Source organism: Microtus oregoni, unplaced genomic scaffold (assembly GCF_018167655.1).
Source record: "Microtus oregoni isolate MIOR12 unplaced genomic scaffold, Mior012 000017F_ref0000208, whole genome shotgun sequence".
NCBI lineage: Eukaryota > Metazoa > Chordata > Mammalia > Rodentia > Cricetidae > Microtus > Microtus oregoni.
In genome coordinates, this window is record NW_024543076.1 from 4,745,552 (window position 1) to 4,888,517 (window position 142,966).

At 45.5% G+C, this 142,966-nt stretch overlaps 5 protein-coding genes and 1 non-coding gene across 10 annotated transcripts in view; 2 read left to right on the forward strand and 4 right to left on the reverse strand.

Annotated features, from left to right (window-relative positions):
• Positions 1–3,222: 3,222 nt before the first annotated feature.
• Clta (clathrin light chain A) lies at positions 3,223–21,079 on the reverse strand. Of its 4 annotated transcripts, XM_041667703.1 has the most exons (7): positions 20,722–21,079; positions 15,526–15,563; positions 14,310–14,427; positions 10,028–10,139; positions 5,787–5,840; positions 4,591–4,626; positions 3,223–3,655 (listed from the first exon to the last, which is right to left on the reverse strand). In XM_041667703.1, exons 1-7 carry the CDS (start codon positions 20,936–20,938, stop codon positions 3,484–3,486), a joined length of 747 nt encoding a protein of 248 aa, XP_041523637.1. In that variant the 5' UTR covers positions 20,939–21,079; the 3' UTR covers positions 3,223–3,483. The 4 variants fall into 4 exon arrangements, with proteins under 4 accessions (XP_041523637.1, XP_041523639.1, XP_041523638.1 ...); XM_041667705.1 differs by lacking the exon at positions 5,787–5,840 and having other exon boundaries at positions 20,722–21,078; XM_041667704.1 differs by lacking the exon at positions 4,591–4,626 and having other exon boundaries at positions 20,722–21,078.
• A 4,927-nt stretch (positions 21,080–26,006) lies between these two features.
• LOC121458427 (40S ribosomal protein S10) lies at positions 26,007–26,572 on the forward strand. The gene has a single exon (XM_041667713.1). It carries the CDS (start codon positions 26,034–26,036, stop codon positions 26,529–26,531), a length of 498 nt encoding a protein of 165 aa, XP_041523647.1. The 5' UTR covers positions 26,007–26,033; the 3' UTR covers positions 26,532–26,572.
• A 22,053-nt stretch (positions 26,573–48,625) lies between these two features.
• Positions 48,626–50,392, reverse strand: Ccin (calicin). Its single transcript, XM_041667912.1, has one exon. The coding sequence runs from the start codon at positions 50,390–50,392 to the stop codon at positions 48,626–48,628; it is 1,767 nt and encodes a 588-aa protein (XP_041523846.1).
• A 5,278-nt stretch (positions 50,393–55,670) lies between these two features.
• On the reverse strand, positions 55,671–76,421 carry Glipr2 (GLI pathogenesis related 2). Its single transcript, XM_041667668.1, has 5 exons — positions 76,098–76,421; positions 65,380–65,488; positions 64,914–65,017; positions 63,202–63,279; positions 55,671–56,252 (listed from the first exon to the last, which is right to left on the reverse strand). Exons 1-5 carry the CDS (start codon positions 76,108–76,110, stop codon positions 56,092–56,094), a joined length of 465 nt encoding a protein of 154 aa, XP_041523602.1. The 5' UTR covers positions 76,111–76,421; the 3' UTR covers positions 55,671–56,091.
• Positions 76,422–87,048: 10,627 nt separating this feature from the next.
• Positions 87,049–142,966, reverse strand: part of Reck (reversion inducing cysteine rich protein with kazal motifs) — a 66,890-nt gene continuing 10,972 nt past the window's right edge. Inside the window, exons 2-21 of one of the 2 annotated variants that reach the window (XM_041667888.1) lie at positions 141,482–141,540; positions 138,363–138,437; positions 137,358–137,394; positions 135,323–135,408; positions 133,280–133,327; positions 120,013–120,046; positions 118,668–118,865; positions 116,381–116,648; positions 110,446–110,625; positions 106,514–106,726; positions 104,096–104,232; positions 102,051–102,191; positions 99,714–99,902; positions 98,053–98,175; positions 95,993–96,164; positions 93,731–93,923; positions 92,426–92,636; positions 90,957–91,030; positions 89,294–89,449; positions 87,049–88,539 (exon numbers count right to left, since the gene is read on the reverse strand). In XM_041667888.1, coding sequence (XP_041523822.1) covers positions 88,321–88,539; positions 89,294–89,449; positions 90,957–91,030; positions 92,426–92,636; positions 93,731–93,923; positions 95,993–96,164; positions 98,053–98,175; positions 99,714–99,902; positions 102,051–102,191; positions 104,096–104,232; positions 106,514–106,726; positions 110,446–110,625; positions 116,381–116,648; positions 118,668–118,865; positions 120,013–120,046; positions 133,280–133,327; positions 135,323–135,408; positions 137,358–137,394; positions 138,363–138,437; positions 141,482–141,540 — 2,813 coding nt within the window. In that variant the 3' untranslated portion in view covers positions 87,049–88,320. Of the gene's footprint in view, positions 88,540–89,293; positions 89,450–90,956; positions 91,031–92,425; positions 92,637–93,730; positions 93,924–95,992; positions 96,165–98,052; positions 98,176–99,713; positions 99,903–102,050; positions 102,192–104,095; positions 104,233–106,513; positions 106,727–110,445; positions 110,626–116,380; positions 116,649–118,667; positions 118,866–120,012; positions 120,047–132,113; positions 132,213–133,279; positions 133,328–135,322; positions 135,409–137,357; positions 137,395–138,362; positions 138,438–141,481; positions 141,541–142,966 lie in introns of those variants that run through there. The other variant, XM_041667889.1, reaches the window with a different exon arrangement.
• Trnas-gcu lies at positions 114,560–114,641 on the forward strand. The gene has a single exon. It is a non-coding gene; the product is annotated as a tRNA-Ser (tRNA).

Genomic DNA, 142,966 nt, shown 5'->3' on the forward strand with positions numbered 1-142,966 from the left:
TGCCACCAGAAAGTGTGGCTCTTTCTACTTCAAATGATTTAATTAAAAATCCCTCCCAGGTGTACCTAGCCTCTTGGGTTTTTAGTTAATTTCAGATATAATCAAGCTGACAACCAAGAACAGCATCACATCTTTCCCGTGAGCCTCTGCAGAGGTTGTGCCGATGGGATCATCTTACTGCAAACCCTGTGGGTTCCAGCGACACTTCCTGCACCAAAGGAGCAACACTTGTGCAGCTCATGGGAAGATGTGGGTTAAGAGTCCTTCCTCAGACACAGTGAAGGAAAGCTCACCAGGAAATGCCTGCTGGTTTTTAATAATGTAACTTCATTCATCTCATAGCCTGTCACAGGCATGTGCCTGTAAAACAGCCACCAGAATCAGGGCCTGGACAGATATCACACTCCAGTGTCTGCTGGAAGAGGCTCTACTCATCAAGTTTTGTTTTGTTTTTTTTCGAGACAGGGTTTCTCTGTAGCTTTGGAGCCTGTCCTGGAACTAGCTCTTGTAGACCAGGCTGGCCTCGAACTCACAGAGATTCACCTGCCTCTGCCTCCCAAGTGCTGGGATTACAGACGTGCGCCACCACTGCCTGGCTGGGTCTTTGCTTCTAAGCAGCGTCTGCAGCTTCTATCTGCTTTTCACTGTTCCCTGTGACCTGGAATATTAATGGAGCCAGTGTGTGTGCATATGTGTGTGTGTGTGTGTGTGTGTGTGTGTGTGTGAGAGAGAGAGAGAGAGAGAGAGAGAGAGACCTAAAGCTCAGAGCCACAAATCTGAATTCTGACTAAATTAGAATTTGTGCTTTTTGTTGTGTATGTTTGTTTTTGAGACAGAATCTCACTTGTCTCACTCTGAACCTTGGTTCATCTTGAACTCACAACAATCCTCCTGATGCAGTTTCCAGAGTGCTGGAACTATACACAGTGAGTCACCATACCCAGCCTAAGACCTGTTCTTTCATTTATGACACAATACACCTAAAACAGCACCAACTGGGGACCATGTGTGACGTACTTGAGCCCATGGAGGACGTCCTCATTCAAGCTTCCACACCCAGTCCTGTAGTGGCACATTTGTTTTTTGATAAATAAATCTTGCCTGAAGACCAGAGGCAAAGCTAAAGCCACTATAGGTCAGGCAATGGTGACACACACCTTTAGTCCCAGGATCTGGGAGACAGAGGCAGATGGCCACCCTGGGCTACACAAGATCAGTGCTGAAACAAATCCAGGTGGTGGTGGCTCACACCTTTCATCCCAGTCCTTCCTAGGGAGTCACGTCTTCAATCCCAGCACTAGAGGGAATATAAAATGGGAGGAGAAAGAGGCTTAGTTTGGTTAGTTTACAGTTGTCCAGACTTGGTAGAGGTAAGACTTCTCTAGTGGTTTGGCTGCCTTGCTTTTCTGACCTTGAGGCTAAACCCCAATTTCTGTCTCTGGGTCTTTACTATTCCCATGAACCTATGAAAATATCACAAATCAAAACGCAAGTTAGTCTACCAGTAAAGTCCCTGTGGTCTCTAACAGTCTCAACACCATTCAAAAAATCTCTCAACTACATCCCCCTGTAAAATGAAAATTACACACTTCCAACCCACAGTGGCAGAATACACATTCCCCTTCCAAAGGGGAACCAGGATAGGGACACAGTGAGCAGGCACAGGAAGGACCAGGGGCAAGGAGAACACTGGACATAAAGAAGACCGAACAGTTCCTCATGTCGTGGTGACCTGGGCCACAGGATTAATTCCTTGCTATTTGGTAACTGTAATCTTACCACTGTTATGAATTGTAATGTAAATATCTGATATGCAGGGCATCTGCTATGTGAACCCTGTGAAAGGGTCACACGACCCACAGGTTGAGAACCACTGCCTTACAGCCTCACCTGGACCTGCTTCTTGTCCAGGCAGCTGTGTCTGGGACAGAGGATACACAAAGGGGCATCAGCACCCACCCACTCCTGGCTGAAACCTAAGACCACATACCAAACAACTGCATTGCTACCAAGTTCTGGGCCAAATTAGCTTTAGTCAAATTTGTGGAAAGAGTAATATGTCCTGACATAAATTATTACATATGGTTAAATTACATCTTACATATTTTGATTCTGAACTAACTTTATTTATTTATTTAAAGATTTTATTTACTACGTATACAATACAGTGTTCTGCCTCCATGTATGGCTGCAGGCCAGAAGAGGGCACCAGATCTCATTTTAGATGGTTGTGAGCCACCATGTGGTTGCTGGGAATTGAACTCAGGACCTCTGGAAGAGCAGTCAGTGTCCTTAACCTCTGAGCCATCTCTCCAGCCCCCTGAACTAACTTTAAAAGAAAAAAATCCATCTCCTTGTCCAAGCCTTAACACCACCATTATACGCTTTTCCCCTCAACTCAGCTAGAAGCACTACTCTTCCCAGGTTTGTGTTTGTTGTCCTGCTTATTCAGCTTTTAACATTACACAATAATTTACAGTATCGAGTACCGCTGCTTTCTGAACCAAAGAGGAAGGAAGCTATTAATAGACAGCATTATTAAACTAGCATGTAGTACCCGACACAGAGAACAGATAGTCCCAGGAAGGAAACTCAGAACTAAATGTGGAACACCCACTAATCACCCCTACTCATCTTTTTTTTATAAAAGCAGATGAACTTGGGTTTCCTTGCTGCACGGCAGCTTCAGGTAGAGCTTTTCATGTAGAAGCTCAGGGTCACGAGGTAGAGAACTGGAGCCTATCAGCCGTAAGCTGTGCTGCCCTTTATGGTCTTGGAACGCACACACCATCACTTCGGTCGTCTAGTTTTTCATCTGAACAACGTCAGATTTTAAAACTGTCACACTGCCTTCAAGAAACCCCAGACAATGGCATGTAGACAACGCCCAAACCAAGCTGTGCTAGGGTCACGGGAGCTGAGGGGAGAGGACTAAGGCATTATGGAGGGGCCTTTAAACTGCTTCTTTAATTGGACCCTATCCCAAAAAGTCAAAAAGGCCTATTGTAGTATGCTTACCTAGTACACCCAATACCCTAGGTTCACTCTCCAGTACCCCCGTCCCCACTAAAACACCAGAACTATGGAGTTACTACAGTTTAAAGAGGGGTGGGTGTTCAATGGTTGTGCCTTCTCAGCCCCAGAAGTAACAGACTCACTCACCGCTTTAAGCCTGCCCCAAGCTGCAGCACCAGTTTGAGGTCAATAAAGACGCTTCATGTATATTGTCTGAAACAGAAATTTATTCTCAGAATAATGCACGAAAGCACGGGTTGAGGCTACTGTCGGGAGGGTCCCCCTCCTCCTCCTCTCTGAATGCCAGGGGGAACAGTTGAAGGAAACATGCAATCACAAACAATGATCAACTCTGAAGACAAAAAGGTTTGGTCCAAAAGAACTCAACATAATTAATCCAATTACGTGAACAGCTTCACTGAGTAGGATTAAGATATCGCAGACGTAGTGTTTCCACGGGGTAGCTCTTCAATGCACCAGGGGGGCCTGCTTCAGGGAGATGAGGACTGAGCGCATGCGAGAGACATCTTTGGCCTGTTTGCTGGACTTGGGGTTAAAGTCACACAGGCGGGCCACCCGTTCCCATTCAGTGCCTGGGGATGACTCGTCGATGTCGTTTACAAAGGCTTCTTCTGCTGCCCTGGAAGCAATAACAAAGTATGTTGGTTTAATGTAAACACCCGCTGAGCAATCTGGTGGCTGCCTTGCTACAACTTGCTACAGGATAAGTGTTTGTCTCTTTTGACTCAGGGGTGTTCTGGTTTTCCAAAGAGTATCAGCCCCTGGCTCAGGTCAGAAGCAGGGGCAGACACGTGGCCAGCTCTCCTTGGTACAGGTACCCAGGCTGCTGTATGAAATGGTGGAATACAGGTGTTTGGTTCAGTGCTCAGTCTGTCCCTATGGCTGTCTCTGCTCATCAGAGCATGAAAAAGCAAGTCCTTGGCCACCTATGCATTGCTTTTTGCACAAGAGCAAAGCAGTAGGCTGATCAAGGGCTTGCAGAGTAGCTTGTGCTGGGCTATACTGAGCTTCTAAAGAGGCCTTGGGTCATTGCACAAGAGCCCAAAACTTACTCCTAAGGCTGGAGAGAAACAGGGCAGAGCAAAAGGCATTCAAGACCAAGCTCCATGCTAGCAGGCACTAGAGACTACAGCCATTCTGGAAGGGTTGTTAGGACAGTCACCAGTTCAGCCAAAGGTCTGCCATTTTCTCTCCACCCAGGTGCCTGGTGCCACTCAGGGAATACCCTGGCAGGAGAGCCAACATGAGCTGCTTTTTGGCAGGATGCCACTCCAATATTCTTCCCATCAAGATCAGCCCACCCCCAGTGGGGAACTAACTGGCACGAGCAGAGCCCAGAAGGACAGTGGTGGAAGTGGGAAGACACAACGTGTTTCATCTACTCCAACAAGCGTCACGGCAAAGCAAAAGCAATGGAGATGACCGGTCTGTGGGAACAGAGGGTGGCACTATCACAAGGATGGCCGTGGCAAACACTGCTGAAGCCCAGAGCCACTACAACACTGCGACTTCATGGCACACACAGTTAGGGGCAGTGAGAAAGGTTTACTTAACTGTTCTAGGCTGTAGCAAGGATGGTTTATGTTTGTGCTTAAAGGTGAAGAGAAGAAAAGAAACAAGGAGAAACTTTAGGTCAGATATAGAAAATGAGAATGAGCTCGATGCAGATGGTCAGTAGCTAGACATGCCCTTGCCGCTCTACCTATGCCTGGACATGCAGCTGGCTTTGCTGGGCCACCCTGCTGTCCAGCAAACCCAGACTCAACCTTTCCAGTCTCCATTTCTACTCCAGAGAATGTGTAAAAGTCAAATCAAACACCACCTGTAATTTCCAGCATTTCACAAGTCTCTCTGCAAACGCATCCAGCTCTGTCTTCTAATGAGGTGGCCATCTCAGGGTCATGGGCCCTGAGGCTCTCCGCCTACCACCCACCTTCCACAGTGGCTGCTGCTTTCTCCCCTAATTCTGTTGTAAAAAGGAAATCAGTGAGGACTATCCCAAGTCCTCAGAAATACTGTTTTCAGTAACAAGGATCCTTATTACAAACAAAAAAGCTTTTCCAGGAAAGATAACAGTTTTCTGAGGCGGGGTGGGGGGCAGGAGGAGAGGAGAACACTTGAATATCTTGACCTCACAGCGGGGGACCTCTGCTAGGGTGGGAGACAGGGTACCAGAAGCTGGCCACTAAATTAGCAATCTCTGATGCCTGAGACCAGAGAAAACAGTGACAGATACCCACTTTGCCTGAGTGAGCACCACTCACCTCCCAGTCTTTAAGATCAAGAACTGACAAGGCAGAGTACCCTACCCCCGCCCCCAAACGCCCCACTCTGACTGGTGATCTAGGAGGCTGCTGTCCTTGGGCTCCTAACACTTAGGTCATCAACTGCTCCATGTGGGAGACTCTCCTTCCCATCTTAGGCGGACAGGCAGGCAACAGGGCCTGGAAGCAGTACCAGTGGCAGCAACAGCAAGAGGTCAGACCATCTGAGCCCAGAACCTTCCCAGACAGATTGTGAAGGACCATGTTTGAAAGCTTCCAGGATCGGGTATGCAAGTGGTCGCCAGGGAGTGTGGGGTGAGCACTATGCAAGGTTAGCAATGGTCACAGCTAGCTTATCAACTGTCAAGCAGCCCCACAGAGCCAAGGGGAAATATTTTAAAAAGCAAAGCAACTTGTGACAAAAAGGAGCATTAACTCTAAACAAAAAGAATCAAAACAAGAAAAGGAATTAGTTTTGCAACATACACATAACCAATCACGTCAGCGAAGGGTTGTTTGTAGAAAGCTTCATCTGCCACCCTAGACAGCAAGAAGTCCAAAAGGCAGGCGAGCAGGCAGGAGAAAAGAGAAAACATTGAGAAGCAGAAACATCTACAATCCACAATAGAGGTGTGACAGTGCCCTGGGGAGCTGCTCCCAAGACTCCATTCTAACCCAGGGGGGGCTTCCAGCGGTGGAGACTCCAGTGCAGAGGCGTCTTGGAAGCTGGCCTTCATCGGCTCTCCACAAGAGAGCGCTTCAGCTTCAGCTTCGGGCCAGCCCAGCAACAACCTTTATTATGGGTTACATGCCATTCCACACACCTCAGCCATTACCACCTATGGCTGCCAGTGTTCTCGCCCTACTCCAAGTGGAAGATGACTGGGGCTTCAGAGGTGAAGACCTGGCCAGCTGCAGCAGTGTGGCTGGTGGTGCAGATATTTTACTTACTATAAATTAAAGTCGTTTCCAAGCTCGGGACGGCAAGCTACCTTCCTGCCAGCCTTCCTCAGTATCAATGGGCATGGGTACTTGAATACTGCCAAGCAACACATGGGCACGGTCCCAAAGATTTAATCCCCAATATCGGTTCCAATCACTGCTTCCCCACACTGGCTTGGTGGAAGAAACAGTCTGTGGTTGCTGCAAACTTAGAGATAAGAGCAAGTGGAGGGAAACTAGTGTGGCCTCTGGCCCCAGGCTTTTCTATTCTGCTCAGGAAGCCACGGCAGTTTCTGAACACCTTTATATTAGTCCTGGCTGGCTCTGACAAAGTGTACCTTAAAATCCCAAGTTTCAGCAAGTCTTAATACACTCGGGTGGAAGTGGACCAGATGACAGAAGTGGACTGACCAGGGATACAAGGTGCCGAGAAGGGACACAACAAATAAGGTCTCAGCCGTCCTTTGCCAGGCTGTTTTATGATGGAAAACTGAAAATGTCTGGTTTTTTTGAGACAGGGTCTCAAAGTTCCTGGCTAGCCAAGAACTCACTTGGCTTCTCAATAGCGAGGCAGCGGTAACTGGCTGGGCCAGTTTCCAATGACAATCACGCTCACTCACTATCTTAAGCACACATTTATCTGAAGGCATATTCTAATAACTTACATTTTGACTTATTTCATTTGATACAGGGTCTCAGGTAGCCCAGGTTGGCCTAAAACTTCATAAGGAGATGAAGATGACCTTGAAATTCTGACCTTCCTGCCTCCTAAGAATCCGAGCAAGCTCTGGGGCACCCACTCTATAAAATGCAGTATTGTGGATCCAGATCGGGACTCAGACACCACGACGCTACTGACTCAATGACACCGTCAAGGGTTTCAGATTATTTTTTACACACACACACCCTTTACTCTTTCATACTTCTCCACACAGAAGGTGTTTGTGGATATTTAGAAAGAGCAAAAGGAGCAGCCTGGCTGTGACTCAGTGACTCGCAGGAAACAGCTGCTGAGTGAGAGAGAGGCTCACAAGGCCAGGCACTGTGGATGCTCTGATCCTTCCAGTTTATACAAGGGTTTAGCCCTGGAGGAGGATAAAGGATTAATGTCTCCCATCAAGGCATCTCTTGATGACAAAAGGCTTCTCTGTCGGGCTCTGTTTGCAACTAGCCCCAAAACTACAGAGCTTGTCAGTGACAAGCAGGGTCTCTGAAGGACAAAGAGAAAACACAGCAAATGCAGAGCAAATGCAGGCACCCCACCTGTTTGTTCTTCTCCCAGCGACTGCCAGAGAGCTCGGGGAAGTCTGGGAAAGGGGAGAGGAATGCCTGACCACAGGACAGGCTCTTCAGGCCTAAAATCACAATTCAGAACTACATCCTATAAATAGCTCTACAGTGGACATGGGGAAAGGAATCTCCACTGCTAAAAATAATTAAGATTCCTCAAATGTTTTCAGGCCACAGGAGAACTCAAAGTCCCAACACAAGAGACCTCTAACATGGACAATGTTTCTCTTCTCGCTGGGGAAGGGTTGCTCTAGGGTTTTCCTCCACGGACAAACTGCAGACCACTGCTTGGACTCTCTGAAAAGGGGATTTCTTCTCACAGCTACCACCGGATGGCTTGGGATGAAGGGAGCTGCAGCCCGGCACTGACGACACAGCGCCATCCACAAGGGAACAAAGACCCCTATGTCTGCTGACTCTTCCACACTCACTGCAGGACCCGGCCTGGACTGGCCCCCAATGTCTTGGTGAGGTGTTCTGTTGAGACAAGATCTGTGCATCCCAGGCTAGCCTCAACATTCATTTCCGCCAGAGCCTTCAGAGTGTGAGACTGTAGCAGTGCGGCACCAACAGCTCCCTCTCCACCTTCGTTCCCTCTGAGTTGCTGCAGGGCGAACACAGGGCCTTGCACATGCTAAAGTGCTCCTACTACAAACACAAAGCTTCACTCCTAGAGCCCCTCAGTTGGCCTGCAATGCTGCCAACACCAGCCTCTGCAGGAATCGCTGGAAGCCTGGAGGTGAAGCAGGAGGATCTCTGTGAGCTGCAGGCCAGCCCGGACTACATAAAAAGACTGTCTCAATACCAAACAAAAAGACAACAAAACTACTGGAATAAACAGTGGGAGCAAATCTGTTCTGACTGTGGGGTGCTGGCCAGCGCACCTCCAGCTCTCGGCAACCTGAAGCTGCTGAGCACGTTCTCCACGGCGCACACGCTGGCTTCTGACAGTGCCATGTTAACACTCCGTGGGAAATCGTCTCTGTCTGGAACTTGAGCAGATCAGGCAACTCAACATCCTACAATTCCAAGAAAAGTAAAGTACTACCGTCTGGCAACATGTTCAGAACCTCAACCTTTAAGGTTAAGTTCCTACAACAGACATGGCATATTCCTTTAGATAAAGGGAGGAAGTAAAAGCGACTCCAGCAGAAAGCCTGGTCCCAGTAGAGTTTTTATCAAATTTGAAAATCTATTTGCCATGTTGCTGAAGCCTTGAGGACCTGGTACAGAAAGATTTAGATCATTTGGCCCAAGTACTTCAAGTGCCAAGGCAGCCTTTGCTGGGGAATCTCACTACACCACAGCAGCCTTCATTAGCACGGATCCAGAACCTGGGGGAACGCATCTCAAGGAGGCACAGGGCAGAGAGAGGCGTGGCATTGTGAGCACTTCACAGCAGCACAGCAGACAGAGCAGCAGGATGGCAGCTAACCTTGACCAGACACTAGTTTCTACCCTGCTTGACACCAAATTTCAAATGGAACCTGAAGGCATTGTTCTAGAGTGTATCCCTCTCCTCAGAGAGATGACCAGGTTAAGAGGCCTGGGCCTGGCATCAAAGGACAGTGCCAAGGATGACTACACTCCAAAAATAACTGACTAAATAAGAAGGCTCGGGCAGTTTTAAAGGCGCCCATCTGTTCCGTCACGGTTGCCTCACAGTGGCATCAGCTGGCTAGTGAAGGGTCAGCTGCACTTTCCTGACAGATCTCCATCTAAGAGCTGCCCCAAAGGCAGCACCAGATCCAGCCTCGAGAGACCATCCTAAGGCCCCACCCTAGTCTGCCTTGAGTTTGTTCTGTCTTTTTAAACAGTGAAATGAGTGACGTGCCTCCTACTCTGGGTCCAGCAGAAAGTGAGCTAATCTGCTTTGCGTACAGGGAGCTCTTCTACAAGCACCTCGCCAGGCTGCCTCCAAGAAGGAAGGTATTCCAAGAAGTCCGGACTCCTAAGAAAGTAGTGCAGACCACAGCCAATGCTTGGTAGTAACAGGGATGAGTGTTTGCTCCTTACGTTATAAACTCTCAGTAAGTGAATGTACTCTGAAGAGAGCATCTTTAAGAAACCTATTCAAGACTTGTTAAGTATGGGGAGTAGTAGCCAGTGAACCCTGATCCTGCCCATGCTGGAACATCCTGAGCTACCTAATTACAGAGCATGCCCACGCTAAGGACCCTCGCGAAGCCTCTTTAGGAGGGCAGGGCTACATTTAGGGAATGTGGATAAGTTAGTCTGTAATTGTCTCCGGAGTTCTCCAGTGTGATGTCCCGGATCATGCCACTACACGGGTGAAACCAAACCCAGTTTAAGAGCCAAACTCAATCGAGGCTGAATTATGCTCACCAGACCCAGGAGACTTGTAGCCTCTGTTTCTAGCAGTTTCTTCCGAGTTGGCCAAGGCCTTTCATAACGAAGGCAGGCACAGTCAAGAAGCTACACGGTGGGATGGAAAATGGATTGGATCCAGGCTCAGAGGACCACAGTGGACTGACCTGTTGTTTGCTTTTGTTTTCTGTAGCTGCTCATCCTGCCTCGCATACCATTCTTCTAGTTCCTTTATTGCTTTTTCTTTCCACTCTGCTTCTTGCTTCCGAGAATTGGCATCTTTAAAGGAGAGAAAAGAATACAACTGAGGGAAAGCAAAATTTAAGTTCACTTCAACATGTAACACTTTGGTCTTACTGAATTTACCTAAGTATGGGAATGTATGTGTATGGATATGCTGGGGAGATGATGGGAGGCAGCTGGAGAGATGGCTGCTCTGCTCTTCCAGGGAACAGGTTCCATTTCCAGCACCCACATCACACGGTGGCTCACAACCACCCGTAACTCCAGTTCCAGATCTGACACCTTCTTTTGGGCTCCACAAGTACTTCACACATGTGGTGCACAGGCATACACACAACTTTTTCTTTTCCTTTTTTTGAGCCAATATTTATTACATTTAGCCCAGGATGACCCTGAACCTAGACAACCTTGAACTTCTGGTTCTCCTGATTCCACCACCTAAATGCTAGACGAAGACGTGTACAACTATGCCCAATTTCGTGCTGCACCAGGGACTGGCCTCAGGACTCTGCAAGCTAGCCGACTACTCTTCATTTTGTTGTTTAACCCATCAGAAGATGGCCCAGCACTCACAGGAGTCTCCACTAGAGACTAATACATAGTAATACATGGTCCTGGTTCAGGGCACACACAGAACAGAGGATAAACCATCTGCCATTAGATTCTCCAAGTTGATGAAGCCATGTAAACTTCAAGGAACTAAAACACTACCAAACCTAGATGCAAAGTAGAATTACTTCCCAAAACACCCTTTCTGGGCTGGCAAGATGGCTCTGCGGGTAGAGCACAGGCTGTGCAAGCTTGAGGACTTGAGTTCCATCCTGGACCCCACAGGGAAAGGGAAGAGCCAACTCCTTGAAGTTAACCTGCGACCACCAAATACACATAGCACAAGTGCATGCACACCTCGCACGCACACACACACACAGGAAAATTTTTAAAAAAATTAGGTGCTCTTCGATTGGAGTATATCCTTTCGATAACGATCATTAAAATTATTTTTGTTAGGGTTAGGCATGGTGGCACACACCTTTAATCCCAGAACTCGAGAGGCAGAGGCAGACGGATCTCTGTGAGGTTGAGGCCAGCCTGGTCTACAGAGTGAGTTACAGGACAGCCAGAGCTACAAGGGATCCATAATGGAGAGACTGTCTTTCTCCTTTCAGTCTCATCATTAGCCCCAAATTGGCAGTCACTTGCTGTCCAGCCCAGCTGGCCTCACACTTGTCTGCTCTCAGGGCCAAGCATTAGAGTTATGTATCACACAGCCAGTACATGTTTTTATTATTTGCAGGTTTTGTGTTTTTTTTTAAAGGTTTTTACTTATTATGTATACAGTGTTCTGTCTGCATATATGCCTACTCGCCAGAGAGAGCACCAGATCTCATTACAGATGGTTGTGAGCCACCATGTGGTTGCTGGGAATTGAACTCAGGACCTCAAGAAGAGCAGTCAGTGCTCTTAACCTCTGAGCCATCTCTCCAGCCCTACATGTTTTTATTAAATGTTGGCATTAGAATATACAGACTTTTTCTAAGAAGGATTAGTCTAACTGAAGTAAAAATTGTGACCATCTGTAACAGGACCCTTGTCTTCTGGCCTTTACAGATTAAGATGTCCTACTGGAAGTAGTTCAGAACCCCTCATGTTTAGCCTGAAGGGACAGAGATGGAAAGGCATGGGCTGGTGTGGAAGGTAGGTAGGCTGATAGACCCCTTCTTCCCCAGCTCCTGGCTCACTGGCTGCCACCGGTCCTCTATTGTGACACCTGTGCCTTCCACAGTTCTCACAGAGGAAAGGGGAACTGCAGAAACCCCTCATCTGTAGACAATCTGGCTGGAACAAAGGCCAAACATTTGATTCCCCTCAAGAAGCCACCCTGAGCTGGGAGTAGCGATGCACACAGCATCTCAGCACTCGGAGGATCCCAGGTTTAAAGCCAGTTTGGTTTACACAACAAATGCCAGGCCGAGCAGGGCTACACTATGAGGTTCTGTGGTGGAGGTGGGAGAAGATCTCGAGTTAAGAATACTCTTCAAGGAGCTGGAGAGATGGCTCAGTGGTTAAGAGCATTGTCCGCTCTTCCAAAGGTTCTGAGTTCAATTCCCAGCAACCACATGGTGGCTCACAACCATCTGTAATGAGGTCTGGTGCCCTCTTCTGGCCTGCAGACATACACACAGACAGAATATTGTATACATAATAAATAAATAAATATTTAAAAAAAAAAAGAATACTCTTCAAATAGTTCAACATACAAGCTTGATAATTTTTTTAAAAAAAGAAATTTCCTATCAGCAAAACATATCCTGTCTGTGAAGGCAGACTCTTGCCTCCAAGCCTTCAGTAGAGACACACAGGCATGCACACGTGCACAAAAACAAAGAGCACAGCAGCTAAGACACCTGGCAGCCTGTTTTCATCTCCCTAAAGCTGTATTCTCTAACACAGTAGCTTCCAGAAACACGTTGCTACTGGAGTGTAAGCTTACTAAAAATGAACAAAGCATAAGACTGAGCTGAATTCCAGTCATGAGTACCTAAATACCCACATGTGGTCAGTGGCTACTACACTGTATATTACCACATACACACACAACTGTATTAAAAACAAGGAAATTGGCCAACAGTATATATAGCAAGTACTTCCACTGAAGAAAGGACATTCAGGCCCTTCTATGCAGGGCCACTCTGTACTAGGGATAAAGATCTGGCATTAACTGGTTAGGTTATTTGGGTCAGGTTTTTTCCTATATCCAGGTGTCAGTTACCCCATCTGAATAAGGAGTCATGTTTTCACTAGGCCAGTATTCTGGGAGAAACCTACTATTGGTGTAAATACATGAAGAAATGTAATATTTCTAGAGTAATGGAATAAAAAAGTTAGACAGGACATTATGTCTTCAAGATAGAGTAGATCAATCAAAACAAAAGAAGTTGGTGGTGGCTCGCGCCTTTAATCCCAGCACTTGGGAAGCAGAGGCAGGTGGATCTCTGTGAGTTCGAGGCCAGCCTGGTCTACAGAGTTGAGTATGGGAATGGAGAGATGCCTCAGTAGCTAAGAGCACTTGTTGCTCTTCCCATGGATCCAGGTTAGGTTCACAGCGCCCATGTGGTGGCTCACAGCCATGCATCTCACCCATCTCAGCTCCAAGGGATCCCACACCCTCTTCTACCTCTGAAGGCACCAGGCACACATCTGGTACGTATACAAACATGTAAGCAAAACACTTATGTACATAAAATACAATAAACAAATCTAAAAATAAACAAAGTATACACACACACAATATAACTACAATGAGAATCATCTAAGAGCTAGCGGTGATAGCGCACACCTTAGCTCACCACTCAGCAGGCAGAGGCAAGCGGATCTCTGTGAGCTTTACACTAGCCAGGTCTACACATCGAGCAGCAGACACACAGGTGGTAAACAGACACACACGCAGCCAAAACATTCACACACATAAATTATCAACCTTAAAAAAGGCTCCTGATGCCATTTGGTGGAAAGTGACTGGACCACCTAATGAATGGATCAACCTATGATTGATCACAATTGAATGGACCACTGAGAGGTGGTGCGAACATGAAGGTGAGGCCTGAAGTGGGGGCTGAGAAGTGTCTTCACAGGTATATGTTGTCCTTGGCCGCCAGGGCTCTCTTTCCTAGCTGCAGGGAGGTCTCTGCCCATCCTGCCATGATGCTTCTGTCTTACCAGTAGCCCATTTCTGAAACTGTGAGCCAAATTAAACCTTCCTCCTTTCCGCTGACTCAACACCATGACATCACAGCAATGGGAGGTTACTAGCACATGTCCTAACGTTTGATTCATCTTGTGAGAATGTCATTCACAGGACAGTGGTCAAGTCTCCACAGAGCCTGTGAATAGCACTGCTCTGGAGGTAAGTAACACTGTTTCCTTTCAGATGCTAACAGAATGGAGATCTGAACCAAGTGCCCACAGTCAGTAAGATCAAATCCTAACTTAGCCTTCCTGGGGGAGCTGGCTCCCAAGCCCGTGTTCCTCATAGTCTGTGATGAAGCATGTCCATGTCGGTGGGCTTGTGACCTTTAGGCTGAGAAATGCAGCTTCCCAAAGACCAGACAAGGACATTACAGCTAATCTAAGCTTTAAAGGGATAAAAGAAGAGTCCAGGTCAATCACCCACTGAAAACAGACACCGGAGGCAAATGGGTTCCTTACCAAGGGCTTCCAAGCGCTCCGTTTGCTCTTCTCTCCACTTGCGGATACTCTCAGGCTCTGATTGCAATCGATCCACTTCTGAAATAGCCGCGTAACTGTCTGTTGGGCCATTGCTCTCCTTAACACAAAATAACACACTCTGTCAGTACCCAAATGCCTTCCTGAAACGCTCTCCATAAAAATTAGAACCTCAGGCCACACCGCATGGCTAGCTGCCATAAAACCTTAAAGGATTGCTTAAAGCAACAGCAGAGCCTTCCAAGCCGCCAGAGCTTTCAGCATCACTGCACTCCTCGCCCTCTCCTGAGGAAGGCAGAGTGGCTGTGGCTGTGAATACGTGTGAAAGCTGAGGTGCGTGGGTAAGGGAACTGTTATCAGTTTGTTTCTTCACTTGACAGAAAGATTATGTGTTATCTCCGAAGTAACAGAGCTAGGCTCATAGCAAAGCCACGCCTAGAGCCCAAGACTTCAAATGCTATTTTATGGTGCAGGAAAGTCACTTAATACTATCTAACCAAAACAGTGCACTCTAAGAAAGAATCCAAAAGAAAATGCACAACGACTATAGTCAAACCAGGGAAGGAATAAAAAGGCGGCAGCGTGAGTCCGAGGCCACAAGGACACTTCTCTGCAGTGGGTAAGACTGGGCGCTAATAACAAGGTGACTGGAGATTTACACTACGTGGCCAACTGAGGATCATCACCAGCTTAACCTTCTGAGACAAAAAGAGAAGTAAAGCTCTAGGAACTGCCAGGCTCGGTGGTGAACCCCAGCACTCTGGAGGCAGAGGAGGGCCAAGGGTAGTCTAGCCTGGTCTACCTAGTGAATTCCAGGACAGCCAGGGCTATATTGTTTTCTGTTTGTCTCAAACCAACAAAAATAAGAACAGTAAAGTACTAGTGACTTCTCTAGTGTTTGACATGGTGTGTGACCATGTTCAAACTGATCGTCATCATGGAGGATAAGTTCTTGAAAAAAAAAAAAAAGACAGCAAAACGTTAAAACCGTGATCTCAGTTGAACATAGTGGCTTATGGCTTATGCCTATAATCCAAAACCTTGGGGAGCCGAGGCAGGAGGAATGCCATGAGTTCATTGGTTTTTTTCAAGCTCTTCCTATCAACGCTACTTTCCAGTTTGGTAGGTAATGTACCAGCGCTGGGGTCTCAGTTAAGACTCGAGTTTGCTATCATTTAATAGTTAGAGTACTCTGTACCTGGTAGTATTCACCATTCATCACGCCATCAACAGCATCTGCAAGACACAAGGTTCCAGCCTGTCAATCAGGGCAACTAAATGCTAGGCCAAAGGAGGAAGTTATTATACAGTTGAACACAGTACTGCGTGCTGCAGAGACTATGAGCTACTAATGGCCTTTAATAAGTGATACCAGGGATATCTTGTCTAACACATGCCTCAGTGAGGCCCTGAGATCCACGGGCAAAATAGTTTGGCAGGGGAGAGCATGGCTCCATGGTAAAGAGGAGTTTGATTCTCAGCACCCACATGGCAGCTTACACTATAACCCCAGTTCCAAGGGCTCCAACACCCTCCTTCTGGCCTCCATAGGTACCAGGCACCCTAGTGGTACAGAAACATACTCAGGCAAAACATTCATACACATAAGTTAAAAAAAAAAATGCCTGACACCCGTAACCCAAATAGTAGGAGAGAACAGGATCCCTACAAGTTTCCCTGACCTCTGTGTATGCGCGTGTGCTGGACTGTCATGGTGATAACATGCCTGCAGCGCCAGCACAGAGGCTGAGGTAGGAGGGTCAAGGGTTATGAGGCCAGCCTGGGTCAATTCCAAGTGAGCTTGAGCCATACAGCAAGAAACTAAAAGGTAGGTGGTATACATCCTAGCAATTTTAATCACATTTGCTAAAGTGAATGAGAGTATTTGGCTGGTATAGTCAACTACGTCCTGATAATAATAATGATATCCTTGTTGCAGAATTTCGGGGACACAGTTTGTATTAATGGGAAGGTCCTTATTCCCTGGGAAATAATAATGGACCTGACAAGGTTTTTTGTCTTTACTAAGATTTGCCGATTTTTACTATCTTCTGGTCTCTCAGTTTTCTTTGCTAATAATACTATTATACTGCAAATAATTTCCCCATTTTGTCCACCTCCCTCCCCAGGCCCTATGTGTGCACATGCATGTGGAGGTCAGAGGTTCTTGTTGGGTACCTTCCCCAACTGCTCTCCAGCCTTCTTTTTGGAGACAAGGTCTGCTGGCTCATCTGTCTCTTTCCAGCTCTGGGATCACAGGCACGCACCACAGCAGGCAGATCTTACAAGAGTACTTGGGGTCTGAACTCAGGCTCTCAAGCTTGTGCAAGAAGCCCTTCACTAGCTCAGCCATCTCCCAAGCCCCCATTTTGGCTTTGGGGGTTTTTGTTTTTTAAGTTTTTAAAAAAATTGACACAGGCTTTAACTGTGACTCAGGCTAGCCTATTATATTCTGCCTCTAGAGCCTCCCAAACACTGGGAATACAGGCATGCCTGCCTCACTCGGTTTACCTGGAAGTGGGAACTGAACCTAGGGCTTCATGCAAACTAGGCAGGCATTCTACCAACCGAGTTACATCCCAACACCCCACTTTGTTTTTCAATTTGGTTAGTGATATTTTAAGATTAGAACTACAGCTTAATTTGTATGTAGATGTTCCCAGCTCTTCTTCCTCTGTGATTTCTACATGGGCTTTTATGCTGCAGGCAATCCGACAATAGTATTTTTCTTCTGGTATTTAAGAAAAATTATCTTTATTTACTTAAGCCATCAGGTTTGACAGCAGAGGCCTTTTTCCCACTAGCCATGTCTCTGGTCCTCTTCTGGTACTTTAGAAATATCCACGTCACCTGGAACGTATTTTTGTGTAAGGCAGAAGAGTGAGGTAGTTTTAAATCCTAGAGCCTCCAACAGCTAGCCCAGCCAGACCTACAGTATGTTATGTATCACAGCTAACACAGTATCCAGTTAATACACTCCAGCCCAGGGCCATTACCCCATATATATAAAACCAGAGCATTGCACATCCCAGACCTCATAAACTGCTTGCATCCTGTCCTTTAGGCCTGAGGCTTCACCCAGACCCTCTGGCACATGCTTTCATCTCTTTCTTAGATATTAGATTATTCTCTTTTAAAGACTTATTTATGCCTATGGGTGTTTTGCCTGGATGTATGTCTGTGGCCAGGTGTGCAAAGCCCACAAAGGCCAGAAGAGGGAATCAGATTCCCCGGGAACTGGAACTATAGCCACCATGCAGATGCTAGGAACCGAATGCAGAGCCTTTGAAAGAGCAGCCAGTGATCTTAACCACTGAGCCATTCTCCAGTTCTGCTCTAACAGTCTTACATGAATCAATGACCCAAACCAAAGGAGAAACAATGGAAATTATATATCTAGGCCCCTTGATTCTGGACAACTGTCCCAGCTCCAATAATCCAGAAGAAAACTTTCTCTTAACAAGTCCAGAAAGAAACAGGGGCCAAGCCAGGCACAACAGCACATGCTTTTAACTGCAGGACTTGGGGAGACAGAGGTGGGTGGATTTGAGCTCAGCCAACCTGGTTTACATAGCAAGTTCCATGACCCTGTCTCAAACAACCACTCCCCTCCAAAAAACAAAAGAACCAAGAGAGAAGTCCTGTAGATTAAAACACCTCTAAACACGTCCATCAGCATATGAAGTCAAGCAGGCCTAGGGATGAACCCTAGTTGAGCTACTGAATAGCTTAGGACACTGCTTAGCTTGCTCAGTAATCAGTTCTCATCTGAAATATGTCAACACTCAGCTTAGGGGGCAGTTACTCCTCGGTTCCAGAGGCATAAGGAGTATTTGACATGCAGTATATGTATTATATATTTAAATATCAAGTGTAACATTCTCTTTTCTCTTCCACTTCTGCCAATAAAATTAATCTCTTGAGAAAACATACCCTTAATTCATCTTTCTCCTCTCGCCTCCAAGAAAGGACTTGTCAGAGACGCAGTGCCTCATGGCTACACTCACTGCCCCCCCCCCCCCCCAGGTATTCCTCTCCTGCCAGGCCCCACCACGGAGACTTTCCAGTACCTGGGCTTGGGCCCCCTCCATCCTGACCACTGCCAATTTACCCAGCTACCTCCTACTTCTAAACTTACATCTTGGCCCAGCCTTCTGTTTAACCTGTACTCTCAGAGAGAGCAAGCCCTGCCTACCCGTTCAAATTATTTGGTATCCCCAAAACCTATGCCCTTGTACCTCCTCTTCTTTCCTACTCCCTGGGAAATGCAGCTAGACTTTACACCAGTAAGCACGTTACCTACTAATGTAACCTAAAACACCATGCAGTAGGCATCATGCGCCTTTGACAGAGAAGAGCAGGCTGGACAGGGAAGGCAATTACATAAACTACTAAGCTCACACTCAAGCCGCACAGGCCACGACTGTGAGCACGAAAGTTCTCTAATCCCAAAAGGAAGTGCTGAGACTGCACTATTGCCAACCTCAACACACTGTCGGGATCTGGCATTAAGTCATTAAATGCTTAGTTCATGAAAATGTCTTTCCCAGGAACTAAGTCAGCAATCGCCTCTTTCCTTCCCTTTGCTGCACAAAAGGCCCAATGGTGTGGCTCTAGGCTCCCACCTTATTTTCCCAAACTGCCCACCCCCAAGGGCTGCGTGTTCGGTACAGGGCTCTTTTCGGCTATTTATCTGTTAAACACCTGTTATAGGCCAGACACTGTTAGCAACCCAGATATGTTGACACTGAACACTGTCCACAGAATTGCTATCGCCTTCTAACTAGGGGTCCCACTTCTCCCAGTTCCTGCCTGCCTGCAACACCCAAAAAGCTTTTCTTTCAATGCAGTGCTGTCTAAGAGAGGGCAAACTTGAGGCTCGGCCTTTAATCTTAACCAAGCCACACCTCTCTCTACAGTTCAGATTTCCACGAAATGAGGGAAGAAAGTTACAGGGCCAAAAGGCAAATTTTAAATGTTCTCAGGCAAAGGCAAAAGACCACCCATAGAAAACAGCCTCCGACACTTAAAATCAACTTCAGTTCTAGGTTACAGCCCAGTTCTGTCCACGCAGCGAGCTGTAAACTGCAGACCAGGCACAGTACACGCTCCCATGTGAGTTCCTGCTGAGGCCAACTGGTCTAGGAGAAGGCACAGGGTCCTGATTTGTTTTTCCTTAACAAAAACAAAACAGATGCTGCAAACTAGGGGCACCTCTGACCCAAAATAGTCCACTTGGTTAGGATGGTAATTTGAGATTCCTGTGCCTCAATTACACAAAAACGCCATCTGGTGCACCAAAGCCTAAGGCTGCAACACTCATTGTCTCAATGCTGTTTGTCTGTTCCTGTTTGTTACCTTGGCCTCAAAGTCAAAGGTGTAGAGTGCAGACATTCCACTTGTCTAGGGAGCGCCATTTCTCTTCAAGCTGCAATGTTTGATTGAGGGTTTGATCTGTTACTGAGGCTGAACCTCTGGCACCAGCCTCTCAAAATAAAAATAGTGCATCATGCTCCCAAGGCCAAGTCGCTTTTTTTTTTTTTTTTGCAAATGAAAAGCCATTGTGTCATTTTTCTCTAGTGAATTTCCTACTTCCTTATACTAATGAATGGGTCTTTTTCCACTCCATCTTTGCTCCCACACCAGTCCTAAGCATCACAAGTTACAGCATTCGAAGGCCAAGCGGTCACTCTAAGCCAGCCCCTTTGCTTTTGCTCGAGGTTTGCTGTGGAAAGACTGCATTTATATTCATCTTGTTTTCCTCTTTGGTTGGTCTAGACTAAGCCAAGCTTTTCCTGAATCTAGACTTCCTTCCGGAGCTGTTCCAAAGAAAAGCGCCAGGAGTCCTGGACACCGTACACTCAACGATGTGACACCTATCCTTCTAGGCCAATTTCTTTGCCCACGGTCAGACTGTCTTTTCTTGAGGTCCTTATTTTTCTCTCTTCCTCCCCACAACCCATTTTATATATCTTAACTGCTGAACTACGCTGCCAATTTTGTTTGCATGTGTGTCTCAAAAACTGTATCTGTCTTACTTTTCCCCAATAAGCCGTTCTTTCTGGGTAGACTCAAACATGTCTGTAAGCCTGGCCAAACTGCGCCAATGTGGTGCTTTCCGAGACCCGGTTTCAAGCACCAAGTGCTTAGTGAAAAGTTGGACTGAACGGGCCCGGCTCCTGACCGTGACTGCATCTGCACTCCCTCCGCCCCGGCCCAGTGGCACTCAGGCACTCCGACGCCGGCAGCCTTGCAGCAGAGGAGGCCTGTGCACGACCCAGACGGGGTCTCGCTTCCTCTTTGCGTCCCTCTGTTAATCTTCAGCTTCAGCCAGGAACCCGAGTCCCGCGGAAGCGCACAGACCCGCCCCGCCCGAATGCCGCCACCCTCTCACCAGGACCCCCCGGCGGCTCGCCGTGCGGCTGTGGCCCGGGGGCGCCGCCGTCCAGGATGGCGAAGGCCTCGTCGTTCTCGATGCCCGCAATCTCACTCTCCTGCTGCGCCAAGAAGGCCGCGGCCGGGTCTTCTTCGCCGGCGCCCGCCACTCCGTTCCCCAGCGCGGGACCACCGGGCGCACCGGCGGGAGCGCCGAATGGATCCAGCTCAGCCATGACAGCCCAACTCAACCGCAGCGACACCGAAGCCGACGCCAACCGACCGACCCGCCGACACCCCGCCCGGCAGCGGACACTGTGCTAGCCGCTGCTACCGGAGGACGAGCGAGAGGAGGGAGAAGGTGGAAGCGGAAGCCCTGTTTCTATATCCGGTCGGGTTGGCGAGCCGCAAAAGGAGCATCCAATCAGAGGACGGGAGCTGCCCAATCAGCTGGCAGGGGCAGAGTCCTGAAGACCACTCGTGACTGGGACCAGAGGGAGGAGCGGGCGGAAGTGCCACCTGATCGAAGCTGGGACTTGCAGAAAGATCATCAGCGGCGGGAGTGACCAGGGAAGGGGGTGTGTGGGGCACAGTGATGTGAGCTCTTCCCTGCTACACGAAACGCAACCACTTGGTCTTTCTTGAACCTCAGTGTCCTCGCTTAGAAAGCAGGGAAGAGAATTCTGCGGTGCCCCGCTCCTGGAGTCTTGACATTTTTATGGGTACATAGGCCAAGAGAAGTATGTTTCTTTTTTAATGTTTCCGGCCTAAAAAGAAATAAACAACAACCCCCCACCATGTGTGTTTTATTTTTTTAGTTATAGTTACTTAAAATGTGTGTAGATTAAAGGCCAACTTTTGGGTTCCTTGGATGGAGCTCAGGTTACCAGGCTTGGTGGCAAGCATCTTTACCCAGGGTTTTAATATACGTCTTGGAAGTTTTGCTTTCTTAAAAAGTAACTACATCAAACACTTTTTTTTTTCTTGTTTTACTGACTAGGGACAGAAGGCACTTGCTAGGCAAGCCCTCTACCACTGAACTCCATCCCCAGGCTTTCTAAAGCCATTTTAAGTATGGAATGTAAGAAATTTAGAAGGGTGGCCAGGTGACTTGGAGGGTAAAGGTGTCGATTGTTAGGCCCGATGACCTGAGCTGGCTACTAAAGTATGATCATAATAGCACACACAACACAGTGCACACAAGAGAAATGTCAAAACAAAAATTAAAGGAAAGGTAGGAAGAAAAGCTTGGGGAAAGTTAATTCCCATCTGTAATGCCGGCACTCTGGATGCAGAAGCAGGGGTGCACTGGGCAGTCTTTATGTCAGCTTGACTCAAGCTAGAGGTGTGTGAAAGGAGGGGGGGATCAGTTGAGAAAAATGTCTTTATAAGATCCTGCTGTCAGGCATTTTCCTAATTAGTGATCAATGAGGGTGGGAGAGCCCATTGTGGGTAAGCAGCACCAACATCCCCCCTCATGGCCTCTTCACAGGATCCTGTCCCGTTTGAATTCCTGTTCTGACTTTATTCAGTGATGAACAGCGATATGCAAGTGTAAGCCAAATAGACTCTTTGCTCCCCAAGTTGCTTTTTGGTCATGGTGTTTTATTGCAGCAACAGAAACCTCAATACGACAAGGAGGAACACATAAGTTTGAGGCCAGCTTGATCTACGTAGCAAATGGCAGGGCAGATGATGGCTTAAAAAAAACTATAAAGAACAGAAAGGCAATGATATATGAAGTATTTCCCTTGTTGATCTTTCGAATGCCACTGTGAAACTGGCAGGGACTGCCATGAAAGGTCCCAGGAAAACAACTTTTGGTTTTGTTCTGGCTAGTTTTCTGACAACTGACACAAGCTAGAGTTATCTGGTAGTTGAGAATGTCCCTGAATGACTCTGTAAGATTTTCCTGTAGGAAGCCTGGTGTTGGTGGCGCACCCCTTTAATCCCAGCACTCGGAAGGCAGAGGCAGGCAGATTTCTGTGAGTTCGAGGGCAGCCTGGTTCTACCTTTCAAACTCCATTTCTTTCTCATGCTCTTAAGAAAATAAACAGGAAAAAAAGATAAAACAAAGTGAACAGACTAACAAAAAGAAACTAGGAAAGAGCACAAGAAACACACACACACAGAGAAAAATCCCATAAAAACTCAAAATGGGAAACCGTAATGTATAAGCAAAAGACCAGTAAGGATTTTTTTTAAGGCCCAAACAAAGTAATATGAGACAAAAAAAATCTCCAAAGATAGTTTTGAATTTGTTTTGTGCTGGCCAACTGCTGCTGGGCATGGGACCTGCCTGAAGGTGGATGTATCCCCAGTGAGATTTCTTGAAGAAACTGATTTTTCCTTTCCAAGCGGTTGTCAGTTGGAGATAGTTTCTGTTGGGGATGAAAGCTTGTGCGTACTTCCCCATCTCAAGGCTGGGACCCATCTGCTGGATGTCTGCACACATATCCACACTGCCTCAGACCTTCTGAGTTTGTATTGTGTCAGTCCTGTTGGGTCTAGAAGACACTTTCCTTGGTATCATCCATCTTCTCTGGTCCCTAGAATCTCTGTGCCTCCTCTTCCTCAGAGTTCCCTGGGGGACCTGAGCCCTGAGGTGAGATTTGATGGGGACATTCCGATTAGGACTGAGTATTCAAAGGTCTCTCATTCTCTGCACATTGTCCAGCTATGCGTCTCTGTATTAGTCCCCATCCACCGCAGGTGAAAGCTTCTCTGATGATGGAGTAAGACACTGATGTATGGGTATCACCGAATGTTCTTAGAACACTTTTATTGCTATGTTATTTTAGTAGAACAGTAGTATTTGGTTTTCTCCTAGGTTTATGGCCTATTTAGTCTCAGGTTCTTGGCCACCTAAACAGTGTCAAGCATGAGTTCCATCTCATGGAGTGGGCCTTAAATCTAATCAGTTAGTGGTTGGTTACTCCAAAAACATCTGTGCCACTATTGCACCAATGCATGGTGCAGTCAGGTCACCATTGTAGATAGAACGGTTTGTAGCTGGGTCAGAGTTTACCTTTCTTCTCTGGTAGGGTGCATACTATGTTCCAGTACAATGAATACTATTTGAAGAAGCTTCTACTGTAGTAGGTTTCATGTGACCCTCAAATGACCTTAGTGTTTGCTGTCCCTCCCTGTGTTTCCTCTCTTACTTTTTTTTCCCACTGCTCCATTTAATTCTGTTCCAGTCTTCTCCTCCCTGCTTCTCTCTCTATATTCTATTTTCCCTTTCTTTGGGGGGGGGAGGCCTTCCTTCCTCTGGTTCCTTACTATATACTTAACTTCTGTGCTTCTTCATATCGGGAGGCAGAGGCAGCCAGATCTCTTTGAGTGCAAGTCCAATCTGATCTCCAAGAGCTAGTTCCAGGACAGGCTCCAAAGCTACAGAGAAACCCTGTCTCGAAAAACAAAAAAACACACCAAAAAAAAAAAAGCTAATATCCACATATATTTAAAAAAAAACATACATACCTGTTTTAGTTACTGTTCTATTGGTGTGAAGAGACACCATGACTGAGGCAAGTCTTACAGAAAAGAAAGCATTTCCCTGGGGGCTTGCTTACAGTTTCAGAGGGTCATTATTATCATGGCAGGGAAGAGGCAGTAGCTGAGAGCTTTATATCCTGACCCACAGACATCAGACAGCAAGCTGGGGAGAGGGGAGAGAGAGAGAGAGAGACTAGGCTTGGCATGGGCTTCTGAAACCTCGAAGCCAGCCACTAGTAATACATTTCCTTCAAAAAGGCCACACTTTCTAATCCTTCCCAAACAACTCATCCCCTGGGGACAAATGTGCAAATATACGAGCCTACGGGACCATTCTCATTCAAACTATCACAATTCCATATTTGACTTTTGACATCTGCGTTACCTCACTCGGGATGACTTTTTTTTTCCTAGTTCTATTCATTTGCCTGACAGTTTTATGATTTCGTTTTTTAACAACTGGATAATCTTCCACATTTTCCTGACCCATTCCTCTGTTGATGGGCATCAAGGCTGTTTCCATTTTCTGCCCGTTATGAACAGAGCAGTAATGAGCAGGGCTGTGCAAGCGTCTCTACAGTAGTAGGATAGGGAGTCCTTTGTGTAATGCCCTAGAGCGGTACAGGTGGGTCTCGAGGACGATCTAGTACCGGTTTCCTCGGGCACCATCACACTGTTTTCCATAGTGACTGGACAAGTTTGGTACAAATGGATGGGGTGGTCCCTTACCCCACATCCTCACTAGCATGGGCTTTCTGTTTCATTGGTCTTTGTCATTCTTACTGGTGTTAGATGGAATCTCAAAGTAATTTTGATTGGCATTTCCCTGAAGGTAGAATATTTCTTTAATTTTAAAGAAATTAAAGATATCATTTATGTTTCATCTCTTGAGAACTTTATTTCTCTATTTAGTTCTGTACTCCATTTTTAATTGTGTTGTTTGTTTTCTTTATGCCCAGGGTTTTTGTTTTGTCTTGTTTTGTTTGAGTTCTTTATATATTATGAATATTAGCCTTCTATCAGATGTTAGTTGACAAAGATTTTTTTTCTGTTCCCTAGTCTGCTTTTAAGCCCCAAAGACAGTGTTCTTTGCTACACAGAAAATTTTCAGTTTCATGAGGTCCCATTTGTTAATTCCAGACCTTATTGCCTGTGCTAATGATGTTCTGTTCAGAAAGTCCTTTCCTGTATCAGTAACTTCAAGGTTTCTCACCACTTTCTCTTCTGTCCGGTTCAGAGTATCAGGTTTATGTTGAGGTCTTTGATGCATTCAGACTTAAGCTTTTTGCAGAGTGATAAGCATGGATCTATTTGAATTCTTTTACTTACAAACATCCAGTTTGACCAGTATCATTTGTTAAAGATGCAATCTTTTCGCCAGTGTTATTTCTGGCTTCTTAATAAAAAATTAGATGAATTTGCGTCTGGGTCTTCCGTGTCACTGATCCATATGTCTGCGTTTTGGCCAATACCATACTGTTTTTATTCTATAGCTCTGGAGGAAATCTTGAAAATGGGGGTGGTGACACCTCCAGCCGTTCTTTGATCATTCAGGATTGTTTTAACTATTCTGTTTTTTAATTTTTTCATATGAAGCTGAAAATTGCCCTTTCAAGATCTGTGATGAACTCTATTGGAATTTTGATGAGGACTGTATTAAATCTGTAGATTGCTTTTGATAGGATGGCCATTTTCACTATGTTAATTCCACCAATCCATGAGCATGGGAGATCTTTCCATCTTCTGATATCTTCTTCAGATTCTTTCTTGTCTTAAAGATTTTATTTTACGCCTTCCTTTCCAGCCTCCGTCCCGGACCCTGCAGCCGCCGCGATGTTGATGCCCAAGAAGAACCGGATTGCCATCTATGAGCTCCTTTTTAAGGAAGGAGTGATGGTTGCCAAGAAGGATGTCCATATGCCCAAACACCCCGAGCTGGCTGACAAGAATGTGCCCAACCTTCATGTCATGAAGGCCATGCAGTCTCTGAAGTCTCGAGGCTACGTGAAGGAGCAGTTTGCCTGGAGACACTTCTATTGGTACCTTACGAATGAGGGCATCCAGTATCTCCGCGATTATCTCCACCTACCTCCGGAGATCGTGCCTGCCACCCTGCGCCGCAGCCGTCCCGAAACTGGCAGGCCTCGGCCCAAAGGGCCAGAGGGTGAGCGCCCGGCAAGATTCACAAGAGGGGAGGCGGACAGAGACACCTACAGAAGGAGTGCTGTGCCTCCTGGTGCTGACAAGAAAGCCGAGGCTGGGGCTGGCTCAGCCACCGAGTTCCAGTTTAGAGGAGGCTTTGGTCGTGGACGTGGTCAGCCACCACAGTGAGCTTGAAGACTGTTGTTTGGAATAAACTTTAAAGAAAAGTGTCAAAAAAAAAAAAAAAAGATTTTATTTTACAAGTCTTTCACTTGCTTGGCTAGAGTTGCCCCAAGATATTTTTTTAAGTTAGTGTGAAAGATTTTGTTTATCTGATTTCTTTTTTTGGTCTGTTTGACTTTTGTTAGCAGGAAGGCTATTGGTTTTTGCATGCTAATTTTGGATTCTTCTGCTTTTCTGAAAGTATTCCTCAGCTGTAGAAGTTTTCTGGTGGAACTTTTAGCATCAATTGTAAAGACACTTTTCTTATTTCTTATTACTTTTCCTAAAGATACTTTTCTTATTTGTATCCTCTCTATCTCCTGCAGTTGTCTTATTGCTCAAACTAAGACTTCAAATACTATGTTGCCTAGGCATGGAGAGAGTGGACACCTTGTCTTGTTGATTTTGGCTATGGGCATGCTGTAAATCACCTGTCTGATGTGGAGGTAGGGCCCTTGTATCCCTAGGCTTCCCAGGACTTTTATCAGGAAGGGGCGTTGGATATTTTCAACAACAAAACTTGGCAGATTCAGCCACATGGTTCTGGCCTTAGAGTCAAGAAAGGGGTTATGGAATTTTAACAGGGTCCCAAATCTTAGTAGACCCACAGACCTGAGCACACCTGACTCCATGATGGAAGTACCATTCAGGCTGTAAACCTCAGCAAATAGACAGCCCCGCCTGCCAAAACTAAAACGAAGTCCTAATTCATTAAAGTGCATAGTCCCAGGAAAGTCTCTAAGTGTACTAACCTGCTTTTTGTCTTCTGTAGTTCCATCCTTGGCTAACTGTTCCTGTTAACTGAAGTATGTCAACATACATGGTTTTAATGCGAAAAGCTCACCCCAAGAAAGTCTTGGGGCTGTACTGGGATCCCAAATACCAAGAGTGGTCACCAGCTGGCTAATAAAGACTTTCTATTGGCTTCTTTTGTCACCTAATTGGCCCCAGATATTAGCAGCAGAATGCTATAAAAGTTAGGAACATTTAAAGATATACATAGTTCCTGGTTAAACACTCAAGAGGTGTTTAACAACAGAGAAGTGGTTCAGACAAGGCCTTTTGCATAAATTGAAAGCCACCATCACCTTCTCTGATATAGGACAAGTTAGAGAAGGTGATAGTGGCATTTCAATTGTATTTTAATAAATAAGCTTGACTGAAGATCTGAGAGTTAAACAGCCCCAGGTAGTGGTAACACACACCTTTAATCCCAGTAGCCACATTAGTTTGCCATAGACACCGGAAAGTACATGCCTTTAATCCCAGTGGTGCACACCTTTAATCCCAGCCTTGGAGAGGATTATAAAACGGGAGGAAACAGCTCTCCAAACATGGTCTCATTCTGAGATTCCTGGAGGCAGGATTGTCATTTTGGACTGAGGTGGAGCAGAGATAGAGGAGGAAAGAAGACAGAGTCAGGCAGGCTCTGTGTAGCTACCAAAGTAGAAAGATGCCAGAATTTACCCATAAACTACAGCCTTGTGGCGATGCACAGATTTATAGAAATGGGTTAATCTCTGATGGAAGAGCTAGCTAGAAATATGCCTGAGCCATCAGCCAAAGAGTATTGTAATTAATACAGTTTCTGTGTGATTATTTGGGTCTGGGAAGCTGGAAAATGAAAAAACAGTCACCGCTTACACCCAGCAAAATTTTGGTGTGTCTTTTAATGACAGAAGAAAATCTCCTAGCTGAAAATTCTGTCCCCAGTGAAATTACCTGTCGCGAGTGAGAAGGAAACATGGAACACACAACAAACCTGCTTAGGAGTTTATTGGGGAGGAGGTATACAGGCCTGATGAGGTCAGTGTGCAGAGAGAGAGAGAGAGAGAGAGAGAGAGAGAGAGAGAGGTTACAAGGAAAGCGGAGCCCCTTGTTCCATCCTGCCCGGCCAGCTTACACCTGAAATAATCACACAGAAATTGTATTAATTAAATTACTGCCTGGCCATTAGCTCTAGCCTGTTATTAGCTAACTCGCACATATTAGTTTAATCCATCTCCATTAATGTGTATTGCCACTTGACTGTGGCTTACCAGCATGAGTCTAACCAGTGTCCGTCTTGGGCAGGAGAATCATGGCGTCTGCCTGTCTCTGCTTTCTTCCTCCCAGAATTCTGTTCTGTCTTCCTCACCTACCTGAGTTCCACCCTATCAACTAGGACAAAGCAGTTTCTTTAATAACCAATGAAAGCAACACAAATACAGAAGGACCTCCTACATCAGAGAGAGAGCTGAAGATGGCACATCCGGCTTTTAAGGGCTGCCTAGTGCATGTGAGTGGTGTGTGTGTGTGTGTGTGTGTGTGTATGTGTGACATGGTTGCATCATACACAGATGATGGAGCTCAGTCATGTGCATGTAAGTGCTCACGCAGCTGCCTGATACATAGGTGATGCAACCATGCCACACGTGGGTCACGCCTAAGGTCCTGGAACACGGAAGTGTCAGCCATATTGTGTCTGAATCATAACCTTCCACCCTTTTGTTTATTATAAAAATTTTGGGAGTTTGGGGTCTTTAATGTGTGGGAATGGGGCATCATAAGGTCTCTCATGACTGATTTTTGCTGATTTTGTGGACATTGGAGAGTTGAGATGCTTGACCACGTCCTAGGGTGGCTGATTACTTTTGTGTTTTTTTTCCTCTGTGGAACTGGCTGGCTGGCACCTTGGACATTACAGGATACTGGAGGGCTGGAGAGATGGCTCAGAAGTTGAGAGCACTGACTGCTCTTCCAGAGGTCCTGAGTTCAATTCCCAGCAACCACATGGTGGCTCACAGCCATCTGTAATAAGATCTGGTGCCCTCTTCTGGCCAGCAAGCATACAGACAGACAGAACACTGTATACATAATAAATAAATTTTTTTTAAAAAAGATACTGGGGCCGGGCGGTGGTGGCGCACGCCTTTAATCCCAGCACTCGGGAGGCAGAGGCAGGAGGATCTCTGTGTGAGTTCGAGGCCAGCCTGGTCTACAAGAGCTAGTGCCAGGACAGGCTCCAAAGCTACAGAGAAACCCTGTCTCGAAAAACTAAAAAATAAATAAATAAAAGATACTGGAAAGGCAGAAAATTATGTCTGGAAAACTTTTAGATCCCAGTGATTAAGGGAGGAGAGTCCCAAGATGGAAGATAGAGGGGTTGTTTTCTGGAGGGGGGGGTGGAGGAGGGAATTTTCCAGGGGTTCCCGAGACCAGGAATGATAAGGGAAGAATTAAATGATACTTATTCTGGATGAGTCTGGTCCATTTAGATAGGTCCAATTGGCTCCCTGGAGCTTATGAAAAAATGTTTGAAAAGAAATAAATTTAGACATATTCAAAGCTTACGATTAAGATGGTATAGTGTTGGAATAGAAGATAGTGGGGAGGAGGGAGGAAAAGAAGGGGGAATTATTAGAAAGGGAATTATTAGACCCCTCAATGTTTTGCCTGAAGCAAATCTTAAGACACTTGTTCTCTTTAGCATCATGGTATTACCTTAACGTCCAGGAGACACTGCTGCAGTCAGTGATAAACCTGTTTTGTTAACATCTGTTTTGTGAATTTTTAGAGTCTAGGGCTGTGAATGTCCCCAAACTTGTTACTGTTTCTTACCACCTGGACTTTTGGCAATCCTTGTACTCTGTGTTTAATGATGATCCCTGTAATAACAGCTGAGTGGTTAACTGGAAATGTAAGTATGACGTTGGAGATAGAGAGAAGTTGGTAAAGCAGATAAGAGAAAGAGGAAGAGGGAGAGTATATGGAGTTTTTGGCACACGAGAGTTGAGTATGGTGATGAAACTTTTATTTTCTGTAACTGGGGGAAAAATGGCTGATCTTGGTATCCTCTGGAACTGAAGGGAACAGGGCCATGTTTGAGTTACTGTATGTGACAGGGTATCTTGAGCTGGAAGAGCAAAAGGTTTAAGGTGTTTAGCATTAGAGGGGTTTTGGGTGTCTCAGACTTGGGGGTTCACCTGAGAGACTGATAAGAGGAAAAAAATACATTGGAGCTGGGAGGTTGGGAGGCTAGGAGGAGGGAGGGCTGCTGGCGAGTCTAGGGTAAGGTGAATGGAAGGAGCAAACGAAATGGAAGCTCCTACTTTTGCTAAAAAATCTCTTCCCATAAGAGGTACCGAGCAGGTTGGCATGACTAAAAATGAATGAGATAAATACCCCCCAAAACACAGTTAAGTGTTGGGGTCAGCTGAGGTAGATAAGGCTGTCCCCCTACCCCAACAACAGGGAAACTAGAAGAAGAGGTAGGACCCCAGAATTTCCTCAGTACCAAGCATGTGGCTCCAGTGCCCAAGAGAAAGGCCATCTTGATACCGTGATGTTTACCCGTGGCTCCCTGTTACAGATGACGGTTGCAGTTAGATCAAAGGAGCCCAGGCGGCCTCACTCATCCATGACCAGACCTAGGTCAGCTTGGGAATTATCTGGGTTTGATGTCTCCATGAGCACGAGGATAATCGACTGCCCAATGTCCTTCCCTATGGCATCTTAGACAAGATCTCGTAGGACCAGATGAGGATTAGGGCATGCTCTGGCCCAGTGATCAGTTCTACCACATTTGAAAATCAGGCCTGGTGGTTCTCAAGCTCTGGGGGACAAGGGAGCAGCATGGACAGCATGGATCAGGCGGTCTGTTGCCTAGGCTAGTTGGAGATCTGTGGTAGCACGTGACAGTGGTAATTGAGGGCTTTGTCATTCCTCACATGGTACACCTTAAAAGCCAACTCTAAGACTTCTACCTTTGGGGTCAACGGGCCTTTCTCCAAACGTCTAAGTTTAGCCTTAATGTCAGGGTAGCACTGAGAAAAAAAAAAGTCATGAGTTACTGTCTGCCTTCTGTGGTTTCTGGATCTAAGTTAGCATATTGTAACAGGGCTTTAGTGAGGTATTCCAAAAATGCAGAAGGATTTTCCTTTGTATCTTAAATGACCTCTGAGAGCTTACTATAGTTTACTGGCTTGAGGGCAGCCTTACGGAGACCTGCCAGGAGGCAAGTCAAAAACTGCTTCCTAAAATTCCACTTGGGGATGCTGGAAAGATGGCTTAGTTGGGAGAACTGGCTGTTGTCCTAGAGGACCTGAGTTCAATTCCCAGAACCCACATGGCAGCTCACAACTGTTTGTAACTCCAAGATCTGACACCCTTACATAGACATACATCCACACCAATAAAATAAAATAAAAATAAATAAATTATTTAAAAAATTCCACCTGGGGTGTTATAATTCCGGTGTGGTTCCTGCTTGGGGACTGCCTTTGCTCCCCACCCTCCGGGGGGGGTGTTGCATGTGTTTGGTGAACCTCATATGCCTATAGTCTGGCCTGCTCCCAAACTCACCTGTGCTCTTCAGGAAGTAGGTTATTAGATAGGATCATATAGATACCATGAAAGGTGAAATTATAAGAAGGGGCAGGAGTAGATGCCCGCTGAGGTGGAAAAGGTGGGGTTCATTAGCTGGGTACAGAACAGAAGCGTAGGGTTCTTCCAATTCAGATGGCATAGCCAGGAACATGCAAGCAGGTGAACAACTTGCAAGGACAGAGGGCTTAGGCTTAGAGCTTAGACAGTAAAAGGTTTGGATGTAAGGAAACTCCTTCCATTTGCCTGTGTGCTGACAGTAGTTAAAAGCTCCCATAGTATATCGGGATCAAAGGTGCCATTAGGCAGCCACTTTAAATTGTTACCTAAATTGTATCGGGGCCATTTATTTTGAACAAAGATGGACAAGTGTGGGATCTGTAAGTAGGGCTTTAAGGCCTGGGGTTTAGGGCCTCTAAAAGGCATCCCAGGGGGGAGGCTGGACTGATGGTCCTGGATGGCTTGCTACCATAGCTGAAACCTTGGAAACCTGCAAAAACGTCAACACCACAAGGCTTATAGGGGGATGTCTCCCCTCTATAGGTGGGGTGTTAAAGCCTGACTGGCTCCAGTCTGGAAGACTGGGAAGCCAGAGAGGCTAGAGATCAAGCGGTCTCTCACAGTGGGGACCACTAACAAGTGGTCCAAAAGAAGAGAAAAAAGAAAAAGAAAAATCCAAGTCACAAAACCAATAAAATTACCTGGTGTGAGTGAGAAGGAAACACAGAACACACAACAAACACATGTAGGAGTTTATTGGGGTGTGTGTACAGGCCTGGTGAGGTCAGTGGGCAAAGAGAGAGAGAGAGCTGAAGATGGCACACCTGGCTTTTAAGGGCTGCTTGGCGCATGCATGCAGGGGGATGATGTGATTATGTCATACGCAGATGACAGAGCTCATGCATGCGCAAAGGGTTCACACAGCTGCGTCATACATAGGTGCTGCAACTATGCTGCACGTGGGTCACGCCTGAGGGCTTGTCTGCACATACATGCTGCACGTGGGTCACGCCTGAGGGCTTGTCTGCACATACATGGCCCTGGAACCGGGACGTGTCCATCATATTGTGGTTGAATCATAACACCCAGTTAAAAGATGTAGTTGGATTATCTCTCAGATTGACAACAAAGATTCCCAGATTTGGGCAGAAACCATCCCCACAGGACTGGCCCAATTCCAAGTTCCTATAATTGCTCAATTAATCAGTTCAACTACCCATGTAGATTAAACAATACCTAATAAACCTAGAAACAAAGAGAAAACTGCAGCGCATATTGCCTGGGTTGGAGAGACAGGCATCCTGGTGTTTGCCAGTCACTGTAGAATACATTCTCCTTCCTGTGAAGAAACCTGGGACCTTGATTCTCATGAGTCTGAATTTTTCAGAGAAGCAGGTGTACATTGTCTTCGACCTGAAAGATTCAGCCTTACATTGGCAGTGGTGAGTCAACTCATCTTTGCTTCTGAATGGACAGACAAGAATGAAGGTTACAGTGGGCAACTTACATGGATCAGGTTGCCCCAAAGATTTAAGAATTCTCCAACCTCATTTGATGAGATACTAAATGCTTCCCTCCTGCCCTTCTGGCAGAGATTTCCTGGAAAAATAGATTATAAAAGGGCCACTGAGGAACTGCTGCAAGAGTTACAGACCTTGAGCTACAGAATGTCAGCTAAAAAAGTCCAACTTTGGGGCTAGAGAGCTGGCTCAGCTGTTAAGATTACTGCCTGCCCCTTCCAAAGGTCCTGAGTTCAATTCCCATCAACCACATGGTGGCTCACAACCATCTGTAATGAGATCGGGTGCCCTCTTCTGGCCTGTAGGTATACATGGAGGCAGAATACTGAAAATACTGTACACATGATAAATAAGTTTAAAAAAATTTTTTTTAAAAAGCCCAACTTTGTAAATCAGAGGCTACCTATCTTGGCTACAAGCTGAGGGGAGGCAAAAGGAGCCTGTTCCATAGTAGGGTTGCTGCCATCCTCCAGATCCCAACTCTAAAGACTAAGACACAGGTTGGACTGTTGCTAGGGGTAGCTAGGCATTGCTGCCTCTGAATACCAGAGTCTGTGGAAATAGAAGGGCTCTATACACCAGCACAAAGTGGGGCTGGATCATGGAGCCCCTAATCTGGACTGAGACTGAACAAAAGGCGTGTGTGGCATCAGTTCCAGCTCCAGCACCTCCAGATGTCTCTAAACCTTTTCATCTGTTTGTCCAGGAAGCAAACGACATTGCAAAGGGGGTTTTTAACCCAAGCTTTGGGCCCATGGAATTGCCCTGTGACCTACCCATCCAAATGATTGGATCCAGTAGCCACAGAACAGCCCTCCTGTCTAAGAGATGTGACAGCTATGGCTAGTCTGATGAAAAACAAACAAAGCAAACAAAAACAATCAAGTTAACTCTGGGTCACTCACAGCACCCCACGTCACTGAGGCCCTCCTCCAAGAAATATCAGAACGCCAGGCGTCTAATGACTGTGTGTCCCAGAGTCTAGCAAAGAGTAGATTGATCGCCCTACTTTGCTTTGCTTTAGGCACCCTGAGCCCCCTATAGGGAGGGATTTACCCCCTATGGAATGATGTTTGGAAGAGCTCCCCCTGCTTCCCAGGCTCAGAGTGTAGCAGTTGGCAGACCTCTCTAACCGTTCCTTTCTCAAGTCACCACAGGCCCTCCAGTCCTCCATACGGGCTATTCACTGGACAATCTGAGAGAGCCGGCTATACACCAACTATCAGAGACAGGCTGACCTCTGAGTCCACCACCAGTTTCTGTTGGTTTGAGTCCACTGAGACCATCTGGGTCAAGCAGGTAGCTGAAGGAGCGTCAGAACTGACCTGGAAAGGTTCTCTCCACTTCTATGGCAGTGAAGGAAGCTAGCATTGCACCATGGATCCACCACACCCAGGTCTAGAAAGCAGAAGCCACACACACTGCTGCCAAATGGACTTTCTCCCAGACTATGGACCTGCTAAAATTAAAGTTTCACCAGGCTCCAGGCCCTTCTACTCCCTACCCCCTCTACCTCCTCCTGGGTCTTATGCTTGGTATGAAAACAGGGTTATGGTCCACTACCCACCACTCTCAGGCCTGGACCTGGGACCGGAGGCAGACAGAGGAGGTGTTAGCTAGTGTGACTATGGACCAGCAACCCAAATTCATCTTGACCTTTGCTCTCTGATGCCTGCTGTAAGTGTCTGTATTGGAGAGAGTAAAGGTCTGGGGGTCTATCTTTTGAAGCGGAATGCAGAGTTTACAATTCCATGTGTACCCTACAGCTGGGCCCCCCTAGTTCCTGGACACAAGAGTTTCCAATGCAAAAATTGAAGCTTCCTGGAAATTTTCTTTTAAAAGATTCTGGCCTTTGGGAAACAGGGGGAACTTGGGGGAATCACATTCTATGCCACATGAAGAAACCCTGGGGATAAGGTTAATCATTCCCAGCTGGCAATTGGCCCAGATTGCTGGTTATGCTGAGACACTCAGCCCCTGGACTATGTAGGAATAGGCGCTTAGACGGCTTCTCGTGAGATAAAGGAAATTATGTATGGCTTTGAGAGAAGCCTGTTCTATGTTAATCAATCATTGATAATTAAAAAATTCTCATCATGATTGGGAAAAACCTCCATTTTAGCTGTGCATGGTGTCACACACCTGAAATCCCAGAGCTTGGGAGGTAGACGCAGAAGGTCAAGAGTTCAAGGCCAGCGTGAAGTATGTGCGACTTATAGAAAACAGATTATATAGATACATACAATACATAATACATGGATTATGTAGCGTGTGTGTTATTACATTTTAAATAAAATGTAGTATCGCATTCCTGTAATTCCAGCTCAGAGGAGGCTGAGGTAAGGTGATTAGGAATTCCAGACCAGTGCTGGATTATATAGCAGGGTTCTTTCTGCGGGGGAGTCCTTTCTAGACTTTCCAGATGCCCGAGACGTTGAGGGCAGAAAGCATTCATTGAGTGAGAGCTGACGTTGGGACTTGAGAAGCTGACCTAGGAACAGTAGAAGCTGACCTATGCCGGTTTCCCTCACTATGATTATTTAAGAGGGGAGCATTCGTTTGGGTTCACGGTTTCAGAGGTTTCAATGACTCCACAGTTGTTTGACTCAGTGTTTTCTGTCCCATGCATGGTGAGGCTGAACATCATGGCTGGGGGCAGGTAGTGGAGCAGAGTGGCAGAAAGCCTAAGAGGAAAGGGCTAAAAACAACACACACAGCTGGGTGGTGGTGGTGCAAGCCTTTAACCTCAGCACTTGGGAGGCAGAAGCAGGAAATCTCTGTGAGTTCCAGGACACACAGAAACCCTGTCTCAAAAAAACAAAACAAAACAACAACATACAACCTTTAAGGCTTGCCTTCAGTGATCTGTTCCTCCGCCCCCAAAGGCCCTGATCCCTGTTTCCACTAACAATGCCACCATATTGTGAATCCATCAACAAATTAACCCACCGGGAAGGCCAGACCCCCATGATTCGATCCATCAGCTGCAGATCCCGCCTTCAATTCATCAGGTTTTGATTAGACTTCATATTCAAGTGTTGATGGGAGCTCTGGTGTGGGCCCGAAGGAGGGAGTAGAGAGGAGGAAGGGGCCGGCATATCAGGAAAGAACCTGGCCTGAGAGAAGGGTGGACCTCCTCTGGACCTTTCCTCCTCAGTATTTTCCAGGGCCCAGAAGGCTGCAGTGGCTCCTGGTGGATCTAGAATGAGTGACCATGACAGAGCATGGTTTCAGCCTAAAGAAGGGCAGTAAGAAATTGATATAAATCACCATTAGGTGTTACTGGTGAGCGGGACGGCAAGGACAGTGGTGAGCAAGCACCTAGAAGACGAGAAGACAGGAGGGTGGTTGTGTTTAGCTTAGAAGCCCTGATGCAGGCGGTGGTGGTGCACACCCTTAATCCCAGCACTCTGGAGGCAGAGGCAGAGGCAGGCAGATCTCTGAGTTTGAGGCTAGCCTGGTCTACAGAGCATGTTTCAGTACAGCCAGAGTTAAACAGAAAAATCTGTCTTAAAAAAACAAACAAACAAATGCTCTGAAAAGCTTCATAGAGAAAAGAAACACTTCCCAGTGTTTCCTCTTACTGGACCTTTAGACCAGGCAGGACCTTGGCTGTCTTGGTCACTTTTGTGATCTCAGGTCTAACATTAGACCTTGTGCATAGGGGGCACTTGAAATGACCTCATGGATAAAGCGTATGCTGCACAAGCATGAGCAGTGAGTGTGATCCCCCGAACTGTGTAAAAATCTGGGTGTAGAAGCACACATCTGTAGAGACTCTCAGTGCTGGGACACAAGATGGGTTGGCCCTTTGACTGACTATCCGGCCAGCCTATCTCAGACAGTGAATCCCAGGTTCAGTGTGAGAGACCTTTATCACACTTCATCATCAGCGGTCCATAATATACCAGAAAAGCAATAACACAGAACCATTGAATGTCCTTTACATAGGCATTTCTGTCTTAGAGGAATGGGGACCTGGTATCGTCTATTGCTGTGTACTGACCATCTCAAAACTCAGCACCTTCATAGCAGACACCATCTCATATAAAGGTCAGAGATCTGGACGAGGACAGCAGGGCATGCCTGGCTCCAACTGCTCCTGAGGCGGTAGTCAGGCTGTTGACTGGAGCTGCAGCCTGAGGAAGGATGATCCACATTCAAAGTCACCCACTGGGCTGTCTGCTCTGCAGAAGCCTCCGTTCTGAGTTACAGGGGCCTTTCTAAAAGCTCCCACAGCACAGAACTCAGCATCCTCAGAGAGGTGCAGGTGAGAATGAATGATCAAAACAGAAGCCATGCTAATTTTCTTGCAGCTTTATTGAGATAGGATTTTCATGGCCTACCATTCACTCACATAGAGTTTTGTATCCACCAATAATGTGCTGATTAGAACCATGCAAAAACATATTCCCATCACCTCTAGAAGATCACACTTTATGCTGCAGGATCTCACTCTGTGGGTGAGGCCCTCCTGGAACTCCCTTTTACTCCCTGCTCCTGCCTCCACCTCCCACATGCTGGAGGCTGTGTCTGTCACCTGCGGTGTCACCAGGTCTGGCCATCACTAAAGATTTGAACCTTAACTTGCAAAGCCTGGGTCCCATATGGTGGAAGGCGAAAACCGACTCCTGAAGGTGACCCTTCTGACTCCCACAGCACGTGTACACACACACACACACACACACACACACACACACTCAAGAACACATGCACACATGCAGGTACACACACACACACCAAAATTAAAAAAGTAAGGAAAATTTAAAGCCATTGTCATGATAATAAAGTACAGAAACTTTTATGTTAACATTTTAAAATTTGGGCTAGCTAGAGTGGCTCACACCCATAATTCCAACATTGGAAGGCTGAGGCAGGAGGATTTCCACTCATACAGTGATAACCTGAAGTACATTGTGAGACCCTGTCCCAGAAAGCAAGCCAACAATAAGGAGAAACATGACTGACTGTTTTCAATATGACTTTAAAACCTCACGCGTGTGCAAAAATGTTGTCCTTGTTAGTGAAGACTTCAGTCTTCACAAATACTTTGAGACAGATTCCTCAACTAATTATGAGGGATTAGCGTAATCTTGATAAGAAGCAAAACTGCTTCCTGGAGAAGGCCCGGCACAGCTAGGAGACCAGCACATTCCTGCTCTCTTCTATTTAATGGAGCTGCACAGCCAACAGCGTTCACGGGCTGATAGACTGGAGACGGAAAAGTACGAAGACACGATGAAGACTGTGGGGGCTGGAGAGAGGGCTCAGTCCTTCAGAGGACCAGACCTCCATTCTCAGCACACACACAGTCTGACTTGTGGCGTTTAAATGGTAATATTGAGAGGAAATATCTTGAATAGGATTCCAGTTTAAACTGGAAAAAAAGAGCAATGTAAACACAGAGCAGAAGGAAAGTGAAGAGGCGCACAAACCAACAAAAACAGAGATACAAACAGAGACGCGAGGTGTGGAGGCCTGTGCCTCTGATACCTGAGAGGTAGGGACAGAAAGGCCAGGAGCTCAGGATCCTCCTGTCTCCAAAAACCCAGCAACGGCAAAAATAGAGAAGCCAATGAAATCAAAATCTGGCGCTTTGAAAAAACAAGCAAAAACCTCTGTAGCCAGACTAGCCCAGAAAGAAGGGAAGAAACAGAAAAAGATGAAGACAGCATAAATTAGCAGTAGAGCAATGAAAGCCTGGAAACTAGGGACTAACAACAGAGTACGCCAACAACTCACATGCCTGGGGCTGACGGGCTGAGGGAAGTGGAAGAATTCTTGGATTACCACAGGCTCCCCAGACTCACTAGAGACAAGATAGGTTATCTGAGTAGGTCTCTAACTGTTTAAGAAGTGCCATTTGCAAGGGCTTCATGCAGCCCACCTGTGGAGTAGTTTGAATACGAGAGAAAATGCAGGATCCCCTCAGAAGCTAAGGAAGTATTTGATAACAGACAATGTCCATCTGATAACCCAGCATTCAGGACTCTGAGGCAGGATCATCATGAGTTCTAAACCAGCTTAGACTAAATAGCAGCAAACATTCTCTATCTCTTCAAAAGAGAACCCATCTTAATATTGTAAATATATCAGTTTTTCCTAATTTAATGTATAATATCAACAAAGTCATAACAAAATCTCAGCAGGTCTGTGTAGACATAGACAGCCTGATTCTAAACTGTACTGGATCTGACAATGCTGTGTTTAGGGGAGCTATGATGCTGGCATAAGGCCAAACAGGTGGAATTGGAATGAGCAAGCATGCAAACGTAAGCTCATCACTGCAGAGGAGCGCCACAGCAAGTGTCTATTCAGTAAAAATTCAAAAACAACAACAAAACAAACAAAACCCACTTTACACCCCCCCAAACACACACACACACACACAAAAACCAGTTTCTTGAGAGTTACAGACCACATTTCAGAGAGATTGGAAAGGTATAGGATTATTTTTTCAGGCAACAAAGAGCAATCAAACAAGATGGGCATGGTGGCTCACACCTGTACCTCCAGCACTCGGGAACAATCGGCAGACAGGTCACCTCAAGGAGATCTGGCTGATCAGGGATGCTTTCTCAAAAGAAAAGAAAAATCAGAACGAAGCAAGACACACAAAGAGCAATAGCAACAAAAGACAAGTTAAAATGCAAGCCTTCCCCTTCGGATGAAAGGCTGCAGAGGAAGGAGATGTGGCCTGTACGGGGTAGCAGCGTCCAGTCGCACCGCATCAGGACCTCCTGCTGGAAGCAGGCGACTGAGCAGGAGTGATGCCTTGGCGCAAGAAACCCAAACCATGAATGCACACACATGCCAGCGAGCGTAACTAGCAATCAGGATCGCGCAGATAAGAAGCATGCTGAGATTTTACTTTATACCAGACTGAATACACCTAAGAAGTAGAACAATACCAGCTATTGGCAAGCGAGAAAGTAACAGGGCTTCTCATACACTGCCAATGGCAGAATAAACTGGCACAATCCATTTGCAAAATGTTTTATAATCAACGACAAAGCGATTCTACCACTAGCTATCCAGGCTAGATAAACTCAAATACATGTGTAGGAACATACTTACATAAGACTAGCACTATTTGTAATCTCTCAGTCAAGTGTTCAGTAGTAGATGGGGCAAATCAAATGACGTGTTTTATACGACAGAATGAAGACTTGAAATGGGAAAACCACACCTATGTGCAACAGTATGTAAAAATTGGGGCTGGAGAGATGTCCAGAGGTTAAGCACATTTGCTGTTTTTTGTAGAGGACCTGAGTTGGATTCCTATCGCCCACAGGACATCTCACAATGATAACTCCAGCTCCAGGGAGTCTGGCGCCCTCTTGTGGCCCCCACAGGCTCTGTGTGCTCTTGTGCACATATCTACATGCAGACACACATTCCTGTAAAATAAAAATCGTTTTTTTAAAAAAAAATACTTTTGAGGAAACCAAAGTAGGTACTAAAGAAACTCTGCTAATTGTCTTATGTGTAGCTGAGAACAGAGTGAGCAAGTTCTTAAGCCAGGCCTGGTGGCACAGGTCTGTAATGCCAAGTAGGTAGGGCTGGGGCTAAGACAGGGTGACTGCAAGTTGAAGGCTGCCTGGGCTGCAGAGAGAGCTCAAGGCTAGTCCTGCAATCTAGTGAGACTCAAAAAGTTAAAAGATGGCTGGGGGGATGGATATAGTTTCATGATAATGTACTCGCCTAACTTGTGTGAAACCCTGGACTCAACCTTCAACACCTGGATGGTCTCTTTAAATGGTAAAATTATGTGGAAAAGAAACATCACAGGTTTGATGGGAAAAGAGGTCTAATCAGGATGACAGCCACACAAGAGGCTCTGGGGACAGTGGAAGGCTCTATTTCCCTGAACAGAGGATACACAGATATTTACAATAACTTTTATCCTGTACAGTTACATATCATGTATTATTCTACATGTGTATTATATTTGTTTTTTTTTCAAGTCAGCTGTAGTCCTAGCTGTCCTGGGACTCTCTCTGTAGACGAGATTGACTCAGAGAGATCCGCCTGCCTCTGTCTCCCGAGTGCTGGAATTAAAGGCGTGCACCACCAGACCTGGCTCAACAGTGTTGAGGATTGTACAGGAGGACCCGAGTTCTAGACCAACTTCAAAACAAGATTCTGCCTCAGATAGCCCTTTTCTTTGATAAAAAACCATTTCTATGATAGCAGCTAAGTACAGAAGAGGCAAGGTGTTTGAACAATTGTCATCAGATAGAGGTGTTCTCTGTCTATCAGGGAAATGCAAACCAAACTCATGATGAGATGCTGCATCGCATCCCTGTTCAGAAAGACAATGTGTGTGCGTGAAGGCATGGGGAGCCTGGATCCTCAGAGCCCTCCTGCATTCTGATGGAAAGCAAATCCATCATTTCCTTAATTGGTCAAATACAGAATTACTAGACAAACCCTCCTAAGTATGCATCGAAGAGAAATGAAAACATACATTGTCATAAAAACATATATATTTATGTTCAAAGCAGCATCATTCATAATAGCCCCAAAGCAGAAACCATTCAAACATTTATCATTTGTGAGTGATATAAAAAGTGTGGCGTGCAGTTGGGGTAATCTTTTTGCACACTACGTGAAGGTAAGTCCTTCCTACCTGTCTAAGGCACCTTCTGATAAAGAGCTGAATGGCCAATAGCTAGACAGGAGAGGATAGGTAGGACTTCCAGGGAGACAGGGGAACTCTGGGAAAGAATCTGAGGTGCGGGAGATTCACCAGTGGAGGAAGTCAGATGTATGATACTGAGGAGAAGTAGTGAGCCACATGGCAGAATGTAGATTGATATAGATGGGTTAATTGAAGTTATAAGAGCTAGTTGGGAACAAGCCTGAGCTAAAGGCCAAGTTTTAATGATTCATTAAAAAGTCTCTGTGTTACTATTTGGGAGTTGACAGTCCAAAGAAAGATTTGTTGTATTTGGTGCCCAAATGTGTGGTCTGTATGTCTAAGTGTAGGGCCTGAGAAAACAGAGAAAAGTTCTGAACAAGGAACCGGGTGCAGCTTCCCAGCAAATGTAGTCTCTCAGGCAAGCCTGGTGCTGGAAGCAGAAGTGTATAGAGGCACTGTTTCTTTAAGAGACCTTGTGCAGTCAAGCGCTTTAGTGGAGCCTATGAACAGCCAACTACTACTCAGTAGGAGACTAGGAGCCCAGAAAGTTTCCAGAAGTGGGGCCGGTAGATGCAGTTCCTAGCCATAAAGATAGAAAATGCCATAACATCAAGCATTTGGACCTTATATAATGCTACATTAGATGGTTTAAAAATAGAAACAGAAAATAAAAACATAGATGACTTAACTGAGATGGGCTTAATATGAATTATAATTATTATCATTCTGGTATTTCATATTTTATTCTTAATAGCCATAGTATCTTTCTGTGCCCTCTCAAAGAACAAAGCTTTAGAAATATAGGAAAAAGAAAAATATAAAGTGTATTGAGGGCTGGAGAGATGGCTCAGTGGTTAAGAAGTTCCAGAAGTTGTGAGTCCAATTCTCAGCAACCATAAGGTGACTCACGACCATCTGTAATGAGATCTGGCACCCTCTTCTGGCCTGCAGGCATACTTACAGACAGAACACTGTATACTCAATAAATAAATAAATCTCAAAGAAAAAAAGGTGGATTGATAAAAGACAAGCCTTAGAAGAAAAATTAGAAAGATAGTAAGACAGAGACAGAGGGGTTGCTAGATTTAAAAAAAAAATAAAGCTGTAATTTCCTATGGTATGTGTTTACCATTCGTGAAGCAGGCATTAAATTCTTAGGCAATTCAAAATAGAGTAATCCCCCAAGACTGGAAAGCTATGACAAAAGCAATCTGAGAAACTGGTCCTCAGATGCAATGGCAATCATGGTGGAAAGACTAAGGGGACAGAACAGAGAAACAGGCCTAGAGGAGGAATCCATAGTTCCCAAGGTCAGTTTCTAGGTGAAGGTAAGTATGCCTTAATATAAGTGTGGGTTGAATACAATGATGGCACCTTGGCGCTGTGTCATACAGTAGCTTTAAATGCTTGGGACAAGACTAAAGAAGCAGGAAAAAGATCTGAACCATTTACAAGGTCCAAAGGAAGCATTCATTGATCTTTTTTCTTTCTTTTCTTTCTTTCTTTTATTACAAAGATTGACTTCAGCTGTAAATACAAGAGTATCAGATTCAGAAGTTAGGCAAGTATTAATCAAATCTTTGGCTTTTGAAAATGCCAAATCTGGCCGGGCGGTGGTGGTGCACGCCTTTAATCCCAGCACTCGGGAGGCAGAGGCAGGCGGATCTCTGTGAGTTCGAGACCAGCCTGGTCTACAAGAGCTAGTTCCAGGACAGGCTCCAAAACCACAGAGAAACCCTGTCTCGAAAAACAAACAAAAAAAATGCCAATTCTGCATACAAAAAGTTGATCAGGTCTCTAAAGGCAAGAGCAGCACCAACAGATGAATAAATTGAAATATGGCTGATACTGGATCTCATACTTATGATGCAACTTTAGTAGAAATAATCTCTAAAGGCTTTGAGAAAAGCCAAACTATCTTGGCTGTGACAAGCAAGGTCATTTCAAAAGGGTTTGTAGGCAAGTCATTCCTAGAAACAATGTTTTTTCTAGAGATAATTCAAAAAGAAGGTCCAGTATTCTGCAGTATGCAAAAGGTGTGACAAAGGCTGGATTTGGACTAATGATTGCAGATCAACAGGGGACAGACAAGGCGAAATGCCCGGGGTGTGTGTGTGTGTGTGTGTGTGTGTGTGCTCTCTTTGGTCATTTCAGGTCAGCAGCAGAGAAACCACACAGCAATTAAACAGCAGTGTTCTGATAGCCATTAATAACCCAGATATCAAAGTCATAGCATCTTCAGGAGGTAGTACAGAAAACTCAGGAGAGAACAGAAAACAAGTATTTTGGCAACCTGCTATAGATGATCAGAGGTCAAGACTAAAAGCTGAGATGGTCCAGCCTCATAGACTACTCCAACCAGGGCTTCAGCTGAGCCCTGCGCCTTCCCACCACACAGAGACAACAAATGATACATATAGCTCTCCCAAGACTTGACCATTATTCTATTTTTTTTCAGGGTCTCCTAAAGATGCTGTCTCCTCCCACACAAAGGAAGCAATTTTAAGAACATGATGCCCACATTCCCAAGAGGTGGGATGGGAGATTTTTGGTCATTTGGTGGGTTATGGATGTTTATCATTGTTTAGGGGGGTTAGTTGCCGGTTGTTATTGGTCATAGGGAGGAAACTAAGCAAAGAAGATTAGGTTAAGAGATCTCTTTCTATTTCCTCTAACCTTCTTTCTTTTCTATCTACTGTTGGGGTATAAAGGAAGGAAAAGGGATGAAAAAAAGAAGGAATATAGGAATGATAGGATAAAAGAGTAGATTATTGAATCTATTTTAAATTAAAAAGCAACTACTACTCTCAAATATTTTATACTATGGATTTTTGTATATTGATACAAATTTAAGGTCATTTTTGTTACAGCATACTATATATGTGTTTCTACTCTTGTTTAAGATAATGTAACTGGGCTGGAGAGATGGCTCAGAGGTTAAGAGCACTGGCTGCTCTTCCAGAGGTCCTGAGTTCAATTCCCAGCAACCACATGGTGGCTCACAACCATCTGTAATGAGATCTGGCGCCCTCCTCTGGCATGCAGGCATATATCGAGGCAGAATGTTGTATACATAATAAATAAACCTTTAAAAAAAAAGATAATGTAACTATGCACTTTTGGGGTTTTTGAGTACCAGTCTCAGGACCCACTCAGGGCTCAATAAAAGGATGGCTATGACAAGGAAGGATCTGAGGGTAAAAAATTAACTCAAGCATGTTACCTCTGCATGTTCTTTATTTTTCAGGTGACGGGGGAAAAGTGAAGTGAAGCCTTTTATTGGACTACAGCGGGGAGATGCTGGGATAATACTTTGTACACTTGTGGATTTATGTATATGCTTAAGGCACCTTCTGATGGGTTTAATAAAGAGCTTAAGGGCCAATTACTAGGCAGGAGAAAATAGACAGGACGTCTGAGGAAAGATAAGAATTCTGGAAAGAATCGGAGGCTCAGAAAATTCACCAGCCTGATGCAGAGGAAGTCGGATGAATGGCATTGAGAAGTAACAAGCCATGTGTCAAAATGTAGATTAATATAAATACGTTTTAAGAGCTAGTTGGGAACAAGCCTAAACTAAGGCCAAGCTTTCATAATTAATAAAAAGCTTTGTGTCATTATTCAGGAGCTGTTAGTCCAAAGAAAGACCCATCATAGCACACCTTATGACAGATGACCCTTAAAAACACAAAGCTGGTGACTGGAGAGATGGCTCAGAGGTTAAGAGCACTGACTCTTCTTCCAGAGGTCCTGAATTCAATTCCCAGTAACCACATGGTTGCTCACAACCATCCATAATGAGATCTGGTGCCCTCTTGTGGCATGCAGGCAGACATGCAGGCAGAATACTGTATATACAATAAGTAAATAAACATTAAAAAGTAAACAAATGTAAATTAAAAAAAACTGCAAAGCTAAGTCAGAGACGCCAGATGACTATCCCACTTACACGAAATCCTAGAATTATGTTGGCAGTTGAACTCCTGCAAACTCTTGTCTCAGTCTTGGGGGTGCTGGAACCACAGGTGTGAGCCACTGTACCCACACAGTTAGAGTGAGCCATCTAGTTGCTACTTTAAAACTACGATTTGAGATAGGGTCTTAGAGTGTAGTCCCAGATAGCTTAGAAACTCTGTAGACCACGGTGGCCTCACTTGCCTTTGCCTCCTGAGCAGTGGAGTTAAAAAGCATTTGCCACTATGTGTTGACTGAGGTTTTCTGTCCCACCAGGTCCCACAGCCGTTTAGCCCCAAAGAAATCACACAGAGGTCTACATTTGTTATAAACTGATTGGCCCATTAGCTCAGGCTTCTTATTAACTAATTCTTATGACTTACATTAGCCCATAACTCTTGTCTGAGTTAGCCTTCTGGGTTGGTACCTTTTTTTGGTGAGGCAGTCACATCTTGCTTCCTCTGAGGCTGGATCACAACTGCATAATCCTCTTCCCAGAATTTTCCTGTTCTCATTGCCCTGCCTCTACTTCCTGCCTGGTTGTCCCGCCTATACTTCCTGCCTGGCTACCGGCCAATCAGTATTTTATTAAATAAGCACAATAAACAAATGTTAACAGGGTAAAAGCAGTTCCACGGCAACTATGCCCGTTTTTTTGTTTTTGATAGGGCTCTAAGGCAGCCCAGGCTGGCCTCAAACTTGCTATGAGTAGTTGTGAATGGCCTTGAACTTCCAACCCTCCCATCTCCTCAAGATACTGGACTTACAGGTGTGTACCACCACACCCGAAAACTGCATATGTTTTGCTTACTTGTTGGGCTTTTATTGTTTTATGTATATGGTGTTTTGTTTGTCTGTCTGTGCACTGTGTGTATTGTGTGCAGTGCCCAGGGAGGCCAGAAGGAGGGATCAGATCCTAGGATTTGCAGTTACAGATGGTTGTAGGTGTTGGGAATCGAACTTGGGTCCTCTGCAAGAGCAGTCAGTGCTCTCAACTGCTGACCTATCTCTCCAGTCCCTTTGTTTTGTTTTTCAAGACAGGGTCTCCTTCTGCAGTTCAGTCAGGCCTGAGACTCCTGTAACCTAGCCTCACCCTAAACTGCTGAGATTATAGGTGTGAGCCACCATCTCCTATTAAGGTGTATATTTTGAATAAGCCAATTGTAGGTAGATTATTTTTTATAAAGCTTTTAAAAACACATTGACATTCTCTATTGCATCTCTGAACAACACAATTTGGACCAAAATACTCCATTCTTTTTGAATGCCGGACTTCACGCCTTATTTGAGATCTAAAGAGATAATTTAGAAAAAGATAGGAAATTCTTTAGGTAATGGGTTTCTGGCCTTCTTGACACCAGTTTTTTTACCCTTCTGTGGCATCCAGGGGCAATGCACCTGGGGATATTGGGACAGAGAATGGATCCTTTAACAAGGTAATTCTGAGCCAGGTGTGGAAGTACACACCTGTAATCCCAGTACTAGAGGCTGCAAATGAGACACGAGGTGAAGACAGGAGGGTTGTGGCTCCCGGGAAGCCATGGCTACATAGCAAGTTTCTGAGAGGCATAAGCCGCAGAATGAAACCCTGTCAGAAAGGGGGGGGGGTCCTCTGCACTTCAGTGCATGCTGGGATCCGTTCTAGGCGTCCCACATGGGCTAATTCATGGGAACTCCACAGTTACACTGTTAGGTAGGCAGTCTCACTACCTCAGTTACAGAAAAGGAAATTAAGACCCAGAGATATAAATTAACCAACCTAGAATGACCTAGCAGGCACTCAAACCATGCCACCTTCTCCCTGTTACACACCCACAAGCTTGGCTCCATTGGAGGTAAGAATCTCTTCCTTCTTCCTACTGCCAGCTGGGCATTCACCCCCCAATTCAATCTTCACTTTCCTGGGGAAGGTTCTCAGTGAGCCTCTCCTGTTAGAAGCAGCTGTGAATAACCCTCAACTTCCCCACAAATGAGACACAAAACCACCCTTGGCATACAAACACGACCGGCTGCTGACCCTGCCTGCTCCTGAGCTTTGCTTACACACCACCTTTCTCCCTAGCCCACGAGGCTACTCTCCGGGACCTGGGATGGGTCCCGAAGCAAACATGCTGGAAGAACCCTCAGCATCACATCTCTGAGTAGATCACTGAGAGGTGACTATAGGCGTTGAGAATGGCGGGGTGGGGGTTAAACAACCCCTCGCCCAGGGTTTGGGAGGAACCTCAATCCCCACCCACCACCCACACACCCCGAGGATTATTTTTCCTGTCTCAGTTTGGAGACCTCCAGTGCTGGAGAAACTCTAAAAAAAAAAATCTGCCCACTGGGGGACTGGTCCCTGAGAGATGCTGCCATCCCACCAGCCAGAGACTCACGCCAGTCTCTTCTAGTTATCTCCAGAGACTCGTTCACCCTGAGCGTCTACCCACGGATAGCATCCCCAGCCCAGGAGTTCCACTTCAGACCCGAGCATGGACCACACTAAGGGCAACCCAACGGCCACATTTCCTCTCTTGCTTTCTGTCATGAAATTGTGAATAATAATGCATTTACTTATTCTCCCACTAAAAAGCTGTTTAAATTCTTTGAAGAATCTTGCAAGGTAGCTTGGCTAGACAGCAGGCGGGACAGTCCAGTGCCTCAGGCGGGGAGGCGAGGGTCTTCCATTCTCCTAACTTTTGGTCCAGCAAGTAAGCATTGGGATTGATGGTGTAGTCCTTTGTCTGGACGTCGCTGGCCGTGGTGACACCCCCACACACAAATACCTTGTTGTCTCCAATGGAGCAGATAGCGTGGGACACATCCAAGGGACAGTTGTTGGGCAACAGAGGCACTGAGGTCGTTGACTTGTTGGCCTTTATCTTTTGTAAGTTGATTTCCACGCTCTGCCGGTGGCTGTGAACACGGAGGATGTTGTCTTGATGGAAAGAGAGCAGAGGCCGGTGGTTGAATTCAATGGGGAAAGTGATACACTGGACCACTTCCCCTGTGTTGGTGTCAAAGCAGTCCACTACACCCACCCGGGAGATGTAGCCCTTCACCAGGCATCGGCCAGTGACAATGTACAGGTTCCGGTCACCCTTGGTGATCACTGCTGTACCATCCATAGGGATGCTCATCTTCCCTGCCAGGCACCAGGCTTCCTTTCGCTCGTCGTAGCGATAGATGTTGGAGACATACCTGCGTGGGGCAATGCTCCCACCCACTGAGTACACTGTTCCCCCACAGGTCACCATGGTGTGGAAGACAAGCCCAATGGGTAGGTCAGGCAGCTTGGTCCAGGAGTTATCATCCATGTCATAGCGCCACGCTGTCTTTAGTCCTGAAATCTGCTCAGTGGTGCCACCCGAAATGTAGATGTAACGGCCAGCAGCAGTTGCGCTCAGCGCCGCGGCTCGGTAGGGCATCTCTGAGAGCTTCAGCCACAAGTTCTCCTGGATGATATACGCAAACACTCCATCGTTGAACTTGCCCTGGGCCTTCTGGCCACCAAGAATGACCACTGAGTCAAGCAGGGCCCCTTTTCGCTGATAGGTCAGCAGGCTGCATGGCCGCTCCTGCTTGCGGTCCATTAGAACGCTCTCGATCAAGGTCGCGTGGGTGGAGCTGTTCTCCAAACCCGTCAGCTTATTGCTGGCAAACATCAATGTCTTGTTGGAGACGGCATTGAGATTGATGTAATTGAAGAACTTCTTGAAGTATTTTTCCCGTTCCTCCTTCCGGAAGTACACCCAATTGATGAGGGCACTGAGAGCCTGGTCCTCATTGAGCACGTGAAGGTTTTCATCACGGAGCAGGCGGCCAAAGATGATGGGTGGGCAGCGCATGAAGTGCATAGAGCCCTCGGGGCTGGCCCAGAAGTGGAAGTTGTCACGAATGCCCGAGTAGGCCAAGTCTGACACTTCTTTGAGCTCGAACAGCTCAGCCAAGAAGAGGTAGCGCAAGCAGTTGGCACGTCGAATGGACTTAATAAGGAAGTCATTGCAGTGAATCCGGAGACGGGGGGTGTTGAAATACTGAGCGCCCCGTAGCAGCTCCTCCACATTCTGCTCTGAGATCACCACTTTGCCGCTGTAGAAGTAGTCCAGGAGCTGGTCCACCGTGCCTGGACTCAGGTAGTTGGGGTCAATGGTGATGAAGAGCTCGTCGGTGGTCTTCATGTCATTGCTGGCGACAAGACTTTTCACCAGCGGAGAGACGGCAGCCAGCACGTTGCGATGTGCGAAGAAGACGTGGTGGTCCACAGTCAGGGCCATGTCCCAGTACTCTTTGCGCTTCCTCTGTTTGTTCAGGTTCTGCAGCACAAAGCTGTTGTAATTTTTTTCTGTGAATTCCAATTTCATGCTGCTTCTCGTTGGCTGAGACAGAATTCAGTAGCCGGTACTGGAGGGCAGACTTTTTCAGGCCTTTGGGATTTGGACTGATGGTTGTTTGCAGAGCAGCTGACCAGAGAGGAAGGGGTGGGGTGGGAGGGAGGGTGATGTCATAGAATGAGTGAGGTCATCATAATGCAGCCCCCCACCCCCATCCCCAGGCCCTTTGTCAGAGGCACGGAGCCTTTCTCGCCTTAGAGGACTCCAGCCTGCCCAGGCCTTAAGCACCTAGTTCAGGTCAAAGTTCAGGGAAATGAACCACGGTGTCTGCAGGGGTCTTTCAAGCTGCAGTTCAAGGTTTCACCAGGAATGTCTGGGCTGGTTTGGGTGGGGCAGGAGGCCGCTCTGCTCAGTGGAGATAATGGGAGGGGAGGAGAAGAGGTTACCTTTATCTAGAAGCCTCCCCTTTCACCAGGGAGGTTGGAGTCCCAGTGTCCTCGAGGCTACTGCCGGCAGCGCGGGCCTAGAACTCCAGCGGAGTTTAGGGCACCGCCTGCCCTCGCCCCCTTCCACGAAGCCGGGACCGCCCACTTTAGACCCAAAGGCCCTTTTTCTGCCAAGTTCCTGGGCACCTGAGAAGACAATTCCTTGGCTTCTGACTTTTGTAGTCAGGACACCATTTTCGTTCAACATTGAGAGGTGGGTGACGCTCAGTGGAGCAGAAACGGAGAGGACAGCCAGCACCAGGAAGATGGGAGGGCTTGGAAAACCGCCTGCTCCAGATTTCCCAGTATGTAGTAAAATGCCGAGCCAGTGCCTGGCCGGTTCTCTCCATCCAGAGTTACTTTGACAAATTCGCTTGGGCCTCTGACTCCTTTTCTGTAAGATGGGAATAAATAACTGAGCAGCAATAGGCACGGTGTTTAGCTCTCAGCAAACTTTCAAATAAATGCCAGCTGCTGTTTCTTAGCCGTTTTTGCCGCCGCTGATGGGCGCTGGTGGGAGGCTGTGGGCGTCCGCGGAGCTCCTGGCGGGTTGCAGGAGCCTCCTGTGGCCGCACGGTGGGGCTGCAGTGTCACCTCCCGGCAGGGAGCAGCTCGCTCTTGCGCTCAGCCGCCGCAACCGCTTTACAGGAAGGAAACCCGCCGCTGGGGTTCCTTTCCGCCTCTTTGTCGCGCCTGGGGCTCCTAGGTGTGCGAGCGACTCGGAAACGCACGCGTCAGGACCCAGGGCTCACAGTCAGGCAGACCGACACCTATTCTCATTTTCCAGCTGTGGACAGAGCCTAGCTTGGCCGTTAAAGAACAGCCTTGCCACTTAATGCCCTTGTGCTGGTCAAGGAGGACCTGGCTCAGACCCTGATGTCCACTCTGGGCTCTAAATCCTACTCCAAACCTTTAAGTCCTCCTGAGTGCTCCTCTCAGGGAGACTGCCAGCTTCATCCCGACCCCTCCCCAGCCTTTCTCTGGTTGGCTTTGATTCTCATTCATCTTTTCATTCAAAACCGAGCCTTTTCTTTATTCGGGGAGCTTGGTAATTTGAAGTTTATTTTTAAAACAATTAGTCTTGAATATTGAAGTTACTCATCTTGATGCCTGATGTCTGGGGCAGATAGTCTCTCTGGCTGCGGTGCCAGCGAAAGGCTCAGAACTTCTGTCTCCCTCTTTGGAGGAATCTTTAGGTTCCAGTCCCATTCCAGAGAATTCCCTGTGTGGCTCAGCTCAGTTCCCCATGGTCCAGTCTCTCTCCCTCTCCCTGGGAGTTTTTCAGTGCTGCATGCCTCCCCAGCTCTCATCACCTGAGAAGCAGTGGCCACTTGGCTGGAGGAAGCATCATGATGCTGCTAAGGATGCTTGACTCCCACCAGCATCCCAGCCAGCGTTCAGACCCCACTTGCTGGGACATTTACCAGAAGTAGAAGATCAACAGACCTCTGAGCACCAGGACAAGAAGGCGTGCACTCACTGTGTGCCTCCAGCCAGAGATCATTGCTGGTCCAGGAGGACCTGACAGACCTGACATCTGAGGCCTGGACAGGAGAGGCTTGCTCAACTCAAATTCAGCTGCCATGCACTCTGATCTTAATTGCAGAGCTTGCTGTCCTCAACAAACTCAAGACAGAAAGCTCAGAATCCCTATTGCTTGGCAGGCAGAGGCAGGAGGGTCTCTGAGCTCAGGAGTTTAGATCAGCCTGGGTAACATAGACCTTAAAACAAGTAGGGTGTGGTGGTGGTCCATGGGTATCTCAACGCTCAGGAGACTGAGGAGGGAGGATCATAAATTCAGGCCAGCATCGGCAATGTAACAGACTGTCTCAGAGTTAACAATTTATAAAGGAAAAAGGTTATTAAACTGTTCTGGGATATAGCTCAGTGGACAGAATGTTTGCCTTCTATACACTCACTGGAGCAGGCAGGATAGCCTGCGTTTGATCCCTAGAACCACACAAACTAGGTATGGTGGCTCATGCCTGTCACCCAAGCAGGATTGAGATAGAAATAGGCAGGGCAGTGGTGGCGCACGCCTTTAATCCAGCACTCAGGAAGCAGAGGCAGGTGGATCTCTGTGAGTTTGAGGCCACTCTGGCCTACAAAGCAAGTTCCAGGACGGACTCCAAATCTACGCAGAGAAACCCTGTCTCGAAACAACCAAAAAAGAGAAAAGAAAAAGAAAAGAAATAAGAAAGAGGAGGATTGGGAGTTCAAGGTCACCCTTAGCTATGTAGTCTTGAGTTCGAGACCAGCTTGAACTACTTGAGATTTGAAAAGGATGTGTGGTATTGAGGTGACTGCAGGTAAAATGCTTACCCAGCAAGCCTGGCCCCCAATCCAATTCCTGGAACCCACATAAAAGGTGAAAGAACACAAGTAACTCCACAAAATTGTTCTTATGCACACACACACACACACACACACACACACACACACACACACAGAGTTTTGCTTAGAGACAGGGTATTTTGGTTGACCTGGATGCATCTAGGAAGAGGGGATCTTAATTGAGAAAATACCACCATTGGATTGGCCTGTATGCCACTATGGGAGGTGTTGCCTTGATTGATGATTGATGTGGGAGGGCCCATCCCCCTGTGGTTAGTGCCATCCTTTGGCAGGGGGTTCTGGGTGGTATAAGAAAACAGGCTGAGCAAGCCTGTCCACAGCATTCCTCCATAGTCTCTCCTTTAGTTTCTGCCTCCTGGTTCCTTCCCCGCTTGAGTTCCTGCCCTGACTTCCCTCAGTAATGGACTGTTTGTTACCTAAAAGTGTAAGATTATATAAACCCTTTTCTCCCCAAGTGCTTTTGGTCATGGTGTTTAATCATAGTACAAAAACACTAAGATACTACAGGGTCTCCTTATGAAGCCCTGGCTGTCCTGGAACTTGCTAGGTAGATGAGGCTGGCCTCGAACTCCCAGAGAACTGCTTGTGTTTGTTTCTGCCTCTGCTGGGACTACAGGTGTGCACCCTCACGCCTGGCTAATGGAACATTCTTTTAAAGTTTAAGAAGGAATGAACAAAGGCGGAATTGCCAGTTTGAGGCCAGCCTAGTCTACATAGCAAGGGCTAGTCCAACCAGGCTACTCTGGGAGACTGAGTGTGCCCGTGTCCATCTGTTCAGCCAGCAGCACTGCCTGGCTCTACTCCAGTCCTGGAAAGCAGCTTTTTCCTTAGTCTCAACCAACGGTGGAGGCCGGCTTCCTTCCAGCTTCTTTGATGTCTCTGCTGGTGTCCTAGGAGTCACAAGGAAGTCACTGGCTGTTGTTTGGTGCAGCCAGAAAAGGTCCCTTTCCCGATATATTCCACTCACCCTCTCTTCCTGCCCAGCTCAGAATTTTTCATATCTGGGAAATTCCTGGGGAGGAGACCCTAATATTCAACCCTTATAGATTGATATCATCATATTACAAATTCTTAACCAAGGGCATTTTCAAAGATATACAGACTTACCAGTAGGAAGGTCAGGATAGCATCTCACAAATCTACTCTTCTTACATCTGTCTTCGAAGCTGGGGGTAGGAGTGGGAGGGTAGGGAATGGGGTGGGGCTTTGAAGCCAGTGCAAGCCAGATCCTGCCTTCCTTTTTTCTTTTTAAAACAGGACCTCACTAAATTGTCGGGATTGGCCTTGAATTTCGGATCCGTCTGTCTCGTCTCCATTTCCAGAGGAGTTAGGATTCCAGGCTTGTGCCTCTAGGCCAGGCTCACCTGTCCTTACCATTAATAACTGAACTGCAAATAGCTTAAATTTGCTGGGGCTCTGTTTGAAACTCCCTTATGTTTCCAGTTTCACCAGTCAATCTATGTGCTTGAGCTCAAATTTCTCGCACCTAGGGCTGTCTGCCCTCAGAGTTAGGAGGTTGCACACTTCCAAAGTGACTATTTTAGCCCCTCTGGGGAGGGGCTGGGAAGGTGGAGTGGTTCAAGATTGATTCAGAGTCCTGAATTATCTCAGCCACAAACTAAAAGCATTAAAGGAAGAAATTACACAAAAGGAAAGGATTTTATTGTCTCGTTAGTCAATATCCTTGGACGAACCAAATGGCACAGTGTGAGACTGTTCACAGTCTAACGAAGCCCGGCAGCCTCAGTCTGTCCTTAGGTCAACAACCCCCTCCTCCAACCCTTCCATTGGCAAGAGATGCCGTAATTTCAGAGACGCTCAACTGGACCTCTGGCTTGGTCCCTCCTGAATGGACCTGGTTAAACCTCTATTCATGGGGAACTGTGTATAGGTTGAGGCAAAACGCAAAATCAAATTGGCGTTCCTAAGCTTTCTGTTTGGGCTTCCTCCTGGGAGCATTTGGGCTGGTCACACATTCCAGGAGGGAGCCACAGCTCAGCTGCAGCTGCAGCTGCCCTGGGCAAGCCTGGGTGGTTACTGCCTCCTGGGTTGGGGAAGGAGAGAGTCTGTGGGGTTTCCTCTAGGGGCCCCCAAGTGACCTCACCCTCACCCCTACACCACTGACTTCATAGTCCAAGACCTTGGCCAAAAGCCCAGGCCATGTGAGGGTCCAGTGAGAGATGAGGTTGGGGGGTAGGTAGGGCTGTATTCCAGACCTATCCCCTCCCCCAGAAGCCAGAAGTAGTGCTGTAAGCCCTGCAATTTAAGAGGTGTGAAAGGCACTAGTGGCTGTGGCATTTGCTCCTTAAAGGGTAAAAACTCCGAGGAAGTAAGGATTTGGTTTTTCCTTCTCTATTTGCTCTTTGGCAATTCCATTAGGGAATCCCAGCGGGTGTGGGATGATACCATGTCTTCCAGCCAGAACGAGAAATCTCAGTGACTCTGTGGAATGGAACTGGTCACGTGTCTCTAATGCAAGCTGCTTTATGTCACATTTAAAGGAAGTTTTAATACTCTTCAAAAATCTACCAAAAGGAGATTACAGCGCAGGAAGTTCCCATCAAACGACCTTACTTCTCAGCGTGGTAAATATTCAGGATACACAAAGTCCGAGGATAGATATCAGAAGTAAGAGATACACAAAAGAAGTCTGCGTAAAAGCTAACAGCAAAAAGATGTCAAGATTGATCTCACCCAAATCTAAGTAACTGTGGTCTAGGTAACCCTCGGGATAAACGCTTCGGATGTCCATCCTTTAACCGGGATGAGTTCATGCCCAGCCGCCTATAGCGTGCACAGTACACCCATGGGGCAGACCCTCGGCTGGCTCTTTGTTGTTCTGTGGGCACTTCGTATGTGTGTCTCCAGCTTCTCCTGACATCTGATGAGCTACTTCTTTGGAGGTGGGACATTTTCTTCAAAGTAGCCCTGGTTGACGACATTCCCTGCAGGAAAGTATCTGGCCACCACAAAGGAGGAGCCGTCACTTGCCGATGCCTTCCCCACGCCTATCTTCTTCGTATTCTTCCACACCATGGCCGTGAAGTGTCCTGTGGGAAGACAAGGGAGGCACAATGAGTGGTCAGCTGAACCCTGAAGAGGATGCTTAGGGACCCTCAAAACCTGCATGCTCTTCTCCAGCTCAGATAATTAGATACTCGCAGATGCTGGTCACGAAGAAGAAACAAAGCACACAGCTGCACATGTCAATCAATCCCACAGACCTCAGCCACCTCAGTACTTTCTCACAGTCTTGCTGAGATCATGACAAAGCACAGTGGTCCCAGTACCTGTGACCTCAGCTTCCGGGCACCAGCCCTCAGTGGCGCCTCCCCCCCCCCCCCGAAACTGAACTTTTTGTGTTTTAGACTTTTTAATTTCATTTTATGTGTATGAATGTTTAGCGTGCTTATATATGGTCACCCAGGAAGTCAGAAGAGAGTGCCAGACCGCCTGGAATCGGGGTTTTGAATGGTTGTGAACCACCATGTGGGCGCTGGGAACTGAATTCTGGCCTCTGCAAGAGCAGCAGATGCTCTCACTCTCCAGACCCTCAGACTGAACTCCTGAAGTTCTCTGTTATTTTCTGATGGTCTTTTTCCCCCCTGTGTCTTACTTGACCTCTCAGGAACATACAGTCCGTGTCCCTTCTTTTCAAAGCTTCCTCCCTCACTGAGTTCCAGGACATCCATCTCTTAGCAGCCCTCCCGTCTCCATCTTGGTCTTACAGCCTCTTCAGCCTCAGTCCAGGCACTCTCTCCTTTTCTCTCTATCCTCTGCCCTTCATGCAGTTTCCTCTTTCCCTGACTTCCAGCTGGATTTCCCCGGTTCAGTCCTCCGCGCTCTGCTCCTGACACAATCACCGCGCACTTCCACTTGGATGACACACAGATGCAGTCTATCCAGATCTCACTCTCGATTTTGGTCCCCCAGACTTGCTCCTCTGCTGACTTCCCATGGGTATCAACAGCATCTTTGTGCTCATAGCTGAGGGATGAGCCTGCATCCATTCCTCTCCTGGATTCCTCACAACCACCTACCGCTAATCCCCAAGGAATGCGACTCTAAAACCTAGCTCAACTATATTCTTCCAAAACCTTGGCTTCATTCGTAGCTTTCTGTCTTGGAATGATGCAACATCTCCTGACTGCTCTTGGCTCCACTTCCAACCTCTTTCATTCATTTGTCACTGTGAGAATGGGAAATCTCACTGCGAATGAACGGGAAAGATAGTTAGATCACCCTGAGACACAAGTCGTATCCATTTAACTTCCTCAAGTCAAAATCTTACACTCCTAGCTGCACCTGGATTGAAAGCTAATACTTTGGCCTGGAGGCTTCCTTCCTTCCTTTCCCTCAGTAAGCTGCTTCCTTTTGAGAAAGCCCTGTAGGAATGAAGCCTTGCTCAAATCAGCCTACGCGCGGATATTTTTCCCCCAGTACTGGGAATTAAACCCAAGACTATAAATGCCAGTAAGCACTCTACCACCGTAGACGTCCAGCCCTTGGGAGCTCTCCTACTGACTAACAGTTTCTCGTCCCTGAGATCTGAATAAATGTCATTTATTTAAATAAGCCTTACTCAATCACCCTTTCATTTGCCAGAACATCTCCCTCTCTATCCCGACCCACACCCTGTCTTTCCCCTTCTCCATTACTACTGGCTCCTTCATCCATGACACCTACATGGCAAAGAACAAGTTTTATTTTTTGTTTTGCAGAGTTGGAGTTTATTAAAGACATTTAAGTTAGGCTCAGACACGAAGGTTGAGTGGAAAAGAGAGGTGCCCAGAAGAAATGAAGGCTTACTCAAGAGTGGGCTTCTCAAAGGGAAAGTCAGAGAAAGGAAGGCAGGCATAGCCAAGCATGGCCATAGCTCTCCATGGGAATCAGTCACAGTTCATTGGCTGTGTCTGGAGAGAGAGGAAACATTATACTCTGAGGGTCAGGAAAGCAGGCTTGGCACTGAAACTGGCAGCAACTGCCAAGGTTTCCTCTTTTTTTTTTTTTTTAAGATAGGGTCTCTGTATCTCAGGGAAGCTTCATATTTAATATGTAGGCAAGAATGATCCCCTCTTGTATTACAGCATGTGGCCACACACCAGCTTCCATACAGTGCTGGGGATTGAACCTAGAACCTCCAGTCTTACACACTCAACTTGTGTGGAGCTGGAGATTGTACCCAGGACCTCCTGTGTTACACATCCAGCTTATGGGGAGCTGGGGATTGAACCCAGGGCCTCAAGCATGCAAGGCAGGCACTCTAGCAACTGAGCTATACTCCTGTCCCACTTGCTGTGGGACAATCTTTGTCTGCTGTAAGTATGTGTTACTCTCATTGGTTAATAAAGAAGCTGACCGGGCAATAGCTGAACAGGATAAGGGAAGGCAGAAGGGCCAAACTGAGAATGCTGGGAACAGAAAGGGCAGCTGGGAGTCGAGAGCAGACGGAGAGAAGCAAGATAGTAAGATGGACACGCAGAAAAGGTACCAAGTCATGTGGCAAAGCATAGATAAGAAATATGGGTTCATTTAAATGTAAGTGTTAACTAGTAACAAGCTTAAGCTATTGGGTGAGCATTTATAATTAATATTGAGCCTCCATGTGGTTATTTGGGAACTGGCAGGCAGAAAAGTCTGCCTACCCACTGATTTCTATTCTTACTTATTCCTTGGCCTTCACTGGCTTTGACGTCAAAGATTGGGGCTGTTTTCCTATCACTGTGCCTAGTTCATGCTTAATATATATAAAAAATTTGTCATCAGGCCTAGTGGCACACCTTTAATGCCAGCACTCAGGAGGCAGAGGAAGGTGGATCTCTGAGTTTGAGGCTAGCCTGATCTACAGAGTAAGTTCCAGGATAGCCAAGGCTACGCAGAGAAACCCTGTTTTGAAAAACAAAAGCAAAAAAAAATATTTCATTTATCTGTGTGTGCATGTGTGTGCGCATGTGTGTGTATGTGTGCGAGTGTGTGTGCGTGTGTGCGTGCGTGTGTGTATGTGTGTGAGTGTGTGTGTGCATGTGCATATGTGCATGTGTGTTTACATGTGTGCGTGCGTGTGTGTGTATGTGTATGAGTGTGTGTGCGTGTGTGCGCATGTGTGTACGTGCATGTGTGTTTACATGTGTGTGTGTGCGCATGTGGGTGTATGTGTGCGTGTGTGCGTGCGTGTGTGTGCGTGAGTGTGTGCGTGCGTGTTGGGGGGCACAAGCATGCCTCAGAGCACACGTGAAGGAAGTCAAAGAACGCCTCTAGGAGTTAGTTCTCTCCTACCTAAACTCAGGCTGGCATCTAAACCCAGGCATCTCACAGGCCCATAATTTTTAAATTTTGAAACTTCAGCACTTGGGGCATAGGCAGGAAGATTGTGAGCTCCAGGTCATTCTGGAGTACCTGGTAAATTCAAACTTCCTTAAGCCATACAAAGAAATCCTATCTCAAAGATTTTTTTTTTTTAAAGCAAAAGAAAAGTTGCCTAGGTCAGATCTTTACTTATCTTTAAATTTGTGTTATTTGTATTGCCCTCCGCTCTAGAAAGTCTGTTCTTCAGCTCTGAGGAGAGCGCCCCTTCTGTCCTGGCCACCCTTGGTTGTTACCGTGGTTAACAGCTCCAGGCACTGGGCAGCCCTGCCAGGCAGTCCTGCTTCTCTGGCTGCCTCTTAGCCAGGGCTCAAGCCCTTTCTCCCACAGGCTACTCTAACGTGACCACTGGCTTTGGCCATCGACCATCTTTCTCACTGTTTCCCAGAGAAGGAAACTTCCATCATCCACTGGTTGCCAAGCAACTAGCAGGACAGAAAGTGTGCATCAGTGGCTAGATGCCCGTGGCAGCTTCTTCTTAAGGGAGGACACTGAGCAATCTTCTCTGTGGAGATTTCCGTTGGCACAGACAATCCCATTATGGTATTTACAGACGAATTAAGAGACACAACTTCCTTAGCAACATCAGATACATACTGGTTTCTAACGCTAAGGGCCAGCAACAGTTCCTTTTTCTTTTCTTCTTTGTCTCCACCCCTTAAAGGGATCACATCCTCTTTCCAGCTGAGGACCGAAACTTCCTAGAATATGCCTTTGAAAAACCACACTGAACCTATTACAGCATACCCTTGCAAAGAAACAATGTACGAAGGCAAGAAGAAATGAGACGACCGTTTCACTGCTCTGACAGTGCAAAAAAGGATACACACACACAACTCAGGAAAACTTGCACAAGAAACCAGAAACTTAGATGGCATTCAGATGCTATGCCAGGTCAGATCGATTAGTCCTCATTTAGAATAAACAAATCTACTCACTTAACCAGGACAGAACAAAGTAACTAAGAATGTTTTTTCAATGCAGCACATAGCAGGGACCAGTGAGTAGGTGTGTTATCAGGGAAGGCTGCTGGGGGGAGGGGCTGTCAGTCCAAGCAGACTGCAAGGTATCTCACAGGCCTTTCACCTATATGAACTCAGGTCAGGGAATCCCAAAACACAAGCAGGGAGAAGCCAGGAACTGAGAGATTCTGGCAGGATTGACCTGACAAGCCTCAAGGTTCCGGAAGCCTCAGTTCTATAACACCGAGCAATGCCCTACCTGCGGCTCCAGTGTCATTTGTCCCCAGTATTGCACAGGCACCGACTCTTGGTGTAGAGGCCATGGAAGAGGCACCAGGTAAGACCAGAAGACTTGAGGAGACCTCTTTGTAGGTCTCAGTCTTCTCCTGGGCTAAATGGGCAGAAAAGGCCCCGCTTTCTGCCGCCTTGGAGGCTGGCGCGGCTGTGGATGCAATCACTTAGTAAGCATCAAGCAGCAGCACACGCAGCTCCAAGATCCAGCATGTGTCTGGTTGCTCAAGAACCTCACTCGTGGGGAAAGCAAGCAAGGAAATAAAGTATCTGGACACTATCTGTATCCTTAACACTGCTCCCTCCTCCTCATTCAGTGACAGGGTCATTGTTATCTGAAGCTCTGGCAGCTGCTTCCTGCTGCTTCCTGCTGCTCAGCCTGGCAACTTTGGAAGGGGGGTGCCAACTGAACAAGAAACTGTCCCAGGTCTGCACCTAGAGTTGCAAGAACCCTTCCTGGACAGGGTGAGCAGTAAGCCACAGGAAACAGTGAGAACATGTCATTTCCTGCTTCTGAAGAAACTCTCCAGGGGATGGGAGGCCCCAAGTGGCTCTACCCTTATGTAGGTGGGATGGTAGGGTTGGGGTGGGGAGGGAACCCCTCCCCCTTTCAGTTTCTCTGGTGCTTTGAATCATATACACATTCTTCTTACCCTGTCTGGGGGCCCAAGAAGGGTCTGAGTCACTTTTTAGGAAAAGTGGGGAGGCGGGGGTGGGGCAGTGAGGCCTGCAAATGAGGCAGAAGGACCTCAGAAACCAGAAGAGCTGCCCAGACGTTAATAAGATAAATGTTTACTGCTCAAGGCTGGGGAAATGGCCCATCCTAAGCACTGGCTCAAAAAGCTTGCCTAGTGTGGGGGTGGGAGCTCATTGGCTGGGCAGTCAACTTGCTGAGCTCAAATTCAGTGAGAAACCCTATCTCAAAAGCTAAGGTGGAGAGCAACCAAGAGGAAGACCTTAGACAGCAACCTTTTCACACACATTTACATCTTACACACTTACGCGCACACACACGTATCTGCAAACACACACACACACACACACACACACACACACACACACACACGTTTACTGCTCACCCTAAAAAAAGGCTATAACAAAGGTGGTCTCCTCCGGTTCTGCATCACCAATTCCCAGAAGCGCTTGGGAGACCACCACCAGAACTGACTCAAGTTCACACCACAAATGGCAGAGCTAGGAAGAGCCGAGCTTTCCTGAATCTTGGAATGCAAGAGGAAGGGAAACCCCCTAGTACCATGAGGTGTGGAGAACAGGCAGGAAGAGGAGGGAGGTGTGAAGGAGGAAAGGTGAAGAGTGGCCTGACCCTTTCCTGACTGCCTCCAGGGAGCCACAGCAGTGCAACCAGAGCAGCTGAGGCGGAAGAAACACCAGAGGCAGGATAACCAGTCAGTCAGATGTTCTCAGATACTAGTTCAAGAAAGAAGCAGCCAGCTCAAATCCAGACTCCAGAGAACATGCTGCAGTGAGGAGAACACGCTGCAGTGAGGGGAACACGCTGCAGTGAGGGGAACACGCTGCAGTGAGGGGAACACGCTGCAGTGAGAGGAACACACTGCAGTGAGAGGAACACGCTGCAGTGAGAGGAACACGCTGCAGTGAGGGGAACGTGCTGCAGTGAGGAGAACACGCTGCAGTGAGGAGAACACACTACAGTGAGGGGAACATGCTGCACTGAGAGGAACACACTGCAGTGAGAGGAACACACTGCATTGAGAGGAACACGCTGCAGTGAGAGGAACACGCTGCAGTGAGAGGAACACGCTGCAGTGAGAGGAACACACTGCAGTGAGGGGAACACACTACAGTGAGGGGAACATGCTGCAGTGAGAGGAACACACTGCAGTGAGGGGAACATGCTGCAGTGAGAGGAACACACTGCAGTGAGGGGAACATGCTGCAGTGAGGGGAACACACTACAGTGAGGGGAACATGCTGCAGTGAGAGGAACACACTACAGTGAGGGGAACACACTACAGTGAGAGGAACACACTGCAGTGAGAGGAACACACTGCAGTGAGGGGAACACACTACAGTGAGAGGAACACACTGCAGTGAGAGGAACACACTGCAGTGAGAGGAACACACTGCACTGAGAGGAACACACTGCAGTGAGGGGAACACACTGAACTTTGAGCTGACTGGGAATGTAATGGAGGGGGCAGGATCAGTATCCTGGGTACCCCCAGATGAAGAAAGGGTAAGGTGTGGGATGATGGTGGGGTGGGGTGAGGTGGACAGGTGTTGGGGAAAGGAAGCTTTGGTTTCTGGCAGCTCAGCTGGAGAAACATGACTGAGCCAATGCAGGAGGGAAAGAGCGAACCTTCTGAAGACACCGGTCAGCCCAGGCGCCATTGCCACTTACCGGTCCCTGAGGTGAAGCCAGGCTGCTGGAAGTTGTAGTTCTTGATTTCACTGTACCACCGATCAGCCACTTCCTTTCCTGGACAGAAAAGGCACACGTGAACTAAGTCATGGAGTCTAAGCCATCTTCTCCCACAGACCCCAAACCACCCGGAGTCCACGCCCGGATGTCTGACGGCAGGCTGATGAAGTAATGCATGAGGGTTACTCCCGCAGACTCCTGGGGACTCGTGATGAAGACAGAACCTTCATTGGGATGAGCACTGGCCCGGAGTTAAGCCACGGTCCCCAGATAAGGAAGCCTACATCCTGCCACTGATGCGCTGTGGCATTCTAGGCAAGGCCTTTTCTGTTCTGGGCCTCTACAATAAAAAGGTTGAACCTAGCACATCCTGAGGGCCTTCTAGCAATGGTCTGAACTTTTAGGAGGCGTTCTCACTCCACCCGGGGTCTGTTTCTAAAATAGGCCTGAGTAAAAGCAGTTGAGCCTGTAGGCCAAAGGTAGTCGCTGCCAGCAGAAAGGCCTCATCTCGAGCATCCACTGTCAGTCATGGCGTGAGGCGGCATTTCCCAGGGATCTGTAGATCCCAGTGCCACCGTTCCAACTCAGCACACAGGAGTCAAGATGGGTCGCCCTAGGACCTTGTTACAACTTAGAGCCTGATTAAAGCAGGTCCTAGAGGACCGTGATTCTTCATCTCTACCAAGTTCCCTGCTGTGGCTGCTAGTTCATGAAGTACATATCAGCCATGCCTGGGGACCATTGAAAGGAAGCTGAGGCCCAGGGCCTTCTTCAGCTCTATTGGTTCTGGAGGAGAGACCCAGGGATTGGAAAAAATGTAAAAGCTCTCCCGAGACTCTCCTGAGTAACCAGGAGACATCAATTCAAAGCTCTTTGTGTAGAAATGGGAAAGCTAGGGCCAGAGAGATCCAACACAGGCCGGGCTAGAACAGCGTCCTTAGGGCCCAATCAGGAGAGGCAGCAGCCCTGGACCCCTAGTCTGCTGACTGAGGGGGAGGCGAAGAGACCCCATCATCAGCCGCCTTTCAGGCACATAGCTCTTGGGGAGAGAGAGGCAGGAGGAGGGGGGCTGGTGTGTTAGGAAACCAGGCAGCCTAGGGGATCCCTTGGGAGCTCTGGGGAATGTAAGGCTTGGGAGAAGAGGAATCTTTTTCTCCCGGGGTTTGGAGAAAGCTCAGGGATTGTGACATATCTATTTTTCCTAAAAAGCTACATCAGAGTTATAGGAAATAGAGACTCAAGAATGCTTGCTCAGTGGGGTGGGGTCATTCCCTCCCAGGCTTCGGCCAGAAAAATCATCTTTTTATTCTTCCTTTTATTTTTTTAAAGAAAAGAAAAATGTTTAATTCTTTTCTTTTTTTTTTCTATAATAAGAGCAATATACCTACAGCGTAAAAAAATAATTTAGAAACGATCAAGGTTGCTCCAGGGCCCACAGAACCAGGCTGCCATTGGATACAGTGCTGCAGTCTCTGGCGCCCACGCATCTGAACTGCAGTCTGACTCCTCTGTTCCCGGCTCCCAGCTTCCTGGCTCCGAGCCAGCCACTGAGGTCAGCCCTGGAGCAGATGCTGAGAATTCAGGGCCTCCTCTCCCTTCCTGGGCCTGTGGCCACACCATCACTGAGCCACGGAGGGCATAGTGTCATCCTGTATCCAGATGGACAGAGAGAAGAGTCAAGGGTACCCTACCTGTCTGGTCGTAGGATGCCCATGCAAGGTTCTCCCCACACTGGCCACGACTGGACTCTGGGCTGTGCTTGAGGATTCTTGTGCTGGCCAGGGCCTCTGAATACCTGCATAACATGTCTCCTCAGAGCAGGCCCAACCTAGGGACCCTCCACCCCAACTTAGGACCCTCCACCCCAATCCAGTGTCTGAGTTTTGATCTAGTATGACTGAGCCGCCTTCCCTGTCTGGGTTCCCAGAGGGATAGCGGAAACACCACCCCCGTGCCTGGGCCTCCGACAATCCCATTTTCAGAAGAGCACACTGACACTCAGGAGTAGAGGGAACCTGCCTGAGCTGGCAGCAGAGTGGTCCTTAAGCCTGGCTGTACCAGAACTCCAACCACATCCCTTCAACCACCCAGGATCCCTCTATGAGTGCAGAAGCAGCTCCATGAAGGGCTAGCACCCGATTGGGGCTGGAGACTCACTGCTGGGCTTCTTGGTTGAGCTTCTTGCAAAGCTTCAGTGGGGGGACACCGTGCTGAGCCCGGTACTCGTTGTGGGCCTTCAGGACCTCGTTATTGAACTGTTTGGAAGCTAGAAGGACAGAAGGATGGAGAACCCTCAGTGCAGAGGGAAGACCCTCTGAAGGTACATAGGCATGCTTCAGGACACGCAGAGACTGCCCGCCTCTTTTCCATCCTGGTCACACGGCCCTGTTCCATACCAGTGTTCATCTCTACACTCCTGTCACCCTCCCTGTCTCTGCAGATCAGAGGTCTGCTGATTATGTAGGATCTTCTGGGCCACGTTGGGGATTTGAATCTTTATCTGAGGCAATGGGAGACGACTAAGCCGAAGCAGGGAGAATGTTTCTGAAAGATGTTCTTGGTGCTGAGGAAGGTAGAGAGCTGGTCAGACATCTAAGAGACAATGTCTGAAGGTGGCGGCAAACCTCAGACTAGACCAGTAGAATCTGGGAAGGGCTGGCGTTGGGAGCTTAGGGAAGACTATCTTAGCTAGAGTGGATGGTACCATGTTGGATCAGTGAAAGCAAAAGATGAGGGGAAGGGAGAGGGAAGGAAGGAGAGAATAAGGACAGAGACAGAGAGAAAGAGAGAGAGAGGGAAGGAGGGAGGGAGAGAGAGGGAGAGAGAGAGAGAGAGAGAGAGAGAGAGAGAGAGAGAGAGAGAGAGAGAGAGAGAGAGTCAAATAAAGCCAGATAAAGAGGGAGGACCAAAGCCGGGCAGTGGTGGCACACGCCTTTAATCCCAGCACTTAGGAGGCAGAGGCAGGCGGATCTCTGGGAGTTCGAGGCCAGCCTGGTCTACAAGAGCTAGTTCTGGGACAGGCACCAAGGCTACAGAGAAACCCTGTCTCGAAAAACCAAATAAATAAATAAATAAATAAATTAAATAAATAAATAAAAGAGGGAGGACCAAATAAAGCATCATTGAGGGATGGCGGAGAGGAGAGTATAGAAAAGGACTCCATGGTGACGGGAAGGGAGGATGTGATCTGCTGTGTGACGCTTCAGTGGGGAAAGAGCCTGTGCGCAACTGAATGATAAATTCAGTAAAGACAAGACCAGAGGGCTGGGGTTAGGGACATAGGGGATGGATGAAGAGCAAGAGTGGACGAAACCCATACTGCTTCAGATCTGAAACAACCCCATCCTTCTAGTATCTTTTATCTATTCAATACTTGTCCCAAACCGTCCATCAGTCCCGCCAGCCAATCACCTTTCACCAAACGTCCATCTGCTTTGCATCCACATCCCATGTCATGCACTCGTTTTCCATTTCCAGCACTTACCCTTCCACCAAGTCATTATTGTTGAGCAACCACATCCACCCACCCAAGTCCTGACCATCAGTTCAGACCAACTCTAATCTCCACGTCTGCTCCCTGAGCACTGTCCCACGTGATGCCAAACCCAGAACTCCAAAGCTCACACAGAGAAGGAAGATGGTCTTGTGAGCAGAGAATAGTAAAGGTGCAAGAGGAGCCTGGAGCAAGGGGCCAGGATCACAGGCCTTAGGAACCTAGGAATCCACCCCTCTCTGTAGACATGGGGTACCCAGAGAACAATGAGTGAGATCAGACTGGCCCATCTGCCTGTCTTTTGGCGGTGGTAGGAAAGGCAACCACAGTCATGAAGGAAGTCCTGGGGCCAACTGCAGGCAGGAGGGAGGAAGAAATGCTGCTCGCGGTTGGTGGCCGCGCTGTCCTTGGACTTTCTGACAAACTACAGAGGAAGTAGACCGCCCTTGGGGGCTGTAGGGCCCAGCAAGATTGTGTAGGTGATCAGTTTCAGAACATATGGTGGAGCAGGGTTGGAAGGGCTCTGAACTGATTTGTGAGGTTTGGGGTAACAGATGGCGAAGTGAACAAAGGTAAACGTGGAAATAATGACTCAGCTTAACACAGAAGGTGGAGTCACAACCAGAAACCCTCACGTCCTGGTGGCCAGAGAAGGTCCACACCCTTGTGTTAGGAAAGACAGACTTCAGGTCTCCTGAGGTGGGAGGAAACGGGTGTTTAGCAGGTGGTGTTTAGTTAAGTGTCGAGTTTCCAAGGTGAAGGATCCTGGAGCTGCTTGATAGCTGTGTGATCTCATTTGACAATGGGGCATCTCAAGGAAGAGTTTCGGTTTGGCATGCTGATGTGGGACTGGGGGACATCAAAGCAGTCTTTCAAAGACCATGGGGAACAGGGAATAATGAGAACAAGAGCAGCAATTCCTGGGCACAAGTCACAGGTTTGGTCTTTTTTAGTGAGCTAGGGAACCAGCAGGATAATGTGGTAACCATGGCTCCTAGGCCATGGGTGTTCTGCCCTGCCTTGCACAAGTGGGGTCTTATGAGAGTAAGCACACACTGGGATCAGACTGGAAGACTGGGGTTGGGGGGGGGGAGAGTTCTCTGGGGAATTCTGAGGTCCTACAGGACAAAGCTGGAGCTGGCAGGCAGGAAGGACAGGATGTCAGCCAGGAATAAGAAGATCCCTTTCTCCCAGTCAGAAAGTTCCTGGAGCTTTAAGGGAACAAGCCTGAACTCTGGCAGCCCCGAAAAATGGGGGTTCACCCTGTCCTCCGTACTCTGAAATAGCCGTCCCTGTCCTCACTATTCCAAGTGGAAAGCAGAGAAAGGTGACAATGTGGCCACAGTAAGAGGAGGAACAAAAGATCCAGTGACCCCCATCTCCCCTCTCCATCTGGGGAGACCTGATGCAAGGTCTGGGTTTAAATAGCAGGCAAATTCTGAATAAGAAAGCCGTTCTCCTTAAAGTTGGCCCCACGCAGCAAGCCTTCTTTCAAGCAGTCAGCGCTCTAGGAGGTCTCCTCCTGAAAGACAAGTCCCTCCCCATGGCTGGCACTGGGGTTGCAGCCTTCTCCTTCCCCCCAGCATGAGACTCCTGGGGCCGTTCCAATTCCTTGGTTCCACTGTGCCAATAGTTTGATATCTGAAGTCTGCATCTCTCTTTAGAAATATGTGCCTTTGCTGGACTGGCATAAAGCTTTCTGGGGATTGGACAGAGCTTCCTCCCAGAGGATAGCAAGTTACCACTGGGCCATGCAAGCCAGTTTGTCTCCGTTCCTTGTAGGATCCCATCCAGTGCTGGAGAGGAAGGTGACTTAGAGGAGTTTCCCACCCTTCGGTAAACAGACGGTTAGAAAAGGGCTTGTGTGAGCTATGCGGTCACGCTGAGAAAGGCCCCTATCTGTATGATAGGCACAGCCAGGGCCATCCTAAACTAGTTCCCACGACTCAAATAGGCCAGAGAAGGTCTGCTGGGACACCGTGAGGGACACTTGAGACTTGGTGACATGCGCAGTGTCACAAGAACTCCCTGGAAACGGTGTTCCCGGTTCAGGAGGAGGAGGAGGCCAAAGGTGCAGAAAGGGCCAGGTTATGACAGGGCGCCAGTTTAAAGCAGCTTGCAGGTTGGGGTCAGTCTGCACTGGACCCCATATCACTTAAGGCCCTGCAGGCTTTCTGTCAGAAACATGTGTGACTTCTAAAAACTAGGTCACTGTAGTCCCAGAATGGAGGAAGTTCCAGGGGACAAAAGTGAAAGTTCCTGAACAACACAAGATCAGTGCCAGAAGCTGACGCCAGGCACAGGCCCCAGCAGGGTCAGGCTCCCTCAGCCGGGACTTTTGCAAGGGGTCACCAGGTCTCAACAGAGACCCATAGCTTCTTATAGCTGGAAGCCAGGGGGCCCTCCAGCCACTTAGGGCTATCTTAGGCGTCCCCTCCCACTCGGAGCAGGAGGAGAGCCCTAGGAGGCAAGTTATCAATGGTGACCACACCCAGGCCGAGGCTTGCCCTACTGCTATAGAAAAACCCCAACACAGATAAAGTCAGAGTAAAACCAGCCACCCACAGCCAGGCAGGGTGGGTCCTCAGCTGTCCTAGGGTGGGGGGAAGGGCAGGGATCCACACTTTATTTTGCAGAAGAGCCAGAAGGAGGGACAGGCAGACTTATCTGCCCTGGGCTCTTGCTTTCTCTTGCTCATCTCCCACAGGGCCTTGAAGACCTCGTTAACCTCTCGCTGCCTCTTGGGGTGTCCTGACACATTTATGACTAAACTAGAAAAAAATGCTCTTTGCAAGGGCAGCAGCCTGCCCAGATTCCCTTCCTGCTCAGGGGTACCATCAGGAGGGCTCTAGACTTGAAGGAAGGCCCTGCTCTGAAGCTCTGCCCAGTAACCCATGGTCACCGTGGAGCAGTGGGAGGTGCCCCTCAAGCTTTGGGGACAGCTGAAGGGAGCAGTAGGGGAAAGGAGCCCCAAGGGCAGCTTCCTCCGATCTCTCGCATTTCTCAAGAGCCTCCTGGGAGAGAGGGCTGCAGGGAGACTGCAGAGGCTAGAGCAGGGGTGACAGCCAGGCAGCTGTCTGCGGGAATGCAAGGCTGCACACTCTAGGTGGGGCTACTCTGCTTCCTTTTCGGGGACTGGAGAGAGTGGGGGGGGGATTCTGAGAGCTGTCCTTAGCCCCCGCCACACCCCTGCTTTGGGCAGACAGGCTCATTCCTCAGCTTCCCCCTCCCTGACCACTGCCCTCTCCAGCCTCCCCACAAAGGGTGAGAACAGGCCCCTCCATACGCTTGACAAGAGGTTGGAAAGCAAATTGCTCCAGCCTTTGGGGCAAAACTGGTTTTGCATCTTTAGGAAGAGTAGGAAGCAGATAATTGGAGAGAAAACAATTTTACAGTTTTTTCTTTTTTCTTTTTCAAGACATGGTTTCTCTGTGTAGTCCTTGCTGTCCTAGAACTCACTCTGTAGACCAGGTTGGCCTCGAACTCACAGAGATTTGCCTGCTTCTGCCTCTCAAGGGCTGGGATTATAGGTGGGCACCACCACTGCTCAGCTGGGAAACAATTTTGAAAGTTCCTCCAAGCATGGAAATTTGCTGAGTGAGTGAATGAGCAAAGGAATAAGGTTCAGAGACAATACGAGGACTAGATCTCGGCTGTATCAGACGAGAAATCGGTGTCTGGGGCAGTGTACAAATGGTCTCAGGTCACTCAGACCCAGGAGGCCCTGGTTAAAGCCAGACCTAACAGCATCCCTCCTTTGCCCCTCTCCCACCCCTAATCCTTCACACTTGCGATTTTACACCCAACACCCCCTTTTTCTGATGGCAGGAATAGGCTACCAAGTGTTGCTCAGCTGCCTGTGGGCCAGGAATCCATTTCTTGTAGTGATGGCCTCCTTCAGGCTGGCCTGTTTGAAAGATGCCCAAGTATACACATGGTCCTTGAATGACTGAAGCTGCCAGACAGGAGAGTGCTTGCTCAGGCCGCTCAAGTGACAAGTTTCTGTCCCCTGGGCCCCAGGCTCCCCTCTGAGTACGGAAGATGACAGCTGCAGGTTTCAAGATGTCCTCAAAGCAGGGAAACCCTTCAAATGAGGCCGGCAAGGAAATGAAGAGATGAGCTGGGGCTGCTGGGGTTGCCCTGGCCCACGTGGCCTCTTCCTGTAGTGGTCCCAGGGGCTCACTCAGAAGAAAATTCCTGGCCTTCTGCTCTGATATCCTCTGGTGTAGGGGTCCAGTGTCTGAGACACCAAGAGTCTTAGAGACGATTGGAGGACTTGTGTGGGTCTAACCAGAGTCCATTCGGGATGGGAACTGTGGTGAAGGCATGTGGTCAGTGTGCTGTGGACACACACAATTCAGAAGGCAAAGAACTAGGCTCTGCGTGTGCACAGGTGTGTGCGTATGCACACACACACACCAGCCAGAGCTAAATTCTAATCCTAATTTGTTCACATAACTGGTCCAGACATTATATGATGAGCGCCGTGGCCTAGAGTGCTGTTGAAAAGGCCAATAACATAAAATACCTAACTTACTAACTGCCTAGCATACAACAGGAGGCCAAATGATTGGCAATCACTATTATTCAAGGCAGAGGGCTATTGTAATCTTAGGTCCGAACACACCTGGTATACAGAGGCCCAGCAGCGAGACCAGGGCTGTGGGCAGGATTGAGAGCTTCCAGCACCGGTCCAACTCTCTAGGATTGAGCCTTGGCATTTGTTTGATGGTGTTAGGGGATTTCTCACACTCACCGTGAAGCTCTGGGGTGTATCTGAGTTCTGTTCCATGAGGCCAAACTGAGACCCATTGAGGCAGAGATTGATTCCTTAGATGGTCCTTTGGGAGTCACGTAAATTTACGTAAACTACTATGTAAATGGGTATCGCCGGGAGGCACCTCCCCGAAGCCTCGACTGGTGGCCTGGATCTTCAGGGTTGGGTTTGTGCAGCATGCTCACTGGGTCTGAGTCATCCAAAGAACTTACTTTCTCTCTGGGGAACCTTAGAAGATGCGGGCATGTGTGGCTACAAGCTAGCGTGGGCCTGGGCTAGAGAGCTAGCGAGTGGGGGACACCTGGCTCTACCTGCTGCAACCTGCTTTCCGCCCCGCAATCTGCATCAGCACCGTTTTCGGGCGCACTCGTGCATCTCCCCTTCCCTTCTATTCCTTGAAAGTTGTCATCAAGTTTGTCCAAGATGGCCGCGGGCAAGTTCATCCTTCCTCCCCTCTGGCTCCCATCCTTGCCCTAGACCACAGCTTCCCTGGCAACGCCCGCCCCTATCCCCCACGTCGGCACACAACTGAATGTAGGGGTGGTGAAAATTTTGGCAACAATAAAAGATTTCTGAATGTACGACTACCAAAACTCGATTCAAAAGCAAGCACAAGAATGAACTTGAGGTGCTTCTGATAGTTCCCGACAGGTCGTGTCATTGTTGCACACACAGAGCACTCTGCTCTTATAGAAATATAATGGTAATTACAGAAAGCATAGTATTTTCCTACTGTCATTTCTCAGTCAAGTTAGTGTAGCTGAGGATTGTGTCCTGTTAGAATGCTTGAGTTTGAAATCTATTTGTTTTTATTTACATTTTTTCAGGTCTGTGTGTGGAGGTCAGAGGACAGCTTGGGGGAGTTGACTCTCTTGCCCTATTGTGTAGGTTACAGAGGTCAAATTCAAGTCTTCAGGCTTGACAGCAAGCGCCTTTACCCAGTGACCCATTTTGTTGGCCCTAGAATGCTTGGTTTTAAAAATTGCTGTTGAGTTATTCACTTGAGGGTCATAAGAAGTCTCCGAAGGGACAACTCAGTGGTGCTTGCTTGGCATGTACAAGGCCCTGGGTTCAAGCCTTCGTACCAAAAAATAAACTAAAAAAAAAATATCATTGGCCGGGCGATGGTGGCGCACGCCTTTAATCCCAGCACTCGGGAGGCAGAGGCAGGCGGATCTCTGTGAGTTCGAGACCAGCCTGGTCTATAGAGCTAGTTTCAGGACAGGCTCCAAAGCCACAGAGAAACCCTGCCTCGAAAAAACCAAAAAAAAAAAAAAAATCATTGAATGAATTTTGTCTTGAGTTAGGACAGAAGTTCCAACAATAAACTGGGCGTGTGATGTGGGATTTCCCCCTGTATGCTGTGGAACAGAGCTAGGCAGGGAAAACTAAACTGAATGCTGGGAGGAGGAAGGTGGAGTAGAGAGAGGTCATTTATTCCTGCTGGAGCCGAGAAGCCACAGCCATGTGGCAGTTCACAGATTACTAGAAATGGGTTAAATTAAGATGTAAGAGTTAGTAAATAAGAAGCTAGAGCTAATGGGCCAAGCAGTGTTTTGTATGATATAGTTTCTGTGTGATTATTTCGGGGCTGAGCAGCCAGGGACGAACAAGCAGCCTCCTTACTACAGGCGTGATAACACATGCCTTTAATCCCAGCACTTCAGGAGGCAGAGGTGGGTGGATGTCTATGAGTTTGTTGAGTCCAGCCTGGTCTACACAGCCAAGGCTACCTAGTGAGACCCTGTCTCAAATGTGTGTCCGTGTCCTAAAGAACTGTTTGAAGATAAATTTCTTTTCTTTTAAAGCAGGGGGAAATGGCTTCTGATAAAACACTTGCCAGGCAAGTGTGAGGATTGAAGTTGGGGTCCCCAGCACCCCTGCTTAGAAACGACAACAACAACACAAAGCAATGACTGGGCAAGGGGCGGTGATGCCTGTAGTCTAGAGCTAGAAAGGAGAGAGAGGAGGATCCTGGGGCCCACTGGCCAGCTACTCCAGCTGAGTCAGTCAGCTCCAGGTTCAGTGAGAGACCCTGCTTCTAAAGATAAGGAGGAGAGTGGCTGAAGATGACACCCACTGTCTACCTGTAACCCTCACACACACACACACACACACACACACACACACACACACACACTCCACACATACACCCCCCCCCATGTATACACATTCACACACAGAACATACACACATAATAAAATAAATTTCTGTATGATTTATAATCAGCAAATATTTGATTCGCATACTTGTTTTACATGCCTGTATACCTGAAGTTGTATAACAGTTTATTGAGTAAAACTACTTCTTTTGCAAGTGGACAGTTTCAGAAGCCAGGCCCGAGGTGCTTGCACCACTGCTGTCTGTGGGGAGTCAATCTCTTTGCTCCCTGCCTCTAGCCTCTCCCACCCTGCTCAGTAGCACCCTGTATCCCTAAGATGACCCAGAACCTCCCAGGACCCTCTAGAATGGGCCACTTTCTTCACACTCCTTTGATGGTCCTCACATAGGACACCTCTCTCCTGTGCCTCCCCCACCTCCCTTCATTGTCTGAATCAAGATCATTTCCCAGCTCTTACAGAAGATCCCCCCTCCCGCTGATTCATGTCACAATTCAAATGAACATTCCTAAAGATTGGCTGGCCTTCTGTGCACCGGGTCCAGAGCTTGGAAGAAAGGACAGGTGTTAGGAGGGAGGGGACACAGAGACAGATGGGGGAGAGCAGGTAGAAGGATGACGGCACAGGTGCAGTTTTAGAAAATTGTGTCTTGGAGCAGGGGCTGGAAACAATCAATCAAAATGTATCTTAGGGGCTGGGGTAGGGGTGGGGTGGGTGGTCAGCTTTTAATCCCAGCACCATAGAGGTACAGATGCTGGTGGATCTCTGTGAATTTGAGATCAGTCTGGTCAACATAGTGAGTTTCAGATTAGACAGAGGTACACAGTGAGACCCTGTCTTACAGCAATAATAGTAACAATAAATATCAATAAAATGAACCGGCTTTAGAGAGTCCCTGAACTGCCTCATAAGTGTAGGGAGGAAGGAGTTAATTTTTTCAAGTAGAGGTGTCAAAAGGCCTTCTCACATCTGACATCATTTGCCCCGTTTTTCATCTTGTTCTTTTAATTATGTGACATCATCCTTTCCACTGCAAAGGATCTTGGGGGTCATATGGGCCACCCTCTTTGTACAGATGGGTAAACTGATGCACAGAGGAAGACCTTACTTCGCATCACGTAGCAAATGATTAGTAGGGCCGGTATTGCAAACCAGGCCTGTCACTCAAGCAGAAGGAAAAGCAGGTTAGGACCAGGTCGCGGAAGGCCATTTCCTGTGCATCTCTTGAGTCTTGATCCTGGAGGACAGACCCAAGAAGGGACCCAGCCTTCCTCATCTGAGGCTGACAGCCCATTGACTTCATTGTTTCTTTAGGGCAGTGGTTCTCAACCTTCCTAGTGCTGCAACCCTTTAATACAGCACCTCATGTTGTGGTGACTCCCAACTATAGAATTATTTTCATTGCTGCCTCATAACTGTAGTTTCACTCCTCTTATGAATCATAATTTAAGCATCTGTGTTTTCCAATGGTCTTAGGCGACCTCTGTCCACCCTGAAGGGTTGCGACTCACAAGTTGAGAACCAGGGCTCTAGAGCCTCCTGTGAGGAAGAAATAATGTCCCAATAGATGTCCAGAAGGGATAAGTCTGGGAGAAGTAAATCTATTACCCAACACCTGTCCCTTGTCTTTGCAGGAGCGAGGACAGATGATGCAGGGTGTGAGCTGTCCCTCTGAAGGAGGAGAGTGACATTAGGGATGGGATCCCCTTCACAAGAGTTGAGCTCAGAAGGATGAGGAGAGTTTCCAGCTGGATAACTGGAGTGGTAAAGACTGGGCCAGGACACCCAGGGGAAGTAACCTGAGTGTGAGCCAGCCAGCACAGCTGTGCAGCAAAGGGGGCGGGAAGCAGGGAGCGACGGGAAAGCTGGTTTTCAGTCATTTCAACCTCACAGTCCCAGTGATGAGGATGGGCGGCGGCAGGGCAGAGAACAGAGGGGGAGCGGGTCTGCACAGCACCCAGCCTGGCGCAGAGGGCACTAAGGAGATGCTCCTAAAGAGAGCAAAAAGGACTCCCAGAGCCGCCTTAGTGGGACTGGGACAGGACTAGCCGCTTCACAGGCACGGGTGCTGTCACAGTTTGGTGACTTTTTCCAACTGTAACTTTGTCCTCACTTGGAAACAAAGCAAAGCCACGCTACGGCAGACTCAGAGAGCTAACCCCATCAGCGCTTGGAAACCCTCCCTGACGCAATCCCTGGCTCGAAGCCAGAGGGACCCTCCATAGCTTTCCCTCTTCTTTCTTTCTCTCCCCTCTGGTGGTCTTTCCGCTACCTTTGCTCCCAGGTTGAGCCAGAAACAGCCGCAGCTGCGCCTTTGGGCGCTTTGCTCCGCATGCTCTCCATTCCCACTCAGGGGTCATGCATTGCAACGAGAGCTGCGGGGACCACAGGGGATTCCCAGGGGACAGGGCCCCAGGCGGGACAGGGTGACAGCGACTGTCCCGGAGCCATGCTAGCACTCCGGCGGGCTGAAGGGGCAACTCACCTGACTTGCCCATGGCCGACTGTGTGTGTGTGCTCCTCTGCTCCGCGGCGGCTGCGCTGCGCGGGGTGGTGGGTCCCAGCAGCTGGCCAAGGCCAGCAGGGGCAGGGGCGGCTGCAGCCACTCCCCCGGCGCCGCCCGGCCCCGCCTTATAAGGCAACGGCAACTGCAGGCGAAGGCACGGGGGGCCACCCCTAGAATTCACATGGCCTGGTGGGATTCCGCCGCTGGCTAGGGCGGTCCAGATGTGGACGCAGTGCCTCTCTCCCCGATCTGAAAGCGCGCATGAGACCTAGGGGAGCTTGAGCCTTCCTTGTGGTTCCCCATGACTCCTGTGCTACATTAAGACTGCGGTGCTCACTGTAGCCTGGCCAGGAACCGTTCCCGCCGGTGCCACCAGGGGTCGGTACTCTCCCAATCTCGGTCTTGAGCGACAGGCAACACCCTCCTCCCCCGAGTGTGCTTATTCCCCTCCTCTGCGACCCTGTGTTTCAACCACATCTTCCTAGGACCCTTCTGCTATGCGACCCCAGGTTGTAACTGAACACGTCCTAGCCCTCCAGCTCCAGCCGCCCCAGGAGGTGCCCACAGCTCAATTCGGACCTGTGCTCTTGACCCTCACTGCCTCTGAGACCAAGCCAAACTTCCCACCCCTGAGTCTGACTCCAGACATGGATCCCCACCTCTCTAACTTTATCCCACGTTCCTGTCAAACCAGATTCCCCAAACGTTCTTGGTTTTGCTCACTCATCCTTCAACAGGGACAGCCGCGTACCTGACCCTCCTAACCTGTACTCTGGAGTCTGTCAATTTCTTCAGCTCTCATCAGCCCTTCCCTTCCCCACTTTTAGGACAGTACACACCTAACATGGGAGAGACTGGCTCAAGGTCTTCAGCCCTGAGAAGTGCACCCAGACAAGGCACAGCCTAATACACTCTCTGTGCCAAGGAACTCTTTCTCACTGGTGGGACAGAAGATTTGGAAGCCCCTGTGGAAGACTTGTGTTCAGGCTTTTCCGTAAAGGCCTGGTGAGTTGACTCAGGGTAAGCAGCCAAACTCTAATTCTGAGCTGGATTCCTGGAATGAATACAGTGGAAAGAGGACCAACTCTTTTTTTTAAAAAAATATTTCTTTATTTATTTATTATGTATACAATATCCTGTCTGTGTGTATGTCTGTAGGCCAGAAGAGGGCACCAGACCTCATTCCAGATGGTTGTGAGCCACCATGTGGTTGCCGGGAATTGAACTCAGGACCTTTTGGAAGAGCAGGCAATGCTCTTAACCACTGAGCCATCTCTCCAGCCCGTGGACCAACTCTTGAAAGCCATCTTCTCCTTGGGGATGGTGGCACGCCCCTCCTCCATCCCACCATTGGCATCATCTAAACGGAGTCCAGCTGGTTAATTCAAGACACACCTTTTTCTCACCATAAAAAATTTAAAGACTTTTAATAAATGGGGACTGAGTTGAACTGATTAACAAATTACAAGTACAGTTTTCTCTCTCTCTCTCTCTCTCTCTCTCTCTCTCTCTGTGTGTGTGTGTGTGTGTGTGTGTGTGCTACATATACTTTAAAATATATTTATTTGGGGCAGGCATGGTAACACATGCCTTTATTCTCAGCACTTGGGAAACAGAAGCATGAAGATCTCTGTGAATTTAAGATCAGCCTGGTCTACATAGTGCGACCTCATCTTTAGATTTTGATTGTGTATTTTGTGTAATTTATGTTGGGTGTTTGAGTGTGGTGCATGGAAGTCAGAGAACAGCTGCTGAGAACCGGTACTTTCCTTCCACCATGTGAGCCCTGAGTGTCCGGCTTGGCAGCAAGCGCCATTACCTGAAAGGACATCTGTCTCTCCAGCCATTGTCTCTTCTCTACTCTTCTGCATTTTATTTTTTGTGGCAGGCTCTCCTGTGGCCTTGGCTGGTCTGGAGTTCCCGGTGTAGCTGAGTCTGACTTTGGAGCTCAGATCTTCCTGCTTCCACCTCCTGAGGCTATGACTATGGGCTGTATCCCCAGCGGTACATACCCTAGGAATTAAAGTGCACTGGTTTAGGCTACTGCTGGTTTGTTCAACAGTCTCAGTGAGCAGCCCAAAGCAGCCTCACGCCACCACACTCACTCAGGTGCTGGTCACAGGTCAGGACTGTGCCACCACACCTCACCAGACTCGAATCGAGTTTAGATGTGTCCAGTAGATAAGCCCAGAGCCACACACTGCCCTCACTGTCCCTCCCGCTCTGTCCATTCGATATACTTCCTGCCTCTTCGCACTTCCAAACAGGAGCACAGTGGACACTGGTGCCCATCTGACTTAGAGGGACTTGTAGTTCTGGGTAGGGAGTCTGACCCCCACTGTTCAATTCTCTGCTCCATTTTGCTGACAAATTCCCATTGAAATAACCAAAGGAGCCCAGGGGGGATCCTTATCACACGTAGGATCTCTAGAAAGCTGTTTCAGAGGAACCAGAACTGCAAGGCCACAATGAAACAGCTGAGCCCAGAGGAGCCATTCACCGTGTGCAGAGGACAACTGTCAGTGGCCATCAGTCTCATGACTCCCTCATTCAGAAGGAGAGGGCCAGAGACCTGGCAAGGCTAGATTCCTGCCTTGGTGACATCTGGAGACTCTATGGCTGGTGTGTTGTGGACTCTGTAAACTGGCTCTGCCAGCAGCATACCAGCAGTGTGCCAAGAGGATTTAGGCAGTGTCAAAGCTGATTTCTACTAAGGACAACTCGGTGGCTGGAGAGGGAGGTGCTGCTAGGCCAGAAGTTGGGGACAAGAGACAAGCCACAGTCAAGGCCAGACACCAAGAAGAGAGATTAGCCCAATTTGTGCTTTGTCACCTAGCCCAGGCTGGCCTCAAATTAGCCTTATAGCTGAGGATGGCCTTGAACTCCTGAGTCTCCTGACTCCAACTCCCAATCGGTTTATTAATTTATTGTATGGTTTGTCTCATTTGAGAACTCCTGACCTGGGTGTAACTCAGGGGTAGAGTATACTCAGCACAGGGAATCCCTGAGTTTACCCCCAACGTCACTAAGCAAACATGAGATTTCCCTTTTTTTTCTGATGCTTGTCAGTTCTGACTCTTACACTCAAGTTTTGTCTTACTTTTGGATTGTGACAGAACCTGTGGAGCTGGTTTTGTTCTCTCTCTGCTGTTCTCTATTATTTCTCCCCCACCCCCCTTTCTCTTCCTCCTCTACCTCTTTGTGGAAAGCAAATAAGGAACCTTCCCAGCAGTGATCTCCCTACAAGCTCGTGCTTATTGCGGGGGGGGGGGGGGGGGGGGGGGGGGGGGGGGGGCTGTCCCTCCCTCTCCGGAAGAAAACAAACAGAAGTGCTGGGAAGAGGGATGACTGCTACCCCATGAGTGTGAAATGCCTAGGATGCTCTGCAAACAGCACGCTCTCGGCCTGCATCAACTTAGCCTTGCGTGTTGGCTGCTCCATGGTCCTCTGTCCTGCCACAGGATGCTCCTGCAGGGGAAACAGCACCCAAGCACCCGGACCAATGGGAAGATATTCCAACACACACACATTGGATGACAAGACAACAGAGAAAGAGGAGACTGAGTCAATGGGTCACATTAGGAAGAAGGAAGGGTCTATGACATTCCTCAGCCCCCAGCCCATCGTAGGATCTTCACATGGGTTTAGGTTTGGTTAGAGGCCGAGGCGTGTGTAACTCAGACCCCAACCCTAAACAAGCTCCTCTCAGGGTCAGCATCTGAGTTAGTTACTGTTCCATTGCTGTGATATTACACCATAACCAAGGCGACCTAGAAAAGAAAACCTTTAATTGGGTTTTCAGCTCCAGAGGATTAGAGTCCAGAGGGCGGAGCCAAGGTGTGGCGGCAGGAACAGCTGAGACCTCACACCTCAAACCTTAAGTCGGAGACAGAGACTATACCAGTTTGCTTCGTGTACTTTGAACCATTTTATTTGAAAATAAACATTTATGGCTTTTATCATCTTGATAAGTTGACCTTACCGCTCACCCCAGAGTTCAAACTCAGGAACTCATGTATGCCAGGCAAGCGCTCTACCTCTGAGCTATAAACCTGGCCCAGTAAATTAGTTCTTCTGTCACTGAAAAAGATCTCTCTCTCCTCATACTTCTTCATGGGAAATGCAGGTTTGATATCAGTGCAGCTGTCCTAGCTTTCTCTCAATGAGTGTTTGTTTACTGTAGTCCTGGTGATGAACCTACGGCCTTGCACACGCTAGGCAAGCTACCTCTGAGCTAAACTGTCCCCAGCCCAGATCATCTAATTTTTATCTTTTAACTTTTTTCTTTCAATAAATTCAGAAGACTATTAATGTACACAGCAAAAGTAAAGTTACTTTTACAGTTTGTAAAATTAATCTTTACTAGTGTAAAACTTGATTTTGATATATTTTCAAAGTGTACTGGCTACCTTCTTTGTTACCAAATCCTTGATAAGAAGCAACTCCAGGAAGAGGTGTTTATTCTCTGTTGTTTGAGGGGATGCAAACTCCTCAATCCATTCCTGTTATGAAGGTAGGGCAGCAGTGAGGATACAGATCAAACAGCAGCCAGAGCGAGGATACAGAGAGATGGCAGGAAATAAGAGCCCGATTTCCTCCAGCAAGGTTCCGGGACCTTTCCAAACAGCGCCACCAGCAGGAGACCAGGTATTCAAACACACAGTCTATGGAGGACATTTCACCTTCAAATCATAGCGATGGTCAGGGTTTCTCTGTATAACAGTCCTGCCTACCCTGGAACATACTTGGTAGACCAGTGTGGCCTCATACTTACTGACATCCACCTGCCTCAGCCTCCCAAATGCTAGGCTTAAAGGCATGTGCCACCACCACTGGTTTATTTATTTTTTTCTATGATTGTCTATACCTATTTTATTTTCTTTTTTTAGCACCTATGATGTGGGATTCCCCTCTGTATGCTGTGAATACCATTGGTTAATAATGGACTGCTTTGAGTCTATAGCAGAGCAGGGCAGAAAGAGCTAAGCAAGAAAAACTAAAGTGAATGCTGGGAGAAAGAAGGACAGAGTCAGAGAGAAGCCATGTAGCCCCATCAGAGACAGACACCGGAACTATAGCCAGTAAGCCACAGCCACATGGTGATTAATAGAAATGGGTTAAATTAATATGTAAGAATTAGCCAATAAGAAGCTAGGGCTAATGGTCCAAGTGATGATTTAATTAATACAGTTTCTGTGTGACTATTTTGGGGCTAAGTGACCGAGAACTAACTAGCAGCCTCCTCCAACACATCTAAGCCACATTTTCAAGCATATTGTACCTGCTCAGAGTTTTTTTTTTTCAGTCTAGACCTGGCTTTCCGTGAACATGCAACCTTCTTTGACTGCATGAGCCTATATTACAGGGCAAGGGTACCTGCTGTTTGTCTCCACTTACCACACAGTGCTGGTGACTGATGTAAAAGGAGACTGCTCTTTCATTTCCCTGCCACTGAGACCCAAATATTCACACGGAAAGTGTATTATTTACAACACTGTTTGGCCAATGACTCAGGTATATTTCTAGCTAGCTCTTATATCTTGAATTAATCCATTCCAATAATCTGTCTATTGCCATGAGGCTGTGGCTTCCCAGAAAGGTTATGGCTCCTTCTTCAGCAGCTACATGGCATCTCCTTGACTTTGCCTGTTATCTCTATAAACCTCTGTTTGGATTTCCCACCTGGCTATATTCTGCCCTGCCATAGGCTGAAGCAGCTTCTTTATTAACCAATGGTAATAAAACATATTCACAGCATACAGAGGGCAATCCCACACCAGCCTGGCTCTGTCCCCCTCAGGTTGGTCCAGCAGGCCATTCTACTGGTTCTGGGATGCAACTGCTATTTGCCTTTCTGTGAGAGGGGAGCCTCATGCCTGTGCATGGCAAAGGAATTCCAGACTGTAGAGTGCTCATTGGCTGAACCATTTTATTAACAGTCCTTAGATCTATTACCATTCTCCATTTTCCAGATTTCTTTTAAATAGCAATATAGGAGAATTCCAAGTTCTGGTTGATTCTTCAATATGCTGAGCATTTAACTGTTTCTATGCCAGCAGTTCTAAGGTCTGCTGTTTTCTCTATTGTTAAAGGCCATTGATTAACCCATACAGGTTTGTCAATCAACCATTTTAAAGGTAGGGCTGTTGGTGCCTTTGAAATACCAGCAGCTATTGTGTCATGTTCAGATTTGGGATGTCCTTCTGTATATGTGTTGCTTTTACTTGTTAATAAATAAAGCTATATTGGCCAATGGCTTAGCAGAATAAAGCCAGGCAGTTAATCTGAACAGAGATATACAGAGAGAGTAGAGTCAAGGAGACAACCTGTAGCTGCTGAATGAGAAAGATTCCAGAACATTACCAGTAAGCCACAGCCCTGTGGCAATACATAGATTAATAGTGTTAAGATTTAAGAGCTAGATATGAATATGCCTGAGCCCTTGGCCAAACAGTGTTTTAATTAATATAGTTTTGTGTAATTATTCTGGTCTGGGTGGCCAGAAAACAAAAGTGCAGTCTCTGCTTACACTGTTCTTGCACAACCTGAATGGTCAGTGGTTGCTCTTTATAATACCTTCTAATAGTTTTCTCAGAAACATATGTTAATTTATGGTTTGCTTCTGAGATTGGAGGAATGCTGAACTGAGTATTCCATTGTTGTAACAAATCACACCCCCATAAGTTCATTGCTGTTAGCCACATACGGCTTTAATTTTCCTCCCTGATTTCTGCCCTATACATTCAACCCATCTTGCCTTGAATGGCCTAATTATCCTTTTGAATTGTGCAGTAGCATTTTCAAAAGCCAGAGATTCAATTATTTGTCTAGGTTCTGAATCGGGTATCATTCTATTTATTGCTGAAGTCAGTCTTTGTAAGAAATCCTTGAAGGTTTCCTTTGGGCCCTTTATAACTTTAGTAAATGACTCAGTTTTCTTTCCTACTTCTCCAATTCTACTCCAATCATTCAAAGCTGTCATGCAGCATAAATCCAGAGTGTGTTCATCATACAGAGATTGCCTTTGTACATCAGCATAATCTTTCCAAGAAGTTTGGCTTGGGAGATTTCCATTCCTCTAGCCCTACTTCGTTGTTCAGTGGTTTAGCCCGTTCTTTACGTCAGCTTTTCCATTGTAATTGAGGACCAGGCTCTAAGACTGCTTTAACCAAGTCTCTCTAGTCTCTATGGATAATTCTATTATAAGTTGACCATGAGTTTAACATCTGCTTCACAAAAAGTGAATGCACCGCATATGAGACTATTGTTCCTTGAATCTCCTTAAATCTAACATTCTCACAGGAGTCCATTAACTCTTGCACAGCCTTGGGGATATCTATCATTTCACAGTTGTTCCTGTAAGATGACTGAATTAATATTTTATTTGAAAACTTTAGGCTGTTATTCTTTAACTTTATAATGCAATGCTGAAATTGATTCTCCATTAAATTTCTATGTCTGTATCTGAATATCTCTATGATGTTTTATTAAGTTTTTCTAAAACTTGTATCTTAGCACTCATATTAACAAACTTTTTTAGTGAAAAAACAAAAATAATAAAACTGATGTTTATAATTGACATTATATAAGTCCCATCTAAATTAGTTATCTTTTTAATCAATTGTTTCATCTTCAAACTGTCCAGCATATCATATAGAAACCTAAATACCTCTATTGTAATAGAGTTTCACTTTTTTTAAATGTGGGGAAAAAAATCTCTCTCTTTAACTAATTAAGAATTCTCAATTGTCTTATCAAATCTGCCAACAATGTCAGTGAACTATGAGGTATAGTGCATCCGAGCAGAGAACACAGACAGTGAACAGCCTGGCTGAGGGTAGCTGCAGCTGCTTGTGAGTAGTTGTGAGCTGAGAGCAGCAGCCTGAGGAGAGGGGGTATAGGGGAAAACTCATAAACCATGGTGGAGAGAAAGAGAGAGAGAGAGAGAGAGAGAGAGAGAGAGAGAGGAGCCAGCTGTCTGAAAAACACATGTGGAATTGTGCAGAAGAAGCACACGTGGTAGGGCCTTTCTGAAGGCAGAGCCAGTCGGCCAAGGACAGGTAAGTCCTATGGCATTTGGAGTCAGGTGCCTGTGGAGTTTGGGTCTGTAAGTTTGTTGCAGAGAAGCTACAACAACAAATCCCAAACTTGCTTAGAGTCTTAGGGAAGAAAAGAGAAGAACCTGGCCAGCTGGGTGGTGACTCCAGCAGGAGCTCTGCTTGCAGCTCTGGCCTGTGCCCATGGCTGCAAAGCCACAGGCAAGCAGTTGGGTGCCAATATGTAGAACGAGTTCTACTGGGTCTTCATAATAAAAGTCTGAAGTCAGATGCAGGGGGAAATGCTGGGATATTAGAGAGACGAAGGAGAAAGCCATAGTCACTTTACCTACTCAACTTTTTGGTGTAAAAGAGACTGAGCTCCTGTCTGCTCCTGCTTTATCACTTCCGGTCTGTCTGTACAGACCTCCATACCTCTGTGGCGAGCTAGTGGCTAGCTCAGCCCTCTGATCTTCAGGCAAGCTTTATTTGTACAAGCTATCACCACATGTATGTGTGTGGGGTGTTTGTGTGTGTGCCACAATGTGCACGCACAGCACAAGTGCAGAGGCCAGAGCACAAATCTGCAGTGTTGGTTTTCCTTTCACTTTTATGTGGTATCCAGGAATTGACCTTAGGTAGTCAGGTTTGAGCGGCAAGTGCCTTTACCTACTTTAGCCATCTTACCAGCCAAAGAATATAATTTTTTAATCTATGATTTGTTGAATCCATGGATGTGGAACCTGTATATATAGTGGGTTGATTATAGTTAATCTTCTAAAGAAGGTAAAATCTACCTCATTAATTTAATGAATATCATTTACAAATATAAACATTAAAATTTTAAGTATATATCACAAATTATATCTAGCTGTGTATGAATGGAATAATTCATCGTGACCAAACAAAAACTAAGGAATAAAGATGATATAATAACAAGAAATATCTTTACATATACATTTCTTGGATTCCACCTGGTAGAGAGAGAACTAACTCACACAAGCTGTCCTTTCCATGTGTGAAGTATGGCATATTCACACCCAAACATACAGACACACAAAATAAATATGTGTAAAAATTACATTTATAAAAAAATGCGAGCGGGTTCTTCTGACCTTCCTGCCTTCACCTCCCAGGCACTTGTAACTGGGACTGGATTTTTCTGAAACAGGAGAGAGCCCTGAGGACTGAAGTGAGGCTGTGGAATAAGAGGCGATGTGTGGAGCCCATGTCTTGTCTGGAAATGGAAGTGCACACAGCAAAGCCAGAATGGCCACTTCCTTCTTGGGAAGAAGAAAATAAAAGTGTTCTCATATCAAGACTCTAGTAAGTAGAAGCTGCAGATGCTGGGTATTGAAATGTGGTTTGCGGCCAAAGCAAGAGCCCTTTTCCATTTAACTTACCCCTACTGCCATGTTTGGCTTGGCTTTGGCAGTGGTGCAGCTCCTGGACTAAGTCAATTATGGCCTGGCTCCCCTCGGCCAGTAACTAGTCTAGTAACTAAGTCAATTATGGCCTGGCTCCCCTCGGCTAGTAGTCTAGTAACTAAGTCAATTATGGCCTGGCTCCCCTCGGCTAGTAACTAGTCTAGTAACTAAGTCAATTATGGCCTTGCTCCCCTCGGCCAGTAACTAGTCTAGCGTGGGAGTCTGACCTCATCTTGGCCACAGAAACAATGGATGGATGTGGAGAAATTTCTGATAAGTAGTTCTTATCCATAAAGCCATAGGTGATGAAAGGAGTCACTGTGGCACACTGCCTTTCTTCATGCGCAGAACACTGAAGGTCTACAGACATGGCTGCATCACTCATGTTAGAGATGGAACACTGGTCTTTCTCTCAGCCACCCTGTCTTCCTCCTGCAAGTAAACTCCAGGGCCCAGGAATCTCTACCTCATCTTAGTCCTTTGCCTGTAGATGTCAAGATCACCGCTGGGGCAGGGAGAGGGACTTTCAGCAAAAGCTGCACTTGCTTGGGTGCTGGGAAGCCACTATGATTTAGGACAAGGCAGTTAGGATGTCCACTTTAGCATCAGGGCCTTGGAGGACATTAACCCCAAGCTAACCTGTTTCTACCACCATTTAGGGGTTCTTGTGATTACAACCCCAGAACAGGACCAACTTCAGATCTCTCATTCATACATTCCCTCACCCCAACCCAACCACTGACTTCCTTCCCAGGCCATAGTATTCGGGCTTTCCTAATACAAACCCCAGTCAGACCTGGCTCTTGTTCTCTTCTCATGAGGGAAGACCTCGGTGGTAAACTGTAATCAAGGTACTCATCAGCCCTCCCCATGACACATACGGCACCACAGAAATACTTTACATCCCCAACTAAAATTGCTGCTCAGGAACAGTCACGTGACTTGTTTTGGCCACTAAACTGCAGGCAGAAATGACTGGGACTTGTGAGTAGAGACTTGAGAGCAGCTCATGGTTCTGTCTCTTCTCCCGTCAGTGAGGACACAGGGATGGGAGCTGGGGTATAGACAGTGTGAGGAGAACTACAGCCGATGCAGTGGATGAGTGGCAAACATGGCGGGGGTCACATACTTAGCCTAAGTAGCTGAGGTTAGCTCATCATGAGTTGCTCCGTCCCCACACTTCACCCTGGAGCTGGAACATGAGGCCAATGGAACAGACCTGCCTATCTGCTTCTGTCCTGGAACGTCTGAAGCTGGAGTTTGCTCCTAATTCTACCATGGCCTGCCCTCTAGATGTGCTGGGTGTTCAATACAATTGTTCCACTCCCCCAGAGGACTTGGCTTGGGATGATGTCACTCCAGAACTTTCCACTGTACAGTAAAGACACAACTCACTTGAGGGTGAGAAACAGTTTCAATCTGAATGTCCACATTACCTGGAAATACACATGATCATATAAAATTACTTTTATTAAAATAGAGAAGCTTTCTAGCATATTGCTGAATACTATATATAGTATAATATACTATATATAGAATATATATACAATATAGTCTAGTATGTTGAAGACATTAGACAGAAATAGGCAATTGCAACAGAGGCTACATTAACATCAGCACTGAGGTCCTCTGAAAGCTTTAAGTGCCTACTTTTCAACAACATTTTGGTATAATAAGCATATTGCTGTATTTCAGAGGGTACATGTAACACTGAAAAATACTTCATGTAAAAATCTAAGTTCAGGTGCATACAAACAAGAAGTATTACATTAATAGCTTATTTCAAACTGTGAAACATTCAAAGTATCCAATTCCTTAGACAACATGCAAACATTTTAATACTTAGTCTGATATTTTAAATATACAAACCACATTCTTTATAATTCTATATAAAAAGAAAGTCAGACAGACATTTATCCATACTGTGCACACCACAAAAAGCAAATGTGTCTTCATGAACGGAAAGTATAGGGCTAACACATATGATTGTCATTTTACAAATATGGCTATTCACCTTCTTCATAATAAAATTAAGAAATCATGTACTATTTACATGAACTACTAATTATCTTACTTTTTGGCAATTATATAGCAGCAGCAGTTGGTTTAAAGTCTCTGAACTTGGTGAGTACTGACGAGTGGCTAATATAAAACTGCATGACACAAGATACTTGGATGAGTGGGGCTGCCCCCCATTCACAGGCACAAACTGGCAATGACTGAGAGGACCACCTGCAAGACAGGTACGTGAGTGCTACTTGGTTGCCTTTGCTAAGCACATTAGAGTCCTGCCTTAATTTTCCATGGAATCAGCCTGTGATCATGTCAAGGAAGCTCTCTCCCCTTCCGTACCGTCCCAGAAGTGGCTTTCCACTGAGCCCTCAGCTTCTAGACACAGAGACAAGCACAGCATAGCCTCAACCCTTACAGGACACGAAAAGGGGGCCTCCTTCCATAAAGTGACCGTCTCATTGACCAGTGACGGTAACTTTCCTTTGGAGAAGCGGACTCATCTACTGAGCAAAATGTAAACTGTAACCCAGCGGCCCACCAGCAAGAGATTTCCATTATACTGGGGGAGCCTAGTTTATCATTTCAGAATCAAGGCAAAACCCCTAACATTGGCAGATAAAAAAAAATACTGTGTAGGGCTAAGAGGTGACACGTGCTCTTGCTCGGCCACTAGCTAGCAGTCCTGACGTCTTTCACAAGGTGGGACGGCCAAGTCAAGGAAGGCAGTCAGGGACGAGTCCAGAGCAAGTACACAGTGAGGCCCAGGCTAAAGAGGAGCAGGGAGGGGCAGGGAGACCTGCTCCCAGCAGCAGAGGATGGAAGGCTTCTGGAGACCTGCACCTGGGAAATGATAAGGGCAGAGAGGGGGACATGGGACGCCAGAGTGGGGCTGTCAGAGTTGATGAGGGACTCGATTTTCTCTGCTTCCTTATTGCAGGCCTCAATCTGCAAGAGAAAGATCCTTTCACTAGAAAACCTCAGAAAAGGTCCAGTCAAGCAAATTCCATGCACATGTCATAAGGAGAGCGACCACAGAGACAGCTTTTTTTCTTTCTGCCTTTACCGTGCAGTCAGGTTAAATCCAGGCCTTAACTTACTACAACATGTAAGGGCATTAATGGAAATCAGAAACTGCATGTCCACTACCCCAGTCAGTCAACAATTTTTGGTTTTGCACAGTGCTATAGCATCCACTGCCTACCTCTAGAGACAGTGACCAGTTAGACACAGCCATAGGGATGCTTTCACTGCAGCTCTACAGCAGGGGATGGAGACAGGGTTGGGATGAGGCAGATGGAACTGCTCCCATTCACCCTTCCCATGAGTCCTCACTACCTTTACTGAAACTTGGGCCTACAGAGTGAGGTTCCAGAGAGAGAGGAAGAAGGACTTAGGGCCCTGGACACTGCCTCTGATGGATCCTCCTCTAGAGAGACCGGAGGCTTTGGCTTGGCCCATGCCAGTGTCCTACTCCTCAGGCCTTGGCTGCCTCATTTGCACAAGGGTGGGGCGGACTTAGTGTGCCTAGCCTCAGGCCCCAGAACAGACGCGGCCATAGAGGTTGCCTTGCTCTTTCCAAAGTGCTCCCGTTTCCTCACTCTCGGTCCTCTCCCAGCCCTGCTTTGGGTCCCCCCACCCTCACTGTAAGTTCACCAACTCTAGATTGACAAATGGCTGCAGAATGTGCGCCGAGCCCCACCTGCAAAGCTTTTGGAGAGTGGTCGACAGGAATAATCAGGATCACAATTTCTGATTCGATGCTCAGGTATCCAAACACATCACACTGTGGGACAGACACGTGCATGCGGATCTTCTGAAGAATCTCCAGAACTGTTACTGGCTTCTTGTTGGTGACCTAGGAGACATTTCCAGGACCTGAAGAGGAACCCTCTTGCTGCCTAGGCTACTCCGTCTGCTTCAGCTGCAGCTGGAGAGGCTCTCTGACCAGCGCTTGGCACCAAGTTCGGCTCTGCTGGTCAGAATCCTGCCACCCAGTGTCCAGTGAATGGGGTTTGGGCTGTCTACAGAGGTGTGCAGCCAAAATTAACCCCCATTAGAAGTACTCTGGTTTGAGCAGGGTCTTGCTGTATAGACCAGGCTAGCTTTAAACTCATAATCCTCTTGCCTCAGTCTTGCTAGCTCCATGGTAATCCTGTACCAGCATATGCAGCTCAGAAATGCTGTTTATTTATTTAGGCTCTTTCTGTGTTTGAAATAGGGTCCTAAGTAACTGATGACAGCCTTGAATTCTCTCTATGCTAGTGGTGGTAGCAGTGCACACCTTTAATCCCAGCACCTGGGAGGCAGAGAATCTCTGTGAGCTCGAGGCAGCCAGGACTACACGGGTAAAACCTGTCTCAAAAAAAATTTAAAAAATTACTTATTTGGTCTACAAGAGCTAGTTCCAGGACAGGCTCCAAAACCACAGAGAAACCCTGTCTCGAAAAACCAAAAAAAAAAAAAAATTACTTATTTGTAGGTATATCTTGTATGGGTCCATGTGCATGTGTGCTGGTACCACAGAGGCTGGAGCTACAGGTGGCCGTGAGCTGCCTGACGTGGGTGCTGGGAACTGAGTCTTCAGAAAGGGCAGAAGTGCTCTGCATGAGCGCTGCACCATGGAGCCATCTTATTGTTCTTCTAAGACAAAGTCTGTCATTGGCTAGGAGCTTGCCAAGGACCTGGGTCTGAATCTCAGAATGCACATGAAAATGTAAGAATTCTGCATGTGGTGGGACACGCTTACAATCTCAGCGCTGAGGAGGCAGAGACAGGAAGACCCGGGGGCCTGCTTGCCAGGCATTCTGGCTGGTGAGAGAGGTCCTGTCTCTAAACACAGGCAGAAGTGACAGAGGAAAACACCCAACTGAGCTGTCTCTCCAGTCCCATAAGCACTTCTCAAAAAGCGCCTGCTCTCAACTGGAGGGAAGCAAAGTCCTGTGGAAACAGGTCACAACAGACAGGAAGGGTCCTCTAGGTAGCGGCAAGTTTCTGCCTATTACATCACTAAAGTCTTGGCTCCCAAAAGGGTGCAACAGGGAAAGGGAAAGACAGATAGGGGAGGTAGCTCCTAGGGGGAATGGGTGCTGGGATGATGATGGGTGCAGAGACCATCTGGATTTCTACTACTGCTGGCCTCTTGGCCGTGACCATGCTCTTTGAGCTGGCAGAGACTTTTCCTAAGAAAGCGCGTGGCAGGAAGGAGCAGAGGTCAGTTACCCTGGGTGTCAACCCTTGTTCTGTTATGATCTATATGGCCTCCAGGTTCTTTATCTATGCACAGGGACAATACATTCTACTCTCCAGGATTCCTGAGTTTAGCAATGTGCTTTCAACAGTACCTGGCATATGGAGCAATTTACCTTAGCAATGGTGTCCAGTTTTACTTTGTCAAATAAAACCCGTAACATCCCAGCACACAATGGGCAACAAGCACCTGTAACAGAAATCACTTTTGTGAGTTCAGAATTAAAGCAAGGAGAATCCAAATGACTGGCCTTCATCTGTTCTTCCTGATGATTTATCTGCAGCTGTGCTCGACACCAGCCCAGGATCTTAAAGCCATCCCTCCATCCTGACACCTTCTCTGGAGGGCAATGCTCAGGGTAAGGAGGCTGAGGGCAACAGCACACCAGACCAATCTCATCTCATGCTCTGGTCCTGCTCAGAAACTTGTGCTGGGCCTTCGATGTTCTGTCTGCACAAGGGAGCTTCAGGAGTTCCGAGTGCTTGCTCACTTGAGATTTTCCAAACTACATAGCAAGGGACGAGACAGTCAGGTCTCATGCCACATTTAACAGAGTTCACCATCTCTTCACTCCATCAGGCAGTTCTGACTTGGCAGTTTGGATCTGCATGGAGCCTTATGTTCCTTCCATAGAATGTGGTTTCCAGGAGGGAATAGGCTTTGTTTGTTAACTGCTGGGTCCCTGGTGCTTAAAAGAATGTCCTGAACATAGCAGAGGCTTAGCGAATCCTTGGTGAGCTACAGAGGGGGACTTGGAAGACCCAGGGTAGCCTATGTAGGCGGGTCTGGAATGAAGGCTCTTCCACTGCCTGTCTCACTGATGAGCATAATTCACTGTCCACTGTCTACAACACTATGCTCACAGCTGTCTGTGTGAACAGAGCCTTCTGGCTGCACAATTAAGTCAACTCTCTTTGCTTCTCTCAATTACAAATGTTTGTGTTCATCAAAACACTTCCACTATCCATTCAACTACTAGTTAATTGTTCAGGTATTTTAAAATAAGTAAACCCAGCATTTAACCCAGTAATCCTAATTTTTTTTATTTAAATGCTACTTTTCCTGCTTATATATTGATGCCTGATGTAAGATTTTGATAGAAAAAAGCTGTTGTTTTCCTTTTAATTTAAAAAATAGATCCATTCATTTTATTTCATGTGAATGTTTTGCCTGCATGTATGTATGTGTGCCATGTGTGCACTTGGTGCCAGAGGAGGTCAGAAGAAGACATAGGATCCCCTAGAACTGTAGTACAGATGGCTGTGAGCCACTGTATCGGTGCTAGGATTTGAACCCAAGTCCCTCAGAGGCAGTTCTCCCCTGTGCTGTTCTGATGTCAGCAGAGCAAACACTAAGGCAGTCCATAGCTTTGGAGTTAGTTCAGAATAACTGGCATGTGGGTCTCTTTAACATTTTGTTTTTCTGGACAGGGTCTTATACTGTACCGCAGGTGCCTATATCTTCCTGTCTCAGCCCCAAGTGCTGGGATTACGACTTTTCCAGGTTTACAGGCTGCTCATGTTCTAGGGGTGGGTCAGCAAATCTTTCTGGCCCCACCCCTGCCCCCGAATACCTCCAGCTTACCAGGTGGAATGATGGGGTTGCAGCCTATAGCTGAGAGTGAAGGGCACTTCACTGCAGCGCACTCGGCCACAGCACTGTGTTCAGAGAGGACCCCGACAGCCTGGCAGGGCCCATAGTAGTCCACTGCCACACGGTCCGAGTAGGCGGCACACACACTGCTGTAGGTCTCGCCGTTGTGCCCACAGACAGGCTCGGTGGCTCTGCAGAAGGGCTGAGGAAAGACAAGTAACTCTTAGCCGGGAAACTCCTGTGAGCACGGAGTGACCTCACTGTGGTTAGGAAGTGAAAAGACACAGGTCTAAGTTGTGGGGAGCCTCTAAAGCCCTGGAGGTGGAATTCATAATGGGCTGTCTCAGGTTGGAGAGACTTTGAAACTTGGGTGCTCATTCTGAAACAGAAACAAGACAAAATATCCCCTTGCTACTCCTTCCCTCAGATTCTCTTAGTAGTCACAGAGGACTGAATAAAAAGATTGCTCTTCTCTCCTGAGTAAACTGGGAACATGGTGACCATGGGAGATGGCTGAAGGGGAGGGGAGGGAAAGGGAGGGGAACAGAGAAAAATGTAGAGCCCAATAAAATCAACTAAAAAAAAAATGGCTCTTCATGCTGGGTGTAGAAAGGGAGGGACGGTAGAGCGATGAGCAGAGCAGATGCACTCTGTACCTATTAGACCTCAGAAATACCCCAGAGCTGAGAAGACTGAGCAAGGATGAAGAGAAGGGGGCAGTCAGAGCAGATGGTGTCTGTAAGCCGGACACCAGCTCCAAGGGGAAACAGTAGCCAGACAAGCTGAAGGGGCTTTCTCTACCATGGATGGAGAGCATGTCCAGTATTAGTGGCTTGCAGGCAAGTGATGCTGGGCCCAAAGACGGGAGTCTCCCAGCAGAGGGGCCAGCAAGAACCAGGAAGGTGGTGAGGGGCTCCAAGGAGGCTGTCCTGGAAGCTAGATTTCACAAGCCTAAAAGACTGAGGTAGGCCTGTATGAAACAAGTCTTAGAGATTTGCATCCCAATTCAACACAGCGGGAGGTAGAAGATGGGAAATAGGAAGTGGGGGCACAAGTGGGGAGATCACTTTTCTTCCTGATTTGTTTTCTATGGCAGCCCACAAAACTGTGAACAAATGAATGGCAGTGACCAAACCGGGTGCGAAGCCTTAGTCTTTCCCTAGGAGTGACTTGAAGCCAGGGTCCACTTGCTTCTGTCCTCCTCCGCAGAGCCACACAACTCCCTTCTCAGCAGAGGACGGCACTCTGTGGTCTGGAAAGGGCATGGCATACGTGGTTTGGCAGCGGCTGACATACCTGGCAGGGGCCTCTGTAAGAGAGGCTCTTTCCTCTTTGGTACAGCGTGCAGAGATTGCTGTGCTCCACGTGCTCCGTGTCACATACAGGATCTCGGATCTGCTCACAGGTGAGCTGTCTGTGCACACACTCATACTGGCTACAGCCAAATGTATCAAAGGTCGTCAGGCAAACTTGCGGTTTTGGCACACATCTGAAAAACGATGAAAGCCAGCTGGTGAAGAGAAGCATGGAGGATTGTGGTGGGGGCAACAGAGTCCTGGATGTGGGTGGCACAGGAAGCCAGGGAGAGAGACAGGGTCAATGGAGTGTATGAAAAGGGCAGTCAGACTAGAACATGGCAGACACACTGCTCAGAGGGAACAAATGGGAACACACAGAGAAGGTGTTCTAACTGGAGCCTGGTGGGTAAGGAGGAAACAAGCAGGCTATGCTGACGGAACAGCCACAGCCAGGATGTGGAGTGGGGGAGGGGTATGTGGGGTGATGGTGGGGTGGTAAAATAGAGGGTAAAAGCTGGGGATGTGAGTTCAACAGTGGGTGGGGTCCAGCACTGAGGTCATAGTCAGTAACAACAGATCACTTCCAGATGCTTCAGTTCTTTAGGCAAGGTCTCCTGAAACTTCCTATACTTACCAGGCTGACCTTGAACTCACAAAGATCTGCCTGCCTTCTGAATGTGGGTTTAGAGGAGTATGACACCACACTTGGCGAGGTACCTAAATTTTAGCTTGATTAGCAGGAGTCTATCTTAAGAAAGGCTTCACGTTTCATACTAAAAATTCAGGCTCCTGTGCCTCCTGGATAGGAGGATTGATGCTGGGTGCTTCTGCACTGAGAGGGTACCACAGAAGCAAGTCCTTTCTAGAATGGCACCTGACAACAAAGGTATGAGAGCCAAGGGGATTGGAGAACACTTGGTAATCTAGAGAGAGAAAAACTGATCAAGTTGAGTATATAGAAACAGAGGGCTGGGGCTGATGCGGGTGCTCGGAGGCAGAAGCACATGCTGTACAAGCCTGATGGCCTGGCCTTGACCCCAGAGCCCACACGAAAGACAGCTGTGGCAGCCACACCTGCAGGCCCAGCCCTCCTACAGACACATGGGAGGTGTGGCAGAGCGCGCGCGCGCGCGCGCGCGCGCGCGCGCACACACACACACACACACACACACACACCTGCAGGCCCAGCCCTCCTACAGACTCATGGGAGGCAGAAACAGGAGGCCTTCCCAGAGCACCTGAAGTACACAATATAGTCGCAGAAGCAATGAGAGACCTCATCTCAAACAAGATAGAATAAAAACCAACTCCTGAAAGTCTCCTGTGGCATGCATGTCCACACTCACAAGCACACATATACACATATCATACATATATACCATACACACACCAAGAACTTTCTTACAGAAATAAGAGGATCACAGGAAAAATCTGAGAATCTGGAGGGCAAATTTAAGTGAAATGACCAAAGTAGTGACAGTCTGTCTTGATTCATGCTGTGTCCCAATGTTTAGAGAAATGTGTGGTGTTTCAGTAGATAGCTGAGGGAACATACACTTGTCTTTAAAAAAACCCAAACCAAAATTATTGCTTTAAACAGAGAGCACAAACCAGTGGACAAAAAGAAAAGGTGTGATGGCATTGTGCAAATAAGCTTCCTCTCCACACCCCAGGTCCCACACCGGCTCCCTTTCCTAGAGGCAGCCATTCTCAGCTATGCCTTCCTTTTTCTTCAGAGATATTTCACACAGGTAAGAACCTTTGCAGACAGTGATCCAAAGGGAAGGGGGAATGTGTTTTTTCCTTTTCCTTCTTCCTTCCTTCCTTCCTTCCTTCCTTCCTTCCTTCCTTTTCGTTTTTGATGCTGGGAACTGAACTCAGAGTCTTACTCGTGCTAGGAAAGGGCTCTTCCACTCAGTTACATTCTGAGCCCAATCTGTGCATTGAAAACTGGCTCAGAGGCTGAAGAGCTGGTTAGAGACACCTCTTCAGAGGAACCTTCCAATTCCCAGCACCCACATGGCAACCCACAAGAGCCTGTAATTCCAGTTCCAGACCTGAAGCCCTCCTCTGGCCTCTGAGGGCACTGCATACACATGATACATAGATCTCTCCAGCTTCAGTGCCCCAAGTGCTGGGACTACACACGTGAGCCAGACTGCTTCATTCCCTTTTGCATTCTCATTGTGTGGGGCATGAACAGCAGAGACTTGAGAAGCACTAGTCTTTGGCTGAAGAAAAGCAGTAGCATTTAACTTACCTTTGGCTTTTTGGGCAGGGGTTAGGATTACAGGGATCCTTGGAGACACAAGGTCCAAACTCAAACTGATGGTCTTGGAGACCCACACAGCGGGCGATGCAGGCACTGGGGTAAGTGCGTCCATTCTGTGCACACACTGGGACAAACTGATCGTCACAGTTACAGGGAAGACCTGAAGGGAGGGAACAGACTCAAATGAGCACACACATCCCTTTCTATATGTCTTGATGAAGGCAAAGCACTAACAAATCATGTTAAAATGGAATTGTACATAAACTCAGGAAAAAACAAAAGCAAAACAAGACAAATCTCTCCCACAATCCTTGAACCCTGAAATAGTTTTTTTTTTTTTTAACAGGGTCTCACCATGTGGACCAGGTTGGCCTCAAACTCAGAGATCCACCTGTCACAGCCTCTCCAGTGCTGGGGTTTAAGGTGTGTGCCACCATATCTGGTTCTGATAGAGACTTTAAAGAGAGTTAAGTTCTATATTTATTACAGATAGTTATTTCTCTGCAAGATGGCATTGCTTTTGTCCTTTTCACTGCTACTTAATGGTTGTCTCCAACACTGACCCAGGCAGAGAGGTGGGTGTCTCCAACACTGACCCAGGCAGAGAGATGGGTGTCTCCAACACTGACCCAGGCTGAGAGATGGGTGTCTCCAACACTGACCCAGGCAGAGAGATGGGTGTCTCCGACACTGACCCAGGCAGAGAGATGGGTGTCTCCGACACTGACCCAGGCAGAGAGAAGGGTGTCTCCGACACTGACCCAGGCAGAGAGAAGGGTGTCTCCGACACTGACCCAGGCAGAGAGAAGGGTGTCTCCGACACTGACCCAGGCAGAGAGATGGGTGTCTCCAACACTGACCCAGGCAGAGAGGCTATAGGCAGAAATGATAAGGTTCATTTTCCTGATCTGCCACTTTCCTGATCATACTTGGAAATCAAGTAACTGAAGTCTAGCTTGGGAATTTCCTGAATGTTAAAAGATAATACCAAAATAATACAAAATTTTATGACTGCCTCTTTCCAAGTCATGTTTAGACTGGGACACTAAGTCACAAAAATCTCTGGTAGTTTTGGGCTAGTGGAATCCCTTAGACTCTGCCAGTTAAACTGGCATTGTTTGAGTTACTGCAGAATGGCAGGGACCATGGGAAACATGGGTCCTTGCAGAAACACTTTTAGATGTTATTTATAATAAATAGTAAATTACTTCCAAGACTTGAGTCCACTCCTTAATCCCCACATCCTACTGTGGCTTCTCCAGACAGAATGAACAGCAGACAAGGAGCATCTGAGAGGCAACAGCTGCGGGAGCAAGGCGCTTATGCTTACGGGGCTCAGGGAAGCAGGGGGTGGGGCACACTGCATGTCTACTTCTGTTGTTGCCCTCACCATTCTGCAGGGCTTTTTCCTTTTTATTTCTGATGGGCTGGCACAAGGCTAGTAAATCCTCTTCTTGTCTTTCTTCCCCACAGTGTTCTATCAACCTCAGAGAAGGAAACGAGCTGCCACTGCACTGGTGAGAATGGGGACAAGCAGAGCTACCTAATACCAATGTCATTTTACTGGGAACCAAAGGTATGCCAGTTCTTGGAAAGGCAGACACCAGGAGACTAGAGAACAGTGCTGCTACCACTGCAGAGGCAGCTTCAGAGGAGAAAAGGTCCACCAGAGCGCCAGGTTTGCATCTGTAGGTGCTGGTGTCAGCACAACACCATATTCTCAAGTACTGTAAAGTCGAGAAAGCAGTGCCGGGTATTGTTTGTGGGAACCTATGCAAACAGTGTATGAGGAAGGCTGGAGAGAACCCGATGAGAAACAAACTTAGAAAGTACACGGACACCTTAGACTGCCTCAATAGGGCTGCATATGGGCTCCTTTATAAACGGGGGGAAGCAGAGAGTCAGAGAGGATGGTGTATTGTACTCAGATTTAATACTGATATTACTATGTACATTTGCAGTTAGGGCAATTCTTGCAATGCCTAGAAGAAAGATGAGTGCAAGGAATGATGGCCCCTGGAGGACGGGCTCTGGATGCCCATGGCTACCTGTGAAGGTGCTACGGTCATCATCTGAACTGTGCTCACTGAGGCACGGACGGCCAAAACACACTAAATTGCCAGCAAAACAAGAACAGATGTTGCAGTCAATATTGAAGGATGCTCCATGACCTGAAAGAAAGAAAACACCGATCATATTATATACCAAGAAACAGACTACAGGAATGTGAGATGGCTCTGTGGATAGAGAAGCTTGCTGACAAGCCTGAAGACAATCCCCAGGACCTATGGTGGAGTAGAGAACCAATTCCCCCAGGTTGTTCTCTGACGTCCACAGATAGTCTGTGGCACGGGCACACATACACAGACATACACACAGACACATACACTAAAAAACAACATAAATTTGTTTCAAACTTTAAAAAATCTTAAATCTATTATATGCATGGATGCACGTGTGTGTCACAGTATGGATGTGCATGTCAGAGCACAAATTTTCAGAGTTGGTTCCTGCCTCCCAGCACTGGATTACACGTCTGCCACCATGCCCAGCATTTTTACATGGGTTACAGGGAAATCAAGTTTAAGTTGTCTCAAAGTGCTTTGCCGAATGAACCATCCCCCAAGTACCTCAAAAAGTTTTAGATCAATTCTTAAAGATGACTTCTTCTTATGAATACATAAACTAGGGACTTAAATCTAAGATATTTATTTTGAGACAAGGTCTCATTGTGTAGCCCTGGCTGTCCTGGAGCTTGCTATGTAGACCAGGCTGGCCTCAAACTCACATAGATCTCACAACTAAAAAGCAGCAGTATATTCTTAAAAACTATCTTTATGGTCTGCAGATTGTCCCTTCCCAATCCAAGTTTCCCTATATATATCAGGTTGGCCTGGAGTTCACTCTGCCACCTAGGGTGGCCTGACTCAGAGCAATCATCTCAGTCTCTCAAGTACTGGGATTGTAGGCATGAGCCCCAGTGTCTAGCAGGGCAACTGTATGAGCATCAGCTGTCAAGTAGGGGTAGCAATGCTAGCAATAACTACATAAAGAGGAACTCAGCTAATTAAGAGATAATGTGGGTCAAGACTTGGCATTGTGCAACCTGCTTAGGAGTTTAAAAAAATGCTGGGCGATGGTGGCGCACACCTTTAATCCCAGCACTCGGGAGGCAGAGGCAGGAGGATCTCTATGAGTTTGAGGCCAGCCTGGTCTACAAGAGCTAGTTCCAGGACAGCCACAGCTACAGAGAGAAACCCTGTCTCGAAAAACAAAACAAAACAAAAAAGACGTGGCATTATGCTTGGCACACAGTCAAAGTTCACTGAGATTAACCAGCAGGCTCTTCTTGGGAGAACTTCTTTAGAAGTCCTAGTCCTTGCTGGTTGTGGTGGTGCCTGCCTGGAATCGCATCACTCAGGAGACAGAGGTCAGAGAATTATTGTAGGTTCAAAGTCAATCTAGGCTATGTGGTGAGCTCCAGGCTAATCTAGGTTAGATAATAAGATCCTGTTTCAAATAAAATACCCTCCCACCCCTCTGCCCCCCCCCACAGAGTGTTCTGTACAATTTGAAAAGTCCTGTCCTGGAATATATGATGCATAGATTGTTCTCTTTAGCAAAAACTAATCTAATATTCTTTGTGCAAAGTGAAGATAACCAGTCTCTGACTGTAGTAAGACCAAATATGAGTATGCTTAAGACTCACTTTTTCTTTTTCCTCCAACAATACAAGACTTCTGGAGATCGATACAGTGCATCTCCATACAGTTTTCCAAGAGGCCACTTTGTCCACAGGAACAGATCTTGTAACAACCAACTTCCCCTGCAGAGGACGGCACCTGGATCAGTGTCCCCTGACGGACAATGAAGTCAGAAGCTTCTCCCAATTTGCAACCTGTATAAAAATATAGACAAAACCAAAACTGAGCTGACAGTGTTGCTCTATGACAATGCTTCATATCATACACACTAGAAGTCTTCTAGGTGTGTGTATCTCCTAAAGACTGTAAGATCAGGTTACAGAGCTAGAGAGATGGCTCATCAGTTAAGAGCACTAGCTGCTCTGTCAGGGGACCCAGGATCAATTTCCAGCACCCACATGGTGGCTCACAACCATTTTAACTCCAGTTGACCCAACACCCTCTTATGGCCTCTCTGGGCACTGAGTTCTCATGGTCCACATACATAGATGCAGATAAAATACTCCAACATATAAAAATGAATAATTTTGAAAGATTACGTTTATAGAACTTTTACCAAATTAAGGAACTGCTTTTGTTCACTGACAAAAAAAATAAATCATCTCAAATAAAATTCTATGTTCTATGGGTGATTAAGGACTTGTACTCCGAAGTTAACTACAGTTTAGTACAAAAAACATTAGGAAGCTACATAGCTTTGGCCAAGCATAGTAGTACATACCTGCTCCCAGAACTAGGAAGGCTGAGGCAGAAGAATGGCTTGGGCTACTATGTAGTGAGATCTTATCAAAAAATAAACAAATAAGCAAACAACAAAAACATGGCTTTTTACTTCTTTGGGTCAAACATATTTGAAAAATGATAAAATGTTTTAAATTAAGTATATAAACTGACTATTTCTTAGAGTACTTTTGACCAGGACAATTTTTAGTGATGGAACACAAATATACAACTATAAATTCAAAGAATAATTGAGTATTTAGATGGGCTTAAGGAAAACCCATTTTCTAGATAATGCATTTTTAATTTATCATAAAATGGACTTTCTGAGATTAACAAACAATTTGGAACTCTGGCATGTCATATAATACAGAACAGAGACACTGCCATTGTCACTATGTCCATCTTCTAGGTAAAGAAGACACTGGCTAAGCTCTAACAGGTTTAGAACACCCACCCTCTCCTTTCAGCTAGACTCATGAGTCTTAGTAATTGGCACACTATCGTGTTATTCAAGCAGATGTCATTTAGACACCACACTTAGTTCATTTTTTGCTCCTTTTAACTTCTAAGATTTTAAAATGTTGATTCTAACATGATAAACATCTTCAACACAGAAATAGATAAGAAAGAATCACAACATTACTACAACTAAATTTGGAACAAGTGACAGAGGTAAAGACTATCAAAATTCTATGAACTATATTTTTCAGGGGCTAAATATGTGACTCAGTGGTCAAGCACATCCCTTGTAGTGTGCAATATGTAATACGTAACAAAACAATTACTTGTCTGCATTTCTTATGATTTTGTTTGTTTTGTTGTTGTTTTTATTTTTTGAGACAAGGTCTCATTATGTAGCCCTAGCTGTCCTGGAACTCACTCTGTAGACCAGGCTGTCCTAGAACTCACAGATCTACCTGCCTCTGCCTCCTGAGTGCTGGGATTAAAGGCTGCACCACCACAGCCAGCTGTTTGTATGCATTTCAACATAACATTAATCTTTTTGTTTTTATTGAAATAGGCTCTCATGTTGCTCAGGCAGACCTCAAATCCCTTCTGCAGCTGGGGGTAACCTTGAACTCTGGAAACTTTAGCATCTACCTCCCAAGCACTGGGATTATAGGAATGCACGTGCACACCAAGACTGATCTGTTTTTGTGGCGCTGGGGAATGAGTTTCCAAGGCTTTGCACATTAGGCAAACAACTCTCCTGCAGAGCTCCAGTCACGGACACGTAAGCCTTTACAGAGAAGTCAGTGTCACAGTGAGTACAGTATTCCTCCATGTGCTGCAGAGAAGAAAAGAACTCCGGGAACAATGGGTAGTCTGTTTTTCAAAAACTTCTGGCATGGATGAGAAGGTACAAAGTACTGGCTCAAGCTTCTCTTTTCTTCTGTAGTCGAGACCCTATAACCTGCATCGACAGCATCAGCTTACAATTGAAACGACAACTTCTATGTGTCTTTGTTTGAATAAAAGCATTTTTCATGGGAAATGCTTAAACATTACAGGAAAATACAGAAAAAGTCCCTGTAACCTGGGTGTAATGACAACTCTAATAAGAAAATACCAGCAGCATATCCCATGCCCACCCCACTCCTATAGCCTCCATCCCTTACCTTGAACACAAGAATACGGAAGGCATAGATCTCCAGATGGACACCCTTTTCGGTTCACTTCACAGAGCTCATTGGCTGGGCAAGGATTTGGGTTACAGGGATGAGTCACTTCTTCTATGATGTTACCTAAAGCACTTGGCCCTGAAAAACCCCAAACAGATCAGTGGACGAATCTAAAAGAATAAACACCAAGTCTCCGTGTTATCTGGCTTCCTTGTGGCTGAATAAATGGAGGGCTCCCAGGCACAGAGCAAGGCCTGATTTTGACAAGCTCTAACTAAACCCTGGATTTCCTCATCATTCATCAGTTTATCACAACACAGCCAACCACTTATTTATTAGCGGGACACCTACAATACACTAGATAGTAGTGGACAAAACAGAGATGCTAACATGGGCTAATATCTGGAAGAGAATAAGGTAACTCATGTAACTTAAGTGGTAAGCAATTCAGAGATGAGACATATTTGGGATATGGCAATCAAGCATGTATTTATGTGTAAGAGGGATACTTTTGCACTGTGAAGGACACCAAATGATAATTACATCATCACGAACCCCAGAACATAACTCTATTTACCTTCTGAAACCCTGTGAAGGAAGAGAAACACTCAAGCGCTTGTGATTTAAAGAGTGCTGCTGTTCAAACTAGAGCACCCTTTGCTTCCCTCCTGATGAATCAGCCTCCTCTGCAGACCCCACTGCTCTAAGCCGCTAGGGCTTTGCTTCCTTGATGCTCAGCCCCACTCAGATTCAGCAGAACTGTGGGCGTGGTTCACCGGCCCCACCACTTTGTACAGGTTTCCGGGGAACTTCCTAGACCACAAGGAGTTCCCACCTAGCATGCTCTTTTTTCAGTACTGGTCACAAAAGTTAGGGGACATGGTCTTTTTATCTTGAGAGAACCTAACAGATACTGCCGGCTAAAAATTCGCCACCCTCTCTTCTCTTTTGTTAATAGATTCTTATTTTATTTTTATTCAGGGTGCTTATGGGTCCAAAGCTAAAAAAGATCACCCATCTGAGTTTTTCATACAATTACAGGTGTTCCCTGAGGTTAAGAAGTTGTTTCTCATCTTTCTTCCCATTTATCAACTACAGTAAGCTGGGTAAAACGCCAGTAGCCATGGTGTGACTGTAAAGCCCATGAAGTAAATCTGAGCAGAGCGAAGAAGGGCTAAAGGCCTGATTCCTGGTGTTAACGCCACCAGAAACATCTTGGACTGCTCGCTCTGGGCTTTCTGTGCTTCTATCTGTTATGTTACCAGCAGCTGGGCTTAATCATAAGGGGGAAAGGCAGTAAGCAGGCTTCTTGTTGGCCAGCCAGCTTACGGCACTGCTGCCCCCTGGTGGCAGTCCGAACACTAATTTATCCCGCTGCTCCCACTGCTGTCTAGGAGCTCCTGGAATCCCTCCATGAGGGACCAGGCTCTCTGGCAGAAGCATCAGGCAGGAAGAAGCTCAAGTAGTGAGGCAAGCTCTGCTTCCTGTAGGAACTCAGCGGGCTCAGCTCCTGATGACAAAAGCTGACAGCTTCCTAGGGGAAGTTTCATGTTCTGGTGACATCATGGTCTTTAGAACTCTTGACTGGTAAAAAGTTCATACTTCCTCCGAAAGATAAAATACAACTTCTGCTTATAAATTTTAAGATGACAGTGCTAACTTGACAGGATCTAATCACCTAGGAGACAAACCTCTGGACTCCTGAGAGAGAGAGAGATTAGACCCACCCTATCGGACAGCCCCATGCCATGAGCTGGGGCCCTGGACTGAAGAAGGGAAGTGAGCTAAGCACCACCTCTCTGCTTCCCAATCAGATCTCCTGCCTCATACCCCTGCCACCATGCTGCCCCCGTATCCTCAGACTGTGAGCCAGATACACCCTCTTCCTTTAAAATGCTTTGGATGAGTATTTCTGCCACAGCAACAAGAGAAGTACCTAACAGGGCTGGCAGCACCACACACAGGGTCTCATCCAAGGCAAAGGGCAAGGGCAGGGTGAGAGAAGTCCCTGGGCTGTAAGAGCAGCTGCACACACTACTTACTGAGGTATGTATCCAGAGGGATGCAGTTCTCCAGGTCATCTGCAGGGGACAGAAACTCACAGATACTTTCAGCCGTGTGGTCTTCAGGGAATTTGTTCTGGTCTCCACATTTCTTGAGAATCTCTACACAATCTGATCTTAAAAGAAAAACGCATGTGCATTGTGGGTTCACAGCGCTGCCTCCTGCCTCTGGTCAGACTGTTTCTGAAACTTCTCCGGAGGAGTTTTCCTTTAGCAAGCCCTCCCAGCTGGTTAGGAGTGAGGATGGTGAACTTCCAGCTGCACAGCAAGTTCAAAGCTAACTTCCTGTAATCTGAGATCAAAGGCCTTGTTCAAAAATTAGTTACTGCTCCAAGAATGGTATAGCTTTTCCCACCTTTAAGAGGAAACCGAGCTAGACTAGCGTGCTTCAAAGACGGCCCTAGTCTCGGGCCCTGTCAGCTGCTTCTGCTCCCTTCACTCGAACACCTTCTAGTCACCAACATCAAGGTGCTCGGCTTTAACAACCGGCTTTAAAACTCTTCTTAGTCTAGGGGGTAGAAAGATGGTTCCACAGTCAAGAGTACTTGTCGCTCTTACAGAGGACAGACGTTCAGTTCCTGGTGCCTACATGGTGGTTCAAAACCATCTGCAATCCCAGTTCTAGGGGATCCCATGTCTTCTTCTGATGTATGTTTCTAGAGGTATACAGTTCTGTGAGCACCTGACATGCATGTGGTGCATATACATATATGTAGGCAAAATATTCACACACATTAAATAAATAACCCTTTACTATTTTCCTTTAGTCTTAAGTAAGGGTCTGGTCCCCTGGTGGAAGGTTTTCTAAGAGTACCTACTTCTGCCTGGGCCTTTGACTTCTCAGAGTTACACCTCAGCCTTTCCCTTACTCCGCTCATTCGCAAGTCACGTCAGAAAACTGATCAGGAGCCAGGCATGATAGCTCAGGTCTGTACTCTCAGAGCGCAGGAGGCCGAGGCAAGGGATTGCCATGAGTCCAAGGCCAGCCTGGACTACAGAGTGACACAGTAAGACTCCAAAATCAAAACTAAACCAAATAAGAAAAAACAAGTGATGTGGACCCTGTTAATCTGAACTGTCTAGAAAACAGACGCTCAGAGAGCAGCTGAGGTCATCGTGTAGTTAGTGCGCTGGTTTCCCCACCGGGCAGCTGTCATCTTGGCTGTGCTGAGATTTCCAAACGATTTACCAGGACCAGGACCTAATGCTACTCACTAACCCTCTCACTCATCGAGCATTTACAGGATAGCTACTGTGTGCCAGGATAATAATAATATACAGTAGGAGCTGCAAAGGACTGGAGTGGCATTTCATTTGTACTTTAATAAATAAAGCTTGCCTGAGGATCAGAAAAGTAAAACAGCCCCACTGGCCAGACTTACAGACCAGGATATGGTAACACACACCTTTAATCCCAGCAGCCATACTAGTTTGCCATAGAAACCAGACGGTGCATGCCTTTAATCCCAGCCCTAGAGAGGAATATAAAGTGGGAGGAGACAGCTCATAGACACAGTCTCATTCTGAGATTCCTGGAGGCAGGATCACATTTCGGACTGAGGCATAGGTAAGAGCAGTGGGTGGCTGATTTGCCTTTCTGACCTTCAGGCTGAAACCCCAATTTCTGTCTCTAGGTTTTTTATTAATCATGCTACAAAGGAGAAAGAGCAAAGAGGAAAAAAGACAATGGCCCAGAAAGTAAATTCCTATGACAAACAGACAAGAACACAATTAAAACTATAGAGAGCCTGAGATAGCTGAGTGGGTAGAGGGGCTGTGCACCAAGCCTGAAGAACAACTTGAGCTTGATCCCTGGAAGCTACCACACTCTCACCCAGGTATCTTATTCTTTCAGAGTCTCCCTCACTCTCTAATGTAAAAGTGCTTTAAAAAGTATAAATACGGGGCCAGCAAGATGGCTTGCCATAAAGGTGCCTGCTGTGAAGGCTGAATTCAATCCCTGGGACCCTCGAATTGTCCTCTGATGTCCGTACACTCTGTGACAGGTATACAAATGAACACATACCAAATAAATAAATATAGTAAAGATGTAAAGCATAAAGCATAACTGTGCACCGAAGGTATTTAGAAACTGTTTCTTAAGCTCACTTCCATAATAAAGTACACATGGAGTTCTATGGGAATTTGCACTAAGGATAAGTTAGTATCAGCCAATGGAATGTGGGAAGGCACCATAGGAATGTCTGGTATTTGACAGGAGCCAAGAAGGAGCCTCAGGCTAGAAGGTAGGGGAGCATATTTCAAGCAGAGCAGAGTGTGAAAGCATTGCCCTGGGGGAGAGGCAGAGGCACAGAGGAGAAAGTTCTAAAGAGAGGCTCTGCCAGAGATCAGGGAGGTTGGAGCCCACACCACGTCATCAGAGAAAGACCCACTTACTTGCAGATAATGCTTCCTCGGGATTTACTATGGCAAGGCTTAATCTGCAGCGAACACGCGATGGCTTTCCACATTTCTGGCAGGCACTTTTTGATGTCGAGAACAGGGATGCTGATGAAGGGCATCTTTATGCTGCCTTTCTCCCACAGCTTCATGTCATTCATGGCTCCCTGGTCAGACTGAGCATTGCAGCTCCTGAAAAGTTCTGTTGGCCTGAGAAAGGAATTCAGAAGGAACTGAGACAAATTATTTCCTAGATAGAAGCAATGAATAAAATCTTCATACATTCACACATTAAGAAAAATTGATTTTCTTAAAGAGAGAGTGCATGAAATTAATCATAGGCTTCTGGCCGCAAGCACCTGAAGCTCAACGTGGCATCAAGTCACCGACTGCATATTTTAATTTAACTTGGGTTCTTAGGAAGCGGTTTAAAACTTCAAGGTGCTTTAGAAAGGACTAACATTCCCAGACCATCTCATTTTATTTCACAAAATAAATGAGTCTATGTCTTTAAAACTGAGGTATAATAAAAAAACAAAATACACATATTATAAATGCAATGTGACTTGCCAAATGTATAGCTGCTCCTAGAAAGGCATGTGAACTTGTACTGGAATATTTGTACCACAGCAGACAGTTCCCTGTGTGCCCTGCCAAATCAGCCCATGGTTCACACTCCTCATACAAAGAACATCACAATTACTTTAGCCTGTTTTAGAATTTCATATAAGCGAACTCATACTCTATTTGAGGGGCCTGGAACAGTCATCAAACCATAATCTTTTTGACCCATCTTGTTGTTTATACAAGTATTTTATTCCTTTTTATTGTTAGCTATGATCTATTAATAAATGTTAATTTTTTTTAGATTTTATTTATTAAGTATACAGTGTTCCGCCAGAAGAGGGTACCAGATCCCATTATAGATGGTTGTGAACCACCATGTTGTTGCTGGGGATTGAACTCAGGACCTCTGGAATAGCAGCCAGTGCTCTTAACCTCTGAGCCATCTCTCCAGCCCCAATAAATGTTACTTTGTGTGAAATGCTTTTTTCTGGCCCTTTTAAAAAGTTGAGGGCTGCACTCTAACACCTACCTCATCTATGACCTACTGGAGCATGTGAAGGGTACCAACAGGATCTCATGACTGGGGCCGTGGGATAGCCAAGAGGGGTTTCAGAGAGGCTCCGGTGATGATGGTGTACCAGACACCAAAGGCCTTGAGCCAGACCAGTGACTCAGAAATTTGCAAGTAAAGCAGATAGGACTAAAGGGTCTACTGAACACCCCACAGTGGCTCCCAAGTAAAGCAGAGAGGACTAAAGGGTCTACTGAACACCCCACAGTGGCTCCCAAGTAAAGCAGAGAGGACTAAAGGGTCTACTGAACACCCCACAGTGGCTCCCAAGTAAAGCAGAGAGGACTAAAGGGTCTACTCTCAACGCCACTAAGACAAATGGAGAGGCAGGAAAGATGGAGGAACAAAACAAGTATTTTTGTTTGTTTGTTTGGTTTGGTTTTAAATTGGGAAATTCCCAAAGAATCAATAAAGAAATTATGTTTAAAATAAAGCAGAGAGCTGGAGAGATGGCTCAGTGATGTGAGAACTGGCTGCTCTTGCAGAGAACCCAGGCTCAGTTCCCAGCATCCATGGAGTGGCTCAAACCATCTTTAACTTTAGTTCCAGGCTAATCCCAGCACTCGGGAGGCAAAGGCAGGCGGATCTCTGTGAGTTCGAGACCAGCCTGGTCTACAAGAGCTAGTTCCAGGACAGGCTCCAAAACCACAGAGAAACCCTGTCTTGAAAAACCAAAAAAAAACCAAAAAAAACAAAAAAAAAAACTTTAGTTCCAGGAGCTCTGATGCCCTCTTCTGGCCTACCTGCGGGCTCTGCATGTATGTGGTACTCAGATACAGGCAGGCAAAACACTCATACACATAAAAAAAAATCTGAAAAAAAAGTTGAAACTGATAAAAGGGGTCTTCATGCATTACAGGCATGTCCTTTTTCAGACACGTGTCGCATAAATACTTTCTGCTAGGTTCTGGTTTTTTCTCTTTAGTGTCTGGTAGTACCTTTTGATGAGGAAAAAAATTAATTAAATTAATATAAAATACTACTTTAAAGCCAGCCATGATGGTGCATTCCTGTAATTCTCATATTTGGAGGGAGAGGCAAGAGGATGAGGAGTTCAAGTCCAGACTCAGATGTATAGCTAGTTTGAGGCCAGCCTGGGCTACATGAGACCTTGTTTCAAACAAATAAAAGAACAACAAAAACTTGCTGGAGTTTAATCATATGTATTATAATGTATAGGTTGAGAATCTAGTTCAATGTTTGAAGACTGTACCCAGCTATGTGACTAAAACCCTACACAAGTTGGGTGTGGTGGATGGTTTGTGTCTCTAATCCCAACACTGAGGATCAGAGACAGGTGATCTCTGTGAGTTTGAAGCCAATCTGGTCTATATATGGAGTTCCAGAATAACCAGGGTTACGCACTGAGTTCCTGTCTCAAAAACAAACACCCCCCCCCCAAAAGCAAGAACTGTGTACAATACAGAACATTTCTACCACGCTGATGTTCGCTGATGCCCCCGGTTTTCTGGTCCTTATCCCCACAGACTACTTTTTCTTATTCTTAGACTTCATGTGTCGGAAAGCACAGAGACTATTGGGCTTCCTCTGCTGGATGTAAGCCCATTCATATTTGAGTGTCTTAGGAGTTTGCTGTCTTTCTGTAAGCCACTCCACTTTTGGACTATTGTCATTTTTTTTCATCCCCCTGAGGATGTTTTGGAATCCTCTCCCAGAATGGGAGATTACAGATAATGCTGGCACAGAGACTTTCCTGGACATATGCCTTCATGTCTCCTGGGTGAATAAACACTTCAGAACAGAGCTGACAGGCCACAGATTTAACCCAGCAGGAAAGAGTGAGAACCCACACACTCTGCACACCCGCCAGTCTTTTAGTCTAGCCATTCTAATGGGTCTGAGGAAGTATTCACAGACGTTCTAATTCATATTTCTTAGGACTAACTTCTTCATATATATTCTTTTTTAAAAAGCACTTTTAACTGTTATGATGTTTTGAAATATGTATATATTGTGGAGTGGCTATATCAAACTAATACATACTAACACAAATACTTTGTCCTGTTTTTGTGGAAAACATATCAAATCTATTCCCTTAGCAATTCCACACATGTGGCGTACTTATTAACTGGAATCATCGTCCCTTTTTTCAAGACAGAAGCTCACTATGTAGCTCTATCTGTCCTTGACTTCACTATGTAGACCAGGCTGGTGCAATCACCATCCGCTCAGTGAGTCACTTGTTTAATTTAAAGAGATTACTTATAGAACAATTCAAATCAGAGTATCCTGAGATATCAAGGATAGTAAGAGGAGGAAAGGGGGCCAAGATCAGAGCCTGGAACATATCTCAGTGACTGAAGAGAACAGAAAAGAGCGTCCAGAGCACAGAAATGATCTGTTCTGCAGTTTCCACCAGTGCAGAGAGGAAAAGGAACAGAAGGCCCTAAACAGTCTCAGGGCATCTTTAGGTTAGAAGAGATTTTGCAATCATATTTCCTTTCTAGGGGCCACACTAAAGGGACAGAGCATTTCAAGAAAAGAAATACAGCTTTTGCCAGATGGTGGTGGTGCACACCTTTAATCCCAGCACTCAGGAGGCAGAGGCAGGCGGATCTCTGTGAGTTTGAGGCTAGCCTGGTCTACAAGAGCTAGTTTCAGGACAGGCTCCAAAGCTACAGAGAAAACCCGTCTTGAAAAACCAAAAAAAAGAAAGAAAAGAAATACAGCTTTCTTTTACCCGAGAAGGGCACAACCGAAAGTGGTATTTACTGAAAACAAGTAAATGAATGATAGTGCATCTCCATCTTCATATATAACACTTTTCTACCTGTTGTTAAAGTTCGTACAGTAAGTGAGGTTCCGACAGCCCAACTGGCAAGGTTCCCGGACATCAGCGAGACATGTCAGCATGGACACCTCCACCGGATTGTATTCACAGATGCGGTCAAACTCCTGCCAACTCTGCGTGTTCCCCCAGCTCATGCTATAAAGTTTCATGCATAGTTCCCTGGAAGAAAAGAATGCAGAACGTTAGAGAGAAGCCCAATGCGTATTTGAGCTGTGCAAAACTCCAATTCTATCATCTTCATCTTTATGGACATAAAGAGAAAAGGACAACTAACTAGCTCCTGGAATTTGGAAGCAGAAAAGGCAATCTTCTCCACAAAAAAATGGCCTTTAAAAAATCATCCATGCATGGTGGCTGGAGCAGTGGCTCATCAATTAAGAGCTCTTCCAGGGGACCCAAATTTGGTCCCCAGTACCCACATGGCAGCTCATAACTGCCTGTGCTCCAATTCCAGGGGACCCAACACACTCTTCTGGCCTCTGAGGGCCCTTAAACTTGCATGTGGTGCACAGACATGCATGCAGGTAAAACAGCCATCCAAGCAAAAAATGCAACCCAATGTGTATATTAAAAAAAATCATCCATGGGATAGAATGGTACTTAGAGATGGTGGAGTGGGTAAAGGAGCTTACCACATAAGCCTGGTGACCTGAATTTGACCCCCAATACCCACATAAAGGTGGAAGGAGAGAATAAACTGCAAAGTTGACCTCTGACCTCTACACAGATTCCATGGCATGTGTGCTCACCCTACCCCACCCCAGTAATAAATAAACTTCAATAAATAAATAAATTTAAAAAAACGCAAACCATCTAACCCGCTTTGCCATAACTGATAGAAAGCTAAATACTACATTTTACAGTCCCTTAAGGTGTTTCATACATTCTTAGTTCTGGTACAATTATTTTCTCTCATGTCTTTCTTATCCTCCTTCTTTTTCCAGTATATACTTACAGTAAAGCACATGGTTTTACTTCCACAAAGGTATAATCTCCCCTAGTTACGCTAACCAGAGGAGGCAGAATTCTCTGAAGAAGCATTTTAATGGTTAGGGATGTAACTCAGTGTGAGACTATGTGTCTAGGGTATTTAAGACCTTAGGTTCAATCCGTAGAACCAGAAACTATGGGGGTGGAGTTTACAATTAGAGTTTGTTTAAACCACTTATATTCCTTAAGATACTCAAATCTTCTACACACTACTGCAGTTGATACCTGACATTCTGATCTTCAGGATTTGACAACTGCAAAGCAGTATAAGTGTTTCTACAATAAAGCAATACTGGTAGGTCATTAAAATGGTCTTATACATTGGACTTATTAGTTTAATTTTTATAAAAGTAATATATGTTCACTATAAAAATTTGACATCATTGAAATATACAAAATTGTAGCCGGGTGATGGTGGCGCACGCCTTTAATCCCAGCACTCGGGAGGCAGAGGCAGGCGGATCTCTGTGAGTTCTTGACCAGCCTGGTCTACAGAGCTAGTTCCAGGACAGGCTCCAAAGCCACAGAGAAACCCTGTCTCGAAAAACCAAAAAAACAAAAAAATACAAAAAATTGTAAGTCTTTCCACTGTCCCCACAGCTATTTGACTCTCATAAATACCCCTATGAAGAAGTTTTGTGTCTGTTTTATTTTTTAATGTGTATGAATGCTTGCCTGCATGGTCTGTACACCATGTGTATGCTTGATACTAATGTTGGCAGGAAAAGTACATCAGATCTGCTGGAACTGGAGTTACAGAGAGTTGTGAACTGTCATGTGGGTGCTGGGAATTGAACCTGGGTCCTCTGGAAGAGCAGTCAGTGCTCTTAACTGCTGACCCATCTCTCCAGTCCCAAAGAAGGCATCTCTGTCCACTCTCCCTGTGTTATCTGCATGCTTGTTCAAGGCCCTGGAGGTGCAGTATCACAGACCAGACCTGGCTCATAGGGGAGCTTGGACATTTGGAGAAGGAAGCCAGTACTTTCTCTCTCCTTTAACTTCCTATATTTGCCATGAGCAGATTATTCAACATTTTAGAGTTAGTTTCTAACATTTAAAATAGAAATTATACAAATTTCCCCAATTATCTCACAAGGTTTCCACGTCTGACGAAATGGAAAGCGTTCGGCAATCCGTAAGCCCTATCCCTGAGTTGTTAAGATGGCTCAGCAGGGCCGGGCGGTGGTGGTGCATGCCTTTAATCCCAGCACTCGGGAGGCAGAGGCAGGCGGATCTCTGTGAGTTCGAAACCAGCCTGGTCTACAAGAGCTAGTTCCAGGACAGGCTCCAAAACCACAGAGAAACCCTGCCTCGAAAAACCAAAAAAAAAAAAAAAAAAAAAAAAAAGATGGCTCAGCAGGCCTGCTGCCAAGCCTGCAGCCTGGGATTCACATGGTGGAAAGAGAGAACTGACTCTCATGTTGTCCTTTGACCTCCACATGAACCATAGCAGACCCCTCCTAAACAAATGTTTAAAAAACAAAACTCTTCAAAACCAAAACCACGCTGGACATGGTGGCACACACTTTTAATTCCAGCACTTGTGAGGTAGAGGCAGGCAGATCTCTGAGTTTGAGGCCAGCCTGGTCTACAGAGTAAATTTTAGAACAGCCAAGGCTGCACAGAAAAACACTCTTAAAAAACCAAAACAAAAACCAGACAAAGGATAAACAGCAACAAAAACCACCCCAAGCTCTAGCAACTCAATGCAGAAATAAACTTATTTTTGTGGGCATTCAAAAACAACTCAATGTCCCTCTCATTAATACCTTTATTAACTTCTGTACAGAATCCATTTCTGTAATCACAGGGCCAGCTTTACTTCAATTAAGCCTTTTAATTGTCTTTGTTTAGACTTTTTGTATCCTTGGTAAAATCTGATGGATTATCCTAGACATAATTTCTTTTTGTAATGGTCCATCCAATTTAAAAAAAAAGTTGTTTTATGTATGGTGTCTTTTCTTCCCTTCAGAATATCTTGGTAATGTTTGGCCCCTTTCTGTACAAAATACCTCTACTAACAAACTTCTGTTACATCCTTGTGGTGGTTTGAATGAGAATGGCCCCCATAGGCTCATAGATTTGAACATTTGGTCCTCAGATGGTGGAACTATTGGGAAGGATTAGAAGGTGTGGCCTTGTTAGAGGGGGTGTGGTGTGGGAAGTCCTTCTATATATGTGTTGCTTTTATTGGTTAATGAATAAAGAAACTTCCTTGGCCTATAGACAGGACAGAATGGAGCTAGGTGGAAAAAACTAAATTGAATGCTGGGAGAAAGAAGGCGGAGTCTGGAGAAACCATATAACCCCACTGGAGACAGATGCTGGACAGAACTTTACCCAGTAAGCCACAGCCACATGACGACACACAAATTAATAGAGATGGGTTAGTTTAGGATATCAGAGTTAGCCAGAAATACGCTTAAGCTATTGGCCAAACAGTACTGTAAATAATACAATTTCTGAGTGATTATTTTGTGGTCTGGGTAGCCAGGAACAAACAAGCGGCCTCCACTAACAGGGGTGTGTCACTGGGGAGAGGGACTTATGCCATTCTTTCTCTGTGTTTATAACAGTGTTTCACATGAGAGCTCCCAGCTCCAGCTCCAGCACCATGCCTGCCTGCCTGTTGCCATGCTCCCCACCATGACAGTTATGGGTTCTAACCCTCTGAAACTCTTTCTTCTGTAAGGTCCTTGGCAACGGTATCTTATCACAGCAATAGAAAGTAACTTAAGACAAGCCAACTCATTACAATCTTAGGTATCGCCACTCACTTTTTAAATCTCTACAGATTCCTCTGTTCACATATACATTTTTTTTTTTTTGAGATAGGGTTTCTCTGTGGCTTTGGAACCTGTCCTGGAACTAGCTCTATAGACCAGGCTGGTCTCGAACTCACAGAGATCCGCCTACCTCTGCCTCCCGAGTGCTGGGATTAAAGGCGTGCGCCACCATCGCCCGGCTTTTAAAATATTTATTTATTATGTGTACAGCATTCCTTCCATGTGTGCCCACAAGTCAGAAGGGGGCGCCAGGTCTCATTATAGATGGCTGTGAGACACCATGTGATTGCTGGGAATTGAACTCAGGACCTCTGGAAGAGCAGGTGGCCGAGTGGTTAAGGCGATGGACTGCTAATCCATTGTGCTCTGCACGCGTGGGTTCGAATCCCATCCTTGTCGTTGGTCCCCAAGTAGACCTATATATTAGGCTGGAGAGATGGCTCAGTGGTTAAGAGAACATATACATTATTTTTTTATGCATAGGTGTAATACTAGTTGATGCTGCTATGATTTGGATGTGAGATAATTCCTTACAGGCTTTTGTGATGAAGGACTGGTCCCTGACTGACAACCCTATTCTGAGAGTTAGTAGAAACTTTAACTGAAGGAGGTAGGCCACTGGAAGAGCAACTCTGATCCATCACACCCTCACTGTGACGTTGTTTCTCCTCAGGGCAAGCCAGTGGAGCCAGGGGACTGTGAACTGAATCCTTTGAAACAGTAGACCAAAATAAATCTTTCCTCATTTGTTATGGTAGATATTTTGTCACAGACCCTCCTTCCCAACACAGACATAATTTTCCATAACACAGATACCAACCCCACTAAGGTTGTTCTAATTTGACAAAAGATTTTAACTTCAAAGTACCTGCCTTTTAACAGAGGGTCTCATATGGCTTAGGCTGGCCTTGAACTTAGTATGTAGCTAAGGTTGACCTTGATCCTCCTGTCTCTACCTGCTAAATGATTGAGTTACACTCGCCACCCCAAAATTTTGTAATTTAATAAAGAGACGATCTCTTAGAAATCAGCTCAAAACAAATTTTTCCAAGTAGTTATTTATATGTATAAGTACATGTCTGCACACATGAGTAAAGTGTGTCAGACCCCTGCAGCTGGAGTTACAAGTAGTTGTGAGGCACCCAATGTGGGTGCTGAGAACCAAACTCAGGCTTTCTTCAAGAATAGTAGTAAGCAAGTGCTCTTAATCACTGAGCCATCTCTCCAGGCCCAATATACTACAAGCTTACAAATACTGTATCACCTTTAAATATTTATTGTCCCTTCAATGGCTAATCTTTCATACTCCCAAATATAATGTTTTTCACACTCAATGTTTAAAATGGTATTTGTTTTATAAAAAAAATACTCAAGGGCTGAACTTTAGTTCCACAGGCTCCTATGACCTCTTCTGACCTTTGTGAACACCAGGCACATATGTGATACGCATGCATACATGTGAGGAAAGCACACATACACATCAGATTTTTTAATTAAATTACATTTATTATTTGTATGTGTGCACGTGCATTCACGCATGTAAGGCAATAAGAGAACAACTTGAGAGTCTGGTTTTTCCTTCCATCATGTGAACCCCAAGAATAAAACTCAGATCATTTCATTAATTAATCTGGTTTAGTGGCAGGTGTCTTTACCTGATAAGTGACCTTGCTGGTCCTAAAATACTGTATGATTTAAATGGTCTTATATTTGCTGAATAAAACAATGAAAGGTTTTGGGCTGGTGAGATGGCTTAGTGGTGAAGAGGCTTACTGTTCCTGCAGGGTTCCCCGGATCAGTTCCCAGCACCTACATGGTAACTTGCAGTTGTCTGTAACTTCAGCTCCTGGGGATCTGGTGCCCTCTCTGGCCTCTGGGGGCACCACTCATGCACCCAAGTACAGATGTGCAGATAAAACATTCACACATAAAGTACTATATGTTTTTTTAATTTAAAAAGAATTAAAGATTTTATATCTTCTATTTATCTGTTGTACTGAGATTGCTTAAGTCCCCAAGTCAAGTTTTATATCTCTCAAATGCTAAGCCTAGACAACACAAGAATAACACATTTGCTAGAAATCACCAATTAGAATCCTGTTTTCTCCCGATGTTAATAAGGGAAATGAGATACTAACCTGCATGTTGAAGTGTTTGCTTTAGAGCAGCAATGCAACTTAGCCCCATCAAGGCCAGTTGAGGGGGGAGGGTGGACTGTGACTCCAGGGTGAACCGACTGGGAACTTTCAAGAAAACACTGCCAGAGAGGATCTTGAGGCAAGGGCTGGGTCTTACACCCCTCGATGAGACCATCAACAATCTCGGTTTCTGTTTTCTTAGACATGAGAATTCTCTTGCAGGCATTTTGGCATGCGTGGTCTTCGGCTCTGTCACAGCAATACAAACCTGCATTCAGGACATGAGCGCTTTATTAGCTGGTGTACAACACACACTGCTCAGAAGAGAGCAGGGGGGCAAGTGGAAAACAATAGCCACCCCGCACATTTCTGCAGCACACAGGGCCTCCTCAGCTCTCCATCATCCTGCAGTGCAAGCCGTGCAACGTTTCTCTTCCCAGAATTCACCACAGTCCCCAGTCAGGAGCTTTCTAAAACTATCCTTACAAAATGAAAGTCATCCCACACCTAAGAAGCCTCATCTAAATCATTTTATGTTCTTGGAAAAGATACCACAAATCAAAGTGGGCTCATTTCCTGCTTGTGTCTAGTGGACTGTGCTCTTTTATGTAAGACTGATGACTAATTCCCACAGTGTTAAAAACATTCCACTTAATCATCCCCCAGGACACCACAGACTTCTGTAAGTCTGTAGAGGCTAATTAATATACACTGTAATTTTTCATACATTGTAATTTAAATAATATGAACTCTGACAATATCTTAGTTTATTTCTGCCTTTAATTTTCTTTTCTTTTTTGATGACAGGGATTGAAGCAGGGCCTCAAACATGCTAATGAGCCGTGATTGCCTATGAACTATGGCCCCGCTCACCCAGCCTTTAATTTTCTACAAAGAACTAGAAACTGAAAGAAGACTTTCAATCAGGCTATCGACTTCAGAAGAGTTCTCTCAAGTAGTTTTCTCAGGTATCTGCGTTTGAAGACACATTCGGTTTGAAGCCTTCTTTTCTAGACTCCTGTGTTAGGACAGATGTTGGAGGTTATTCTCTTTCTGCCTTTCTTTAAACCTTCTATCTCCTCACCACCAGCAACACTTCAGTGCAGCCCAAATGTCAGAAAACACAGATCTGCTTAGAAACACATGAGGGCCACATCTCTGATTTTCACCACACTGCCACATCACAGAATGTCAGAAGCCTCGGACTCTGATTTCAATTAGGACCAAACAAGGCACACTGCTTTCAAGATTATAAATGAGTCTTACAATATTCCAGTATAAAGCAAGACACTAGCATCTGGCTTATAAATGGATCCTGTGTCAGTTCTTTAAAATCTGATCACCTCTAGAGAGCAGAACGGATTCAAGGAAATACAAAGCAGGTGTGTGAAGACATCATAGAACAGGTTCATTAGGAGGCCTTGGTTTTTCAAAAATATCATTCTCTTATTTTTAAATTTTTTATTATTAAAGTAAGAAATTTTCATTGATAGAGTTCCAGCATCACAGAACTATACAGTGTGGAACAATTGAGTACAACTAGGCTATACTTTCAGTTCTGAAACTTGCTTTGTGTTCTTTTTTTGTCTGTTGTTTTGTTTTGTTGAGACAGGGTTTTTCTGTAGCTTTGGAGCCTGTCCTGGAACTCGTTTTTGTAGACCAGGCTGGCCTCAAACTCACTGAGATCTACCTACCTCCACCTCTCGAGTTCTGGGATTAAAGGCGTGTGCCACCACCGCCTGGCCATTGCTTTGTTTTCTTAACACACCTTAGACTTTCTGTATAAACAACCTCCTCTTTGTTAGTCGTAAAGTATAGAAAAATACTATTGCATCAAAATATAATGAATAGCCTACTGATACATATTGGGGTCACTTTTAATTTTTTCTTATATACACTATGCGTATGTACAGCCTATTATTTATTTAGTTGCAAATTTGTGTAAGTTTTTGTGCATAAATGACAAGATTAAATTTTCAGTCAAAAGGTACTATCTGATAGTCTAATGGTGATGATCTGGCTTCCCATCAAAATACCCATACCAAAGACCTTTCCCGTCTTCAAAGCAGAATTTCATTTTCCTCATGGTCTCCACATTACCTTCTTTCTTGGTACCTTATAGCTGTGAAAATTACTCAGTTGTACATTCAGTCTGTTAAACCCAAACACCAAAGGCATCTCGTTTCCCGAGTGAACTAGAGCACAGAACCCTACATCAATGCATCAAGTTTTGAGTGGATCATTTTATCAAAGACTGAGATGAGAAGAATCCATCCTTTTTACTTACTATCTGTTGGGTTTCTCATGGGATAAGACTGGGTATAATTGTTCACGCAGTGGATCAGCTGTGGACTAACAGAGGCACAATAATTTTCCACGGCTTTGATCTGAGATGGACCAGGAGAAGAGTCTGTTCGGAAAATGGCTTGACAGAATTCTCGGCAGTTTGTGTGATGACCTGCGTAACTGCAGCACACTGAGCCCACTACAGAAAGAGAGATGACACTGAGATACAAGCAACTTTGTTAGTGTGAACTCAGCCCCCAATGATCAGCAGTACACCTTTTTGAATGCGAGAAGGAGAGCCGTGCCGGATAAACACTGGATAAACACTAGGAGCAGCACTGTCACGGGCTCACTGATCCACGACTGATCTGTGACCGATCTATGACAGTCACCATTCATGACTGAGATTATCTAGTCAACTAGATCCCTGGAGTGGGACAGATGCACGTTTAAGTGTTTCTGGTTGTAATGACAATCTGGGAGCACACACTGGCATTTAATACATGTCAGGGCTGCTAATGTACGCCAAAGCCCTTAGAAATGTCACATAACCAAAGCTGCTTCCCAGAATGTCCAGAGTGCCCATGCTGAGAGCATGGGACAGCCTCTTTCCCACTGCACTTGTGGAGATTTGTAGACAGGGCAAAACCAAACAAAGAAAACAAAATCACAGTGCCTCACATTTATAAAATAGGATCAGCAAAAACTAAGAGATAGCAAGGTAAGTTAATAAAATTAACAAATATATACTTTGAAACTGAAATCTCAAATTTTCTTTTTTTGAGTATAATAAGGGTTTTTTTTTTAAGCTGGACCAAGTGTATTAGAGAGGTGTGTGTGTGTGTGTGTACGTGCACGCATGTGTGGTAGTCATTTTTTAATTGATTTTTATTGGCCTCTACATTTTTCTCTGCTCCCCTCCCTGCCTCTCCCCTCCCCCAAAGTCCCCATGCTCCCAATTTACTCAGGAGATCTTGTCTTTTTCTACTTTCCATGTAGATTGGATCTATGTATGTCTCTCTTAGGGTGCTCATTGTTGTCTAAGGTCTCTGGGATTGTGGAAATCTCAAAATTTTCTACACAGATTGAATATTTGCAAGAATATTCCTATACTGTCATCCTTCATTTCTCAAGGGATACAATCTGTCTCAAAGTCAGAACAAGATTGTTTGAAGGCAAGTTACTGCATTTTATATTTGGGAAATAAATAAAAGCACAGACCTATCATCACACGGCACTTGGGAGATGGGGGCACCCTGAACTGAGCAATCAGTTCTGACTGCTAACCATGTCTGTAAAGTGTCTTGCTCTCTGGACTGCTTATACAATCACAAACATATACTTACTTTCATTTCTGCTAATGCAACTGAAAAGAGCATTCTGTAAATTAAAGAAAAACAAACAAATTAACAAACAGAATTTCTAATTTTATTCCACTTCAGAATTCTATGGAAATCAGGATATCATTCTTTTCTAAGTCCAAGGCTGAAACACAGATGCTACAAAATGACTTTCTGGTTAAGAGAGGAACCGTCCCCTAACACATGGTGGGGAACAATCTGAGCTATAGACTAACATTTGACAAGCAAAGAAAGCTTAAGTGAGATACATTACTGTGTGAAGGTGTATGTGTGGAGGGAATCACAGTGTATTAATTTCAATTTTTTATTGTATAGTATGAAATAGTTTCTAGAAAGTAACCTAATAAAGGACGCTCAGAGACATACATTATTTCCTGTAACCACTACATTTTAGAGTTGGTTTGACCTCAGACATTACCTCTAATTGTTCTCAAACCTGACTGTGCAGTGGAACCACCCAAATTTCCCGGCCCACCCGATGACAGAATCTACATTTTACACAAAGTTTCAAAGATAGTTTTCATTTAGTGTTCTTGTAACCAGAGTCCGGGAAACTCCCTAGCTTTCTCCAGAGGGAAAGCACCCCCTTGGCAGTGGGAAGCTACTGCACTAGACCACAGAAGTTTTCAAAAGCAGAGCCTGAGGTCAGAATGAATGTTTCTAGAAGGATTAGATTGTTGTTCAGAAAGACCCACCCTGTATTAAGTCATTGCTTAAAAAATAAGAGAAACAAAAGAAAACTCCTTGTTCAAAAACCATTTGGATATTCAGGGCTTGTTAGCTATGAGTTAGTATCATTTATAGCTGGAAGAGAAAGACTAACATAAATGATTACCCAAAAAATAATGAAGGGAAATCAGATGTACCCTTAATGTCAGGTCCAGCTAAGTGACTGGGCCTTAGCTAGGCACGGTGGCATCTGCTTATAATCTCAGCACTTGGAAGACTGAGGCAGGAGGATCTCGAGTCCAATGCCAGCCTGAGCTACACAGTGAGCTTTGAGAACTTGTCTCAAAAGACCATGAGAGAGGCCAGGTGTGATGTGCAGGCCTTTAATCCCAGCATTTGGGAGGCAGGGGGAGGTGGATCTCTGTGAGTTCGAGGCCAGGCTGGTCTTCTACAAAGCAAGTTTCAGGACAGTCAGAGCTGTTACACAGAGAATCCCTGACTTGGGGGGAAAAAAGAAAGAAAATGTGTGTGTGTGTGTGTGTGTGTGTGTGTGTGTGTGTGTGTGTGTATGAGCATGATAAACAAGTAAAAAAGACCAGTGTTATCAATATTGGATATAGCCTCAAAGATTTTCTAGGCCTGGTGACTACCGCCTGTGACCCATTAGTGGAGAGGCTTATGGGAGGCTTGTCACTAGGGTGAAGTCAGCCTGGACTACAGAATGAGTTTCAGGTCAGTCTGGGCTACAGTGTAAGACTATGTTCAAAGGGCCAAAAGACAAAAGGTCTACCTACATTGCTGGTGGGGCTGCAATGCATGCACTTTCTCTGCCTCCAACTATCCTATTGTAGGGATAAGCCACAGGGGAGCTCTTCCTTTAAAGAAAAAATCCACAAAGCCCAGGCCTATGTGGGATAATGAACTCCTCCAGCATGAGTTATTTCTGCTAGAGCTGTAGACTAATGCAGAGAGCAGGAAAGTAAATACGTTCTCGTGTTCTGCAGTAAGCCTGCTCATATCTCTCTCCACCGTGCTCCTGGGTTACCTTCACCCATCTCAGACAACCCTGCTGGGGTTCACCAGCTTAGTGGACATGTACAGAGTAATCAAAATCAATAGGAAAAAGTAGTTTGTAAAGAAATAGCTCTCATCACTTGATGCCTGGACTAGTATTCTGTTATTGAAAGTGGGGTGGGCATTAATTAGCGTCTAGTGAGTAGAGGCCATAAATGTTGCTAAGTACAGGCCAGATGTCAATGTCAATCACACCAACTCTCAGGAACTCTGCCTTAAGGCTTACTAATTTGTTCAAGCTAGGTTTTTATTTTTATTTTTGGTGTTGTAAGACAGGGTTTCTCTGTGTAGCAGCTCTGTCCTGGAACTCACTCGTATAGGTTGGCCTTGAACTCATAGAGACCCACCTGCTTCTGCCTCCTGAGTGCTGGGATTAAAGGCACGTGCCACTACCGCCTGGCTCAAGCTAGATTTTTAAAATTTGACCTTATAAGTAAGAAAAACATATCACTTCAAGGTCAGTCTTGTGATCGCTTAGCCCAAGAGAAGGGCACAAAGATATAAAGCCTCAAGTATCAGAGGTCATTTAATTCAATGTCTCTATTTGACTGTAGCCACAGACTGAGAACAGAAAGGAAAGACAGCTGCAGAGTCCAGTTTCCCCACTTGGCAAACAATGGCATGCATGCTAAGTTTTGCCTGCCACTTGTTTATAAAGCCTTACTGAGGCGCAGTCACACCTATTTGCTTATGTATCTTACATGGCTATGCTATGCTATCCATGCTATGACGGCAGAGTAGAGTAGACAAAGACCGTATCTTCTGCTAGCCTAAAATTGGACAATAAACGGGCCCTTTGCAGAGAGTTCGCAAACTGCTGAAGAAAAAAAGGACAAAACTGTCTTCCTGATGTCACCTGCAGAGTATAGAGATGGTCCCCAGGCAGCTATCATTTCTCTTCATGTTCAATGATAGACCTTTCATACAAAGGGTCTCCTGAATATGTTTAATGAAAACTTGATATTTTACACAGAAGCACCATTAATGCTAATAAATACTATTTCTTTATTTATTTATTTATTATGTATACAGTGTTCTGTCTGCATATATGCCTGCAGGCCAGAAGAGGGTACCAGAGCTTATTACAGATGTTTGAGAGTCACCATATGGTTGCTGGGAATTGAACTCAGGACCTCTGGAAAAGCAGCCAGTGCTCTTAACCTCTGAGCCATCTCTCCAGACCCAATAAATACTACTTCTACATCTTTACTCATTCTGTGGTTTAAAAATATGTTTTGACTGGGGCTATAGAGATGGCTCGGTGGTTAAGAGCACTGGCTGTTATTCCCAAGGACCTATTTCAATTCCCAGCACCCACATGGCAGCTCACAACTGTCTGTAACTCCAATTCAGAGAATTTGGCACCCTCACAGAGATATTCATGCAGGCAAAACACCAATGCACATAAAACAAATAAATAAACCATTTAAAAATTATAGATGTATCACTTTAGAGATGTAGATGAACTCATCAAACTTCTGCTATGCCCATTTTGATTTTACAAACTTACAATATTTGACTTAGATAAAAGATTCCTGCATTTGTTGTAAATAATTCTTTATCCTTTTTTAAGTCAGGCTCTCCTGAAACTCCCATTCCGTCTCCCTCGAGTTTTCAGGTGCAGGGATCACAGGGTATCGCCATGCCTGATTATCAGTAACTCTTTCAGCTGCTTGAGCTATTGCTAATTATTAATAGGACTTAAGACACATCTAGGAGTTATAGCATCAGCTCATTTTTTGGGGCGGGGGGGGGGGGTTCAAGACAGGGTTTTTCTGGGTAGTTTTGGATCCTGTCCTGGAACTAGCTCTTGTAGACCAGGCTGGCCTCAAACTCACAGAGATCCGCCTGCCTCTGCCTCCCGAGTCCTGGGATTAAAGGTGTGCGCCACCATCTCCCAGCTTCATTTTTTTAAATATTTATCTATTTATTATGCATACAATATTCTGTCTGTGTGCATGTCTGCAGGCCAGAATAGGGCACCAGACCTCTTTACAGATGGTTATGAGCCACCATGTGGTTGCTGGGAATTGAACTCAGGACCTTTGGAAGAGCAGGCAATGCTCTTAACCACTGAGCCATCTCTCCAGCCCCCCCAGCTTCATTTTTTAAATCATTCATTCTGGTGTTAATCCATTAAGTCTTTTAAATGTCTGACCGCCATCTGGTGGCAAGAGCAGGAAGTAAGGGTTTCCATTAACTAGTGTGGAGCCCTTTCTGTGACCACACCATGGTACCTCCACTGGACTCGCCATCTTACTTAAGAACAGATAAAAACTACAGTGGTACTGAAGAGAGGGTGTACCACCACCTCAGAAACCCAAGGAATGAGTCAGAATACTGGGACTGACAGGGTGACCATCTCAATAAGAAAACCCTACCTAAGAAAGCACTGTTATCCAGTGCTGGTGGCAACAGCTTTGGACACATGGTAGCTAGTTTACCTGCTGTGAACCCTTTCTCCTTAGGCTGGGGCTGGGCTCCCCGTCCAGGTCCCAGGGTGTCTCCAGCATGTTTCTAGCAGTGTTTCTGTTGATTCTGTTCTAAGCCTATGTGGGTTTCTCCTCTCACATGCGAGACCACACGCTCTTGGCAGACAGGGGCTCGATCACTGAGGAAGTTCCTTACACACACTGATGCATTAGCTCAGTGTAAATCCTCAGCCCAGTGGGTGTTAAGTGAATGAATGAGAGACAGACAGAAAGACAACAGCAGAGCTCTGCTCCAGGAAGCCAGAGTTCAGTGCTCACTAAGATATTCTTAGGAGACAAATCTTTTCTTTAATGTCCTCCAAAGGGAAGGAATACTTTTATTACTTATTTATTTTGTTTTTTGAGATAGGGTCTCTCTACATATCCCTGGCTGTCCTGGAACTCACTACATAGATCAGGGAGCCTCAAACTCATAGAGCTTTGTCTGCCATTGCCTCCCAAGTCCTGGATTAAAGACATACAACACCACAACTGGCAGTAGACAAATCTTCGGGGTTTAATAGCCAGTGAATCATGGGAGATGTTGAGAAAGAGGAAAGGGTAGACAAGTCTGTTGGCTTTTAGTTGGTTACATCTGGGAAGACTGTACTCAGTAACTCAGCGAGAAGTGTAAGAAAGATAAAAAGTGTCTGTTCTGGAGTGTGTGTGTACATGTGTGCATGTGTGTACATGTGCTATCTTATGGGAGTAAGGAGAGAGGAGGAGGGTAGTGAATACCAGAAAATCAATAATTAATTTGGTTGGTCAGGTGGGGTGGTGCATGTCTTTAACAGATCTCTGTTAGTTTGAGGCCAGCATCGTCTACATAGCAAGTTCCAGGCCAGCCAGGGCTACACAGTAAGATCTTGTCTCAAAAAGAAAGTTAGCAGAGAAGATTCTGGAACCATCATTAAATAGGGGTAATTAGAGCTATGGGGCCTGGGTTAGGGAAGCAGCTCAGTGGTAGAGCGTGATAGACTAGGTTCAGCTCCCAGTACCGCAAAACAAGTGACAAAACAAGGGGTGAGCCAGCAGTGGAAGACCATTTAAGATGCCATGAGATCACAGGTTAGTCTGACATGACCAGACCCTTAGGAACACGCTTACTCAGCTAAGGTAGGGATTGGAAAGAAAATGAACCAGCAGCAAGGAGACTAAGTAGGAGTTGCTCCCCTCTTGGGACAATACTAAATGACAGAGCAGAAGGACACACAAGTGCAACCCTAGCAAGTCTCACCACTGTAAGCCAGTACTGCAGGACCTAACGGTTTCGCTCTTTTTGGAGCTCATCAGCTGCAGGTAACGGCTCAGACCTGATACTTATACCTATGCTGAGATTCACCATTCCTAAAGCTTCCTGTCACAACCTGCTATTTACTACACCCCAACCACTCCTGGCATTTCCTCAGCATTAACTAACACATATGTTCTAGTTAGGTCCTTAAGGCTTTATAAAGGCAAAATACCACCTGATCTTTTTGTATGTGCAGGAGCAAGCATACATGAGCTCCTGAGCCACATCTCCAGCCTGTGTTATTTTGTTAAAATAGTTAAAAGCTGAGTGGGCGAGGGACAGCACAGCTGTCCAAAGCTCAGGCTGTGACCTGCCACAGCAGACCCACTGCAGCAGACGGCCATGCCACCACAGCTTAGGGATCCACCAGCGGCTGGTGAGAACCTCCCTTCCTTTATGGCTCTAACACAAAGTAAGCCTAGAGTCAAGGTTAATTTAAGAAAAAGGAACAAAAATGTGATACAAATGTATCTTCGAGCATAGATTTTACTGTAATACTTGCTAAGGATACAGTACAATCCTAGCAGGCATACACAGCCACACACTCAACACTGGCGCCCAGCGGCAGAGGGAAGTGCATGCTAATTGACCATAGTGGTAAAGGCTGGAGGAGGACTTTATATACACATTTCCTTTCTACACATAAAACATCACTGGCAACTTCGTGGTACATGATGTGGGAAAGAAACTTGATTATATGCTATTCTGAACTGTGAGCCATGTGAATATTTGAAAAACTAGAGTTTGACACATACTGCACCTTGTCATACCTAGCTATGTGCTGGCAGTGGTGCAGACAGAGCTGGGACTGGGCTCACCTTTGGTTCTGTGGTCCAAGAGTCCCTGTACTGTCTTTATCTTAGCATTCCCACAGAACCAGTGGCCATCAGCAAAACAACTGAGTTGTATTAGTAATTATTTAACTCAAAACTTTTGTCTTAAATTTTTATTTATTGTTTTATTACTTTATATGTGTGAGTGTTTTGTCTGTATATCCGTACGCATTGCACAAATGTCTGGTGACCCTAGAGATCAACAGAGGGTGTCAGATCCTGTGGGGTTGGAATTACAGATGATTGTGAATGGCCATTTGGGTGCTGGGAATCCAATCCAGGTCCTTTGCAAAGCAACAAGTGTTCTTAATCACTGAGCCAACTCTCCAGCTCCTTAAACCACTTTCTTCCTCCCTCCCTCCCTCTCTCTCTCTCTCTCTCTCTCTCTCTCTCTCTCTTTCTTTTTAAGGCTAATCTTCTGAGAAGTATCTCTCTCTGGCTTTTCTCACTGTCACCTTCTTTAAAGAAAACCATCAAAGAACTAGACTGAAGAAAGGAAGTAAGGGACAGGAAAACTGTCCTGGACCTGGAGCAGAAGCCGAGAAAGGAGGGAGCAAGCAGGAGCATGGAAGGCTGAAGGCAGCTTGTAGCACTGCACTTCAGTGGTGTGAACAGCAAATGGGAAGACCACATGCCAGGTCAGTGTCAGGGAAGTCTGGCTTTAAGGTATGACATAAATTTACAGACCTTGAACTGAACTAAAGCGTAACTCATAAGCCATCAGCAAGACCCTGGACATTTTACTACCTCCCATCGTTTAACAATACTTATTCTGACAATCAAGGAAGAAAAGAGACATTACATTTGTTTATGCTGTGGAACATTTGTTTAATGATGCAAAGATATGTTGTATTATTTTACACTGCATTTGTTTAACTCTGTGAAGCTGTGTTACTTTGCCTGTCTAAAACTCCTGCTTTAGCTGAACAGGAGAGGGATAGATGGGACTGCCAGGCAGAGAGAATAAATAGAAGGCAAGAAAAGGAGGAGAGGAGGACTCTAGGGGTTAGTCACTCAACTACACAACCAGCCACAGAGTAAAAAGTAAAAAGAGGTATATAGAATAGAGAAAGAATAGAATGGAGGCAAAAGGTAGATGGGATAATTTACGTTAAGCCAAGCTAAGATTGGGCATTCATAAGAAAGAATAAGTCTCCGTATGATTATTTGGGAGCTGGTTGGTGGGCTCCTGCAAAGAGTTAAAAGTAAAATCGGACTCTAGGTGCTCTGCATGTTATTTCAGGTTCTAGCACTGTACGCCACGAGCCTTTTCATGACCTGTCCCATACTTCCAAGTGGCTCAAGGACCATGTTTGTGAAAAAACCCAGGAGAATCTGAGAAAACTGTGTGTTTGTTTGTTTGGTTTGGTTTTGCTTGTTTTTGTTTCTATTTTTATTGAAGCAGGGTTTCTCTGTGTAGCCCTGGCTGTCCTGGAACTCTCTCTGTAGACCAGGCTGTGATTCTGAGGGAATAATCAAGTTAAAGGTTGGTTTTGGGAGCTCCTAGAGCAAAACTTGGTGATCTCACTCAAACATACATAACTCTTAAAGAAATGTTATCTAAGGTGGTTTTTTTTTTACAATTACCTATTTGTATGTATGTGTTTGTGTGTATATATGCATGTGTGTGGGTGAGTGCATACCACAGCATGAGTGTAGAGGCCAGAGGTCAACTTACAGAAGCAGGTTTTCTTTCTACCATTTGCATTCTGTGGGTGGCACGCAGTAGTTGTGCTCACCAGCAAGCACCTCTTTCCCCACTGAGTCACTTTCCTAGACGTTCTTTAAGCACCATAAGAGGGATTCTTTTCAGGCACTTTTTCAGGGAGTGATCAAATGAGAAAAGATCATCAGTCAGATCTTTTACTCTTAGCAGAAATTCAAAACAAAACAAAATAAAGAACAAGAAGGAAAGAAAAGAAATTCCTAGGGCATGGTGATACACATCTCCAATTCCAGCACTTGGAGGCAGAGGGCAGAGGGCAGAGACAGGCATATCTCTATGAGTTGAGGCCAGCCTGGTCTACACAGTGAGACCTTATCTCAAAGGATAAACAAAAATCTTTAAGAAATCATTATTTTTTGTGTGTGCATATGACGTGTATGTAATGTATGTGCATGTGTGTGTGCACATGTGTGCATGCATGCAGTGAGTAAATGAACAGTGCATGTAAGATGTGAGAACAACCTCTGGTGTTGATTCTCACCTTCCATCCTGTTTGAGACAGTTTTGGTGGTTCCCTAGTTGCACACGTCAGGCTAGCTGGGAGTGAGATTCTGGAGATCCTCCTGTCTCCCACTTTGCCCTGGTAGTACTAGAATCACAGACATGCACACTTTTGAGCTGCTTTACCTGTGTATTCAAACTCAGGTCCTCACGTTTGCATAAGCATTTTATTCACTCACCCACCCTCCAGGCCCACTGAATTTTCAGTTAGCATAAAACAGGTTTCATTGTGACAGTGTCTCACACACATTGATACACATATATGTATATCTGTGTTATGTGTGTACATGTATTATTATAATTTGTTCTTACTTGTCCCCCTACTCAGTCAACCCACTCCCTCTGCTCGAACTATCATAACGTTGCATTATTTCCTGTAATCTTTTTGGATACACAATTCTAGGTTGATAGCTATTTTCTTTCAGAATAATGTAAACATTGTTTTCTGGCTTCTTATGTTGCTACTGAGACAATAGCAGTTGGCCATCTTTGAAAGAGAAGATTTTTTTAACTTCTTATTGCAAGAATTTTTTTAATGATGTATGTGTATAATGTGTGGACTGGATCTCTTGTAGCCTGGGCTGGCTTAAACTCAAAATTCAGCTGAGTATGACCTTTGAACTCATGACCTTTCCCCTCTATCTCAGAAGTACTTGGATCATAGAAGAACATCCCCCAGCTTCCACTTTATTTTTATTTCTTCAACTAAAATTTTATTAAATTCTTTCCCAATTCTATGTGCTCTGTGTATTTTTAGGATTCTGTTTCTTAACCATATTAAATATCTGTATGGTCTGCATGTGATCGTTTCTATAGCAGAAATGCCTTGAGGTCTGGCTGTTCTCTGATGACCTTATTTTCTAGTAAATTTTATTGTGACTTTTTTTTTTTTTAAAAACTGAGTTGCTTATTTCCCTTAGACTCTTATCTGCAGAGAGGATCTGTGTTACTTGTCTTAGGCATCTAAGAAAGGGCTACGATTTTAGAATCATTTTTGATACATTCCCAGCTGGAGATTCTCTGAGCATTCACTTTATATGAGTGAGACTTCAAACTCAAGTTATCAGTACCAGTTTTCAAGAGAAACAACACTGAGAGAAGCAATATATCCCTCTACAAAAGAAGGAGACAAACATTGTTGTTATCCTGTATTGCAAGTGTAGCCCTTTTGGAGCCAGATTTGTTGGTGAGAAAGGGAAGAGACCTCAAATGGGTTTTCCATCTTCAATTGGTTCCAAGTGCACGAGACTATAAAGCTATGGAAACTGACTCAGCACACGTTCAAGTCCTCAAAATAACGTCTCCTCGGGGCCTCATTCTCTAGACTGTGCTTACTGAGTGCATTCTACACCCACAACACAGATCTAGATAGTAAGTCTGCCCTCTGTGGGAAGATGAGGACCTACATAGTACCTTCAAGCACAGGACGATAGTAAGAGTATTCCAGGACACTGGGCTTAAACTATTAGGTAATTATTCTACATCCTTGGACAATGTCATCTACATCCAACCCATCATGACAAACCCTATTAACGATTCTTCATTTAAATCTTTGAATTCCTCCCCTCTACCCGTCTTTAAAGTGTTGATTCTTTAAAAAGTTAGTTGCTTTTATATAGGTAAGTAGAATCCTTAATATACCTTTGACAATGGAATATAATAGAATCTTTACAACTATAAAAAGTTCCTTTTGTCTGTGTATTGTGCACACACAGTTGACTCACAGAATTCTTACTGCTCAGCATTCTAATGACATAAACTACCTCTATTATAGGACCCCCCCCCACACACATACCTTTTTATTTAAAACTTGGCAGGTTATGGTGACAGATGCCTTTAATCCCAGCACTCAGAAGGTAGAGGCAAGTGGATCTCTGTTAGTTTGAAGTCAGCCTGGCCTACAGAGTGAGTTCCAGGACAGCCAGGGCTACATAGTAAGACTGTCAAGTTTTGTCCTTCTCTTTGCCCCTTGCATGAGCCACATGCATTTTTCCTAGCATGCCTTTGGTCCACAGTCTTATTAACCAACCACACCAACTCATCATTGTTTTGCAAAGTTTTTCCTGGAACTCCCAAAATACTGGCTCTACTTATGATTTCCTAAGTCCTCATGCATACAGTATATATTTAAAATAGTAGTTTTGGGCTTATTTATCATAATTTATATGTATAAGTTTATGTATGTATTGTACTACGGTATGCCTTGTGTCTGGAAAGGCCAGAAGAGGGCATCAGGGAGAGTTCTGTATGGCCCTGTGGGTGTTGGGAATTGAACCCAAATCCTCTGAAAAAGCAGGAAGTGCTCTAAACTGTTGACACATCTTTCTAGCCCCAGTATATATTTTAACTAATCTGACTTAATTAGATAAACTCCTTTATTAAAGAAGTTAAGCTATAAACATCTTAACTAAAATTTTGTTTTGTTTTGAGATAGGTTCTCAGCATGTGTCTCTGGCTGGCTTGGAACTCACTAAGATTCATGTCTCCGCCTCCAGAGTGCTGGGATCAAAGGTGTGTACCACCATGCTCAGCTAGGTTTGGGGTTTGTCTTTAAAGATTTATTTTATGTAAATGAGTGCTCTATTGACTTTAGATCCCACTATAGATGGTTGTGAGCCACCACATGGTTGCTGAGAATTGAACTCAGGACCTCTGGAAGAGTAGCCAGTGCTCTTAACTGTGGAGTCATTTCCCCAGTCACCTTAGCTAGGTTTCTAACTTAGGTCTGACTCTGAAGTCTGTGCTTTTTCTAGTTAGATAAATCTGCCTTTCAAAATTTCATTAATATTGCTGATGTTCATTAGAAACCAGACTATAAAATCTGATGTAAAATGCTCTATATTTAGTTGGATTATCTTAGGTTGGTCTGAATAAAACAGAATCTTAAGTGGCAATATAGTCTTTATTTATTAAAGTAAATTTCCTAGGAAATTCCCTTAAAGGAACCAGGAACAGTTTTCCAATGAAGATAACAGGATCTTCTGAATGTAACCACCCAGTCTCTAAATCTCTACTCAAACCACCTAAGATCTGTTCTTCAGGGTAAATGTGGCCCCTAAAACCACAACATGTAGGAATTCATCTTACAACCATCTTAAGGCTAAGGAAAAGACATTAAAGGCCCATTTTATAAATTTTTTTCTGATGTTAACAGAGAACCAGCAAGATAAATAGACTATATTTTGCCAAATTTACCCAATTCACCTTAGAGATCACAGATGGTCCTACGGCTAGACTAGACTTTAGCTGAGATTTGCTTTGGGTGTAAAATGCAGAACCAGCTTCCTGAATTAAAGTTCTGCTGCCTCTCATTATTTCTAAATAATATGTAGGAAATCAAACCGAGTTTTGAATTATGTTGAATAATTTGAGCTTAAAATAAAAAAAATAAGGAAGAAACACATTCTATAGACTTTTGAAAAATAGTTGCTGAATTAATTCTACACCAGATAAAGAGAGGCAGGCAGTGGTGAAATCTGCTCTTATCTCTACCGTAGCACAGTGTTTATCTCTCTTACCTTTCCTGTCTCGGCCTTCATCAACACACTGCAGACTTCCTAGGGCAGTGCAGAAATCCAGACAAGAGAAGGAAGCACACTAAAGTAATGGAGGACAGGCTACAGGAGATGGACAGTGTCAGACATCATGTGGAAGAAAAGAAGGAATTGTCACAGTTAGCCACGTAGTCAAGAGAACCCAAATGGTCATTTCAAAGGTAGAGGTAAGAAAACATTCAAAGAGACTCTTTACTTCTTTATAGCAGGTTTTTTTTCAACAAGAACAGAGGGAAGCTGAAGTTAACTTGAAACTTGTCTTCAGAGAGCAGATGTAACTTAGCCAACAGAACAAAGGGACAAAGGATAATCAGACTCTGCAGTCTAAAAATGTTAATGAAGAGGTATAATTACAGACCCCAAGAAAAGAAAAAATAACCAGAACTTTAATATGGAAGCATCCAGGAATTACTGTTTCTCCAGTACACAGATGTTAATGGGCTCCCCACTGTCCAGATAGTAATGTGACGAAGGAGACGTGCATTTAAGTCTCTTAATTACATGACTGTACACTCTGAAAAGTGATACAAGTGTCACACTTGATGATCGGGTTCCAGAATATGGGCACCCAAAGGAGTTTTGCACATGTGCACGGGGCAAACTGCCTCCACTGCTCCCACTCCACCATTTGCCCACTGGGAACACAAAGCTGGAAACCCATCCGGAGACAAGGGTTTCAGATCTGCAGCATTTCCTCAACACGGGTGTTGAAGTGTGAAGTGCTCGTCTTAGCAGTTTGAGTTCCTTAGTTTACATTTCTTCTTGATATGCAGTTTATAAAAATGGACACCAAGATGGGTCCACAGATAAAAAAATGGCAAAAGAGGATAGAGAACCTATAAAAAATGATTTCAGAATCTTAGTACAGTGGCTTTGTTAAGAAAATATTACAGATGAAATCTGTGAATGAGAGATTTAAAGAATTTCTTTAAAATTAATACTTAATTTCAACAAACCTCAAAGTCAAAACACTTTAGAGAGTAAAAGATGGTTTTTACCAAGGCTAAAATTTCTGCTAAATTAGAATGCAATTTGTTTAAAAATAAGTAATTTTTTAAAAAATTAAGTGATTTTGTCAGTTCTGAGAACACTGGAATAGTCTATCCAAATCTGACAAATAAGAGACATACCTCATATTCTTTTCTGCAAACTTTGGAAATATCATTCTTTGACGATGCCTAAAAGCAAACAAAAATCTTCATTAACTTACTATGCATGCTATTTATTTTGTATAGGACACAAATTAGTGTATGCTAATTGTTGGCATACTATTCTTTATTCATCAAAGAAAACCTTATACGCAAATATTTGGAAGTTCCTAGAATACAACAAATCTTACACAATGTTTTAAAACAAATAGCACTCCAGCACTTACTTAATATGCAGAGCTCCGGCCTAAGCTCTATGGTTTGTTTCAATCTCACATAACAACATGGTTCTTTTGTTATTTTGGAAACTACACAACTTTGAAGGAAATATAAATCAGAGGTCTTTTAAAAAGCTGAATTCTATGCTAGTGAATTTCCTTGTGAAGCTCTGCCAGGGCACTTACATTTTGCTTTTTCTTTAACCCTTCATATTCAACATTTTATACTATCTCAAGCCAATTTCCTCAGAACAGCACCCCATATAACGGAGAGCGCAGCTGCAGAAGCACACAGCAGCAGTCAATCAGCCACTCCTCCGGTTCCTTCTCAACAGTGTATGAAGAAGGCACTACCCTCTCTATCGTCAGAGGCTGAGCTCAGAAACACAGCAGGTTACTCATCATAATGAAGTATGTGCTTGCAAAACAAGGCAAAGCAAATGTGCTGCCAAGCGGTTTTTCTTCTACACGTCATCAGGTTCAGCGCAGAGACACTGCTCAAGAGTCATGGGATTGCATCCTTTATTTCACTTCCTCCTATTCTGTCACCTAGTCCCGTGCAATTTTTAGCAAACTAACTGATAAGGGTGGGGGAGGTGTAGTTGGGGAAAGGGCAGGAAGAAGAATGACTGGCAACTGCTTTATGTCCCCAGGATTTTAGTTCAAATACTATATAACTCAACTTTGCCTCAGCGTTTGGAGGGGAGTAGCAGACAGCTAGGCTATGTGCTGCCCAAACACCGCAGTGCAGGCTTAGACAGCTTTGTGTATAAAAGTGAAGGTGAGGCTGGTACGCTGGCTCACTCCGATAACCCTAGCACTCGGGCGGCAGAGGCAGAAGAACTGCTATAACCTGGGACCTGTCTGATCTACACAGGAGTTACAGACCAGTCAGGGCCACACAAAGACCCCTCCACAAAAGCATCACACAAGAACTGCAACAACAGAAGGGAAGGTAACACTGGCATCTCACAGAGCCCAGAGCAAGCTCCAGCTATGTTTACAGGTCAGTTTAAATAACCATTTAAACAGCTAGCATCCCGGTTAGGGCTAAACCACCACTTGGAGTAGAGAAGCCAGGAAGCCAATATTACTAAATCCGAGAAGCTCCTAAAAAACATGCAGTGAACTCAGGGGCCACCCTGAATTTGTAGCAGAGATGCGCCTATCAAAGAGAAGCCAAAGCTTACTAGAGGAGTCCCGTGTCTCCAGAGCAGAGACAGGGTAGGGTCACATGCTCAGAGTAGAGCCATGATGAAATAGAAGGGAAGAGGAGCACAGAATAAGCCGCTGCCACTGCTCTCATCCAACAGTACCCTAGCTTCACATGACCATTTGCAGCTGCACTGACTCAGCATGTGCTGTGCAAAGGACAAAATGCCTTGGTCCCAATAAACTCTTCTGTGTGTGGCAGAGAGATGAAGAAAGAAAAACGGAGCTGGACAGATGGCTTAGTGGCTAAGAGCACTGGCTCAATTCCTAGCACACACACATTGGTTCACAACTGTCCATAACTGCAGTTCCAGGGGATCTGCTGCCTTCTCTGGCCTCCAGATGCACAAGGTACACATGTGGTACACAGGCATACAGGCAGTCAAAACACCCATACACATAAATAAATAAATTTAGGGAAAGGTAGGAAAAGAGAAGGTTGAGGATTATACATGTAGTGGCCGCAACTGAGACATAACCTAATGCTAAGTGTGTAGTTTCTGCAGGTCACCTCTCCAAAGCTGCAAAGTAGACAAGGCAGCTAAAACTCAAACTGTACTCCATGGTGCTTAAGAGCCTGATTGTCGGGTGTTACCTGCTTGCATGCCTGTCGACACTCCAAGCCAATAGCCAGTTCACAGCAGCCTAAGCCAACCCAGCCATCAGACTTCTTAAACACACCTGAAAAACAAAATGTTCAAGTGTTTTGGTCTAAGTATCAATGAAGACAAATAGTATACAAAACTAATGGATATTATTACAAGACAAAGTGAATGTCCATGAGGAAACTAGTTCAGACAGCAGGGCCTAAAAACGATTATGTACCTCCCCTGGTCCTAATTCCCAGTGATGTCAGTTTCCTTGGGGTACCACACTACATGACTATTAGGCCCTTTGGTTTTATCTCCTTTTGTTTGCCCTGAGCTTGGTCATTCTCAATCCTGGGTAAACAGCATGTCTATGAGAGGACATGCAAAGTAAGGAAAGCCAGGGAGAAAGGCCTTTTCCTTATTTCATACCGTGAATCACATACAAATATTCTGATACAATTAAGCAAATAGCCAAAAAATGAGCGTGTGTATCTTTTGTGTTAAAATATTAAATATGCAGAGTAGCATAAACTCATTATCTTATTTTAAAACTGATACATAGAAAACATGCAGGATCAATTTCTACGAGCCACTCCTGGCTTTGATGGGCAAACCTAATCATTTCAAATTACTATGTATTATTTTGGTTTAGTTTGCTTCCTTGTATTCAGACACTCTCACTCTTAGACTAGTGAACAGAATCTGCAGGGATCATAAGCTGTGCGAGCTGTTATTCATAATGCAGTACATTGCTATCCCCAAACACCCTACAACCTCAGAAAATAAAATTATTCAACAAGCTCTTTTGTTATTGAATCTCTACTATATACAAGCTACTCTATTACATGGGATATGAAATTATAAAAAATAGATAAAATATACAAGAAGCAGCTCATTGTGGAGACTGTAGTTTGGGCTGAACAGAAGTGCACTGCTCAGTTTGTTTGCAATGCAAACTTCTGAGAATACTAAGAAACTCTTTCAAGCTAAGAACACAGGGCATATTCCTGTATCCTAAGCATTGGCTTTAACCAGGGCTGGAAAATGAGCTTCAATTCCAGAAGACCAGGAATGTCAGGCTACAGAATTTAGGCTTTATTGCAATGGAAGCAGAAATCCCTGAGTTATTCTTTCTGAAGGAGATGAGAAAGACAGAAATAATGTGCTGAAACATTAATCATAAATTTATAATATATAGTAACTATTAATTATGACTATACAATATTCTATCCCAAGAATGTAGTGACAAAGACTTGAACTAGGAATAGAAGAGACAGACACAAGGTCTTGCAAAGGGTGTGTTAATGGGACTAGAAAGAAAAAGCCATCAAAGGTAATTTTCAAGTTTCTGGGCTAGTTATCTTTCCAGCTAACTTTGGTTTTGTAATTCAGATGTTACTTGAATGCTGAGATCCAGGCCATGGTGTCAATTAATCACACAAACGGCCAATTCCCTTCCTAGGGCCGACTAGTTAACAACTTAGCTGCCCAGTGTGGAGAGAGGAGGGGGAGTTCCACATACTAGAGCAGCCATAGTCCCTACAGCAGGGAAGAGGGAGCAGGGGAGAGAGCCTAAGGTCTAAAGCCAAGGTGACATTACAAGGAGGTAGCAGTCAGTAAGATCACATGTTACAGGAAACTCTGAGTACAAATGCTGTAGAATATTATTTAACTATATAGAGATGTGTTACATTTGGCTTTGCTACAGAATATGACTGTAACTCTGTAAAGGTGTGTTACATTTGTTTGTGCTGCATTTGTTTAACTATGAACAGATGTGCTGCTGTTTCACCTTGCCACAAGGCAGAAGCGAGAGACCCACCCCAACAAGGCAAAAAGGAGTACCAGCTCCTGCAAAGTCGGCCCCTGAACACACAGGTGCCATGGTGTGCATGTGTCCATGTATACATGTTCATGCACACACGTGCATGCACACACACATACAAAGCAATAAGAAATAAATCATTTTTAAAATCCTATATACAAATCAGGTTTAGGACTATGGTTCAGATTTTACATTAGTAAAATTAATTTACTTACCTGGCAAAGATGAATTCATACAACTCCAAATTTCAACCTGAAATTGTAATCACCAAAATGCTTTTATGCAAATAACTAGCTTCTATACATGATAATCTCTACAGAAATTATGCACAGTTAATTGGATTATGGATGAAACCATATAACCATAGGGCTAACTCCATATTTAAAAAATAAAAATAAAAGCTGGGCCAGTGTGATGGTTCAGTGGGTAAGGGTGGTGCTGCCAATCTCTGGGACTCTCAGACCCTTGTGGCGGAAGGAGCAAACCACCTGCACACACTGTACTCTGATCTTAACGCACTTGCCATGGTGTACACACATGCGCATGCATGCACACACCAAGTGTAAAAATGGTAACTACTGCATATGCCTTTCTTGTTTTTCCACTTAAAGTACTGGGAATGAGCCAGGTTACTCGGGTTTCAAGCACAGTCAGCACTGTCTGACCTTCAGCACTTCCCTCTTGCACACAGCAGAGGCCACTATATCTACAGTTCTCTCACAGAAGCTTGTGCGCTCTTGGCCTGGCCCACACACATTTCACACAAAGAAAACAGCCCAAACCCTGGAGACTTCCTCATTCAGACTTCAGGCCGTGTATCAACAAGAGTGTGACAGAAATGGAGGGTTAGGAATCAGCCACATATTTTCTTATCTAAAATTCAATTTTCCAAAATCCAAATAAACATTGAATTTAGTTATTACAGATTTCATAAAATTAGTCAAATCACTGATAGAATTCTAAATTCTAGATGAATACAGCAGTGAAATTTAAAGACTGGAATACATTGGTAGTTAAGACTATTGTATTCCCAGGCACTAAAACAAGGATAAAAGGCGAAAGACACTAATCTATTTAGCAGTTCATAAGAAGATTATTTTGGGTTTAAAATTTTATTCTGATCACATATTCAACCACTCTTGAGAAGTGTGATAAATCTAAAAGTAACTCAGCCCATGGCTTCATGTATACAAAAGGTGTCACAGTGATGTAGGGCTTACCATCGTTTCTGGGCAGTAGTCTGGGGCTCTCTGCAACAGATGTTTCAGTCGGGATTCACTCTTTGAGGAGAAAATCTATTTGACAAAAAACCCAAAAAACAAAAAACATAACAAAACAAAACAAAAAGACAAAAACCTTTGAGCTTTCTTTCTGTTTCTTTCTTTCTTTTTTTAAGAAAGAAGAGTTTTCTAAAAGTATCATCCTCTAGATATCCCAGTTTCCTCGAAGGCTATGTTTTATAGAGGGTTTTAAATCGAGCTGAGGTAAGATCTGTTTTACACACTTGTTCTCACTGTATATCCCAGGTTGGTCTGAATTCAGGATCTCCTACCTCAGTCTCCAGAGTGCTAGCATTATACATCCAGCTTTTGAGATAACATCTCTCATAAGATTATTTGATTAATTTGGGAAATAATCACGAAAAGTCCAATTACATCAAGTTGAAACTCTTTTCTATTACCCTAATGTGGAGAAAAACAAGCTAAATAATACTATTATTATTTAGCCACTTGTCTCCAGAACTAGCAACTATAATTAAAAAGTAACAGGAATTAGAATATTACCATTTTGTAATATCTAGTGAATTAATGCATTTAGGCAATTATCAACAGTAACTATTAAACATCACAAGAAGGGACACCTATATCTATTATCATTCAGAGGGAAGACCTGCCAAACAAAACAACCAAAAAAATCTTCCAGTTTGATCAAAGAGTCTGGCTTTATTTCATAAGGCAGATGCAAATCAAATGTGGTTGTTCAATTTAAATGTAAATCAAGCAAAATTAAATAAAATTAGAGTATGGGAACACACCCCTGTAACTATAGCACTTGGACTAGACTAGACCACATTGACAGTGTGTACTATCATACACACACCCAGGGGAAAACTACATTGGATATAGTGGTACAGGCCTGTAACTCTAGCCCCTGGGAAGTGAGAGGAGGAGGCCATCCCTGGTGCCATGAGTTTGGGTCAAAAATTAAATAAATGAAAACTCGAGTTCCAGGTTTCTTAGGCACATTTCAGGTATGTGAGGGCTAAGTCTTGTTTCTCAACTTGACTACATTTAGAAGTAACTAAAACCCAGGTATCTGTGGAAGATTTTTCTAGGCTGTACTATTTGAGGTGGGAGACCCACCCTTAATCAGGATCATCTGTCATCAGAAGATTCACCCTCAATCTGGGCCACACCTGGCGGCACCCCACATAAAATGACATGGAGAGGAAGCTGCTTTCTGTCTGCTTGCGCTCCCTTTCACCTGAGTTCATCTCTCCTGAGCCATTCCTTCACTCACATTGGATGCTGCTTCCTCAGGGCCCCAGTGTGGACTGAAAACTGACAACTCTTTCAGACCTCCCTGGGTCTCCAGCACCAACCCAAGACTGCCAAGACCTCCAGTCTTGTGGACTGAACAACTGCAGGATCCTTGGCTTTTCTGTCGGGAAACAGCCACTGTTGAACTACTCAGACCACAGCCTGTAAATCTGGCGCTCTCTCTCTCTCTCTCTCTCTCTCTCTCTCTCTCTCTCTCTCTTTCTCTGTGGGCAGGAAGGAAATACAGAGAAAGTTATACTTTTAAATAATCTCCTGGGGGCTGGAGAGATGGCTCAGCGATTAAGAGCACTGGCTGTTCTTCCAGTGGACCTGAGTTCGGTTCCTACATGGCAGCTCACAATCATCTGGAACTCATGTTCCAGGGGATCCAACACCCTCTTCTGTCCCCTGAAGGAACCAGGCATGCAAGTGGTACACAGACATACATAAATGTAAACATAAAAATAAAAATAACTTTCAAAATCATCTAGTTTCTCCTCTCTATTCCTCAAAAATAACAAAAGCAAACACAAAATAAATAAAAAAGTCCAAGCTCCCGAAAAAAGTTAGAACACTGGTGAGATGGGCTGAGAGCATAAACAATACGCTCTGAGAGCGGACAGCCTGTTTGGCCTTGCATCACAGTTGTGTCTTAGTGGCTAAGTATGGACCGCATAACGAGGGATGCTGAGCGCTCAGTCTCCCTTCCTCCAATCACTGGTGTGGAAACTTTAGTAAGTTAGTTAACTCCTATATCTCAATTTCTTTACTTACAAAATGAAGGTGACATTGTCTCCAGTCTATTACTACAAATATTTGAATAACGACTGAGATCATTACTTCTCAAGCTCTAGAGAACTTCTAAAGCTACACAATAGCCCTAAGATGATGAAACAAAAAAGCTAAGACTTTACAAAGAGATATTGCTTCAGTAGAAGTTGCATAAAAAGGCTCAACCAGAAAACAAAATCTTAAAGAGCAAGACAATGAATCCGTGGTCTCCACAGGTCTAACAACTATTAACACCTTACATTTGTTTTAACTATCTCAGATGTGCGCTATGATTATTATCAGCAGCTTGATTACTTTAGGACTCATTATAGATAGTGAGATTATTTGTTCATGTACCCTAGCAGGGGCTTGGAATAAGCTCAGTTGGTAGAGAGCTTGCCCAGCATGTCCACAACGCCATGTCCTAGTTCCAGCACTGCATGAAGTAGGTGTGGTGTACAACAATAGTCCCAAGCCCGGATACATGAGACACTGTCAGTGAAAAATCCCCAAACAAAAATACCCCGAATTAAATCTTAGCATGTTATCTCTTTAGAATAAGGGCTCTGTCACATCTAACCACAATACCATGACCAAGGTCAGGATCCCAATACTGATAGAATACTATCAGTTTATGTCCAGGTCATAATTTCACTAATTCATCTCACTAATTTTTGTTATGAAATTTATTTTTTATTCCAGGATCATTCAGTGCACTTGCTGTCAAGTCTCTTTAGTAAATTTGATCTAGAATCATCCTTCAGCTTTTCTTTGCTGGATAACAGTAGTCTTTTTAATATAACTGATATGTCTAAAGAGTATAGGCCATTGTTTCAAGGGACCTCAATCTGGGTCAGCCTGACTGTTCCCTTAGGACTCAGGTTATGAGACTATGATTCTTTTCAGTGCTTCAGGTCAGCTAACACATTATTTGTGATGTAAACTATAAGTTGATGTATAAGACTTTTCCAAAAACAAATTTAATAAATGACTTATCTGATTGTGCCCACAATTATTATCCAGCTTACCTGTTCACATACATCACGGCACATTTGGTTATCCTTCGAATGATTACAACATACAGCACCTAGGGCGAAAAGGAAACAGGACGTCTCACGGTTAAACAACATCATTGTTCAATAGGCTGTTTTTTTGTTTTCTGTTTTTGAGACAGGTCCTCCTGATATGCACCATAAGATGGCGTCCAAACTCCTCATCCTCCTGACTCAGCCTCCAAAATTCTGGTGTTAGAGGCTGTACCTAAGGCATGTACTATCACGTCTGGCTGTCATTACTCATTTTAACTGGATCTTCAAGGTGCATCTATTATAACCAAGATGCCAAAATAGAGACATGGTCTTTGCTCTAGAGAAACTAATAGGAAGGAAAGGCTGTCACATGATAAAAGTAGCTACTATTATTGTGTACTTTTCTTCTTCTTCCTCCTCCTCCTTTTTTTTTTTTTGGTTTATTTTTTCAAGACAGGGTTCTCTGTGTACCTTTGGTGCTTGTCCAGAACTAGCTCTTGTAGACGAAGCTGACCTCAGACTCACAGAGATCTGCCTGCCTCGCCTCCCGAGTGCTGGGATTAAAGGTGTGTGCCACCACTGCTTGGCTATTGTGTACTTTCTATGTGATACATTTTCTACTAAGCTTGCTTATATATTTTTCAGTCATTAAGATTACTACAGACAATATTTTGTTAACTGTAACACAAAGCTAAACTGGTTTTAAAATAGTGAATTTTGTTTAGGACTTGTTGAATCTAAGGTTCCTGCAGGATATTCTGATGGAAACTCTGGTAGAGTCCAGAGTCAAAGCTTGGAGTACAGCCCAGCCTAAAGATTCAAATGCACACTTTCTGCCATTTTCTAAGGAGGCAGCTCTCTCTTCTGTCTCTCTCTCCCCCCTCTCTGCATCTTTGTCTCTTTTTGTCTCTCTCCCATTCTCTCTTCCCTTATCCATTCCTTTTATCTCAATAAACTCCACACTCAAAAAAAAAAATTCAAATGTGCAAGTCATGAGTATACAGCATAAAGGGGTAGGATGCTGCCAGGTAGTTTTTACTGAGAAGTAAACACAGCAGCAGAGCCTAATGAAAAGCCACAGCTGAGCCACATGAAGGGAAGGAAAGGGGGCTGAAATAGAGCAGGAGAGAGGGCAGCCATTGAGCAACAAACACTACAAGGAATGTCAGGTGCCCACAGAGACAGAAGACAGACTGAAGGCTGGAAAAGAAAATGAGTTTGCTTAGAAAGCCACCTGCTGGCTGGGTGTGGTGGCCCATATCTGTGAACCTAGCATTTGGGCTGAAAAAGCAGGAAGACTCAGAATTCAAGGCCAGCCCAAAAATAAATAAATAAATAAATAAATAAATAAATAAATAAATAAATATTAAAAGCCACCTACTGAACATCTCAGATAATTTCTTTTTATTTATTCACTTGCTTATTTATTTTGCATGTGTGAGGTGAAGGAAAGTAGTCAACATATGGGAAGAAAACTAAGAGGAA

Excerpts from the sequence above, each read along its gene's own strand:
- Clta (XM_041667703.1), bottom strand. The coding sequence starts at position 20,938 with ATGGCTGAGCTGGATCCATTCGGCGCTCCCGCCGGTGCGCCCGGTGGT. Across the intron at positions 10,140-14,309 it reads GGAGCGCTTGGAAGCCCTTG|ATGCCAATTCTCGGAAGCAA; the intron begins GTAAGGAACCCA and ends TCTCCTTTAAAG. Across the intron at positions 4,627-5,786 it reads GCTGACGTGATTGGTTATGT|CACAAACATAAACCATCCTT; the intron begins GTATGTTGCAAA and ends TTCACCTTTAAG.
- LOC121458427 (XM_041667713.1), top strand. The coding sequence starts at position 26,034 with ATGTTGATGCCCAAGAAGAACCGGATTGCCATCTATGAGCTCCTTTTT.
- Ccin (XM_041667912.1), bottom strand. The coding sequence starts at position 50,392 with ATGAAATTGGAATTCACAGAAAAAAATTACAACAGCTTTGTGCTGCAG.
- Glipr2 (XM_041667668.1), bottom strand. Across the intron at positions 65,018-65,379 it reads CTCAACCAAGAAGCCCAGCA|GTATTCAGAGGCCCTGGCCA; the intron begins GTGAGTCTCCAG and ends CATGTTATGCAG. Across the intron at positions 63,280-64,913 it reads GGCATCCTACGACCAGACAG|GAAAGGAAGTGGCTGATCGG; the intron begins GTAGGGTACCCT and ends TTTTCTGTCCAG.